The sequence below is a fragment of the Phyllobates terribilis genome, unplaced genomic scaffold (genome assembly GCF_046119375.1).
Source record: "Phyllobates terribilis strain yellow unplaced genomic scaffold, ASM4611937v1 Scaffold_3__8_contigs__length_932513732, whole genome shotgun sequence".
Lineage (NCBI taxonomy): Eukaryota > Metazoa > Chordata > Amphibia > Anura > Dendrobatidae > Phyllobates > Phyllobates terribilis.
In genome coordinates, this window is record NW_027362763.1 from 653,744,506 (window position 1) to 653,888,684 (window position 144,179).

Consider the following 144,179-nt stretch of genomic DNA (forward strand, 5'->3'; position numbering starts at 1 on the left):
TCACACACTGATGTGCGCAGCTTCATAGATATCTCACACACTGATGTGCGCGGCCTCATAGATATCTCACACACTGATGTGCGTGGCTTCATAGATATCTCACACACTGATGCGCGCGGCTTCATAGATATCTCTCACACTGATGGGCGCGGCTTCATAGATATCTCACACACTGATGTGCGCGGCCTCGTAGATATCTCACACACTGATGTGCGTGGCTTCATAGATATCTCACACACTGATGTGCGCGGCCTCATAGATATCTCACACACTGATGCGCGCGGCCTCATAGATATCTCACACACTGATGCGCGCAGTCTCATAGATATCTCACACACTGATGTGCGCGGCCTCATAGATATCTCACACACTGATGTGCCCGGCCTCATAGATATCTCACACACTGATGTGCGCAGCCTCATAGATATCTCACACACTGATGTGCGCGGCTTCATGGATATCTCACACACTGATGTGCGCGGCCTCATAGATATCTCACACACTGATGCGAGCGGAATCATAGATAACTCACACACTGATGCGCGCGGCCTCATAGATATCTCACACACTGATGCGCGCGGCTTCATGGATATCTCACACACTGATGCGAGCGGAATCATAGATATCTCACACACTGAGGCGCGCGGCTTCATAGATATCTCACACACTGATGCGCGCGGCCTCATAGATATCTCACACACTGATGCGCGCAGCCTCATAGATATCTCACACACTGATGCGCGCGGCTTCATAGATATCTCACACACTGATGTGCGCGGCCTCATAGATATCTCACACACTGATGCGCGCGGCTTCATAGATATCTCACACACTCATGTGCGTGGCTTCATAGATATCTCACACACTGATGCGCGCGGCTTCATGGATATCTCACACACTGATGCGAGCGGCCTCATAGATATCTCACACACTGATGCGCGCGGCCTCATAGATATATCACACACTGATGCGCGCGGCCTCATAGATATCTCACACACTGATGCGCGCGGCTTCATAGATATATCACACACTGATGCGCGCGGCCTCATAGATATCTCACACACTGATGCGCGCGGCCTCCTGGATATCTCACACACTGATGCGCGCGGCTTCATAGATATCTCACACACTGATGCGCGCGGTCTCATAGATATCTCACACACTGATGTGCGCAGCTTCATAGATATCTCACACACTGATGTGCACGGCCTCATAGATATCTCACACACTGATGAGCGCGGCTTCATAGATATCTCACACACTGATGCGCGCGGCTTCCTAAATATCTCACACACTGATGCGCGCGGCTTCATAGATATCTCACACACTGATGCGCGTGGCCTCATAGATATCTCACACACTGATGAGCGAGTCTTCATAGATATCTCACACACTGATGTGCGCAGCTTCATAGATATCTCACACACTGATGTGCGCGGCCTCATAGATATCTCACACACTGATGTGCGTGGCTTCATAGATATCTCACACACTGATGCGCGCGGCTTCATAGATATCTCTCACACTGATGGGCGCGGCTTCATAGATATCTCACACACTGATGTGCGCGGCCTCGTAGATATCTCACACACTGATGTGCGTGGCTTCATAGATATCTCACACACTGATGTGCGCGGCCTCATAGATATCTCACACACTGATGCGCGCGGCCTCATAGATATCTCACACACTGATGCGCGCGGCTTCATAGATATCTCACACACTGATGTGCGCGGCCTCATAGATATCTCACACACTGATGTGCGCGGCCTCATAGATATCTCACACACTGATGTGCCCGACCTCATAGATATCTCACACACTGATGTGCGCAGCCTCATAGATATCTCACACACTGATGTGCGCGGCTTCATGGATATCTCACACACTGATGTGCGCGGTCTCATAGATATCTCACACACTGATGCGCGCGGCTTCATAGATATCTCACACACTCATGTGCGTGGCTTCATAGATATCTCACACACTGATGCGCGCGGCTTCATGGATATCTCACACACTGATGCGAGCAGAATCATAGATAACTCACACACTGATGCGCGCGGCCTCATGGATATCTCACACACTGATGCGCGCGGCTTCATAGATATCTCACACACTGATGTGCGCGTCCTCATAGATATCTCACACACTGATGCGTGCGGCTTCATAGATATCTCACACACTGATGCGTGCGGCTTCATAGATATCTCACACACTAATGTGCGCGGCTTCATTGATATCTCACACACTGATGCGCGCGGCCTCATAGATATCTCACACACTAATGTGCGCGGTTTCATAGATATCTCACAAACTAATGCGCGCGGCTTCATAGATATCTCACACACTGATGTGCGCGGCTTCATAGATATCTCACACACTGATGCGCGCGGCCTCATAGATATCTCACACACTGATGCGCGCAGCCTCATAGATATCTCACACACTGATGCGCGCGGCTTCATAGATATCTCACACACTGATGTGCGCGGCCTCATAGATATCTCACACACTGATGCGCGCGGCTTCATAGATATCTCACACACTCATGTGCGTGGCTTCATAGATATCTCACACACTGATGCGCGCGGCTTCATGGATATCTCACACACTGATGCGAGCGTAATCATAGATAACTCACACACTGATACGCGCAGCCTCATAGATATCTCACACACTGATGCGCGCGGCCTCATAGATATCTCACACACTGATGTGCGCGGCCTCATAGATATCTCACACACTGATGCGCGTGGCTTCATGGATATCTCACACACTAATGTGCGCGGCTTCATAGATATCTCACACACTGATGTGCGCGGCTTCATAGATATCTCACACACTAATGTGCGTAGCCTAATAGATATCTCACACACTAATGTGTGCGGCTTCATAGATATCTCACACACTGATGCGCGCAGCCTCATGGATATCTCACACACTGATGTGCGCGGATTCATAGATATCTCACACACTAATGTGCACGGCTTCATAGATATCTCACACATTAATGTGCGCGACTTCATAGATATCTCACACACTGATGCGCGCGGCTTCATAGATATCTCACACACTGATCTGCGCGGCTTCATAGATATCTCACACACTGATGTGCGCTGCCTCATAGATATCTCACACACTGATGCGCGCGGCTTCACAGATATCTCACACACTAATGTGCGCGGCTTCATAGATATCTCACACACTGATGTGCGCGGCTTCACAGATATCTCACACACTGATGCACGCTGTTTCATAGATATCTCACACACTGATGTGAGCTGCCTCATAGATAACTCACACACTGATGCGCACGGCTTCACAGATATCTCACACACTAATGTGCGCGGCTTCACAGATATCTCACACACTAATGCGCTCGGCTTCATAGATATCTCACACACTGATGCTCTGATGTGCGCGGCCTCATAGATATCTCACACACTGATGCACGTGGCCTCATAGATATCTCACACACTGATGCTCTGATGTGCGCGGCCTCATAGATATCTCACACACTGATGCGCGCGGTCTCATAGATATCTCACACACTGATGTGCGTGGCCTCATAGATATCTCACACACTGATGTGCGCGGCTTCATAGATATCTCACACACTGATGCACGCGGCCTCATAGATATCTCACACACTGATGCGCGCGGCTTAATAGATATCTCACACACTGATGTGCGTGGCCTCATAGATATCTCACACACTGATGTGCGCGGCTTCATAGATATCTCACACACTGATGCGCGCGGCTTCATAGATATCTCACACACTAATATGCGCGGCTTCATAGATATCTCACACACTAATGTGCGCGGCTTCATAGATATCTCACACACTGATGCGCGCGGCTTCATATATATCTCACACACTGATGTGGATGTGCGAGGCTTCATAGATATCTCACACACTGATGCGCGCGGATTCATAGATATCTCACACACTGATGCGCGCGGCTTCATAGATATCTCACACACTAATGTGCGCGGCTTCAAAGATATCTCACACACTGATGTGCGCGGCCTCAAAGATATCCCACACACTAATGTGCGCGGCTTCATAGATATCTCACACACTGATGCTCGTGGCTTCATAGATATCTCACACACTGATGCGCGCGGCCTCATAGATATCTCACACACTAATGTGCACGGCTTCATAGATATTTCACACACTAATGTGCGCGGCTTCATAGATATCTCACACACTGATGTGCGTGGCCTCATAGATACAGTTATATGAAAAAGTTTGGGCACCCCTATTAATCTTAAGCTTATTGTTTTATAAAAATTGGTGTTTTTGCAACAGCTATTTCAGTTTGATATATGTAATAACTGTTGGACACAGTAATGTTTCTGCCTTGAAATGAGGTTTATTGTACTAACAGAAAATGTGCAATCTGCATTCAAACAAAATTTGACAGGTGCATAAGTATGGGCACCCTTATCATTTTCTTGTTTTAAATACTCCTAACTACTTTTTACTGACTTACTAAAGCACTTTTTTTGGTTTTGTAACCTCATTGAGCTTTGAACTTCATAGCCAGGTGTATGCAATCATGAGAAAAGCTACTTAAAGTGGCCACTTGCAAGTTGTTCTCCTGTTTGAATCTCCTCTGAAGAGTGGCATCATGGGCTCCTCAAAACAATTGTCAAATGATCTGAAAACAAAGATTATTCAACATAGTTGTTCAGGGGAAGGATACAAAAAGCTGTCTCAGAGATTTAACCTGTCAGTTTCCACTGTGAGGAACATAGTAAGGAAATGGAAGAACACAGGGACAGTTCTTGTTAAGGCCAGAAGTGGCAGGCCAAGAAAAACATCAGAAAGGCAGAGAAGAAGAATGGTGAGATCAGTCAAGGACAATCCTCAGACCACCTCCAGAGAGCTGCAGCATCAACTTGCTGCAGATGGTGTCACTGTGCATCGGTCAACTATACAACGCACTTTGCACAAGGAGAAGCTGTATGGGAGAGTGATGTGAAAGAAGCCGTTTCTGCAAGCACACCACAAACAGAGTCGGCTGAGGTATGCAAAAGCACATTTGGAGAAGCCAATTTATTTTTGGAAGAAGGTCCTGTGGACTGAAACCAAGATAGAGTTGTTTGGTCATACAAAAAGGCGTTATGCATGGCGGCAAAAAAACACAGCATTCCAAGAAAAACACTTGCTACCCACAGTAAAATTTGGTGGAGGTTCCATCATGCTTTGGGGCTGTGTGGCCAATGCCGGCACCGGGAATCTTGTTAAAGTTGAGGGATGCATGGATTCCACTCAGTATCAGCAGATTCTTGACAATAATGTTCAAGAATCAGTGATAAAGTTGAAGTTACGCAGGGGATGGATCTTTCAGCAAGACAATGATCCAAAACACAGCTCCAAATCTACTCAGGCATTCATGCAGAGGAACAATTACAATGTTCTGGAATGGCCATCCCAGTCCCCAGACCTGAATATCATTGAACATCTGTGGGATCATTTGAAGAGGGCTGTCTATGCTCGGCGACCATCAAACTTAACTTAACTGGAATTGTTTTGTAAAGAGGAATGGTCAAAAATACCTTCATCCAGGATCCAGGAACTCATTAAAAGCTACAGGAAGCGCCTAGAGGCTGTTATTTTTGCAAAAGGAGGATCTACTAAATATTAATGTGACTTTTCTGGTGAGGTGCCCATACTTATGCACCTGTCAAATTTTGTTTGAATGCAGATTGCACATTTTCTGTTAGTGCAATAAACCTCATTTCAAGGCAGAAACATTACTGTGTCCAACAGTTATTACATATATCAAACTGAAATAGCTGTTGCAAAAACACCAATTTTTATAAAACAATAAGCTTAAGATTAATAGGGGTGCCCAAACTTTTTCATATAACTGTATCTCACACACTGATGAGCGCGCCCTCATAAATATCTCACACACTGATGTGCGCGGCTTCATAGATATCTCACACACTGATGCGCTGATGTGCGCGGTCTCATAGATATCTCACACACTGATGTGTGTAGCCTCATAGATATCTCACACACTGATGTGCGCGGCTTCATAGATATCTCACACACTAATGCGCGTGGCTTCATAGATATCTCACACACTGATGCGCTGATGTGCGCGGTCTCATAGATATCTCACACACTGATGCTCTGATGTGCGCGGCCTCATAGATATCTCACACACTGATGCGCGCGGCTTCATGGATATCTCACACACTGATGCGAGCAGAATCATAGATAACTCACACACTGATGCGCGCGGCCTCATGGATATCTCACACACTGATGTGCGCGTCCTCATAGATATCTCACACACTGATGCGTGCGGCTTCATAGATATCTCACACACTGATGCGTGCGGCTTCATAGATATCTCACACACTAATGTGCGCGGCTTCATTGATATCTCACACACTGATGCGCGCGGCCTCATAGATATCTCACACACTAATGTGCGCGGTTTCATAGATATCTCACAAACTAATGCGCGCGGCTTCATAGATATCTCACACACTGATGCGCGCGGCCTCATAGATATCTCACACACTGATGCGCGCAGCCTCATAGATATCTCACACACTGATGCGCGCGGCTTCATAGATATCTCACACACTGATGTGCGCGGCCTCATAGATATCTCACACACTGATGCACGCGGCTTCATAGATATCTCACACACTCATGTGCGTGGCTTCATAGATATCTCACACACTGATGCGCGCGGCTTCATGGATATCTCACACACTGATGCGAGCGTAATCATAGATAACTCACACACTGATACGCGCAGCCTCATAGATATCTCACACACTGATGCGCGCGGCCTCATAGATATCTCACACACTGATGTGCGCGGCCTCATAGATATCTCACACACTGATGCGCGTGGCTTCATGGATATCTCACACACTAATGTGCGCGGCTTCATAGATATCTCACACACTGATGTGCGCGGCTTCATAGATATCTCACACACTAATGTGCGTAGCCTAATAGATATCTCACACACTAATGTGTGCGGCTTCATAGATATCTCACACACTGATGCGCGCAGCCTCATGGATATCTCACACACTGATGCGCGCGGTCTCATAGATATCTCACACACTGATGTGCGCAGCTTCATAGATATCTCACACACTGATGTGCACGGCCTCATAGATATCTCACACACTGATGAGCGCGGCTTCATAGATATCTCACACACTGATGCGCGCGGCTTCATAGATATCTCACACACTGATGCGCGCGGCTTCATAGATATCTCACACACTGATGCGCGCGGCTTCATAGATATCTCACACACTGATGAGCGAGTCTTCATAGATATCTCACACACTGATGTGCGCAGCTTCATAGATATCTCACACACTGATGTGCGCGGCCTCATAGATATCTCACACACTGATGTGCGTGGCTTCATAGATATCTCACACACTGATGCGCGCGGCTTCATAGATATCTCTCACACTGATGGGCGCGGCTTCATAGATATCTCACACACTGATGTGCGCGGCCTCGTAGATATCTCACACACTGATGTGCGTGGCTTCATAGATATCTCACACACTGATGTGCGCGGCCTCATAGATATCTCACACACTGATGCGCGCGGCCTCATAGATATCTCACACACTGATGCGCGCAGTCTCATAGATATCTCACACACTGATGTGCGCGGCCTCATAGATATCTCACACACTGATGTGCCCGGCCTCATAGATATCTCACACACTGATGTGCGCAGCCTCATAGATATCTCACACACTGATGTGCGCGGCTTCATGGATATCTCACACACTGATGTGCGCGGCCTCATAGATATCTCACACACTGATGCGAGCGGAATCATAGATAACTCACACACTGATGCGCGCGGCCTCATAGATATCTCACACACTGATGCGCGCGGCTTCATGGATATCTCACACACTGATGCGAGCGGAATCATAGATATCTCACACACTGAGGCGCGCGGCTTCATAGATATCTCACACACTGATGCGCGCGGCCTCATAGATATCTCACACACTGATGCGCGCAGCCTCATAGATATCTCACACACTGATGCGCGCGGCTTCATAGATATCTCACACACTGATGTGCGCGGCCTCATAGATATCTCACACACTGATGCGCGCGGCTTCATAGATATCTCACACACTCATGTGCGTGGCTTCATAGATATCTCACACACTGATGCGCGCGGCTTCATGGATATCTCACACACTGATGCGAGCGGCCTCATAGATATCTCACACACTGATGCGCGCGGCCTCATAGATATATCACACACTGATGCGCGCGGCCTCATAGATATCTCACACACTGATGCGCGCGGCTTCATAGATATATCACACACTGATGCGCGCGGCCTCATAGATATCTCACACACTGATGCGCGCGGCCTCCTGGATATCTCACACACTGATGCGCGCGGCTTCATAGATATCTCACACACTGATGCGCGCGGTCTCATAGATATCTCACACACTGATGTGCGCAGCTTCATAGATATCTCACACACTGATGTGCACGGCCTCATAGATATCTCACACACTGATGCGCTGATGTGCGCGGTCTCATAGATATCTCACACACTGATGTGTGTAGCCTCATAGATATCTCACACACTGATGCGCGTGGCTTCATAGATATCTCACACACTGATGTGTGTAGCCTCATAGATATCTCACACACTAATGTGCGCGGCTTCATAGATATCTCACACACTGATGCGCGTGGCTTCATAGATATCTCACACACTGATGTGTGTAGCCTCATAGATATCTCACACACTAATGTGCGCGGCTTCATAGATATCTCACACACTGATGCGCACGGCTTCATAGATATCTCACACACTGATGCGCGCGGCTTCACAGATATCTCACACACTAATTTGCGCGGCTTCATAGATATCTCACACACTGATGCGCGCGGCCTCATAGATATCTCACACACTAATGTGCGCGGCTTCATAGATATCTCACACACTAATATGCGCGTCCTCATAGATATCTCACACACTAATGTGCGCGGCTTCATAGATATCTCACACACTAATGTGCGCGGCTTCATAGATATCTCACACACTGATGCGCTGATGTGCGCGGCCTCATAGATATCTCACACACTAATGTGCGCGGCTTCATAGATATCTCACACACTGATGTGCGCGGCTTCATAGATATCTCACACACTGATGCGCTGATGTGCGCGGCCTCATAGATATCTCACACACTAATGTGCGCGGCTTCATAGATATCTCACACACTAATGTGCGCGGCTTCATAGATATCTCACACACTAATGTGCGCGGCTTCATAGATATCTCACACACTGATGCGCTGATGTGCGCGGCCTCATAGATATCTCACACACTAATGTGCGCGGCTTCATAGGTATCTCACACACTGATGTGCGTGGCCTCATAGGTATCTCACACACTGATGCGCGCGGCCTCATAGATATCTCAGACACTGATGCGCATGGCTTCATAGATATCTCACACACTAATGTGCGCGGCTTCATAGATATCTCACACACTGATGCGCACGGCTTCATAGATATCTCACACACTACTGTGCGCGGCTTCATAGATATCTCACACACTGATATGCGCGGCTTCATAGATATCTCACAAACTGATGCGCACGGCTTCATAGATATCTCACACACTTATGTGCGCGGCCTCATAGGTATCTCACACACTGATGCGCATGGCTTCATAGATATCTCACACACTAATGTGCGCGGCTTCATAGATATCTCACACACTAATGTGCGCGGCTTCATAGATATCTCACACACTAATGTGCGCGGCTTCATAGATATCTCACACACTAATGTGCGCGGCTTCATAGATATCTCACACACTGATGTGCGCAGTCTCATAGATATCTCACACACTGATGTGCGCAGTCTCATAGATATCTCACACACTGATGCGCGCAGTCTCATAGATATCTCACACACTGATGCTTGCGGCTTCATAGATATCTCACACACTGATGCGCTTGGACTCATAGATATCTCATACACTGATGCTCTGATAAGCGTGGCCTCATAGATATCTCACACACTGATGCGCGCAGTCTCATAGATATCTCACACACTTATGTGCGCGGCTTCATAGATATCTCACACACTGATGCGCGTGGCCTCATAGATATCTCACAAACTGATGCGCGCGGTCTCATAGATATCTCACACACTGATGTGCGCAGTCTCATAGATATCTCACACACTGATGTGCGCGGCTTCATAGATATCTCACACACTGATGCGCGCAGTCTCATAGATATCTCACACACTGATGTGCGCGGCTTCATAGATATCTCACACACTGATGCGCGCGGTCTCATAGATATCTCACACACTGATGTGCGCAGCTTCATAGATATCTCACACACTGATGTGCACGGCCTCATAGATATCTCACACACTGATGAGCGCGGCTTCATAGATATCTCACACACTGATGCGCGCGGCTTCATAGATATCTCACACACTGATGCGCGCGGCTTCATAGATATCTCACACACTGATGCGCGTGGCCTCATAGATATCTCACACACTGATGAGCGAGTCTTCATAGATATCTCACACACTGATGCGCACGGCTTCATAGATATCTCACACACTGATGCGCGTGGCCTCATAGATATCTCACACACTGATGAGCGAGTCTTCATAGATATCTCACACACTGATGCGCACGGCTTCATAGATATCTCACACACTGATGCGCGTGGCCTCATAGATATCTCACACACTGATGAGCGAGTCTTCATAGATATCTCACACACTGATGCGCGCGGCTTCATAGATATCTCACACACTGATGTGTGCGGCCTCATAGATATCTCACACACTGATGTGCATGGCTTCATAGATATCTCACACACTGGTGCGCGCGGCTTCATAGATATCTCACACACTGATGTGCGCAGCTTCATAGATATCTCACACACTGATGTGCCCGGCTTCATAGATATCTCACACACTGATGTGCGCGGCCTCATAGATATCTCACACACTGATGTGCGTGGCTTCATAGATATCTCACACACTGATGCGCGCGGCTTCATAGATATCTCACACACTGATGTGCGCGGCCTCGTAGATATCTCACACACTGATGTGCGTGGCTTCATAGATATCTCACACACTGATGTGCGCGGCCTCATAGATATCTCACACACTGATGAGCGCGGCCTCATAGATATCTCACACACTGATGCGCGTAGTCTCATAGATATCTCACACACTGATGTGCGCGGCCTCATTGATATCTCACACACTGATGTGCGCGGCCTCATATATATCTCACACACTGATGTGCGCAGCCTCATAGATATCTCACACACTGATGTGCGCGGCTTCATGGATATCTCACACACTGATGTGCGCGGCCTCATAGATATCTCACACACTGATGCGAGCGGAATCATAGATAACTCACACACTGATGCGCGCGGCCTCATAGATATCTCACACACTGATGCGCGCGGCTTCATGGATATCTCACACACTGATGCGAGCGGAATCATAGATATCTCACACACTGATGCACGCGGCTTCATAGATATCTCACACACTGATGCTCGCGGCCTTATAGATATCTCACACACTGATGCGCGCGGCCTCATAGATATCTCACACACTGATGCGCGCGGCTTCATAGATATCTCACACACTGATGTGCGCGGCCTCATAGATATCTCACACACTGATGCGCGCGGTTTCATAGATATCTCACACACTGATGTGTGTGGCTTCATAGATATCTCACACACTGATGCGCGCGGTTTCATGGAAATCTCACACACTGATGCGAGCGGAATCATAGATAACTCACACACTGATGCGCGCGGCTTCATAGATATCTCACACACTGATGCGCGCGGCCTCATAGATATCTCACACACTGATGCGCGCGGCCTCATGGATATCTCACACACTGATGCGCGCAGCTTCATAGATATCTCACACACTGATGTGCGCGTCCTCATAGATATCTCACACACTGATGTGCACGGCCTCATAGATATCTCACACACTGATGAGCGCGGCTTCATAGATATCTCACACACTGATGCGCGCGGCTTCATAGATATCTCACACACTGATGCGCGCGGCTTCATAGATATCTCACACACTGATGCGCGTGGCCTCATAGATATCTCACACACTGATGAGCGAGTCTTCATAGATATCTCACACACTGATGCGCACGGCTTCATAGATATCTCATACACTGATGGGCGCGGCTTCATAGATATCTCACACACTGATGTGTGCGGCTTCATAGATATCTCACACACTGATGTGTGCGGCCTCATAGATATCTCACACACTGATGTGCATGGCTTCATAGATATCTCACACACTGGTGCGCGCGGCTTCATAGATATCTCACACACTGATGTGCGCAGCTTCATAGATATCTCACACACTGATGTGCGCGGCTTCATAGATATCTCACACACTGATGTGCGCGGCCTCATAGATATCTCACACACTGATGTGCGTGGCTTCATAGATATCTCACACACTGATGCGCGCGGCTTCATAGATATCTCACACACTGATGTGCGCGGCCTCGTAGATATCTCACACACTGATGTGCGTGGCTTCATAGATATCTCACACACTGATGTGCGCGGCCTCATAGATATCTCACACACTGATGAGCGCGGCCTCATAGATATCTCACACACTGATGCGCGTAGTCTCATAGATATCTCACACACTGATGTGCGCGGCCTCATTGATATCTCACACACTGATGTGCGCGGCCTCATAGATATCTCACACACTGATGTGCGCGGCTTCATGGATATCTCATACACTGATGTGCGCGGCCTCATAGATATCTCACACACTGATGCGAGCGGAATCATAGATAACTCACACACTGATGCGCGCGGCCTCATAGATATCTCACACACTGATGCGCGCGGCTTCATGGATATCTCACACACTGATGCGAGCGGAATCATAGATATCTCACACACTGATGCACGCGGCTTCATAGATATCTCACACACTGATGCGCGCGGCCTTATAGATATCTCACACACTGATGCGCGCGGCCTCATAGATATCTCACACACTGATGCGCGCGGCTTCATAGATATCTCACACACTGATGTGCGCGGCCTCATAGATATCTCACACACTGATGCGCGCGGTTTCATAGATATCTCACACACTGATGTGTGTGGCTTCATAGATATCTCACACACTGATGCGAGCGGAATCATAGATAACTCACACACTGATGCGCGCGGCTTCATAGATATCTCACACACTGATGCGCGCGGCCTCATAGATATCTCACACACTGATGCGCGCGGCCTCATGGATATCTCACACACTGATGCGCGCGGCTTCATAGATATCTCACACACTGATGTGCGCGTCCTCATAGATATCTCACACACTGATGCGCGCGGCTTCATAGATATCTCACACACTGATGTGCGTGGCTTCATAGATATCTCACACACTGATGAGCGCGGCTTCATAGATATCTCACACACTGATGAGCACGGCTTCATAGATATCTCACACACTGATGTGCGCAGCTTCATAGATACCTCACACACTGATGCGCGCGGCCTCATAGATATCTTACACACTGATGCACGCGGCTTCATAGATATCTCACACACTGATGCGCGCGGCCTCATAGATATCTCACACACTGATGCGCGCGGCTTCATAGATATATCACACACTGATGCGCGCGGCCTCATAGATATCTCACACACTGATGTGCGTTGCCTCATAGATATCTCACACACTGATGCGCGCGGCTTCATAGATATCTCATACACTGATGTGCGTGGCTTCATAGATATCTCACACACTGATGCGCGCAGTCTCATAGATATCTCACACACTGAAGAGCGCGGCTTCATACATATCTCACAGACTGATGCGCGCGACTTCATAGATATCTCACACACTGATGCGCGCGGCTTCATAGGTATCTCACACACTGATGTGCGCAGCTTCATAGATACCTCACATACTGACGAGCGCGGTCTCATAGATATCTCACACACTTATGTGCGCGGTCTCATAGATATCTCACACACTGATGCGCGCCGCTTCATAGATATCTCACACACTGATGTGCGCGGTCTCATAGATATCTCACACACTGATGCGCGCGGCTTCATAGATATCTCAAACACTGATGCGCACGGTCTCATAGATATCTCACACACTGATGCGCGCGGCCTCATAGGTATCTCACACACTGATGCGCGCGGCCTCATAGGTATCTCACACACTGATGCGCGCGGCCTCAAAGATATCTCACACACTGATGCGCGCGGTCTCATAGATATCTCACACACTGATGTGCGCAGTCTCATAGATATCTCACACACTGATGTGCGCGGCTTCATAGATATCTCACACATTGATGCGCGCAGTCTCATAGATATCTCACACACTGATGTGCGCGGCTTCATAGATATCTCACACACTGATGCGCGCGGTCTCATAGATATCTCACACACTGATGTGCGCAGCTTCATAGACATCTCACACACTGATGTGCACGGCCTCATAGATATCTCACACACTGATGAGCGCGGCTTCATAGATATCTCACACACTGATGCGCGCGGCTTCATAGATATCTCACACACTGATGCGCGCGGCTTCATAGATATCTCACACACTGATGCGTGCGGCTTCATAGATATCTCACACACTAATGTGCGCGGCTTCATTGATATCTCACACACTGATGCGCGCGGCCTCATAGATATCTCACACACTAATGTGCGCGGTTTCATAGATATCTCACAAACTAATGCGCGCGGCTTCATAGATATCTCACACACTGATGTGCGCGGCTTCATAGATATCTCACACACTAATGTGCGCGCCCTCATAGATATCTCACACACTGATGCGCGCGGCCTCATAGATATCTCACACACTGATGCGCACGGTTTCATAGATATCTCATACACTGATCTGCGCGGCCTCATAGATATCTCACACACTGATGCGCGCAGCCTCATAGATATCTCACACACTGATGTGAGCGGCCTCATAGATATCTCACACACTAATGTGCGCGGCTTCATAGATATCTCACACACTGATGCGCGCAGCCTCATAGATATCTCACACACTGATGCGCGCGGCCTCATAGATATCTCACACACTGATGTGCGCGGCCTCATAGATATCTCACACACTGATGCGCGCAGCCTCATAGATATCTCACACACTGATGCGCGCGGCCTCATAGATATCTCACACACTGATGTGCGCGGCCTCATAGATATCTCACACACTGATGCGCGTGGCTTCATGGATATCTCACACACTAATGTGCGCGGCTTCATAGATATCTCACACACTGATGTGCGCGGCTTCATAGATATCTCACACACTAATGTGCGTAGCCTAATAGATATCTCACACACTAATGTGTGCGGCTTCATAGATATCTCACACACTGATGCGCGCAGCCTCATGGATATCTCACACACTGATGTGCGCGGATTCATAGATATCTCACACACTAATGTGCACGGCTTCATAGATATCTCACACATTAATGTGAGCGACTTCATAGATATCTCACACACTGATGCGCGCGGCTTCATAGATATCTCACACACTGATCTGCGCGTCTTCATAGATATCTCACACACTGATGTGCGCAGCCTCATAGATATCTCACACACTGATGCGCGCGGCTTCACAGATATCTCACACACTAATGTGCGCGGCTTCATAGATATCTCACACACTGATGTGCGCGGCTTCACAGATATCTCACACACTGATGCACGCTGTTTCATAGATATCTCACACACTGATGTGAGCTGCCTCATAGATAACTCACACACTGATGCGCACGGCTTCACAGATATCTCACACACTAATGTGCGCGGCTTCACAGATATCTCACACACTAATGCGCTCGGCTTCATAGATATTTCACACACTGATGCTCTGATGTGCGCGGCCTCATAGATATCTCACACACTGATGTGCGCGGCCTCATAGATATCTCACACACTGATGCTCTGATGTGCGCGGCCTCATAGATATCTCACACACTGATGCGCGCGGTCTCATAGATATCTCACACACTGATGCACGCGGCCTCATAGATATCTCACACACTGATGCGCGCGGCTTAATAGATATCTCACACACTGATGTGCGTGGCCTCATAGATATCTCACACACTGATGTGCGCGGCTTCATAGATATCTCACACACTGATGCGCGCGGCTTCATAGATATCTCACACACTAATATGCGCGGCTTCATAGATATCTCACACACTAATGTGCGCGGCTTCATAGATATCTCACACACTGATGCGCGCGGCTTCATATATATCTCACACACTGATGTGGATGTGCGAGGCTTCATAGATATCTCACACACTGATGCGCGCGGATTCATAGATATCTCACACACTGATGCGCGCGGCTTCATAGATATCTCACACACTAATGTGCGCGGCTTCACAGATATCTCACACACTAATGTGCGCGGCTTCATAGATATCTCACACACTGATGCTCGTGGCTTCATAGATATCTCACACACTGATGCGCGCGGCCTCATAGATATCTCACACACTAATGTGCACGGCTTCATAGATATTTCACACACTAATGTGCGCGGCTTCATAGATATCTCACACACTGATGTGCGTGGCCTCATAGATACAGTTATATGAAAAAGTTTGGGCACCCCTATTAATCTTAAGCTTATTGTTTTATAAAAATTGGTGTTTTTGCAACAGCTATTTCAGTTTGATATATGTAATAACTGTTGGACACAGTAATGTTTCTGCCTTGAAATGAGGTTTACTGTACTAACAGAAAATGTGCAATCTGCATTCAAACAAAATTTGACAGGTGCATAAGTATGGGCACCCTTATCATTTTCTTGTTTTAAATACTCCTAACTACTTTTTACTGACTTACTAAAGCACTTTTTTTGGTTTTGTAACCTCATTGAGCTTTGAACTTCATAGCCAGGTGTATGCAATCATGAGAAAAGCTACTTAAAGTGGCCACTTGCAAGTTGTTCTCCTGTTTGAATCTCCTCTGAAGAGTGGCATCATGGGCTCCTCAAAACAATTGTCAAATGATCTGAAAACAAAGATTATTCAACATAGTTGTTCAGGGGAAGGATACAAAAAGCTGTCTCAGAGATTTAACCTGTCAGTTTCCACTGTGAGGAACATAGTAAGGAAATGGAAGAACACAGGGACAGTTCTTGTTAAGGCCAGAAGTGGCAGGCCAAGAAAAACATCAGAAAGGCAGAGAAGAAGAATGGTGAGATCAGTCAAGGACAATCCTCAGACCACCTCCAGAGAGCTGCAGCATCAACTTGCTGCAGATGGTGTCACTGTGCATCGGTCAACTATACAACGCACTTTGCACAAGGAGAAGCTGTATGGGAGAGTGATGTGAAAGAAGCCGTTTCTGCAAGCACGCCACAAACAGAGTCGGCTGAGGTATGCAAAAGCACATTTGGAGAAGCCAATTTATTTTTGGAAGAAGGTCCTGTGGACTGAAACCAAGATAGAGTTGTTTGGTCATACAAAAAGGCGTTATGCATGGCGGCAAAAAAACACAGCATTCCAAGAAAAACACTTGCTACCCACAGTAAAATTTGGTGGAGGTTCCATCATGCTTTGGGGCTGTGTGGCCAATGCCGGCACCGGGAATCTTGTTAAAGTTGAGGGACGCATGGATTCCACTCAGTATCAGCAGATTCTTGACAATAATGTTCAAGAATCAGTGATAAAGTTGAAGTTACGCAGGGGATGGATCTTTCAGCAAGACAATGATCCAAAACACAGCTCCAAATCTACTCAGGCATTCATGCAGAGGAACAATTACAATGTTCTGGAATGGCCATCCCAGTCCCCAGACCTGAATATCATTGAACATCTGTGGGATCATTTGAAGAGGGCTGTCCATGCTCGGCGACCATCAAACTTAACTGAACTGGAATTGTTTTGTAAAGAGGAATGGTCAAAAATACCTTCATCCAGGATCCAGGAACTCATTAAAAGCTACAGGAAGCGCCTAGAGGCTGTTATTTTTGCAAAAGGAGGATCTACTAAATATTAATGTCACTTTTCTGGTGAGGTGCCCATACTTATGCACCTGTCAAATTTTGTTTGAATGCAGATTGCACATTTTCTGTTAGTGCAATAAACCTCATTTCAAGGCAGAAACATTACTGTGTCCAACAGTTATTACATATATCAAACTGAAATAGCTGTTGCCAAAACACCAATTTTTATAAAACAATAAGCTTAAGATTAATAGGGGTGCCCAAACTTTTTCATATAACTGTATCTCACACACTGATGAGCGCGCCCTCATAAATATCTCACACACTGATGTGTGTAGCCTCATAGATATCTCACACACTGATGTGCGCGGCTTCATAGATATCTCACACACTGATGCGCTGATGTGCGCGGTCTCATAGATATCTCACACACTGATGCGCATGGCTTCATAGATATCTCACACACTGATATGCGCGGCCTCATAGATATCTCACACACTAATGCGCACGGCTTCATAGATATCTCACACACTGATGCGCGCGGCTTCACAGATATCTCACACACTAATTTGCGCGGCTTCATAGATATCTCACACACTGATGCACGTGGCTTCACAGATATCTCACACACTAATTTGCGCGGCTTCATAGATATCTCACACACTAATATGCGCGTCCTCATAGATATCTCACACACTAATGTGCGCGGCTTCATAGATATCTCACACACTAATATGCGCGTCCTCATAGATATCTCACACACTAATGTGCGCGGCTTCATAGATATCTCACACACTAATGTGCGCGGCTTCATAGGTATCTCACACACTGATGTGCGCGGCTTCATAGGTATCTCACACACTGATGTGCGCGGCTTCATAGATATCTCACACACTAATGTGCGCGGCTTCATAGATATCTCACACACTAATGTGCGCGGCTTCATAGGTATCTCACACACTGATGTGCGCGGCCTCATAGATATCTCACACACTAATGTGCGCGGCTTCATAGATATCTCACACACTAATGTGCGCGGCTTCATAGGTATCTCACACACTGATGTGCGTGGCCTCATAGGTATCTCACACACTGATGCGCGCGGCCTCATAGATATCTCAGACACTGATGCGCGCGGCTTCATAGATATCTCACACACTGATGCGCACGGCTTCATAGATATCTCATACACTACTGTGCGCGGCTTCATAGATATCTCACAAACTGATGCGCACGGCTTCATAGATATCTCACACACTTATGTGCGCGGCCTCATAGATATCTCACACACTAATGTGCGCGGCTTCATAGATATCTCACATACTAATGCGCACGGCTTCATAGATATCTCACACACTAATGCGCACGGCTTCATAGATATCTCACACACTGATGCGCATGGCTTCAAAGATATCTCACACACTGATGCGCACGGCTTCATAGATATCTCACACACTAATGTGCGCGGCTTCATAGATATCTCACACACTAATGTGCGCGGCTTCATAGATATCTCACACACTAATGTGCGCGGCTTCATAGATATCTCACACACTGATGTGCGCAGTCTCATAGATATCTCACACACTGATGTGCGCAGTCTCATAGATATCTCACACACTGATGCGCGCAGTCTCATAGATATCTCACACACTGATGCTTGCGGCTTCATAGATATCTCACACACTGATGCGCTTGGCCTCATAGATATCTCATACACTGATGCTCTGATAAGCGTGGCCTCATAGATATCTCACACACTGATGCGCGCAGTCTCATAGATATCTCACACACTGATGTGCGCGGCTTCATAGATATCTCACACACTGATGCGCGTGGCCTCATAGATATCTCACACACTGATGCGCGCGGTCTCATAGATATCTCACACACTGATGTGCGCAGTCTCATAGATATCTCACACACTGATGTGCGCGGCTTCATAGATATCTCACACACTGATGCGCGCAGTCTCATAGATATCTCACACACTGATGTGCGCGGCTTCATAGATATCTCACACACTGATGCGCGCGGTCTCATAGATATCTCACACACTGATGTGCGCAGCTTCATAGATATCTCACACACTGATGTGCACGGCCTCATAGATATCTCACACACTGATGAGCGCGGCTTCATAGATATCTCACACACTGATGCGCGCGGCTTCATAGATATCTCACACACTGATGCGCGCGGCTTCATAGATATCTCACACACTGATGCGCGTGGCCTCATAGATATCTCACACACTGATGAGCGAGTCTTCATAGATATCTCACACACTGATGCGCACGACTTCATAGATATCTCATACACTGATGGGCGCGGCTTCATAGATATCTCACACACTGATGTGTGCGGCCTCATAGATATCTCACACACTGATGTGCATGGCTTCATAGATATCTCACACACTGGTGCGCGCGGCTTCATAGATATCTCACACACTGATGTGCGCAGCTTCATAGATATCTCACACACTGATGTGCGCGGCTTCATAGATATCTCACACACTGATGTGCGTGGCTTCATAGATATCTCACACACTGATGCGCGCGGCTTCATAGATATCTCACACACTGATGTGCGTGGCTTCATAGATATCTCACACACTGATGTGCGCGGCCTCATAGATATCTCACACACTGATGAGCGCGGCCTCATAGATATCTCACACACTGATGCGCGCAGTCTCATAGATATCTCACACACTGATGTGCGCGGCCTCATTGATATCTCACACACTGATGTGCGCGGCCTCATAGATATCTCACACACTGATGTGCGCAGCCTCATAGATATCTCACACACTGATGTGCGCGGCTTCATGGATATCTCACACACTGATGTGCGCGGCCTCATAGATATCTCACACACTGATGCGAGCGGAATCATAGATAACTCACACACTGATGCGCGCAGCCTCATAGATATCTCACACACTGATGCGCGCGGCTTCATGGATATCTCACACACTGATGCGAGCGGAATCATAGATATCTCACACACTGATGCACGCGGCTTCATAGATATCTCACACACTGATGCGCGCGGCCTTATAGATATCTCACACACTGATGCGCGCGGCCTCATAGATATCTCACACACTGATGCGCGCAGTCTCATAGATATCTCACACACTGATGTGCGCGGCTTCATAGATATCTCACACACTGATGAGCGTGGCCTCATAGATATCTCACACACTGATGCGCGCGGTCTCATAGATATCTCACACACTGATGTGCGCAGTCTCATAGATATCTCACACACTGATGTGCGCGGCTTCATAGATATCTCACACACTGATGCGCGCAGTCTCATAGATATCTCACACACTGATGTGCGCGGCTTCATAGATATCTCACACACTGATGCGCGCGGTCTCATAGATATCTCACACACTGATGTGCGCAGCTTCATAGATATCTCACACACTGATGTGCACGGCCTCATAGATATCTCACACACTGATGAGCGCGGCTTCATAGATATCTCACACACTGATGCGCGCGGCTTCATAGATATCTCACACACTGATGCGCGCGGCTTCATAGATATCTCACACACTGATGTGTGCGGCCTCATAGATATCTCACACACTGATGTGCATGGCTTCATAGATATCTCACACACTGGTGCGCGCGGCTTCATAGATATCTCACACACTGATGTGCGCAGCTTCATAGATATCTCACACACTGATGTGCGCGGCTTCATAGATATCTCACACACTGATGCGCGCGGCCTCATAGATATCTCACATACTGATGTGCGTGGCTTCATAGATATCTCACACACTGATGCGCGCGGCTTCATAGATATCTCACACACTGATGTGCGCGGCCTCGTAGATATCTCACACACTGATGAGCGTGGCTTCATAGATATCTCACACACTGATGTGCGCGGCCTCATAGATATCTCACACACTGATGCGCGTAGTCTCATAGATATCTCACACACTGATGTGCGCGGCCTCATTGAGATCTCACACACTGATGTGCGCGGCCTCATAGATATCTCACACACTGATGTGCGCGGCCTCGTAGATATCTCACACACTGATGTGCGTGGCTTCATAGATATCTCACACACTGATGCGCGCGGCCTCATAGATATCTCACACACTGATGCGCGTAGTCTCAGATATCTCACACACTGATGTGCGCGGCCTCATTGATATCTCACACACTGATGTGCGCGGCCTCATAGATATCTCACACACTGATGTGCGCAGCCTCATAGATATCTCACACACTGATGCGAGCGGAATCATAGATAACTCACACACTGATGCGCGCGGCCTCATAGATATCTCACACACTGATGCGCGCGGCTTCATGGATATCTCACACACTGATGCGAGCGGAATCATAGATATCTCACACACTGATGCACGCGGCTTCATAGATATCTCACACACTGATGCGCGCGGCCTTATAGATATCTCACACACTGATGCGCGCGGCCTCATAGATATCTCACACACTGATGCGCGCGGCTTCATAGATATCTCACACACTGATGTGCGCGGCCTCATAGATATCTCACACACTGATGCGCGCGGTTTCATAGATATCTCACACACTGATGTGTGTGGCTTCATAGATATCTCACACACTGATGCGCGCGGTTTCATGGATATCTCACACACTGATGCGAGCGGAATCATAGATAACTCACACACTGATGCGCGCGGCTTCATAGATATCTCACACACTGATGCGCGCGGCCTCATAGATATCTCACACACTGATGCGCGCGGCCTCATGGATATCTCACACACTGATGCGCGCGGCTTCATAGATATCTCACACACTGATGTGCGCGTCCTCATAGATATCTCACACACTGATGCGCGCGGCTTCATAGATATCTCACACACTGATGTGCGTGGCTTCATAGATATCTCACACACTGATGAGCGCGGCTTCATAGATATCTCACACACTGATGAGCACGGCTTCATAGATATCTCACACACTGATGTGCGCAGCTTCATAGATACCTCACACACTGATGCGCGCGGCCTCATAGATATCTTACACACTGATGCACGCGGCTTCATAGATATCTCACACACTGATGCGCGCGGCCTCATAGATATCTCACACACTGATGCGCGCGGCTTCATAGATATATCACACACTGATGCGCGTTGCCTCATAGATATCTCACACTGATGCGCGCGGCTTCATAGATATCTCATACACTGATGTGCGTGGCTTCATAGATATCTCACACACTGATGCGCGCAGTCTCATAGATATTTCACACACTGATGAGCGCGGCTTCATACATATCTCACAGACTGATGCGCGCGACTTCATAGATATCTCACACACTGATGCGCGCCGCTTCATAGATATCTCACACACTGATGTGCGCGGTCTCATAGATATCTCACACACTGATGCGCGCGGCTTCATAGATATCTCAAACACTGATGCGCACGGTCTCATAGATATCTCACACACTGATGCGCGCGGCCTCATAGGTATCTCACACACTGATGCGCGCGGCCTCATAGGTATCTCACACACTGATGCGCGCGGCCTCATAGGTATCTAACACACTGATGTGCGCGGTCTCATAGATATCTCACACACTGATGAGCGCCGCTTCATAGATATCTCACACACTGATGTGCGCGGTCTCATAGATATCTCACACACTGATGCGCGCGACCTCATAGGTATCTCACACACTGATGCACGCGGCCTCATAGATATCTCACACACTAATGTGCGCGGCCTCATAGGTATCTCACACACTGATGTGCGCGGCTTCATAGATATCTCACACACTGATGCGCGCGGCTTCATAGATATCTCACACACTGATGTGCGCGGCCTCATAGATATCTCACACACTGATGCGCGCGGCTTCACAGATATCTCACACACTAATGTGCGCGGCTTCATAGATATCTCACACACTGATGCACGTGGCTTCATAGATATGTCACACACTGATGTGCGCAGCTTCATAGATATCTCACACACTGATGCGCAGTCTTATAGATATCTCACACACTGATGTTCGCGGTCTCATAGATATCTCACACACTGATGTGCGCGGCTTCATAGATATCTCACACACGGATGTGCTCAGCTTCATAGATATCTCACACACTGATGCGCAGTCTTATAGATATCTCACACACTGATGTTCGCGGTCTCATAGATATCTCACACACTGATGTGCAGTCTTATAGATATCTCACACACTGATGTTCGCGGTCTCATAGATATCTCATACACTAATGTGCACGGCTTCATAGATATCTCACACACTGATGTGCGCAGCTTCATAGATATCTCACACACTGATGCGCAGTCTTATAGATATCTCACACACTGATGTTCGCGGTCTCATAGATATCTCACACACTGATGTGCGCGGCTTCATAGATATCTCACACACGGATGTGCTCAGCTTCATAGATATCTCACACACTGATGCGCTTAGCTTCATAGATATCTCACACACTGATGCGCGCGGCTTCATAGATATCTCACACACTAATGCGCGCAGTCTCATAGATATCTCACACACTGATGGGCGCAGTCTCATAGATATCTCACACACTGATGTGCGCTGCTTCATAGATATGTCACACACTGATGTGCGCGGCCTCATAGATATCTCACACACTGATGCGCGCAGTCTCATAGATATCTCACACACTGATGCGCGCGGCTTCATAGATATCACACATACTGATGTGCGCGGCCTCATATATATCTCACACACTGATGCGCGCAGTCTCATAGGTATATCACACACTGATGTGCGCGGCTTCATCGATATCTCACACACTGATGTGCGCGGCTTCATAGATATCTCACACACTGATGTGCGTGGCCTCATAGATATCTCACACACTGATGCGCGCGGCTTCATAGATATCACACACTGATGTGCGCGGCCTCATAGATATCTCACACACTGATGCTCGCGGTCTCATAGATATCTCACACACTGATGCGCGCGGTCTCATAGATATCTCACACACTGATGCGCGCGGCTTCTTAGATATCTCACACACTGATGTGCGAGGTCTTATAGATATCTCACACACTGATGTGCGCAGCTTCTTAGATATCTTACACACTGATGCGCGCAGTCTTATAGATATCTCACACACTGATGTTCGCGGTCTCATAGATATCTCATACACTGATGCGCTCAGCTTCATAGGTATCTCACACACTGATGCGCTCAGCTTCATAGATATCTCACAAACTGATGCGCGCGACTTTATAGATATCTCACACACTAATGCGCGCAGTCTCATAGATATCTCACACACTGATTCGCGCAGTCTCATAGATATCTCACCCACTGATGCGCACGGCTTCAGAAGTATCTCACAAACTGATGCGCGCGGCTTCTTAGATATCTCACACACTGATGTGCGCGGCCTCACAGATATCTTACACACGGATGCGCGCAGTCTCATAGATATCTCACACACTGATGCGCGCGGCTTCATAGATATCTCACATACTGATGTGCGCGGCTTCAATGATATCTCACACACTGATGCGCGCGGCTTCATAGATATCTCACACACTGATGTGCGCGGCCTCATAGATATCTCACATACTGATGCGCGTGGCCTCATAGATATCTCACACACTGATGCGCGCGGCCTCATAGATATCTCACACACTGATGCGCGTGGCCTCATAGGTATCTCACACACTGATGCGCGTGGCCTCATAGGTATCTCACACAGATGCGCGCGGCCTCATAGATATCTCACACACTGATGCGCGTGGCCTCATAGGTATCTCACACACTGATGTGCGCGGCCTCATAGATATCTCACACACTGATGCGCGCGGCCTCATAGATATCTCACACACTTATGTGCGCGGCTTCATAGATATCTCACACACTGATGCGCGCGGCCTCATAGATATCTCACACACTGATGCGCTCGGCCTCATAGATATCTCACACACTGATGTGCGCGGCCTCATAGATATCTCACACACTGATGCGCTCAGCCTCATAGGTATCTCACACACTGATGCGCTCGGCCTCATAGATATCTCACACACTGATGTGCGCGGCCTCATAGATATCTCACACACTGATGCGCTCAGCCTCATAGGTATCTCACACTGATGCGCGCGGCCTCATAGATATCTCACACACTGATGCGCTCGGCCTCATAGATATCTCACACACTGATGCGCGCGGCCTCATAGGTATCTCACACACTGATGCGCGTGGCCTCATAGATATCTCACACACTGATGTGCGCGGCCTCATAGATATCTCACACACTGATGTGCGCGGCCTCATAGATATCTCACACACTTATGTGCGCGGCTTCATAGATATCTCACACACTGATGCGCGCGGCCTCATAGGTATCTCACACACTGATGCGCGCGGCCTCATAGGTATCTCACACACTGAGGCGCTGACCTGCGCAGTGTGTCAGATGATGTTCGGAGTGTCCCGCCCTCATGTACTGACAGGACTCACAGCGCCGATGGCCGCAGTGACGTGTCCGCACACGCCTGCTTAGGGTCCGCTTCCGTGCATGCGCAGGGTCCGGACAGCCTGCATGATCGATCCGGAAACATTCATCCTTTTCCGTTGTCATGTGGCCAATTTGAGTACGCACGCGCCGGAATAACATGGCGGCCGGATTGGAGGGAGCTTCCTACAGCCAGGACAAATCTAGGTAATTACACTTTGATCTATAAATACAAGACTGGATGAGCTGCTCAAACACCACTCCTATCCCCTGATGAAGCCGCAGTGGTAGTGGCGATACGCGTGGGGTTGCGGTCTTCTTGGCCTCCTGGGTGTACATGGGTTCACTGTCGCCTCTAGCTTACAGGTCTTATCTAAGGATCTGATAATGCGGGTACAGGGACAATCATCTCCCTCCCATCCCCTCTTGGTAAATTGGGCATTTCTCTATCATTTTCTATCAAAGAAACATATTTATTTATTTATTTTCTAAATATTGCTTGCACTAACTATCGGTGTTTCAGATAGGAGAGGGGTTTACACAACCCCTGGCAAAAATTATGGAATCACCGGGCTCGGAGGATGTTCATTCAGTTATTTAATGTTGTTGAAAAAAAGCAGATCACAGACATGGCACAAAACTAAAGTCATTTCAAATGGCAACTTTATGGCTTTAAGAAACACTAAAATAAATCAAGATAAAAAATGTGGTACTCAGTAAGGGTAATTTTTTTTCAGACCAAGTAGAGGGAAAAAATTATGGAATCACTCAATTCTGAGGAAAAAATTATGGAATCGTGAAAAACTAACACACAAAAGAACACTCCAATACATCACTAGTATTTTGTTTCACCACCTCTGGCTTTAATAACAGCTTGCAGTCTCTGAGGCATGGACTTAATGAGTGACAAACAGTACTCTTCATCAATCTGGCTCCAACTGTCTCTGATTGCTCTTGCCAGATCAGCTTTGCAGGTTGGAACCTTGTCATGGACCATTTTCTTCAACTTCCACCAAAGATTTTCAATTGGATTGAGATCCGGACTATTTGCAGGCCATGACATTGACCTTATGTGTCTTCTTTCAAGGAATGTTTTCACAGTTTTTGCTCTATGGCAGGATGCATTATCATCTTGAAAAATGATGTCATCGTCCCCAAACATCCTTTCAATTGATGGAATAAGAAAACTGTCCAAAATATCAATGTAAACTTGGTCATTTATTGGCGATGTAATGACAGCCATCTCCCCAGGGCCTTTACCTGACATGCAGCCTCATATCATCAATGACTGTGGGAATGTGCATGTTCTCTTCATGCCGTCATCTTTATAAATCTCATTGGAACGGCACCAAACAAAAGTTCCAGCATCATCACCTTGCCCAATGCAGATTCGCGATTCATCACTGAATATGACTTTCATCCAGTCATCCACAGTCCACGATTGCTTTTCCTTAGCCCATTGTGACCTTGCTTTTTCCTGTTTAGGTGTTAATGATGGCTTATGTTTAGCTTTTCTGTATGTAAACCCCATTTCCTTTAGGCGGTTTCTTACAGTTCGGTCACAGACAATAACATCCACTTCCTCGTCCCTTGCCACGCGCCTATTTTAAATGGAAAATATTTTGCACGCTCCCTACAAATTGCTGAATTTGTACCGCAATGATATGTGATACGTCTGACGGACACCCACGGTTTTAAATACCGGCTTTGTAGGTTACTATTATTGGCAGCGACCACGTGTGAATAGCTTCACCAACACACTTCTGCTAAACTGTAAATGTTGTAGAATATTTTACACGTTCCCTACAAATTTCTGGATTTGTACAGCAGTAACATGGGATAACATCTGTGCTAACAAGCAAATGGAGCAGTAAAATGTTGGATTCTATGGCTTGTTACGAAAATAATCAGGATTAAGAGCAAACAAAAAAAAAAGCCCTGATATCTAGTCCAATGGCTATCTTTAACAGGCAGCAGCGGATAGAACGTGCAATGGCCACTATTGTGCTAGATAGTGTCCACAATCTCTGCCTGCCTAACTCCTGCTATCACCACTGATTATATGCAGCTGGATTAGTCCTCAGAAGGAATGTTAGTTCCAATGGATATAAATATAATCCTGGAGCACCTACATCTAACTAACTATTACACCGCCAATTCTCTCCCTAGCTCCTCTCCCTACACTGTCTGATCCGGAGTGACTGTGACGAGCATGGCAGCGCCAGGTCTGATATAGACCCGATGACGCTGTGCGGCCAGCCAATCACTGTAATGCCACAACCAACATGGCTGCGGCATTACAGTGCATGTCAGGCAATCCCTGCATGTTCATTGGCTCTCTAAAGAGCGCCAAACATGCAGGGAGGGGACCGGAGCTCCCGTCCGAGCAACCCTGGAAATACTCACTGAGCATCTTGAGGAGTGATGAGCATGCTTGCTCATCACTAGTCCGGATATTTCCAGTACGGAAAAAAACAGTACTGGAGATATTAGTGTCCATGTGTGTGATACCTGTGGCTACCGTACACCGCATCAGTATCACACGTATCGGCGCCTGGGAATCAGCATACAGTTAGTGCTGTTCCCAAGCGCCGGGTGCTGAACACTGCCCTCATCATTGTCCCCTGCTTGTGCTGCGATAAGCGCTAGCAAGGGACAATGATGAGAGTAGTATTCAGCCCCCGCTGTGTCCTGGTGTAAAAATAGGAATAAAATATAAAAAAATCCTTATAGTCACCTGTCCGAAGATGTCCCCCGCTGTAATTTACCTGACTACTCACGCTGGGGAGAATGACTCACTGCAGCTAGCGGGCCCCAGACCTCCGCTGAGCTCACCGAGCGGTGTCCTGTCACTCCAGAGCTCAGCGGAGGTCCAAGGCTCGCTCGCTGCAGTGAGTCATTCTCTCTGGCTCCTCATTGTGAGCAGTCAGGTGGATTACAGCGTGGAACACTTAGGACAGGTGAGTGAGTATGAGGATTTTTTTATTTTATTCTTATTTTTACACTTGCTGGACAAAGCGGGGGCTGAATACTACTCTCATCATTGTCCCTTGCTAGCGCTCATCGCAGCACAAGCAGTGGACAATGATGAGGGCAGCGTTCAGCACCCTACGCTTGGAGACAGCGCTAACTGTACTGCGGATTCCCAGGCGCCAGTACGTGTCACACTGATGACACACGGAAGTCATCCGTGTGTCATCACTGTGTACACGTGCGAAACATTTTGCGTCCCGTGATGTGAGAAAAAATGGACGTCAGCGTGTTTTGCTTATGGACACACTGTCTGAGGAAACACACGGACATGTGCACAGAACGATTCATTAAAATGGGTCTATGCGTGTCAGGGTCTCCAGTACGTGTGGAAATGGACACGACACGTACTGGAAACATGGACGTCGGAAACGCGCCTTAAGAAGTAGGTTGGATGTCTGGCCATTGCTATGTGGAAGCCAGAAAAAAACAGCAGCGCTTGAGAGCCCCATAGGGTGATAATGGAGGTCAGACTGAGCATGTGCACTGCTGATCAAAGAATGGAGGTCAGACTGAGCATGTGCACTGCTCATCAAAGAATGGAGGTCAGACTGAGCATGTGCACTGCTGATCAATTCTACAAGATATAAAGTGCCGCATTGTGCTGGATAGGACGGGTGATAAGGAGTTATCCAGTGAAAACAAGTTCTCTCTACTCATGCTTGATAGTATTGTTATGAGATAATACAGTTTCATCTGATCAATAGTACGTATACCTATCCATCTACTTTAGATTTGAGTTACTGCAAATTAGGTCCTCCTCCTTGGCTAAAAATACTCACAATTTGTAAGAAGCGCCCTTTTACCACTCTGTAAAATATGTAATGTGATCTCTGCCAGATTCTGTCCTATGGAAGATCGGCAGCGCCAGCAGTCAGGCCCCGGAGCGGCGGCAGCGCCAGCAGTCAGGCCCCGGAGCGGAGCCAGCTCCCGCAGTCAGGCCCCGGAGCGGAGCCAGCTCCCGCAGTCAGGCCCCGGAGCGGAGCCAGCTCCCGCAGTCAGGCCCCGGAGCGGCGCCAGCTTCCGCAGTCAGGCCCCGGAGCGGCGCCAGCTCCAGCAGTCAGGCTCCGCCAGCTCCAGCAGTCAGGTCCCGAAGCGGCGCCAGCTCCAGCAGTCAGGCCCCGGAGCGACGCCAGCGCCAGCAGTCAGGCCCCGAGGCGGCGCCAGCAGTCAGACCCTCAGCGAAAATAAACTTTACCAAAATGCCTCTTTACAAACAAAAAAGATCTGTCAAAAAATGTTTTGCCCCATATATGACCTGGACGGCTAATCAGACTGTTTGGGCCACATGGAAAGCCAAGTTACATAAGCGAGTGGGTTTTTTAACCCCTTCATGACAGGGCCATTTTCAGTTTTCGTTTTTTAGCTCCCCTTCTTCCCAGAGCCATAACTTTTTTTTATTTTTTGGGTTAATATGGCCATGTTAGGGCTTATTTTTTTGCAGGACGAGTTGTACTTTTTAATGACACCACTGGTTTTACCATATTGTGTACTGGAAAACAGAAATTCCAAGTGCGGTGAAATTGCAAAAAAAAAAAAGTGAAATTCCACAGTGGTCTGTTACCACGTTCACTAAATACTAACACTGATTCTCCAGGTCGTTACGAGTTCGTAGACACCAAACATGTACAGGTTCTTTTTTATTTAAGTGGTGAAAAAAAATCCAAAGTTTGTTAGAAAAAAAAAAAATGGCGCCATTTTCTGAGACCAGTTAAGTCTCCATTTTTCGGGATCTGGGGCCGGGTGAGGGATTAGTTTTTGTGCGCTGAGCTTACGTTTTTTACTGATACCATTTTGGGGTAGATACGATATTTTGATCGCCCGTTATTGCATTTCATTGCAATGTTGCAGCGACAAAGAAAAACGTAATTCTGGAGTTTTGATTTTTTTTCTCGTTACGCCGTTTACCGATCGGATTAATTATTTTTATATATTGATCGATCGGGCGATTCTGAAAGCAGCGATACCAAATATTTGCATATCTGATTTTTTTATGGTTTTATTTTGAATGGGGTTAAAAGGATTTAGTGCGGGTCTACATGTCAGGACTTTGCTGCAGATCGTTTCCCCAACAAATCGCAATGTGTGAACACGCCCTGATCCAGATCAACCCGCAGTTTCTCTTCACTAACGTTACACCAATATTTATAATTATAGAAATGAAAATTCAGCCCGTAGTTCTCAAACAGCTTCATTAAAACACCCAGGAGACAGATCTAAATATATATTTATACAAATATAGAACAATGAACTTTACAGAGCAATAAGTAGAATTAAGCCGCGCTGGATATTAGGGCTAAGGAAAACAAATACTTTTTGCACCCGAGTTCCCGGCGCTATAGTTGTAAAAAAAAGTTGAAAAATGTGATTTCTGTATTTACTATGAAATTCCTTTCTGGTTGAATACATTAGCGGACACAAGAGTGTGAGTATACACCCGGCCACTAGAGGGCATTCCATCTTGTAAACTGAGATATACCAGGGTCAGGGAGGTGGTGTCCATGTGAGCCATCCAGATCTCCCTGAAGGAGAGACGTCCCCCCAAGCTGAAATGACCACAGGAGGGGGGGGGGGACAATGGGGAAAAAGGAGGGGGGAGACACAATGGGGAAAAAGGAGGGGGGAGACACAAGGAGGGAAAAAGGAGGGGGGAGACACAAGGAGGGAAAAAGGAGGGGGGAGACACAAGGAGGGAAAAAGGAGGGGGAGAAACAAGGGGGAAAAAGGAGGGGGGAGACACAAGGGGGAAAAAGGAGGGGGGAGACACAAGGGGGAAAAAGGAGGGGGGAGATGTGGCACCCCAGGGGTCTGGTTTCCACAGTAATGCAATGTTATGTCTGAGAGCAGGTGGGAGGTCTCTTGGTCAGGGATCCTGTGCATGCCACACCTCCTGCCCAGTCCTGGGAGGGGAAGAACTTCCCCTATATAAAACTAGGGCTGAGGCAGGGTTAGAGAGTTCAGAGGGAGAGTGCAGCCAGGAGGGCTGACAGGGAGCTGTGGCTCCGGCTGGGCCCAGCTCCTGGGCCATGCCAGAAGTAGAGAAGAGAAGCAGCATAGGAAGAAACAACAGGAGCTCTGTGGGAGCAGTGCTACAAGGAGTCAGGGGCTGGCAGCTGCAGAGCTCGCCCTGACTGAGAAGATTTCTTACCGGACCCGGAGTCCGAGGCTGTGGGGACTAACTCCTACCCAGCAGCAGAATCCGTCAGGCAGGGGATTTCAGGTCCTCTGGCCAAGAAACCCGAAGGCACGGTCACACGCATGGGACCAGCACCGCCGTCATGGAGCGGAAGCTACTAGAAGGCCCCGAGTCACCGGCCATACGGGTGAGCACCACACGGTACACTCAGGGACGTGGGCTACTTATACCCGCCTCTAGCAAGGTAGCCAGAAGAGTACAGTCAGTTTGGGAGGCCTACAACTCCGCCTGGCCAGGGGAGATCCCATCTGCTCAAGGACTGACCAGGCCCCGATCGCTAGCCAGTACTCCGGGAGGGTCTATCTTTGTCACCAGTAAAGACCCTGAATCACACCGCAGCGTCTCTGAGTGATTCCTGCTACCCCCATCATCCACATCGGCTGCCCTGAGGCCATACCCCTCCCGTTGGGGGTTATACCATCTACGCTGCACTATCCTACCACCGGCCTCAGCGGTCTGCCCTGCAGCGGCAGCTCCATAGCTGCATTCAACGGGTGGCGTAGTCGTCCTACATCTACCGCTGATACAGCGCCACTTAGTCTGACTCCCTGGGCACGGACCGGGTCACCGCCACGAGACTACAACCCTCAACAGATCCGGCTCCGGGTAAGCTCCCGCCTGCGCAACGCAGCGCGACACAGGCCCAGGGGCGCGTCAACTTTTGGCGTAGTCGGCAGGATCTCGTGTCCGCAACCACCGGGTACTGCGTGCCTGAAAAAGACTGTTCAAACTTACCTGTGGTGAAGATTCCCGCCATCCGGCGCCATCTTCCGCTTCCTTCCCGCCATCGGTGGAGTTTTCCCGCCATCCGGCGCCATCTTCAGCCTTCTTCCCGCCATACGTGGAGTTTTCCCGCCATTGGACGCCATCCTGAGGACGCCGCGCGGGAAGAAGAGGGGCGTGGACTCCGAAAGCGCGCGAGAACTGAAGCCCCGCCTCACGTCCGGACGTTGCGTAAGGTCCTGAAAGGAGCCCAGCAGACGCCGACGTCACAGGAGCGCAACGGAAGGTCCTCAACCCTGACGATCCACTGCGGAGCCGCGGCCTACGGAAGAGGATCATCGCAAGGTAGGCCACGGTCCACTAGGGGGGAGAAGGATGCCGGATACGGAGGAGAGCTTCACCGCTTCAACCCCCGCCAGCGCCACCGCTGTTGCGGTCATGCCTTTCACCATGCCCTATATCCCGGGGGCAACCTGGCTACCCCAGTACTCAGGGGAGTCACATACCCTGCATGACTTTAGAGAAAAGCTGGATAGCCTCTTCCAGGTGTACCCCCTCACAGAGGAGCAAAAAGTGAGCATCCTGGTGGCCCAATTAACCGGGGCAGCCCAAAGGGAGGTAAAGTCCTGGCCACCTGGGAGGAGGACTGTCGCAGAGATACTAACCCAGCTAACCGAGGAGGAGCTGCAGTACTACCAATACGAGGAAAGCCAAGAGGACCCGGACGGGTCTGAGGACTACCCTCAGGAGGGAGCACAAAGAGGACATAGCTACTGAAGGAAAGTAGCGTGAATAAAGAGCTGTAAATAGTTACCCGTAAGGGTACAAGGACTGCTGCTAATTAAAATATGGTCCCCGTTGGGATTAGTGAATTGTTCCCCATGTGCCCCTATCTTAAACCAGGCTGAGGACTGTGAGCAGCCATTCCTTATCCCCACTGGCCGAGGACTGAGAGCGGCCATATCCTGTAAATAATTATGTGTTTCTAGTTATTTTTAGGAGTCCTTGGTGGATTTACCGGGAATCCTTGTACAATTGGTTGGAGCGTAACCCAGGAATGGACTAAAAGACTGTTAAGGACTCGGGGCAGGACAGACCCCTACCTGGTTACGTCTCCCTGTTTTGGTGAAATGGACACCTTTGTTTTCTTCAAAGACTGCACCTGGTTGCGGACACGCCGTAACCATCTTTATGTGTTTTTCTTATTGTATTATTATTGTTTATACCTTGTTATGTTTTTCTAAAAATATGTTTAGTCCCGGAGTACTAAATTTCACTAGGGGGGAATGTGGCACCCCAGGGGTCTGGTTTCCACAGTAACAAGCAATGTTATGTCTGAGAGCAGGTGGGAGGTCTCTTGGTCAGGAATCCTGTGCATGCCACACCTCCTGCCCAGTCCTGGGAGGGGAAGAACTTCCCCTATATAAACCTAGGGCTGAGGCAGGGTTAGAGAGTTCAGAGGGAGAGTGCAGCCAGGAGGGCTGACAGGGAGCTGTGGCTCCGGCTGGGCCCAGCTCCTGGGCCATGCCAGAAGTAGAGAAGAGAAGCAGCATAGGAAGAAACAACAGGAGCTCTGTGGGAGCAGTGCTACAAGGAGTCAGGGGCTGGCAGCTGCAGAGCTCGCCCTGACTGAGAAGATTTCTTACCGGACCCGGAGTCCGAGGCTGTGGGGACTAACTCCTACCCAGCAGCAGAATCCGTCAGGCAGGGGATTTCAGGTCCTCTGGCCAAGAAACCCGAAGGCACGGTCACACGCATGGGACCAGCACCGCCGTCATGGAGCGGAAGCTACTAGAAGGCCCCGAGTCACCGGCCATACGGGTGAGCACCACACGGTACACTCAGGGACGTGGGCTACTTATACCCGCCTCTAGCAAGGTAGCCAGAAGAGTACAGTCAGTTTGGGAGGCCTACAACTCCGCCTGGCCAGGGGGGATACCATCTGCTCAAGGACTGACCAGGCCCCGATCGCTAGCCAGTACTCCGGGAGGGTCTATCTTTGTCACCAGTAAAGACCCTGAATCACACCGCAGCGTCTCTGAGTGATTCCTGCTACCCCCATCATCCACGTCGGCTGCCCTGAGGCCATACCCCTCCCGTTGAGGGTTATACCATCTACGCTGCACTATCCTACCACCGGCCTCAGCGGTCTGCCCTGCAGCGGCAGCTCCATAGCTGCATTCAACGGGTGGCGTAGTCGTCCTACATCTACCGCTGATACAGCGCCACTTAGTCTGACTCCCTGGGCACGGACCGGGTCACCGCCACGAGACTACAACCCTCAACAGATCCGGCTCCGGGTAAGCTCCCGCCTGCGCAACGCAGCGCGACACAGGCCCAGGGGCGCGTCAGAGACACAATGGGGAAAAAGGAGGGGGGAGACACAATGGGGAAAAAGGAGGGGGGAGACACAAGGGGGAAAAAGGAGGGGGGAGACACAAGGGGGAAAAAGGAGGGGGGAGACACAAGGGGGAAAAAGGAGGGGGGAGACACAAGGGGGAAAAAGGAGGGGGAGACACAAGGAGGGAAAGGAGGGGGGAGACAAGGGGGGAAAGGAGGGGAAGACAAGGGGGGAAAGGAGGGGGGAGACACAAGGGGGAAAAAGGAGGGGGGAGACACAAGGGGGAAAAAGGAGGGGGAGACACGGGGGAAAAGGAGAGGGGGAAAAGGAGAGGGGGAAAAGGAAAGGGGGAAAAGGAAAGGGGGAAAAGGAAAGGGGGAAAAGGAAAGGGGGAAAAGGAAAGGGGGAAAAGGAAAGGGGGAAAAGGAAAGGGGGAGGCACTGGAAAGAGGGGGAAGAAGAGACACGGGACCCCTACGCAAGTAGCAGCACCTCCTTTTTCCCCACGCAGGCCCTCAGAATTCAGCCCAATGCAAGTAACAGGCCCCCCTCCTTCCCCACGAAGACCCCCAGCACGCAGCCCCATGCACCTTCCCCATGCAGACCCCCAGCCTCATACAAGTAGCAGTGCCCCCTCCTTCCCCACGCAGACCACCTACAACGTTCCCCTGTTCAGCCCTCATGCAGGACCATCCACTTATCTGCGCCCCCAGACCCCCTCAGCTCCTCGGTGTCATCTCCACAGCCTCAGCAGCCGAGGGCGCCTTCCAGTATCAGGATTGCAATGGAGAATCAGACCCCGCCCCTTCCCGTGACATCATCAAATTGCATGTTCGCATGGGTATGACGTCAGCAGATGTCCTTTAGCAGACTTGGATTTAGTCTCTCCCCAGCCATGAGACCCGTGTCTGCGCGGGGTACGGACCGGCACTACCGGATGACGGGATTTATCAACGGTTTCCATAGTTTCCCGCCGTCTTCCCGTTGCTATGGGTACAGGCACGTTCGGCATTCAGCTTCTCCCGTCTGGTCCTGACTGCCTCGGCCACTGATTAGTCGGGCGCTGAATGTTCGGCCGCTGATTGGTCGGGCACTGAATGTTCGGCCGCTGATTGGTCGGGCACTGAATGTTCGGCCGCTGATTGGTCGGTCGCTGAATGTTCGGCCGCTGATTGGTTGGTCGCTGAATGTTCGGCCGCTGATTGGTCGGGTGCCGCTGTGTTTGGTTGTCGGCGCTTGATGACGTGCGGCTGAGGGAGCGCTCGGCGGGTGATTACTCTGCTCTGACCGTCAGTTCCTTCGGTTGCTCCCGTGTTGGCCCTCCCACTGGAAGCCGCGGATGAGCGGCTGGAAAAATGTCGGACACCGCGGCTGCGAGCAACGACGAGGGAGGCGGCAGAATGTGCTGGTGTCTGCGGAGACTGGGAGAAAGCCAAGATCTATTACTGCTGCCTGAGGGGGAAGAGGTGAGAAGATGGCGCCCCAATACACACCTGACAGGAGGGGCCCCCCGATATATACGCACCTGACAGGAGGGGCCTCCCGATATATATATACACACCTGACAGGAGGGGCCCCCCGATATATATACACAGCTGACTGGAGGGGCCCCCCGATATATAAACACCTGACAGGAGGGCCCCCCGATATATAAACACCTGACAGGAGGGCCCCCCCACCCGATATAACCCGATATATATATACACGGCTGACAGGAGGGGCCCCCTGATATATATACACACCTGACAGGAGGGGCCCCCCGATATATATGCACAGCTGACTGGATGAGCCCACCGATATATATGCACCTGACAGGAGGGGCCCCCCGATATATATACACAGCTGACTGGAGGGGCCCCCCGATATATACGCACCTGACAGGAGGGGCCCCCCGATATATATACACAGCTGACTGGAGGGGCCTCCCGATATATACACAGCTGACTGGAGGGGCCCCCCGATATATACGCACCTGACAGGAGGGGCCCCCCGATATATATACACAGCTGACTGGAGGGGCCCCCCGATATATACGCACCTGACAGGGGGGGCCTCCCGATATATACACAGCTGACTGGAGGGGCCCCCCGATTTATACGCACCTGACAGGAGGGGCCCCCCGATATATATACACAGCTGACTGGAGGGGCCCCCCGATATATATGCACCTGACAGGAGGGGCCCCCCGATATATATACACAGCTGACTGGAGGGGCCCCCCGATATATATGCACCTGACTGGAGGGGCCCCCCGATATATATACACAGCTGACTGGAGGGGCCCCCCGATATATATGCACCTGACAGGAGGGGCCCCCCCGATATATATACACAGCTGACAGGAGGGGCCTCCCGATATATACGCACCTGACAGGAGGGGCCTCCCGATATATACGCACCTGACAGGAGGGGCCTCCCGATATATACGCACCTGACAGGAGGGGCCTCCCGATATATACGCACCTGACAGGAGGGGCCTCCCGATATATACGCACCTGACAGGAGGGGCCTCCCGATATATACGCACCTGACAGGAGGGCCCCCCCACCCGATATAACCCGATATATATATACACGGCTGACAGGAGGGGCCACCTGATATATATACACGGCTGACAGGAGGGGCCCCCTGATATATATACACACCTGACAGGAGGGGGCCCCCGATATATATGCACAGCTGACTGGAGGGGCCCCCCGATATATATGCACCTGACAGGAGGGGCCCCCCGATATATATACACAGCTGACTGGAGGGGCCCCCCGATATATACGCACCTGACAGGAGGGGCCCCCCGATATATACGCACCTGACAGGAGGGGCCCCCCGATATATATACACAGCTGACTGGAGGGGCCCCCCGATATATACGCACCTGACAGGGGGGGCCTCCCGATATATACACAGCTGACTGGAGGGGCCCCCCGATATATACGCACCTGACAGGAGGGGCCCCCCGATATATATACACAGCTGACTGGAGGGGCCCCCCGATATATATGCACCTGACAGGAGGGGCCCCCCGATATATATACACAGCTGACTGGAGGGGCCCCCCGATATATACGCACCTGACAGGAGGGGCCCCCCGATATATATACACAGCTGACTGGAGGGGCCCCCCCGATATATATGCACCTGACAGGAGGGGCCCCCCCGATATATATACACAGCTGACTGGAGGGGCCTCCCGATATATACGCACCTGACAGGAGGGGCCCCCTGATATATACGCACCTGACAGGAGGGGCCTCCCGATATATACGCACCTGACAGGAGGGGCCTCCCGATATATACGCACCTGACAGGAGGGGCCTCCCGATATATACGCACCTGACAGGAGGGGCCTCCCGATATATACGCACCTGACAGGAGGGGCCTCCCGATATATACGCACCTGACAGGAGGGGCCTCCCGATATATACGCACCTGACAGGAGGGGCCTCCCGATATATACGCACCTGACAGGAGGGGCCTCCCGATATATACGCACCTGACAGGAGGGGCCTCCCGATATATACACACCTGACAGGAGGGCCCCCCCACCCGATATAACCCGATATATATATATACACGGCTGACAGGAGGGGCCACCTGATATATATACACGGCTGACAGGAAGGGCCCCCTGATATATATACACACCTGACAGGAGGGGGCCCCCGATATATATGCACAGCTGACTGGAGGGGCCCCCCGATATATATGCACCTGACAGGAGGGGCCCCCCGATATATATACACAGCTGACTGGAGGGGCCCCCCGATATATATACACAGCTGACAGGAGGGGCCCCCCGATATATATACACAGCTGACAGGAGGGGCCCCCCGATATATATGCACCTGACAGGAGGGGCCCCCCGATATATATACACAGCTGACTGGAGGGGCCTCCCGATATATACACACCTGACAGGAGGGGCCCCCTGATATATACGCACCTGACAAGAGGGGCCTCCCGATATATACGCACCTGACAGGAGGGGCCTCCCGATATATACACACCTGACAGGAGGGGCCCCCCGATATATACACACCTGACAGGAGGGCCCCCCCACCCGATATATATACACACCTGACAACCCGATATATATACACACCTGACAGGAGGGCCCCCCCACCCGCCCCCCCCCACCCGATATATATATATATACACGGCTGACAGGAGGGGCCCCCCAGTATATACACAGCTGACAGGAGGGCCCCCCCACCCGATATATATACACAGCTGACAGGAGGGCCCCCCCACCCGATATATATATACACGGCTGACAGGAGGGGCCCCCCAGTATATACACAGCTGACAGGAGGGCCCCCCCACCCCCAGTATATACACAGCTGACAGGAGGGCCCCCCCACCCGATATATATACACAGCTGACAGGAGGGCCCCCCAGTATATACACAGCTGACAGGAGGGGCCCCCCGATATATACACAGCTGACAGGAGGGGCCCCCCGATATATACACAGCTGACAGGAGGGGCCCCCCGATATATACACAGCTGACAGGAGGGGCCCCCCGATATATACACAGCTGACAGGAGGGGCCCCCCGATATATACACACCTGACAGGAGGGCCCCCCCGATATATACACACCTGACAGGAGGGCCCCCCCGATATATACACACCTGACAGGAGGGGCCCCCCGATATATACACACCTGACAGGAGGGGCCCCCCGATATATACACACCTGACAGGAGGGGCCCCCCGATATATACACACCTGACAGGAGGGGCCCCCCGATATATACACACCTGACAGGAGGGGCCCCCCGGTATATACACAGCTGACAGGAGGGGCCCCCCGATATATATACACAGCTGACTGGAGGGGCCCCCCGATATATATACACAGCTGACTGGAGGGGCCCCCCGATATATATACACAGCTGACAGGAGGGGTCCCCGATATATATGCACCTGACAGGAGGGGCCCCCCTGATATATATACACAGCTGACTGGAGGGGCCCCCCGATATATATACACAGCTGACTGGAGGGGCCCCCCGATATATATACACAGCTGACTGGAGGGACCCCCCGATATATATGCACCTGACAGGAGGGGCCCCCCTGATATATATACACAGCTGACTGGAGGGGCCCCCCGATATATATACACAGCTGACTGGAGGGGCCCCCCGATATATATACACAGCTGACAGGAGGGGCCCCCCGATATATATACACAGCTGACAGGAGGGGCCCCCCGATATATATACACAGCTGACAGGAGGGGCCCCCCGATATATATAGATATATACACAGCTGACAGGAGGGGCCCCCCGATATATATACACAGCTGACAAGAGGGGTCCCCCGATATATATACACAGCTGACAGGAGGGACCCCCCGATATATATGCACCTGACAGGAGGGGCCCCCCTGATATATATACACAGCTGACTGGAGGGGCCCCCCGATATATATACACAGCTGACTGGAGGGGCCCCCCGATATATATACACAGCTGACAGGAGGGGCCCCCCGATATATATAGATATATACACAGCTGACAGGAGGGGCCCCCCGATATATATAGATATATACACAGCTGACAGGAGGGGCCCCCCGATATATATACACAGCTGACAAGAGGGGTCCCCCGATATATATACACAGCTGACAGGAGGGGCCCCCCGATATATAATAATATATTCCCAAAATGTACAAATGTTCTGTCGGCGTCTTCTCCCCCCATCTGTGCCCCCCCCCTCGCTGCTTTTTCCCCTTGACCCCGTACTCAGTGCCTGCCTGCACTCTCCCCCTCTGTGCTGGGCGCAGTACCTACCTCCCCACCGTCTTTCCCCTGTACCTATGTTGTCATTAGCCCTTCCTTAAGTTCACATCTGGGGTCTCCCAGCTGCAGGGGGCGCCGCGCCCCTACTGATCTTCATCTCTCTTTCAGGTTTCCTTGGGGAGGGGATTCAGTGTGATGTACCAGCTGTGCTCGGCTGCGTGCCCCCTCATGATCTCCCGCACCCACTGCTTCCTCAGGCAGAATGCGGAGGGGCAGTGGACAATTACCGACAACAATGTAAGTCTGACCCCCCAACTGCAGGAGCAGCATGATGTAGGGAATAATCCCTGCCAGGGCACGCAGGATGGGGAGGTGGGCATCTCTGGAGGGGCGAACTGCAAAAGAAAGGTCCCTCTACCCCTTCTCACCCGCAACCAAAAGGTAGAGGGGGATAATACAAGAAGGTGGGGGCAGCAGTAAAGGTCTGTAGCATTCACTATATGATGTACACAGTACAGGATGTCTTTACCACGGTGTGACACTAGATGGCGCCACATGTCAGTGTATTATGATGTGGCCATTGTGACTGTTATTAAGGTCTTGACCTTGTTAGTTTGATTTAGAGATACTCTCTCTGTCAGCGACAACTCTGATCCCTTGAATCTGTGCTGCCCAGGTCGCCTACCCCCGACTGCGGGCCTTGCCCCGGCCCCCCGGCTGCGGGCCCCGCCACTGTACCCGACTGCGTAGAACCATCTCAAGGAGGATCACAAGGAAATAGACAGCATGTGACTTAAAAATGAGTGTCTGAGCAAAGGGTCTGAAGACTTAAGACCATGTGAGATTTCAGGTTTTCTTTTTTAGTAAATTTGTAAAAAAAAACAGAAATGTAGAAATTTTTGCAGTCAAGATGGGAACAGAGTGCACTGTAATGAGAGAAACATGAACTTTATAGAATTTACCAAATGGCTGCAATGAAACAAAGAGTGAAAAATGTAAAGGGGTCTGAATACTTTCCGTACCCACTGTATGTACACAGTGACTGCACCAGCAGAATAGTGAGTGCAGCTCTGGAGTATAATACAGGAGGTAACTCAGGATCAGTAATGTAATGTATGTACACAGTGACTGCACCAGCAGAATAGTGAGTGCAGCTCTGGAGTATAATACAGGGTGTAACTCCGGATCAGTAATGTATTGTATGTACACAGTGACTGCACCAGCAGAATAGTGAGTGCAGCTCTGGAGTATAATACAGGGTGTAACTCCGGATCAGTAATGTAAAGTATGTACACAGTGACTGCACCAGCAGAATAGTGAGTGCAGCTCTGGAGTATAATACAGGAGGTAACTCAGGATCAGTAATGTAATGTATGTACACAGTGACTGCACCAGAAGAATAGTGAGTGCAGCTCTGGAGTATAATACAGGATGTAACTCAGGATCAGTAATGTAATGTATGTACACAGTGACTGCACCAGCAGAATAGTGAGTGCAGCTCTGGAGTATAATACAGGAGGTAACTCAGGATCAGTAATGTAATGTATGTACACAGTGACTGCACCAGCAGAATAGTGAGTGCAGCTCTGGAGTATAATACAGGAGGTAACTCAGGATCAGTAATGTAATGTATGTACACAGTGACTGCACCAGCAGAATAGTGAGTGCAGCTCTGGAGTATAATACAGGATGTAACTCAGGATCAGTAATGTATTGTATGTACACAGTGACTGCACCAGCAGAATAGTGAGTGCAGCTCTGGAGTATAATACAGGGTGTAACTCCGGATCAGTAATGTAAAGTATGTACACAGTGACTGCACCAGCAGAATAGTGAGTGCAGCTCTGGAGTATAATACAGGGTGTAACTCCGGATCAGTAATGTAAAGTATGTACACAGTGACTGCACCAGCAGAATAGTGAGTGCAGCTCTGGAGTATAATACAGGGTGTAACTCCGGATCAGTAATGTAAAGTATGTACACAGTGACTGCACCAGCAGAATAGTGAGTGCAGCTCTGGAGTATAATACAGGATGTAACTCAGGATCAGTAATGTAATGTATGTACACAGTGACTGCACCAGCAGAATAGTGAGTGCAGCTCTGGAGTATAATACAGGATGTAACTCAGGATCAGTAATGTATGTACACAGTGACTGCACCAGCAGAATAGTGAGTGCAGCTCTGGAGTATAATACAGGAGGTAACTCAGGATCAGTAATGTAATGTATGTACACAGTGACTGCACCAGCAGAATAGTGAGTGCAGCTCTGGAGTATAATACAGGATGTAACTCAGGATCAGTAATGTATTGTATGTACACAGTGACTGCACCAGCAGAATAGTGAGTGCAGCTCTGGAGTATAATACAGGGTGTAACTCCGGATCAGTAATGTAAAGTATGTACACAGTGACTGCACCAGCAGAATAGTGAGTGCAGCTCTGGAGTATAATACAGGATGTAACTCAGGATCAGTAATGTAATGTATGTACACAGTGACTGCACCAGCAGAATAGTGAGTGCAGCTCTGGAGTATAATACAGGATGTAACTCAGGATCAGAAATGTAATGTATGTACACAGTGACTGCACCAGCAGAATAGTGAGTGCAGCTCTGGAGTATAATACAGGAGGTAACTCAGGATCCGTAATGTAATGTATGTACACAGTGACTGCACCAGCAGAATAGTGAGTGCAGCTCTGGAGTATAATACAGGATGTAACTCAGGATCAGTAATGTATATACACAGTGACTGCACCAGCAGAATAGTGAGTGCAGCTCTAGAGTATAATACAGGATGTAACTCAGGATCAGTAATGTAATGTATGTACACAGTGACTGCACCAGCAGAATAGTGAGTGCAGCTCTGGAGTATAATACAGGATGTAACTCAGGATCAGTAATGTATGTACACAGTGACTGCACCAGCAGAATAGTGAGTGCAGCTCTGGAGTATAATACAGGAGGTAACTCAGGATCAGTAATGTAATGTATGTACACAGTGACTGCACCAGCAGAATAGTGAGTGCAGCTCTGGAGTATAATACAGGAGGTAACTCAGGATCAGTAATGTAATGTATGTACACAGTGACTGCACCAGCAGAATAGTGAGTGCAGCTCTGGAGTATAATACAGGATGTAACTCAGGATCAGTAATGTAATGTATGTACACAGTGACTGCACCAGCAGAATAGTGAGTGCAGCTCTGGAGTATAATACAGGATGTAACTCAGGATCAGTAATGTAATGTATGTACACAGTGACTCCACCAGCAGAATAGTGAGTGCAGCTCTGGAGTATAATACAGGATGTAACTCAGGATCAGTAATGTAATGTATGTACACAGTGACTCCACCAGCAGAATAGTGAGTGCAGCTCTGGAGTATAATACAGGATGTAACTCAGGATCAGTAATGTAATGTATGTACACAGTGACTCCACCAGCAGAATAGTGAGTGCAGCTCTGGAGTATAATACAGGATGTAACTCAGGATCAGTAATGTAATGTATGTACACAGTGACTGCACCAGCAGAATAGTGAGTGCAGCTCTGGAGTATAATACAGGATGTAACTCAGGATCAGTAATGTATGTACACAGTGACTGCACCAGCAGAATAGTGAGTGCAGCTCTGGAGTATAATACAGGATGTAACTCAGGATCAGTAATGTAATGTATGTACACAGTGACTCCACCAGCAGAATAGTGAGTGCAGCTCTGGAGTATAATACAGGAGGTAACTCAGGATCAGTAATGTAATGTATGTACACAGTGACTGCACCAGCAGAATAGTGAGTGCAGCTCTGGAGTATAATACAGGATGTAACTCAGGATCAGTAATGTAATGTATGTACACAGTGACTGCACCAGCAGAATAGTGAGTGCAGCTCTGGAGTATAATACAGGATGTAACTCAGGATCAGTAATGTAATGTATGTACACAGTGACTGCACCAGCAGAATAGTGAGTGCAGCTCTAGAGTATAATACAGGATGTAACTCAGGATCAGTAATGTAATGTATGTACACAGTTACTCCACCAGCAGAATAGTGAGTGCAGCTCTGGAGTATAATACAGGATGTAACTCAGGATCAGTAATGTAATGTATGTACACAGTGACTCCACCAGCAGAATAGTGAGTGCAGCTCTGGAGTATAATACAGAATGTAACTCAGGATCAGTAATGTAATGTATGTACATAGTGAGTGCAGCTCTGGAGTATAATACAGGATGTAACTCAGGATCAGTAATGTATGTACACAGTGACTGCACCAGCAGAATAGTGAGTGCAGCTCTGGAGTATAATACAGGATATAACTCAGGATCAGTAATGTATGTACACAGTGACTGCACCAGCAGAATAGTGAGTGCAGCTCTGGAGTATAATACAGGGTGTAACTCCGGATCAGTAATGTAAAGTATGTACACAGTGACTGCACCAGCAGAATAGTGAGTGCAGCTCTGGAGTATAATACAGGATGTAACTCAGGATCAGTAATGTAATGTATGTACATAGTGACTGCACCAGCAGAATAGTGAGTGCAGCTCTGGAGTATAATACAGGATGTAACTCAGGATCAGTAATGTAATGTATGTACACAGTGACTGCACCAGCAGAATAGTGAGTGCAGCTCTGGAGTATAATACAGGATGTAACTCAGGATCAGTAATGTAATGTATGTACACAGTGACTGCACCAGCAGAATAGTGAGTGCAGCTCTGGAGTATAATACAGGAGGTAACTCAGGATCAGTAATGTAATGTATGTACACAGTGACTGCACCAGCAGAATAATGAGTGCAGCTCTGGAGTATAATACAGGATATCACTCAGGATCAGTAATGTATGTACACAGTGACTGCACCAGCAGAATAGTGAGTGCAGCTCTGGAGTATAATACAGGATATAACTCAGGATCAGTAATGTATGTACACAGTGACTGCACCAGCAGAATAGTGAGTGCAGCTCTGGAGTATAATACAGGATGTAACTCAGGATCAGTAATGTATGTACACAGTGACTGCACCAGCAGAATAGTGAGTGCAGCTCTGGAGTATAATACAGGAGGTAACTCAGGATCAGTAGTGTAATGTATGTACACAGTGACTGCACCAGCAGAATAGTGAGTGCAGCTCTGGAGTATAATACAGGAGGTAACTCAGGGTCAGTAATGTAATGTATGTACACAGTGACTCCACCAGCAGAATAGTGAGTGCAGCTCTGGAGTATAATACAGGAGGTAACTCAGGATCAGTAATGTAATGTATGTACACAGTGACTGCACCAGCAGAATAGTGAGTGCAGCTCTGGAGTATAATACAGGATGTAACTCAGGATCAGAAATGTAATGTATGTACACAGTGACTGCACCAGCAGAATAGTGAGTGCAGCTCTGGAGTATAATACAGGAGGTAACTCAGGATCCGTAATGTAATGTATGTACACAGTGACTGCACCAGCAGAATAGTGAGTGCAGCTCTAGAGTATAATACAGGATGTAACTCAGGATCAGTAATGTAATGTATGTACACAGTTACTCCACCAGCAGAATAGTGAGTGCAGCTCTGGAGTATAATACAGGGTGTAACTCCGGATCAGTAATGTAAAGTATGTACACAGTGACTGCACCAGCAGAATAGTGAGTGCAGCTCTGGAGTATAATACAGGATGTAACTCAGGATCAGTAATGTAATGTATGTACACAGTGACTGCACCAGCAGAATAGTGAGTGCAGCTCTGGAGTATAATACAGGAGGTAACTCAGGATCAGTAATGTAATGTATGTACACAGTGACTGCACCAGCAGAATAGTGAGTGCAGCTCTGGAGTATAATACAGGATGTAACTCAGGATCAGAAATGTAATGTATGTACACAGTGACTGCACCAGCAGAATAGTGAGTGCAGCTCTGGAGTATAATACAGGAGGTAACTCAGGATCCGTAATGTAATGTATGTACACAGTGACTGCACCAGCAGAATAGTGAGTGCAGCTCTGGAGTATAATACAGGAGGTAACTCAGGATCAGTAATGTAATGTATGTACACAGTGACTGCACCAGCAGAATAGTGAGTGCAGCTCTGGAGTATAATACAGGATGTAACTCAGGATCAGTAATGTATTGTATGTACACAGTGACTGCACCAGCAGAATAGTGAGTGCAGCTCTGGAGTATAATACAGGGTGTAACTCCGGATCAGTAATGTAAAGTATGTACACAGTGACTGCACCAGCAGAATAGTGAGTGCAGCTCTGGAGTATAATACAGGATGTAACTCAGGATCAGTAATGTAATGTATGTACACAGTGACTGCACCAGCAGAATAGTGAGTGCAGCTCTGGAGTATAATACAGGAGGTAACTCAGGATCAGTAATGTAATGTATGTACACAGTGACTGCACCAGCAGAATAGTGAGTGCAGCTCTGGAGTATAATACAGGATGTAACTCAGGATCAGAAATGTAATGTATGTACACAGTGACTGCACCAGCAGAATAGTGAGTGCAGCTCTGGAGTATAATACAGGAGGTAACTCAGGATCCGTAATGTAATGTATGTACACAGTGACTGCACCAGCAGAATAGTGAGTGCAGCTCTAGAGTATAATACAGGATGTAACTCAGGATCAGTAATGTAATGTATGTACACAGTGACTGCACCAGCAGAATAGTGAGTGCAGCTCTGGAGTATAATACAGGATGTAACTCAGGATCAGTAATGTATGTACACAGTGACTGCACCAGCAGAATAGTGAGTGCAGCTCTGGAGTATAATACAGGAGGTAACTCAGGATCAGTAATGTAATGTATGTACACAGTGACTGCACCAGCAGAATAGTGAGTGCAGCTCTGGAGTATAATACAGGATGTAACTCAGGATCAGTAATGTATTGTATGTACACAGTGACTGCACCAGCAGAATAGTGAGTGCAGCTCTGGAGTATAATACAGGGTGTAACTCCGGATCAGTAATGTAAAGTATGTACACAGTGACTGCACCAGCAGAATAGTGAGTGCAGCTCTGGAGTATAATACAGGATGTAACTCAGGATCAGTAATGTAATGTATGTACACAGTGACTGCACCAGCAGAATAGTGAGTGCAGCTCTGGAGTATAATACAGGAGGTAACTCAGGATCAGTAATGTAATGTATGTACACAGTGACTGCACCAGCAGAATAGTGAGTGCAGCTCTGGAGTATAATACAGGATGTAACTCAGGATCAGAAATGTAATGTATGTACACAGTGACTGCACCAGCAGAATAGTGAGTGCAGCTCTGGAGTATAATACAGGAGGTAACTCAGGATCCGTAATGTAATGTATGTACACAGTGACTGCACCAGCAGAATAGTGAGTGCAGCTCTGGAGTATAATACAGGATGTAACTCAGGATCAGTAATGTAATGTATGTACACAGTGACTGCACCAGCAGAATAGTGAGTGCAGCTCTGGAGTATAATACAGGATGTAACTCAGGATCAGTAATGTAATGTATGTACACAGTGACTGCACCAGCAGAATAGTGAGTGCAGCTCTAGAGTATAATACAGGATGTAACTCAGGATCAGTAATGTAATGTATGTACACAGTTACTCCACCAGCAGAATAGTGAGTGCAGCTCTGGAGTATAATACAGGATGTAACTCAGGATCAGTAATGTAATGTATGTACACAGTGACTCCACCAGCAGAATAGTGAGTGCAGCTCTGGAGTATAATACAGAATGTAACTCAGGATCAGTAATGTAATGTATGTACATAGTGAGTGCAGCTCTGGAGTATAATACAGGATGTAACTCGGGATCAGTAATGTATGTACACAGTGACTGCACCAGCAGAATAGTGAGTGCAGCTCTGGAGTATAATACAGGATATAACTCAGGATCAGTAATGTATGTACACAGTGACTGCACCAGCAGAATAGTGAGTGCAGCTCTGGAGTATAATACAGGGTGTAACTCCGGATCAGTAATGTAAAGTATGTACACAGTGACTGCACCAGCAGAATAGTGAGTGCAGCTCTGGAGTATAATACAGGATGTAACTCAGGATCAGTAATGTAATGTATGTACATAGTGACTGCACCAGCAGAATAGTGAGTGCAGCTCTGGAGTATAATACAGGATGTAACTCAGGATCAGTAATGTAATGTATGTACACAGTGACTGCACCAGCAGAATAGTGAGTGCAGCTCTGGAGTATAATACAGGATGTAACTCAGGATCAGTAATGTAATGTATGTACACAGTGACTGCACCAGCAGAATAGTGAGTGCAGCTCTGGAGTATAATACAGGAGGTAACTCAGGATCAGTAATGTAATGTATGTACACAGTGACTGCACCAGCAGAATAATGAGTGCAGCTCTGGAGTATAATACAGGATATAACTCAGGATCAGTAATGTATGTACACAGTGACTGCACCAGCAGAATAGTGAGTGCAGCTCTGGAGTATAATACAGGATATAACTCAGGATCAGTAATGTATGTACACAGTGACTGCACCAGCAGAATAGTGAGTGCAGCTCTGGAGTATAATACAGGGTGTAACTCCGGATCAGTAATGTAAAGTATGTACACAGTGACTGCACCAGCAGAATAGTGAGTGCAGCTCTGGAGTATAATACAGGATGTAACTCAGGATCAGTAATGTATGTACACAGTGACTGCACCAGCAGAATAGTGAGTGCAGCTCTGGAGTATAATACAGGAGGTAACTCAGGATCAGTAATGTAATGTATGTACACAGTGACTGCACCAGCAGAATAGTGAGTGCAGCTCTGGAGTATAATACAGGAGGTAACTCAGGGTCAGTAATGTAATGTATGTACACAGTGACTCCACCAGCAGAATAGTGAGTGCAGCTCTGGAGTATAATACAGGAGGTAACTCAGGATCAGTAATGTAATGTATGTACACAGTGACTGCACCAGCAGAATAGTGAGTGCAGCTCTGGAGTATAATACAGGCTGTAACTCAGGATCAGAAATGTAATGTATGTACACAGTGACTGCACCAGCAGAATAGTGAGTGCAGCTCTGGAGTATAATACAGGAGGTAACTCCGGATCAGTAATGTAAAGTATGTACACAGTGACTGCACCAGCAGAATAGTGAGTGCAGCTCTGGAGTATAATACAGGATGTAAATCAGGATCAGTAATGTATGTACACAGTGACTGCACCAGCAGAATAGTGAGTGCAGCTCTGGAGTATAATACAGGAGGTAACTCAGGATCAGTAGTGTAATGTATGTACACAGTGACTGCACCAGCAGAATAGTGAGTGCAGCTCTGGAGTATAATACAGGAGGTAACTCAGGGTCAGTAATGTAATGTATGTACACAGTGACTCCACCAGCAGAATAGTGAGTGCAGCTCTGGAGTATAATACAGGAGGTAACTCAGGATCAGTAATGTAATGTATGTACACAGTGACTGCACCAGCAGAATAGTGAGTGCAGCTCTGGAGTATAATACAGGATGTAACTCAGGATCAGAAATGTAATGTATGTACACAGTGACTGCACCAGCAGAATAGTGAGTGCAGCTCTGGAGTATAATACAGGAGGTAACTCAGGATCCGTAATGTAATGTATGTACACAGTGACTGCACCAGCAGAATAGTGAGTGCAGCTCTAGAGTATAATACAGGATGTAACTCAGGATCAGTAATGTAATGTATGTACACAGTTACTCCACCAGCAGAATAGTGAGTGCAGCTCTGGAGTATAATACAGGATGTAACTCAGGATCAGTAATGTAATGTATGTACACAGTGACTGCACCAGCAGAATAGTGAGTGCAGATCTGGAGTATAATACAGGTTGTAACTCAGGATCAGTAATGTAATGTATGTACACAGTGACTGCACCAGCAGAATAGTGAGTGCAGCTCTGGAGTATAATACAGGATGTAACTCAGGATCAGTAATGTAAAGTATGTACACAGTGACTGCACCAGCAGAATAGTGAGTGCAGCTCTGGAGTATAATACAGGGTGTAACTCCGGATCAGTAATGTAAAGTATGTACACAGTGACTGCACCAGCAGAATAGTGAGTGCAGCTCTGGAGTATAATACAGGATGTAACTCAGGATCAGTAATGTAATGTATGTACACAGTGACTGCACCAGCAGAATAGTGAGTGCAGCTCTGGAGTATAATACAGGAGGTAACTCAGGATCAGTAATGTAATGTATGTACACAGTGACTGCACCAGCAGAATAGTGAGTGCAGCTCTGGAGTATAATACAGGATGTAACTCAGGATCAGAAATGTAATGTATGTACACAGTGACTGCACCAGCAGAATAGTGAGTGCAGCTCTGGAGTATAATACAGGAGGTAACTCAGGATCCGTAATGTAATGTATGTACACAGTGACTGCACCAGCAGAATAGTGAGTGCAGCTCTGGAGTATAATACAGGAGGTAACTCAGGATCAGTAATGTAATGTATGTACACAGTGACTGCACCAGCAGAATAGTGAGTGCAGCTCTGGAGTATAATACAGGATGTAACTCAGGATCAGTAATGTATTGTATGTACACAGTGACTGCACCAGCAGAATAGTGAGTGCAGCTCTGGAGTATAATACAGGGTGTAACTCCGGATCAGTAATGTAAAGTATGTACACAGTGACTGCACCAGCAGAATAGTGAGTGCAGCTCTGGAGTATAATACAGGATGTAACTCAGGATCAGTAATGTAATGTATGTACACAGTGACTGCACCAGCAGAATAGTGAGTGCAGCTCTGGAGTATAATACAGGGTGTAACTCCGGATCAGTAATGTAAAGTATGTACACAGTGACTGCACCAGCAGAATAGTGAGTGCAGCTCTGGAGTATAATACAGGATGTAACTCAGGATCAGTAATGTAATGTATGTACACAGTGACTGCACCAGCAGAATAGTGAGTGCAGCTCTGGAGTATAATACAGGAGGTAACTCAGGATCAGTAATGTAATGTATGTACACAGTGACTGCACCAGCAGAATAGTGAGTGCAGCTCTGGAGTATAATACAGGATGTAACTCAGGATCAGAAATGTAATGTATGTACACAGTGACTGCACCAGCAGAATAGTGAGTGCAGCTCTGGAGTATAATACAGGATGTAACTCAGGATCAGTAATGTATGTACACAGTGACTGCACCAGCAGAATAGTGAGTGCAGCTCTGGAGTATAATACAGGAGGTAACTCAGGATCAGTAATGTAATGTATGTACACAGTGACTGCACCAGCAGAATAGTGAGTGCAGCTCTGGAGTATAATACAGGATGTAACTCAGGATCAGTAATGTAATGTATGTACACAGTGACTGCACCAGCAGAATAGTGAGTTCAGCTCTGGAGTATAATACAGGATGTAACTCAGGATCAGTAATGTAATGTACACAGTGACTCCACCAGCAGAATAGTGAGTGCAGCTCTGGAGTATAATACAGGATGTAACTCAGGATCAGTAATGTAATGTATGTACACAGTGACTCCACCAGCAGAATAGTGAGTGCAGCTCTGGAGTATAATACAGGATGTAACTCGGGATCAGTAATGTATGTACACAGTGACTGCACCAGCAGAATAGTGAGTGCAGCTCTGGAGTATAATACAGGAGGTAACTCAGGATCAGTAATGTAATGTATGTACACAGTGACTGCACCAGCAGAATAATGAGTGCAGCTCTGGAGTATAATACAGGATATAACTCAGGATCAATAATGTATGTACACAGTGACTGCACCAGCAGAATAGTGAGTGCAGCTCTGGAGTATAATACAGGATGTAACTCAGGATCAGTAATGTATGTACACAGTGACTGCACCAGCAGAATAGTGAGTGCAGCTCTGGAGTATAATACAGGAGGTAACTCAGGATCAGTAATGTAATGTATGTACACAGTGACTCCACCAGCAGAATAGTGAGTGCAGCTCTGGAGTATAATACAGGAGGTAACTCAGGATCAGTAATGTAATGTATGTACACAGTGACTGCACCAGCAGAATAGTGAGTGCAGCTCTGGAGTATAATACAGGAGGTAACTCGGGATCAGTAATGTAATGTATGTACACAGTGACTGCACCAGCAGAATAGTGAGTGCAGCTCTGGAGTATAATACAGGATGTAACTCAGGATCAGTAATGTAATGTATGTACACAGTGACTGCACCAGCAGAATAGTGAGTGCAGCTCTGGAGTATAATACAGGATGTAACTCAGGATCAGTAATGTAATGTATGTACACAGTGACTCCACCAGCAGAATAGTGAGTGCAGCTCTAGAGTATAATACAGGATGTAACTCAGGATCAGTAATGTAATGTATGTACACAGTGACTGCACCAGCAGAATAGTGAGTGCAGCTCTGGAGTATAATACAGGAGGTAACTCAGGATCAGTAATGTAATGTATGTACACAGTGACTGCACCAGCAGAATAGTGAGTGCAGCTCTGGAGTATAATACAGGATGTAACTCAGGATCAGTAATGTAATGTATGTACACAGTGACTGCACCAGCAGAATAGTGAGTGCAGCTCTGGAGTATAATACAGGATGTAACTCAGGATCAGTAATGTAATGTATGTACACAGTGACTGCACCAGCAGAATAGTGAGTGCAGCTCTAGAGTATAATACAGGATGTAACTCAGGATCAGTAATGTAATGTATGTACACAGTTACTCCACCAGCAGAATAGTGAGTGCAGCTCTGGAGTATAATACAGAATGTAACTCAGGATCAGTAATGTAATGTATGTACATAGTGAGTGCAGCTCTGGAGTATAATACAGGATGTAACTCAGGATCAGTAATGTATGTACACAGTGACTGCACCAGCAGAATAGTGAGTGCAGCTCTGGAGTATAATACAGGATATAACTCAGGATCAGTAATGTATGTACACAGTGACTGCACCAGCAGAATAGTGAGTGCAGCTCTGGAGTATAATACAGGGTGTAACTCAGGATCAGTAATGTAATGTATGTACACAGTGACTGCACCAGCAGAATAGTGAGTGCAGCTCTGGAGTATAATACAGGAGGTAACTCAGGATCAGTAATGTAATGTATGTACACAGTGACTGCACCAGCAGAATAATGAGTGCAGCTCTGGAGTATAATACAGGATATAACTCAGGATCAGTAATGTATGTACACAGTGACTGCACCAGCAGAATAGTGAGTGCAGCTCTGGAGTATAATACAGGGTGTAACTCCGGATCAGTAATGTAAAGTATGTACACAGTGACTGCACCAGCAGAATAGTGAGTGCAGCTCTGGAGTATAATACAGGATGTAACTCAGGATCAGTAATGTATGTACACAGTGACTGCACCAGCAGAATAGTGAGTGCAGCTCTGGAGTATAATACAGGAGGTAACTCAGGATCAGTAATGTAATGTATGTACACAGTGACTGCACCAGCAGAATAGTGAGTGCAGCTCTGGAGTATAATACAGGAGGTAACTCAGGGTCAGTAATGTAATCTATGTACACAGTGACTCCACCAGCAGAATAGTGAGTGCAGCTCTGGAGTATAATACAGGAGGTAACTCAGGATCAGTAATGTAATGTATGTACACAGTGACTGCACCAGCAGAATAGTGAGTGCAGCTCTGGAGTATAATACAGGATGTAACTCAGGATCAGAAATGTAATGTATGTACACAGTGACTGCACCAGCAGAATAGTGAGTGCAGCTCTGGAGTATAATACAGGAGGTAACTCCGGATCAGTAATGTAAAGTATGTACACAGTGACTGCACCAGCAGAATAGTGAGTGCAGCTCTGGAGTATAATACAGGATGTAACTCAGGATCAGTAATGTATGTACACAGTGACTGCACCAGCAGAATAGTGAGTGCAGCTCTGGAGTATAATACAGGAGGTAACTCAGGATCAGTAATGTAATGTATGTACACAGTGACTGCACCAGCAGAATAGTGAGTGCAGCTCTGGAGTATAATACAGGAGGTAACTCAGGGTCAGTAATGTAATGTATGTACACAGTGACTCCACCAGCAGAATAGTGAGTGCAGCTCTGGAGTATAATACAGGAGGTAACTCAGGATCAGTAATGTAATGTATGTACACAGTGACTGCACCAGCAGAATAGTGAGTGCAGCTCTGGAGTATAATACAGGATGTAACTCAGGATCAGAAATGTAATGTATGTACACAGTGACTGCACCAGCAGAATAGTGAGTGCAGCTCTGGAGTATAATACAGGAGGTAACTCAGGATCCGTAATGTAATGTATGTACACAGTGACTGCACCAGCAGAATAGTGAGTGCAGCTCTAGAGTATAATACAGGATGTAACTCAGGATCAGTAATGTAATGTATGTACACAGTGACTGCACCAGCAGAATAGTGAGTGCAGATCTGGAGTATAATACAGGTTGTAACTCAGGATCAGTAATGTAATGTATGTACACAGTGACTGCACCAGCAGAATAGTGAGTGCAGCTCTGGAGTATAATACAGGATGTAACTCAGGATCAGTAATGTATTGTATGTACACAGTGACTGCACCAGCAGAATAGTGAGTGCAGCTCTGGAGTATAATACAGGGTGTAACTCCGGATCAGTAATGTAAAGTATGTACACAGTGACTGCACCAGCAGAATAGTGAGTGCAGCTCTGGAGTATAATACAGGGTGTAACTCCGGATCAGTAATGTAAAGTATGTACACAGTGACTGCACCAGCAGAATAGTGAGTGCAGCTCTGGAGTATAATACAGGATGTAACTCAGGATCAGTAATGTAATGTATGTACACAGTGACTGCACCAGCAGAATAGTGAGTGCAGCTCTGGAGTATAATACAGGAGGTAACTCAGGATCAGTAATGTAATGTATGTACACAGTGACTGCACCAGCAGAATAGTGAGTGCAGCTCTGGAGTATAATACAGGATGTAACTCAGGATCAGAAATGTAATGTATGTACACAGTGACTGCACCAGCAGAATAGTGAGTGCAGCTCTGGAGTATAATACAGGAGGTAACTCAGGATCCGTAATGTAATGTATGTACACAGTGACTGCACCAGCAGAATAGTGAGTGCAGCTCTAGAGTATAATACAGGATGTAACTCAGGATCAGTAATGTAATGTATGTACACAGTGACTGCACCAGCAGAATAGTGAGTGCAGCTCTGGAGTATAATACAGAAGGTAACTCAGGATCAGTAATGTAATGTATGTACACAGTGACTGCACCAGCAGAATAGTGAGTGCAGCTCTGGAGTATAATACAGGATGTAACTCAGGATCAGTAATGTATGTACACAGTAACTGCACCAGCAGAATAGTGAGTGCAGCTCTGGAGTATAATACAGGAGGTAACTCAGGATCAGTAATGTAATGTATGTACACAGTGACTGCACCAGCAGAATAGTGAGTGCAGCTCTGGAGTATAATACAGGAGGTAACTCAGGGTCAGTAATGTAATGTATGTACACAGTGACTCCACCAGCAGAATAGTGAGTGCAGCTCTGGAGTATAATACAGGAGGTAACTCAGGATCAGTAATGTAATGTATGTACACAGTGACTGCACCAGCAGAATAGTGAGTGCAGCTCTGGAGTATAATACAGGCTGTAACTCAGGATCAGAAATGTAATGTATGTACACAGTGACTGCACCAGCAGAATAGTGAGTGCAGCTCTGGAGTATAATACAGGAGGTAACTCCGGATCAGTAATGTAAAGTATGTACACAGTGACTGCACCAGCAGAATAGTGAGTGCAGCTCTGGAGTATAATACAGGATGTAAATCAGGATCAGTAATGTATGTACACAGTGACTGCACCAGCAGAATAGTGAGTGCAGCTCTGAAGTATAATACAGGAGGTAACTCAGGATCAGTAGTGTAATGTATGTACACAGTGACTGCACCAGCAGAATAGTGAGTGCAGCTCTGGAGTATAATACAGGAGGTAACTCAGGGTCAGTAATGTAATGTATGTACACAGTGACTCCACCAGCAGAATAGTGAGTGCAGCTCTGGAGTATAATACAGGAGGTAACTCAGGATCAGTAATGTAATGTATGTACACAGTGACTGCACCAGCAGAATAGTGAGTGCAGCTCTGGAGTATAATACAGGATGTAACTCAGGATCAGAAATGTAATGTATGTACACAGTGACTGCACCAGCAGAATAGTGAGTGCAGCTCTGGAGTATAATACAGGAGGTAACTCAGGATCCGTAATGTAATGTATGTACACAGTGACTGCACCAGCAGAATAGTGAGTGCAGCTCTAGAGTATAATACAGGATGTAACTCAGGATCAGTAATGTAATGTATGTACACAGTTACTCCACCAGCAGAATAGTGAGTGCAGCTCTGGAGTATAATACAGGATGTAACTCAGGATCAGTAATGTAATGTATGTACACAGTGACTGCACCAGCAGAATAGTGAGTGCAGATCTGGAGTATAATACAGGTTGTAACTCAGGATCAGTAATGTAATGTATGTACACAGTGACTGCACCAGCAGAATAGTGAGTGCAGCTCTGGAGTATAATACAGGATGTAACTCAGGATCAGTAATGTAAAGTATGTACACAGTGACTGCACCAGCAGAATAGTGAGTGCAGCTCTGGAGTATAATACAGGGTGTAACTCCGGATCAGTAATGTAAAGTATGTACACAGTGACTGCACCAGCAGAATAGTGAGTGCAGCTCTGGAGTATAATACAGGATGTAACTCAGGATCAGTAATGTAATGTATGTACACAGTGACTGCACCAGCAGAATAGTGAGTGCAGCTCTGGAGTATAATACAGGAGGTAACTCAGGATCAGTAATGTAATGTATGTACACAGTGACTGCACCAGCAGAATAGTGAGTGCAGCTCTGGAGTATAATACAGGATGTAACTCAGGATCAGAAATGTAATGTATGTACACAGTGACTGCACCAGCAGAATAGTGAGTGCAGCTCTGGAGTATAATACAGGAGGTAACTCAGGATCCGTAATGTAATGTATGTACACAGTGACTGCACCAGCAGAATAGTGAGTGCAGCTCTGGAGTATAATACAGGAGGTAACTCAGGATCAGTAATGTAATGTATGTACACAGTGACTGCACCAGCAGAATAGTGAGTGCAGCTCTGGAGTATAATACAGGATGTAACTGAGGATCAGTAATGTATTGTATGTACACAGTGACTGCACCAGCAGAATAGTGAGTGCAGCTCTGGAGTATAATACAGGGTGTAACTCCGGATCAGTAATGTAAAGTATGTACACAGTGACTGCACCAGCAGAATAGTGAGTGCAGCTCTGGAGTATAATACAGGATGTAACTCGGGATCAGTAATGTAATGTATGTACACAGTGACTGCACCAGCAGAATAGTGAGTGCAGCTCTGGAGTATAATACAGGGTGTAACTCCGGATCAGTAATGTAAAGTATGTACACAGTGACTGCACCAGCAGAATAGTGAGTGCAGCTCTGGAGTATAATACAGGATGTAACTCAGGATCAGTAATGTAATGTATGTACACAGTGACTGCACCAGCAGAATAGTGAGTGCAGCTCTGGAGTATAATACAGGAGGTAACTCAGGATCAGTAATGTAATGTATGTACACAGTGACTGCACCAGCAGAATAGTGAGTGCAGCTCTGGAGTATAATACAGGATGTAACTCAGGATCAGAAATGTAATGTATGTACACAGTGACTGCACCAGCAGAATAGTGAGTGCAGCTCTGGAGTATAATACAGGATGTAACTCAGGATCAGTAATGTATGTACACAGTGACTGCACCAGCAGAATAGTGAGTGCAGCTCTGGAGTATAATACAGGAGGTAACTCAGGATCAGTAATGTAATGTATGTACACAGTGACTGCACCAGCAGAATAGTGAGTGCAGCTCTGGAGTATAATACAGGATGTAACTCAGGATCAGTAATGTAATGTATGTACACAGTGACTGCACCAGCAGAATAGTGAGTTCAGCTCTGGAGTATAATACAGGATGTAACTCAGGATCAGTAATGTAATGTACACAGTGACTCCACCAGCAGAATAGTGAGTGCAGCTCTGGAGTATAATACAGGATGTAACTCAGGATCAGTAATGTAATGTATGTACACAGTGACTCCACCAGCAGAATAGTGAGTGCAGCTCTGGAGTATAATACAGGATGTAACTCGGGATCAGTAATGTATGTACACAGTGACTGCACCAGCAGAATAGTGAGTGCAGCTCTGGAGTATAATACAGGAGGTAACTCAGGATCAGTAATGTAATGTATGTACACAGTGACTGCACCAGCAGAATAATGAGTGCAGCTCTGGAGTATAATACAGGATATAACTCAGGATCAGTAATGTATGTACACAGTGACTGCACCAGCAGAATAGTGAGTGCAGCTCTGGAGTATAATACAGGATGTAACTCAGGATCAGTAATGTATGTACACAGTGACTGCACCAGCAGAATAGTGAGTGCAGCTCTGGAGTATAATACAGGAGGTAACTCAGGATCAGTAATGTAATGTATGTACACAGTGACTCCACCAGCAGAATAGTGAGTGCAGCTCTGGAGTATAATACAGGAGGTAACTCAGGATCAGTAATGTAATGTATGTACACAGTGACTGCACCAGCAGAATAGTGAGTGCAGCTCTGGAGTATAATACAGGAGGTAACTCAGGATCAGTAATGTAATGTATGTACACAGTGACTGCACCAGCAGAATAGTGAGTGCAGCTCTGGAGTATAATACAGGATGTAACTCAGGATCAGTAATGTAATGTATGTACACAGTGACTGCACCAGCAGAATAGTGAGTGCAGCTCTGGAGTATAATACAGGATGTAACTCAGGATCAGTAATGTAATGTATGTACACAGTGACTCCACCAGCAGAATAGTGAGTGCAGCTCTAGAGTATAATACAGGATGTAACTCAGGATCAGTAATGTAATGTATGTACACAGTGACTGCACCAGCAGAATAGTGAGTGCAGCTCTGGAGTATAATACAGGATGTAACTCAGGATCAGTAATGTAATGTATGTACACAGTGACTGCACCAGCAGAATAGTGAGTGCAGCTCTGGAGTATAATACAGGAGGTAACTCAGGATCAGTAATGTAATGTATGTACACAGTGACTGCACCAGCAGAATAGTGAGTGCAGCTCTGGAGTATAATACAGGATGTAACTCAGGATCAGTAATGTAATGTATGTACACAGTGACTGCACCAGCAGAATAGTGAGTGCAGCTCTGGAGTATAATACAGGATGTAACTCAGGATCAGTAATGTAATGTATGTACACAGTGACTGCACCAGCAGAATAGTGAGTGCAGCTCTGGAGTATAATACAGGATATAACTCAGGATCAGTAATGTATGTACACAGTGACTGCACCAGCAGAATAGTGAGTGCAGCTCTGGAGTATAATACAGGGTGTAACTCAGGATCAGTAATGTAATGTATGTACACAGTGACTGCACCAGCAGAATAGTGAGTGCAGCTCTGAAGTATAATACAGGAGGTAACTCAGGATCAGTAATGTAATGTATGTACACAGTGACTGCACCAGCAGAATAATGAGTGCAGCTCTGGAGTATAATACAGGATATAACTCAGGATCAGTAATGTATGTACACAGTGACTGCACCAGCAGAATAGTGAGTGCAGCTCTGGAGTATAATACAGGGTGTAACTCCGGATCAGTAATGTAAAGTATGTACACAGTGACTGCACCAGCAGAATAGTGAGTGCAGCTCTGGAGTATAATACAGGATGTAACTCAGGATCAGTAATGTATGTACACAGAGACTGCACCAGCAGAATAGTGAGTGCAGCTCTGGAGTATAATACAGGAGGTAACTCAGGATCAGTAATGTAATGTATGTACACAGTGACTGCACCAGCAGAATAGTGAGTGCAGCTCTGGAGTATAATACAGGAGGTAACTCAGGGTCAGTAATGTAATCTATGTACACAGTGACTCCACCAGCAGAATAGTGAGTGCAGCTCTGGAGTATAATACAGGAGGTAACTCAGGATCAGTAATGTAATGTATGTACACAGTGACTGCACCAGCAGAATAGTGAGTGCAGCTCTGGAGTATAATACAGGATGTAACTCAGGATCAGAAATGTAATGTATGTTCACAGTGACTGCACCAGCAGAATAGTGAGTGCAGCTCTGGAGTATAATACAGGAGGTAACTCCGGATCAGTAATGTAAAGTATGTACACAGTGACTGCACCAGCAGAATAGTGAGTGCAGCTCTGGAGTATAATACAGGATGTAACTCAGGATCAGTAATGTATGTACACAGTGACTGCACCAGCAGAATAGTGAGTGCAGCTCTGGAGTATAATACAGGAGGTAACTCAGGATCAGTAATGTAATGTATGTACACAGTGACTGCACCAGCAGAATAGTGAGTGCAGCTCTGGAGTATAATACAGGAGGTAACTCAGGGTCAGTAATGTAATGTATGTACACAGTGACTCCACCAGCAGAATAGTGAGTGCAGCTCTGGAGTATAATACAGGAGGTAACTCAGGATCAGTAATGTAATGTATGTACACAGTGACTGCACCAGCAGAATAGTGAGTGCAGCTCTGGAGTATAATACAGGATGTAACTCAGGATCAGAAATGTAATGTATGTACACAGTGACTGCACCAGCAGAATAGTGAGTGCAGCTCTGGAGTATAATACAGGATGTAACTCAGGATCAGTAATGTATTGTATGTACACAGTGACTGCACCAGCAGAATAGTGAGTGCAGCTCTGGAGTATAATACAGGGTGTAACTCCGGATCAGTAATGTAAAGTATGTACACAGTGACTGCACCAGCAGAATAGTGAGTGCAGCTCTGGAGTATAATACAGGATGTAACTCAGGATCAGTAATGTAATGTATGTACACAGTGACTGCACCAGCAGAATAGTGAGTGCAGCTCTGGAGTATAATACAGGAGGTAACTCAGGATCAGTAATGTAATGTATGTACACAGTGACTGCACCAGCAGAATAGTGAGTGCAGCTCTGGAGTATAATACAGGAGGTAACTCGGGATCCGTAATGTAATGTATGTACACAGTGACTGCACCAGCAGAATAGTGAGTGCAGCTCTAGAGTATAATACAGGATGTAACTCAGTATCAGTAATGTAATGTATGTACACAGTGACTGCACCAGCAGAATAGTGAGTGCAGCTCTGGAGTATAATACAGAAGGTAACTCAGGATCAGTAATGTAATGTATGTACACAGTGACTGCACCAGCAGAATAGTGAGTGCAGCTCTGGAGTATAATACAGGATGTAACTCAGGATCAGTAATGTATGTACACAGTGACTGCACCAGCAGAATAGTGAGTGCAGCTCTGGAGTATAATACAGGAGGTAACTCAGGATCAGTAATGTAAAGTATGTACACAGTGACTGCACCAGCAGAATAGTGAGTGCAGCTCTGGAGTATAATACAGGATGTAACTCAGGATCAGTAATGTAATGTATGTACACAGTGACTGCACCAGCAGAATAGTGAGTGCAGCTCTGGAGTATAATACAGGAGGTAACTCAGGATCCGTAATGTAATGTATGTACACAGTGACTCCACCAGCAGAATAGTGAGTGCAGCTCTGGAGTATAATACAGGATGTAACTCAGGATCAGTAATGTAATGTATGTACACAGTGACTGCACCAGCAGAATAGTGAGTGCAGCTCTGGAGTATAATACAGGATGTAACTCAGGATCAGTAATGTATGTACACAGTGACTCCACCAGCAGAATAGTGAGTGCAGCTCTGGAGTATAATACAGGATGTAACTCAGGATCAGTAATGTAATGTATGTACACAGTGACTCCACCAGCAGAATAGTGAGTGCAGCTCTGGAGTATAATACAGGATGTAACTCAGGATCAGTAATGTAATGTATGTACACAGTGACTGCACCAGCAGAATAGTGAGTGCAGCTCTGGAGTATAATACAGGATGTAACTCAGGATCAGTAATGTAATGTATGTACACAGTGACTGCACCAGCAGAATAGTGAGTGCAGCTCTGGAGTATAATACAGGATGTAACTCAGGATCAGTAATGTAATGTATGTACACAGTGACTGCACCAGCAGAATAGTGAGTGCAGCTCTGGAGTATAATACAGGATGTAACTCAGGATCAGTAATGTATGTACACAGTGACTCCACCAGCAGAATAGTGAGTGCAGCTCTGGAGTATAATACAGGATGTAACTCAGGATCAGTAATGTAATGTATGTACACAGTGACTCCACCAGCAGAATAGTGAGTGCAGCTCTGGAGTATAATACAGGATGTAACTCAGGATCAGTAATGTATGTACACAGTGACTGCACCAGCAGAATAGTGAGTGCAGCTCTGGAGTATAATACAGGAGGTAACTCAGGATCAGTAATGTAATGTATGTACACAGTGACTGCACCAGCAGAATAATGAGTGCAGCTCTGGAGTATAATACAGGATATAACTCAGGATCAGTAATGTATGTACACAGTGACTGCACCAGCAGAATAGTGAGTGCAGCTCTGGAGTATAATACAGGATATAACTCAGGATCAGTAATGTATGTACACAGTGACTGCACCAGCAGAATAGTGAGTGCAGCTCTGGAGTATAATACAGGGTGTAACTCCGGATCAGTAATGTAAAGTATGTACACAGTGACTGCACCAGCAGAATAGTGAGTGCAGCTCTGGAGTATAATACAGGATGTAACTCAGGATCAGTAATGTATGTACACAGTGACTGCACCAGCAGAATAGTGAGTGCAGCTCTGGAGTATAATACAGGAGGTAACTCAGGATCCGTAATGTAATGTATGTACACAGTGACTGCACCAGCAGAATAGTGAGTGCAGCTCTAGAGTATAATACAGGATGTAACTCAGGATCAGTAATGTAATGTATGTACACAGTTACTCCACCAGCAGAATAGTGAGTGCAGCTCTGGAGTATAATACAGGATGTAACTCAGGATCAGTAATGTAATGTATGTACACAGTGACTGCACCAGCAGAATAGTGAGTGCAGATCTGGAGTATAATACAGGTTGTAACTCAGGATCAGTAATGTAATGTATGTACACAGTGACTGCACCAGCAGAATAGTGAGTGCAGCTCTGGAGTATAATACAGGATGTAACTCAGGATCAGTAATGTAAAGTATGTACACAGTGACTGCACCAGCAGAATAGTGAGTGCAGCTCTGGAGTATAATACAGGGTGTAACTCCGGATCAGTAATGTAAAGTATGTACACAGTGACTGCACCAGCAGAATAGTGAGTGCAGCTCTGGAGTATAATACAGGATGTAACTCAGGATCAGTAATGTAATGTATGTACACAGTGACTGCACCAGCAGAATAGTGAGTGCAGCTCTGGAGTATAATACAGGAGGTAACTCAGGATCAGTAATGTAATGTATGTACACAGTGACTGCACCAGCAGAATAGTGAGTGCAGCTCTGGAGTATAATACAGGATGTAACTCAGGATCAGAAATGTAATGTATGTACACAGTGACTGCACCAGCAGAATAGTGAGTGCAGCTCTGGAGTATAATACAGGAGGTAACTCAGGATCCGTAATGTAATGTATGTACACAGTGACTGCACCAGCAGAATAGTGAGTGCAGCTCTGGAGTATAATACAGGAGGTAACTCAGGATCAGTAATGTAATGTATGTACACAGTGACTGCACCAGCAGAATAGTGAGTGCAGCTCTGGAGTATAATACAGGATGTAACTCAGGATCAGTAATGTATTGTATGTACACAGTGACTGCACCAGCAGAATAGTGAGTGCAGCTCTGGAGTATAATACAGGGTGTAACTCCGGATCAGTAATGTAAAGTATGTACACAGTGACTGCACCAGCAGAATAGTGAGTGCAGCTCTGGAGTATAATACAGGATGTAACTCAGGATCAGTAATGTAATGTATGTACACAGTGACTGCACCAGCAGAATAGTGAGTGCAGCTCTGGAGTATAATACAGGGTGTAACTCCGGATCAGTAATGTAAAGTATGTACACAGTGACTGCACCAGCAGAATAGTGAGTGCAGCTCTGGAGTATAATACAGGATGTAACTCAGGATCAGTAATGTAATGTATGTACACAGTGACTGCACCAGCAGAATAGTGAGTGCAGCTCTGGAGTATAATACAGGAGGTAACTCAGGATCAGTAATGTAATGTATGTACACAGTGACTGCACCAGCAGAATAGGGAGTGCAGCTCTGGAGTATAATACAGGATGTAACTCAGGATCAGAAATGTAATGTATGTACACAGTTACTGCACCAGCAGAATAGTGAGTGCAGCTCTGGAGTATAATACAGGAGGTAACTCAGGATCCGTAATGTAATGTATGTACACAGTGACTGCACCAGCAGAATAGTGAGTGCAGCTCTAGAGTATAATACAGGATGTAACTCAGGATCAGTAATGTAATGTATGTACACAGTGACTGCACCAGCAGAATAGTGAGTGCAGCTCTGGAGTATAATACAGGATGTAACTCAGGATCAGTAATGTATGTACACAGTGACTGCACCAGCAGAATAGTGAGTGCAGCTCTGGAGTATAATACAGGAGGTAACTCAGGATCATTAATGTAATGTATGTACACAGTGACTGCACCAGCAGAATAGTGAGTGCAGCTCTGGAGTATAATACAGGATGTAACTCAGGATCAGTAATGTAATGTATGTACACAGTGACTGCACCAGCAGAATAGTGAGTGCAGCTCTGGAGTATAATACAGGATGTAACTCAGGATCAGTAATGTAATGTACACAGTGACTCCACCAGCAGAATAGTGAGTGCAGCTCTGGAGTATAATACAGGATGTAACTCCGGATCAGTAATGTAATGTATGTACACAGTGACTCCACCAGCAGAATAGTGAGTGCAGCTCTGGAGTATAATACAGGATGTAACTCAGGATCAGTAATGTATGTACACAGTGACTGCACCAGCAGAATAGTGAGTGCAGCTCTGGAGTATAATACAGGAGGTAACTCAGGATCAGTAATGTAATGTATGTACACAGTGACTGCACCAGCAGAATAATGAGTGCAGCTCTGGAGTATAATACAGGATATAACTCAGGATCAGTAATGTATGTACACAGTGACTGCACCAGCAGAATAGTGAGTGCAGCTCTGGAGTATAATACAGGATGTAACTCAGGATCAGTAATGTATGTACACAGTGACTGCACCAGCAGAATAGTGAGTGCAGCTCTGGAGTATAATACAGGAGGTAACTCAGGATCAGTAATGTAATGTATGTACACAGTGACTCCACCAGCAGAATAGTGAGTGCAGCTCTGGAGTATAATACAGGAGGTAACTCAGGATCAGTAATGTAATGTATGTACACAGTGACTGCACCAGCAGACTAGTGAGTGCAGCTCTGGAGTATAATACAGGAGGTAACTCAGGATCAGTAATGTAATGTATGTACACAGTGACTGCACCAGCAGAATAGTGAGTGCAGCTCTGGAGTATAATACAGGATGTAACTCAGGATCAGTAATGTAATGTATGTACACAGTGACTCCACCAGCAGAATAGTGAGTGCAGCTCTAGAGTATAATACAGGATGTAACTCAGAATCAGTAATGTAATGTATGTACACAGTGACTGCACCAGCAGAATAGTGAGTGCAGCTCTGGAGTATAATACAGGAGGTAACTCAGGATCAGTAATGTAATGTATGTACACAGTGACTGCACCAGCAGAATAGTGAGTGCAGCTCTGGAGTATAATACAGGATGTAACTCAGGATCAGTAATGTAATGTATGTACACAGTGACTGCACCAGCAGAATAGTGAGTGCAGCTCTGGAGTATAATACAGGATGTAACTCAGGATCAGTAATGTAATGTATGTACACAGTGACTGCACCAGCAGAATAGTGAGTGCAGCTCTAGAGTATAATACAGGATGTAACTCAGGATCAGTAATGTAATGTATGTACACAGTTACTCCACCAGCAGAATAGTGAGTGCAGCTCTGGAGTATAATACAGGATGTAACTCAGGATCAGTAATGTAATGTATGTACACAGTGACTCCACCAGCAGAATAGTGAGTGCAGCTCTGGAGTATAATACAGAATGTAACTCAGGATCAGTAATGTAATGTATGTACATAGTGAGTGCAGCTCTGGAGTATAATACAGGATGTAACTCAGGATCAGTAATGTATGTACACAGTGACTGCACCAGCAGAATAGTGAGTGCAGCTCTGGAGTATAATACAGGATATAACTCAGGATCAGTAATGTATGTACACAGTGACTGCACCAGCAGAATAGTGAGTGCAGCTCTGGAGTATAATACAGGGTGTAACTCAGGATCAGTAATGTAATGTATGTACACAGTGACTGCACCAGCAGAATAGTGAGTGCAGCTCTGGAGTATAATACAGGAGGTAACTCAGGATCAGTAATGTAATGTATGTACACAGTGACTGCACCAGCAGAATAATGAGTGCAGCTCTGGAGTATAATACAGGATATAACTCAGGATCAGTAATGTATGTACACAGTGACTGCACCAGCAGAATAGTGAGTGCAGCTCTGGAGTATAATACAGGGTGTAACTCCGGATCAGTAATGTAAAGTATGTACACAGTGACTGCACCAGCAGAATAGTGAGTGCAGCTCTGGAGTATAATACAGGATGTAACTCAGGATCAGTAATGTATGTACACAGTGACTGCACCAGCAGAATAGTGAGTGCAGCTCTGGAGTATAATACAGGAGGTAACTCAGGATCAGTAATGTAATGTATGTACACAGTGACTGCACCAGCAGAATAGTGAGTGCAGCTCTGGAGTATAATACAGGAGGTAACTCAGGGTCAGTAATGTAATGTATGTACACAGTGACTCCACCAGCAGAATAGTGAGTGCAGCTCTGGAGTATAATACAGGAGGTAACTCAGGATCAGTAATGTAATGTATGTACACAGTGACTGCACCAGCAGAATAGTGAGTGCAGCTCTGGAGTATAATACAGGATGTAACTCAGGATCAGAAATGTAATGTATGTACACAGTGACTGCACCAGCAGAATAGTGAGTGCAGCTCTGGAGTATAATACAGGAGGTAACTCCGGATCAGTAATGTAAAGTATGTACACAGTGACTGCACCAGCAGAATAGTGAGTGCAGCTCTGGAGTATAATACAGGATGTAACTCCGGATCAGTAATGTATGTACACAGTGACTGCACCAGCAGAATAGTGAGTGCAGCTCTGGAGTATAATACAGGAGGTAACTCAGGATCAGTAATGTAATGTATGTACACAGTGACTGCACCAGCAGAATAGTGAGTGCAGCTCTGGAGTATAATACAGGAGGTAACTCAGGGTCAGTAATGTAATGTATGTACACAGTGACTCCACCAGCAGAATAGTGAGTGCAGCTCTGGAGTATAATACAGGAGGTAACTCAGGATCAGTAATGTAATGTATGTACACAGTGACTGCACCAGCAGAATAGTGAGTGCAGCTCTGGAGTATAATACAGGATGTAACTCAGGATCAGAAATGTAATGTATGTACACAGTGACTGCACCAGCAGAATAGTGAGTGCAGCTCTGGAGTATAATACAGGAGGTAACTCAGGATCCGTAATGTAATGTATGTACACAGTGACTGCACCAGCAGAATAGTGAGTGCAGCTCTAGAGTATAATACAGGATGTAACTCAGGATCAGTAATGTAATGTATGTACACAGTTACTCCACCAGCAGAATAGTGAGTGCAGCTCTGGAGTATAATACAGGATGTAACTCAGGATCAGTAATGTAATGTATGTACACAGTGACTGCACCAGCAGAATAGTGAGTGCAGATCTGGAGTATAATACAGGTTGTAACTCAGGATCAGTAATGTAATGTATGTACACAGTGACTGCACCAGCAGAATAGTGAGTGCAGCTCTGGAGTATAATACAGGATGTAACTCAGGATCAGTAATGTATTGTATGTACACAGTGACTGCACCAGCAGAATAGTGAGTGCAGCTCTGGAGTATAATACAGGAGGTAACTCAGGATCAGTAATGTAATGTATGTACACAGTGACTGCACCAGCAGAATAGTGAGTGCAGCTCTGGAGTATAATACAGGATGTAACTCAGGATCAGAAATGTAATGTATGTACACAGTGACTGCACCAGCAGAATAGTGAGTGCAGCTCTGGAGTATAATACAGGAGGTAACTCAGGATCCGTAATGTAATGTATGTACACAGTGACTGCACCAGCAGAATAGTGAGTGCAGCTCTAGAGTATAATACAGGATGTAACTCAGGATCAGTAATGTAATGTATGTACACAGTGACTGCACCAGCAGAATAGTGAGTGCAGCTCTGGAGTATAATACAGGAGGTAACTCAGGATCAGTAATGTAATGTATGTACACAGTGACTGCACCAGCAGAATAGTGAGTGCAGCTCTGGAGTATAATACAGGATGTAACTCAGGATCAGTAATGTATGTACACAGTGACTGCACCAGCAGAATAGTGAGTGCAGCTCTGGAGTATAATACAGGAGGTAACTCAGGATCAGTAATGTAAAGTATGTACACAGTGACTGCACCAGCAGAATAGTGAGTGCAGCTCTGGAGTATAATACAGGATGTAACTCAGGATCAGTAATGTAATGTATGTACACAGTGACTGCACCAGCAGAATAGTGAGTGCAGCTCTGGAGTATAATACAGGAGGTAACTCAGGATCCGTAATGTAATGTATGTACACAGTGACTGCACCAGCAGAATAGTGAGTGCAGCTCTGGAGTATAATACAGGATGTAACTCAGGATCAGTAATGTAATGTATGTACACAGTGACTGCACCAGCAGAATAGTGAGTGCAGCTCTGGAGTATAATACAGGATGTAACTCAGGATCAGTAATGTATGTACACAGTGACTCCACCAGCAGAATAGTGAGTGCAGCTCTGGAGTATAATACAGGATGTAACTCAGGATCAGTAATGTAATGTATGTACACAGTGACTCCACCAGCAGAATAGTGAGTGCAGCTCTGGAGTATAATACAGGATGTAACTCAGGATCAGTAATGTATGTACACAGTGACTGCACCAGCAGAATAGTGAGTGCAGCTCTGGAGTATAATACAGGAGGTAACTCAGGATCAGTAATGTAATGTATGTACACAGTGACTGCACCAGCAGAATAATGAGTGCAGCTCTGGAGTATAATACAGGATATAACTCAGGATCAGTAATGTATGTACACAGTGACTGCACCAGCAGAATAGTGAGTGCAGCTCTGGAGTATAATACAGGATATAACTCAGGATCAGTAATGTATGTACACAGTGACTGCACCAGCAGAATAGTGAGTGCAGCTCTGGAGTATAATACAGGGTGTAACTCCGGATCAGTAATGTAAAGTATGTACACAGTGACTGCACCAGCAGAATAGTGAGTGCAGCTCTGGAGTATAATACAGGATGTAACTCAGGATCAGTAATGTATGTACACAGTGACTGCACCAGCAGAATAGTGAGTGCAGCTCTGGAGTATAATACAGGAGGTAACTCAGGATCAGTAATGTAATGTATGTACACAGTGACTGCACCAGCAGAATAGTGAGTGCAGCTCTGGAGTATAATACAGGATGTAACTCAGGATCAGTAATGTAATGTATGTACACAGTGACTGCACCAGCAGAATAGTGAGTGCAGCTCTGGAGTATAATACAGGAGGTAACTCAGGATCAGTAATGTAATGTATGTACACAGTGACTGCACCAGCAGAATAGTGAGTGCAGCTCTGGAGTATAATACAGGATGTAACTCAGGATCAGAAATGTAATGTATGTACACAGTGACTGCACCAGCAGAATAGTGAGTGCAGCTCTGGAGTATAATACAGGAGGTAACTCAGGATCCGTAATGTAATGTATGTACACAGTGACTGCACCAGCAGAATAGTGAGTGCAGCTCTGGAGTATAATACAGGAGGTAACTCAGGATCAGTAATGTAATGTATGTACACAGTGACTGCACCAGCAGAATAGTGAGTGCAGCTCTGGAGTATAATACAGGATGTAACTCAGGATCAGTAATGTATTGTATGTACACAGTGACTGCACCAGCAGAATAGTGAGTGCAGCTCTGGAGTATAATACAGGGTGTAACTCCGGATCAGTAATGTAAAGTATGTACACAGTGACTGCACCAGCAGAATAGTGAGTGCAGCTCTGGAGTATAATACAGGATGTAACTCAGGATCAGTAATGTAATGTATGTACACAGTGACTGCACCAGCAGAATAGTGAGTGCAGCTCTGGAGTATAATACAGGGTGTAACTCCGGATCAGTAATGTAAAGTATGTACACAGTGACTGCACCAGCAGAATAGTGAGTGCAGCTCTGGAGTATAATACAGGATGTAACTCAGGATCAGTAATGTAATGTATGTACACAGTGACTGCACCAGCAGAATAGTGAGTGCAGCTCTGGAGTATAATACAGGAGGTAACTCAGGATCAGTAATGTAATGTATGTACACAGTGACTGCACCAGCAGAATAGTGAGTGCAGCTCTGGAGTATAATACAGGATGTAACTCAGGATCAGAAATGTAATGTATGTACACAGTGACTGCACCAGCAGAATAGTGAGTGCAGCTCTGGAGTATAATACAGGAGGTAACTCAGGATCCGTAATGTAATGTATGTACACAGTGACTGCACCAGCAGAATAGTGAGTGCAGCTCTGGAGTATAATACAGGAGGTAACTCAGGATCAGTAATGTAATGTATGTACACAGTGACTGCACCAGCAGAATAGTGAGTGCAGCTCTGGAGTATAATACAGGAGGTAACTCAGGATCAGTAATGTAATGTATGTACACAGTGACTGCACCAGCAGAATAGTGAGTGCAGCTCTGGAGTATAATACAGGATGTAACTCAGGATCAGTAATGTAATGTATGTACACAGTGACTGCACCAGCAGAATAGTGAGTGCAGCTCTGGAGTATAATACAGGATGTAACTCAGGATCAGTAATGTAATGTACACAGTGACTCCACCAGCAGAATAGTGAGTGCAGCTCTGGAGTATAATACAGGATGTAACTCAGGATCAGTAATGTAATGTATGTACACAGTGACTCCACCAGCAGAATAGTGAGTGCAGCTCTGGAGTATAATACAGGATGTAACTCAGGATCAGTAATGTATGTACACAGTGACTGCACCAGCAGAATAGTGAGTGCAGCTCTGGAGTATAATACAGGAGGTAACTCAGGATCAGTAATGTAATGTATGTACACAGTGACTGCACCAGCAGAATAATGAGTGCAGCTCTGGAGTATAATACAGGATATAACTCAGGATCAGTAATGTATGTACACAGTGACTGCACCAGCAGAATAGTGAGTGCAGCTCTGGAGTATAATACAGGATGTAACTCAGGATCAGTAATGTATGTACACAGTGACTGCACCAGCAGAATAGTGAGTGCAGCTCTGGAGTATAATACAGGATGTAACTCAGGATCAGTAATGTAATGTATGTACACAGTGACTGCACCAGCAGAATAGTGAGTGCAGCTCTGGAGTATAATACAGGAGGTAACTCAGGATCAGTAATGTAATGTATGTACACAGTGACTGCACCAGCAGAATAGTGAGTGCAGCTCTGGAGTATAATACAGGATGTAACTCAGGATCAGTAATGTAATGTATGTACACAGTGACTGCACCAGCAGAATAGTGAGTGCAGCTCTGGAGTATAATACAGGATGTAACTCAGGATCAGTAATGTAATGTATGTACACAGTGACTGCACCAGCAGAATAGTGAGTGCAGCTCTAGAGTATAATACAGGATGTAACTCAGGATCAGTAATGTAATGTATGTACACAGTTACTCCACCAGCAGAATAGTGAGTGCAGCTCTGGAGTATAATACAGGATGTAACTCAGGATCAGTAATGTAATGTATGTACACAGTGACTCCACCAGCAGAATAGTGAGTGCAGCTCTGGAGTATAATACAGAATGTAACTCAGGATCAGTAATGTAATGTATGTACATAGTGAGTGCAGCTCTGGAGTATAATACAGGATGTAACTCAGGATCAGTAATTTATGTACACAGTGACTGCACCAGCAGAATAGTGAGTGCAGCTCTGGAGTATAATACAGGATATAACTCAGGATCAGTAATGTATGTACACAGTGACTGCACCAGCAGAATAGTGAGTGCAGCTCTGGAGTATAATACAGGGTGTAACTCAGGATCAGTAATGTAATGTATGTACACAGTGACTGCACCAGCAGAATAGTGAGTGCAGCTCTGGAGTATAATACAGGAGGTAACTCAGGATCAGTAATGTAATGTATGTACACAGTGACTGCACCAGCAGAATAATGAGTGCAGCTCTGGAGTATAATACAGGATATAACTCAGGATCAGTAATGTATGTACACAGTGACTGCACCAGCAGAATAGTGAGTGCAGCTCTGGAGTATAATACAGGGTGTAACTCCGGATCAGTAATGTAAAGTATGTACACAGTGACTGCACCAGCAGAATAGTGAGTGCAGCTCTGGAGTATAATACAGGATGTAACTCAGGATCAGTAATGTATGTACACAGTGACTGCACCAGCAGAATAGTGAGTGCAGCTCTGGAGTATAATACAGGAGGTAACTCAGGATCAGTAATGTAATGTATGTACACAGTGACTGCACCAGCAGAATAGTGAGTGCAGCTCTGGAGTATAATACAGGAGGTAACTCAGGGTCAGTAATGTAATCTATGTACACAGTGACTCCACCAGCAGAATAGTGAGTGCAGCTCTGGAGTATAATACAGGATGTAACTCAGGATCAGTAATGTAATGTATGTACACAGTGACTCCACCAGCAGAATAGTGAGTGCAGCTCTGGAGTATAATACAGAATGTAACTCAGGATCAGTAATGTAATGTATGTACATAGTGAGTGCAGCTCTGGAGTATAATACAGGATGTAACTCAGGATCAGTAATGTATGTACACAGTGACTGCACCAGCAGAATAGTGAGTGCAGCTCTGGAGTATAATACAGGAGGTAACTCAGGATCAGTAATGTAATGTATGTACACAGTGACTGCACCAGCAGAATAATGAGTGCAGCTCTGGAGTATAATACAGGATATAACTCAGGATCAGTAATGTATGTACACAGTGACTGCACCAGCAGAATAGTGAGTGCAGCTCTGGAGTATAATACAGTATATAACTCAGGATCAGTAATGTATGTACACAGTGACTGCACCAGCAGAATAGTGAGTGCAGCTCTGGAGTATAATACAGGGTGTAACTCCGGATCAGTAATGTAAAGTATGTACACAGTGACTGCACCAGCAGAATAGTGAGTGCAGCTCTGGAGTATAATACAGGATGTAACTCAGGATCAGTAATGTATGTACACAGTGACTGCACCAGCAGAATAGTGAGTGCAGCTCTGGAGTATAATACAGGAGGTAACTCAGGATCAGTAATGTAATGTATGTACACAGTGACTGCACCAGCAGAATAGTGAGTGCAGCTCTGGAGTATAATACAGGAGGTAACTCAGGGTCAGTAATGTAATGTATGTACACAGTGACTCCACCAGCAGAATAGTGAGTGCAGCTTTGGAGTATAATACAGGAGGTAACTCAGGATCAGTAATGTAATGTATGTACACAGTGACTGCACCAGCAGAATAGTGAGTGCAGCTCTGGAGTATAATACAGGATGTAACTCAGGATCAGAAATGTAATGTATGTACACAGTGACTGCACCAGCAGAATAGTGAGTGCAGCTCTGGAGTATAATACAGGAGGTAACTCCGGATCAGTAATGTAAAGTATGTACACAGTGACTGCACCAGCAGAATAGTGAGTGCAGCTCTGGAGTATAATACAGGATGTAACTCAGGATCAGTATTGTATGTACACAGTGACTGCACCAGCAGAATAGTGAGTGCAGCTCTGGAGTATAATACAGGAGGTAACTCCGGATCAGTAATGTAATGTATGTACACAGTGACTGCACCAGCAGAATAGTGAGTGCAGCTCTGGAGTATAATACAGGAGGTAACTCAGGGTCAGTAATGTAATGTATGTACACAGTGACTCCACCAGCAGAATAGTGAGTGCAGCTCTGGAGTATAATACAGGAGGTAACTCAGGATCCGTAATGTAATGTATGTACACAGTGACTGCACCAGCAGAATAGTGAGTGCAGCTCTAGAGTATAATACAGGATGTAACTCAGGATCAGTAATGTAATGTATGTACACAGTTACTCCACCAGCAGAATAGTGAGTGCAGCTCTGGAGTATAATACAGGATGTAACTCAGGATCAGTAATGTAATGTATGTACACAGTGACTGCACCAGCAGAATAGTGAGTGCAGATCTGGAGTATAATACAGGTTGTAACTCAGGATCAGTAATGTAATGTATGTACACAGTGACTGCACCAGCAGAATAGTGAGTGCAGCTCTGGAGTATAATACAGGATGTAACTCAGGATCAGTAATGTATTGTATGTACACAGTGACTGCACCAGCAGAATAGTGAGTGCAGCTCTGGAGTATAATACAGGGTGTAACTCCGGATCAGTAATGTAAAGTATGTACACAGTGACTGCACCAGCAGAATAGTGAGTGCAGCTCTGGAGTATAATACAGGGTGTAACTCCGGATCAGTAATGTAAAGTATGTACACAGTGACTGCACCAGCAGAATAGTGAGTGCAGCTCTGGAGTATAATACAGGATGTAACTCAGGATCAGTAATGTAATGTATGTACACAGTGACTGCACCAGCAGAATAGTGAGTGCAGCTCTGTAGTATAATACAGGAGGTAACTCAGGATCAGTAATGTAATGTATGTACACAGTGACTGCACCAGCAGAATAGTGAGTGCAGCTCTGGAGTATAATACAGGATGTAACTCAGGATCAGAAATGTAATGTATGTACACAGTGACTGCACCAGCAGAATAGTGAGTGCAGCTCTGGAGTATAATACAGGAGGTAACTCAGGATCCGTAATGTAATGTATGTACACAGTGACTGCACCAGCAGAATAGTGAGTGCAGCTCTAGAGTATAATACAGGATGTAACTCAGGATCAGTAATGTAATGTATGTAGACAGTGACTGCACCAGCAGAATAGTGAGTGCAGCTCTGGAGTATAATACAGGATGTAACTCAGGATCAGTAATGTATGTACACAGTGACTGCACCAGCAGAATAGTGAGTGCAGCTCTGGAGTATAATACAGGAGGTAACTCAGGATCAGTAATGTAATGTATGTACACAGTGACTGCACCAGCAGAATAGTGAGTGCAGCTCTGGAGTATAATGCAGGATGTAACTCAGGATCAGTAATGTAATGTATGTACACAGTGACTGCACCAGCAGAATAGTGAGTGCAGCTCTGGAGTATAATACAGGAGGTAACTCCGGATCAGTAATGTAATGTATGTACACAGTGACTGCACCAGCAGAATAATGAGTGCAGCTCTGGAGTATAATACAGGATATAACTCAGGATCAGTAATGTATGTACACAGTGACTGCACCAGCAGAATAGTGAGTGCAGCTCTGGAGTATAATACAGGATATAACTCAGGATCAGTAATGTATGTACACAGTGACTGCACCAGCAGAATAGTGAGTGCAGCTCTGGAGTATAATACAGGGTGTAACTCCGGATCAGTAATGTAAAGTATGTACACAGTGACTGCACCAGCAGAATAGTGAGTGCAGCTCTGGAGTATAATACAGGATGTAACTCAGGATCAGTAATGTATGTACACAGTGACTGCACCAGCAGAATAGTGAGTGCAGCTCTGTAGTATAATACAGGAGGTAACTCAGGATCAGTAATGTAATGTATGTACACAGTGACTCCACCAGCAGAATAGTGAGTGCAGCTCTGGAGTATAATACAGGAGGTAACTCAGGATCAGTAATGTAATGTATGTACACAGTGACTGCACCAGCAGAATAGTGAGTGCAGCTCTGGAGTATAATACAGGATGTAACTCAGGATCAGTAATGTAATGTATGTACACAGTGACTGCACCAGCAGAATAGTGAGTGCAGCTCTGGAGTATAATACAGGATGTAACTCAGGATCAGTAATGTAATGTATGTACACAGTGACTGCACCAGCAGAATAGTGAGTGCAGCTCTAGAGTATAATACAGGATGTAACTCAGGATCAGTAATGTAATGTATGTACACAGTTACTCCACCAGCAGAATAGTGAGTGCAGCTCTGGAGTATAATACAGGATGTAACTCAGGATCAGTAATGTAATGTATGTACACAGTGACTCCACCAGCAGAATAGTGAGTGCAGCTCTGGAGTATAATACAGAATGTAACTCAGGATCAGTAATGTAATGTATGTACATAGTGAGTGCAGCTCTGGAGTATAATACAGGATGTAACTCAGGATCAGTAATGTATGTACACAGTGACTGCACCAGCAGAATAGTGAGTGCAGCTCTGGAGTATAATACAGGATATAACTCAGGATCAGTAATGTATGTACACAGTGACTGCACCAGCAGAATAGTGAGTGCAGCTCTGGAGTATAATACAGGGTGTAACTCCGGATCAGTAATGTAAAGTATGTACACAGTGACTGCACCAGCAGAATAGTGAGTGCAGCTCTGGAGTATAATACAGGATGTAACTCAGGATCAGTAATGTAATGTATGTACATAGTGACTGCACCAGCAGAATAGTGAGTGCAGCTCTGGAGTATAATACAGGATGTAACTCAGGATCAGTAATGTAATGTATGTACACAGTGACTGCACCAGCAGAATAGTGAGTGCAGCTCTGGAGTATAATACAGGATGTAACTCAGGATCAGTAATGTAATGTATGTACACAGTGACTGCACCAGCAGAATAGTGAGTGCAGCTCTGAAGTATAATACAGGAGGTAACTCAGGATCAGTAATGTAATGTATGTACACAGTGACTGCACCAGCAGAATAATGAGTGCAGCTCTGGAGTATAATACAGGATATAACTCAGGATCAGTAATGTATGTACACAGTGACTGCACCAGCAGAATAGTGAGTGCAGCTCTGGAGTTTAATACAGGATATAACTCAGGATCAGTAATGTATGTACACAGTGACTGCACCAGCAGAATAGTGAGTGCAGCTCTGGAGTATAATACAGGGTGTAACTCCGGATCAGTAATGTAAAGTATGTACACAGTGACTGCACCAGCAGAATAGTGAGTGCAGCTCTGGAGTATAATACAGGATGTAACTCAGGATCAGTAATGTATGTACACAGTGACTGCACCAGCAGAATAGTGAGTGCAGCTCTGGAGTATAATACAGGAGGTAACTCAGGATCAGTAATGTAATGTATGTACACAGTGACTGCACCAGCAGAATAGTGAGTGCAGCTCTGGAGTATAATACAGGAGGTAACTCAGGGTCAGTAATGTAATGTATGTACACAGTGACTCCACCAGCAGAATAGTGAGTGCAGCTCTGGAGTATAATACAGGAGGTAACTCAGGATCAGTAATGTAATGTATGTACACAGTGACTGCACCAGCAGAATAGTGAGTGCAGCTCTGGAGTATAATACAGGATGTAACTCTGGATCAGAAATGTAATGTATGTACACAGTGACTGCACCAGCAGAATAGTGAGTGCAGCTCTGGAGTATAATACAGGAGGTAACTCCGGATCAGTAATGTAAAGTATGTACACAGTGACTGCACCAGCAGAATAGTGAGTGCAGCTCTGGAGTATAATACAGGATGTAACTCAGGATCAGTAATGTATGTACACAGTGACTGCACCAGCAGAATAGTGAGTGCAGCTCTGGAGTATAATACAGGAGGTAACTCAGGGTCAGTAATGTAATGTATGTACACAGTGACTCCACCAGCAGAATAGTGAGTGCAGCTCTGGAGTATAATACAGGAGGTAACTCAGGATCAGTAATGTAATGTATGTACACAGTGACTGCACCAGCAGAATAGTGAGTGCAGCTCTGGAGTATAATACAGGATGTAACTCAGGATCAGTAATGTAATGTATGTACACAGTTACTCCACCAGCAGAATAGTGAGTGCAGCTCTGGAGTATAATACAGGATGTAACTCAGGATCAGTAATGTAATGTATGTACACAGTGACTGCACCAGCAGAATAGTGAGTGCAGCTCTGGAGTATAATACAGGATATAACTCAGGATCAGTAATGTATGTACACAGTGACTGCACGAGCAGAATAGTGAGTGCAGCTCTGGAGTATAATACAGGATATAACTCAGGATCAGTAATGTATGTACACAGTGACTGCACCAGCAGAATAGTGAGTGCAGCTCTGGAGTATAATACAGGGTGTAACTCCGGATCAGTAATGTAAAGTATGTACACAGTGACTGCACCAGCAGAATAGTGAGTGCAGCTCTGGAGTATAATACAGGATGTAACTCAGGATCAGTAATGTATGTACACAGTGACTGCACCAGCAGAATAGTGAGTGCAGCTCTGGAGTATAATACAGGAGGTAACTCAGGATCAGTAATGTAATGTATGTACACAGTGACTGCACCAGCAGAATAGTGAGTGCAGCTCTGGAGTATAATACAGGATGTAACTCAGGATCAGTAATGTAATGTATGTACACAGTGACTGCACCAGCAGAATAGTGAGTGCAGCTCTGGAGTATAATACAGGATGTAACTCAGGATCAGTAATGTAATGTATGTACACAGTGACTGCACCAGCAGAATAGTGAGTGCAGCTCTGGAGTATAATACAGGAGGTAACTCAGGATCAGTAATGTAATGTATGTACACAGTGACTGCACCAGCAGAATAGTGAGTGCAGCTCTGGAGTATAATACAGGATGTAACTCAGGATCAGTAATGTAATGTATGTACACAGTGACTGCACCAGCAGAATAGTGAGTGCAGCTCTGGAGTATAATACAGGATGTAACTCAGGATCAGTAATGTATGTACACAGTGACTGCACCAGCAGAATAGTGAGTGCAGCTCTGGAGTATAATACAGGAGGTAACTCAGGATCAGTAATGTAATGTATGTACACAGTGACTGCACCAGCAGAATAGTGAGTGCAGCTCTGGAGTATAATACAGGATGTAACTCCGGATCAGTAATGTAATGTATGTACACAGTGACTGCACCAGCAGAATAGTGAGTGCAGCTCTGGAGTATAATACAGGATGTAACTCAGGATCAGTAATGTAATGTATGTACACAGTGACTGCACCAGCAGAATAGTGAGTGCAGCTCTGGAGTATAATACAGGAGGTAACTCAGGATCAGTAATGTAATGTATGTACACAGTGACTGCACCAGCAGAATAGTGAGTGCAGCTCTGGAGTATAATACAGGATGTAACTCAGGATCAGTAATGTAATGTATGTACACAGTGACTGCACCAGCAGAATAGTGAGTGCAGCTCTGGAGTATAATACAGGATGTAACTCAGGATCAGTAATGTATGTACACAGTGACTGCACCAGCAGAATAGTGAGTGCAGCTCTGGAGTATAATACAGGATGTAACTCCGGATCAGTAATGTAATGTATGTACACAGTGACTGCACCAGCAGAATAGTGAGTGCAGCTCTGGAGTATAATACAGGATGTAACTCAGGATCAGTAATGTAATGTATGTACACAGTGACTGCACCAGCAGAATAGTGAGTGCAGCTCTGGAGTATAATACAGGATGTAACTCCGGATCAGTAATGTAATGTATGTACACAGTGACTGCACCAGCAGAATAGTGAGTGCAGCTCTGGAGTATAATACAGGATGTAACTCAGGATCAGTAATGTAATGTATCTACACAGTGACTGCACCAGCAGAATAGTGAGTGCAGCTCTAGAGTATAATACAGGATGTAACTCAGGATCAGTAATGTAATGTATGTACACAGTTACTCCACCAGCAGAATAGTGAGTGCAGCTCTGGAGTATAATACAGGATGTAACTCAGGATCAGTAATGTAATGTATGTACACAGTGACTCCACCAGCAGAATAGTGAGTGCAGCTCTGGAGTATAATACAGGATGTAACTCAGGATCAGTAATGTAATGTATGTACACAGTGACTGCACCAGCAGAATAGTGAGTGCAGCTCTGGAGTATAATACAGGATGTAACTCAGGATCAGTAATGTATGTACACAGTGACTGCACCAGTAGAATAGTGAGTGCAGCTCTGGAGTATAATACAGGATGTAACTCAGGATCAGTAATGTATGTACACAGTGACTGCACCAGCAGAATAGTGAGTGCGGCTCTGGGGTATAATACAGGGGGTAACTCAGGATCAGTAATGTAATGTATGTACACAGTGACTGCACCAGCAGAATAGTGAGTGCAGCTCTGGGCTATAATACAGGGGGTAACTCAGGATCAGTAATGTAATGTATGTACACAGTGACTGCACCAGCAGAATAGTGAGTGCAGCTCTGGAGTATAATACAGGATGTAACTCAGGATCAGTAATGTAATGTATGTACATAGTGACTGCACCAGCAGAATAGTGAGTGCAGCTCTGGAGTATAATACAGGATGTAACTCAGGATCAGTAATGTAATGTATGTACACAGTGACTGCACCAGCAGAATAGTGAGTGCAGCTCTGGAGTATAATACAGGAGGTAACTCAGGATCAGTAATGTAATGTATGTACACAGTGACTGCACCAGCAGAATAATGAGTGCAGCTCTGGAGTATAATACAGGATATAACTCAGGATCAGTAATGTATGTACACAGTGACTGCACCAGCAGAATAGTGAGTGCAGCTCTGGAGTATAATACAGGATATAACTCAGGATCAGTAATGTATGTACACAGTGACTGCACCAGCAGAATAGTGAGTGCAGCTCTGGAGTATAATACAGGGTGTAACTCCGGATCAGTAATGTAAAGTATGTACACAGTGACTGCACCAGCAGAATAGTGAGTGCAGCTCTGGAGTATAATACAGGATGTAACTCAGGATCAGTAATGTATGTACACAGTGACTGCACCAGCAGAATAGTGAGTGCAGCTCTGGAGTATAATACAGGAGGTAACTCAGGATCAGTAATGTATGTACACAGTGACTGCACCAGCAGAATAGTGAGTGCAGCTCTGGAGTATAATACAGGAGGTAACTCAGGATCAGTAATGTAATGTATGTACACAGTGACTGCACCAGCAGAATAGTGAGTGCAGCTCTGGAGTATAATACAGGAGGTAACTCAGGATCAGTAATGTAATGTATGTACACAGTGACTCCACCAGCAGAATAGTGAGTGCAGCTCTGGAGTATAATACAGGAGGTAACTCAGGATCAGTAATGTAATGTATGTACACAGTGACTGCACCAGCAGAATAGTGAGTGCAGCTCTGGAGTATAATACAGGATGTAACTCAGGATCAGTAATGTAATGTATGTACACAGTGACTGCACCAGCAGAATAGTGAGTGCAGCTCTGGAGTATAATACAGGATGTAACTCCGGATCAGTAATGTAATCTATGTACACAGTGACTGCACCAGCAGAATAGTGAGTGCAGCTCTAGAGTATAATACAGGATGTAACTCAGGATCAGTAATGTAATGTATGTACACAGTTACTCCACCAGCAGAATAGTGAGTGCAGCTCTGGAGTATAATACAGGATGTAACTCAGGATCAGTAATGTAATGTATGTACACAGTGACTCCACCAGCAGAATAGTGAGTGCAGCTCTGGAGTATAATACAGAATGTAACTCAGGATCAGTAATGTAATGTATGTACATAGTGAGTGCAGCTCTGGAGTATAATACAGGATGTAACTCAGGATCAGTAATGTATGTACACAGTGACTGCACCAGCAGAATAGTGAGTGCAGCTCTGGAGTATAATACAGGATATAACTCAGGATCAGTAATGTATGTACACAGTGACTGCACCAGCAGAATAGTGAGTGCAGCTCTGGAGTATAATACAGGGTGTAACTCCGGATCAGTAATGTATGTACACAGTGACTGCACCAGCAGAATAGTGAGTGCAGCTCTGGAGTATAATACAGGATGTAACTCAGGATCAGTAATGTAATGTATGTACACAGTGACTGCACCAGCAGAATAGTGAGTGCAGCTCTGGAGTATAATACAGGATGTAACTCCGGATCAGTAATGTAATCTATGTACACAGTGACTGCACCAGCAGAATAGTGAGTGCAGCTCTAGAGTATAATACAGGATGTAACTCAGGATCAGTAATGTAATGTATGTACACAGTTACTCCACCAGCAGAATAGTGAGTGCAGCTCTGGAGTATAATACAGGATGTAACTCAGGATCAGTAATGTAATGTATGTACACAGTGACTCCACCAGCAGAATAGTGAGTGCAGTTCTGGAGTATAATACAGAATGTAACTCAGGATCAGTAATGTAATGTATGTACATATTGAGTGCAGCTCTGGAGTATAATACAGGATGTAACTCAGGATCAGTAATGTATGTACACAGTGACTGCACCAGCAGAATAGTGAGTGCAGCTCTGGAGTATAATACAGGATGTAACTCAGGATCAGTAATGTAATGTATGTACACAGTGACTCCACCAGCAGAATAGTGAGTGCAGCTCTGGAGTATAATACATGAGGTAACTCCGGATCAGTAATGTATGTACACAGTGACTGCACCAGCAGAATAGTGAGTGCAGCTCTGGAGTATAATACAGGAGGTAACTCCGGATCAGTAATGTATGTACACAGTGACTGCACCAGCAGAATAGTGAGTGCAGCTCTGGAGTATAATACAGGATGTAACTCCGGATCAGTAATGTAATCTATGTACACAGTGACTGCACCAGCAGAATAGTGAGTGCAGCTCTAGAGTATAATACAGGATGTAACTCAGGATCAGTAATGTAATGTATGTACACAGTTACTCCACCAGCAGAATAGTGAGTGCAGCTCTGGAGTATAATACAGGATGTAACTCAGGATCAGTAATGTAATGTATGTACACAGTGACTCCACCAGCAGAATAGTGAGTGCAGTTCTGGAGTATAATACAGAATGTAACTCAGGATCAGTAATGTAATGTATGTACATATTGAGTGCAGCTCTGGAGTATAATACAGGATGTAACTCAGGATCAGTAATGTATGTACACAGTGACTGCACCAGCAGAATAGTGAGTGCAGCTCTGGAGTATAATACAGGATGTAACTCAGGATCAGTAATGTAATGTATGTACACAGTGACTCCACCAGCAGAATAGTGAGTGCAGCTCTGGAGTATAATACATGAGGTAACTCCGGATCAGTAATGTATGTACACAGTGACTGCACCAGCAGAATAGTGAGTGCAGCTCTGGAGTATAATACAGGAGGTAACTCCGGATCAGTAATGTATGTACACAGTGACTGCACCAGCAGAATAGTGAGTGCAGCTCTGGAGTATAATACAGGATGTAACTCAGGATCAGTAATGTAATGTATGTACACAGTGACTGCACCAGCAGAATAGTGAGTGCAGCTCTGGAGTATAATACAGGATGTAACTCAGGATCAGTAATGTATGTACACAGTGACTGCACCAGCAGAATAGTGAGTGCAGCTCTGGAGTATAATACAGGATGTAACTCAGGATCAGTAATGTATGTACACAGTGACTGCACCAGCAGAATAGTGTGTGCAGCTCTGCAGTATAATACAGGAGGTAACTCCGGATCAGTAATGTAATGTATGTACACAGTGACTGCACCAGCAGAATAGTGAGTGCAGCTCTGGGCTATAATACAGGATGTAACTCAGGATCAGTAATGTAATGTATGTACATAGTGACTGCACCAGCAGAATAGTGAGTGCAGCTCTGGAGTATAATACAGGATGTAACTCAGGATCAGTAATGTAATGTATGTACACAGTGACTGCACCAGCAGAATAGTGAGTGCAGCTCTGGAGTATAATACAGGATGTAACTCAGGATCAGTAATGTATGTATACAGTGACTCCACCAGCAGAATAGTGAGTGCAGCTCTGGAGTATAATACAGGATGTAACTCAGGATCAGTAATGTAATGTATGTACATAGTGACTGCACCAGCAGAATAGTGAGTGCAGCTCTGGAGTATAATACAGGATGTAACTCAGGATCAGTAATGTAATGTATGTACACAGTGACTGCACCAGCAGAATAGTGAGTGCAGCTCTGGAGTATAATACAGGATGTAACTCAGGATCAGTAATGTAATGTATGTACATAGTGACTGCACCAGCAGAATAGTGAGTGCAGCTCTGGAGTATAATACAGGATGTAACTCAGGATCAGTAATGTAATGTATGTACACAGTGACTGCACCAGCAGAATAGTGAGTGCAGCTCTGTAGTATAATACAGGAGGTAACTCCAGATCAGTAATGTAATGTATGTACACAGTGACTGCACCAGCAGAATAGTGAGTGCAGCTCTGGAGTATAAGTCATTACACAGTGAGTAACGTATGTTATGTTGCCTTCACGGCGATGTAGTAATGAATTTCAGTGAAGTCTCTTTCAGGTATAGAACAGTTGCAGGTGGTCGCTCGCTGCTGTGGCTTTGGTTAGTCCTCTCCCATGGTAATTATAGGAGACACCTGAATGGGACCATCTATACTGACCGCTGTTGCTTCTGGCTGTATTAAGCTGTAGACTTTTCTGAAGTTGGGGCCATATACAGTGACTCGGGCCTTTATGGTGGGGGAGGAACCCCTGGAGATGCTGATTGTGTTCTCTCTCGTGTTTCAGAGTCTCAATGGAGTTTTGCTCAATAAAGAGAAGCTGAAGCCTCAGACTCCGTACGTCGTGACCCAAGGCAGCTGCATCCAGATCGGCGTGGTGCTGCCCACTGCGGAGAGGGCCGAGTTTGAGTACGAGTTGGTTCAGGAAAATCTAGAACAGATTCAGCCGCTTCTAAGTCGTCCACAGTCAGGAAAGAGAAAGTCGATCAGAAGCAAACGGAAACTAAACTGTGAAGACTCTGAGGCCTCCGGGACGGAGGGCACCTCCAGCTTGTCCAAGGCCAAAATCCCCCGCATCTTAATAGACAGCAGCGACCCAAGCAGGTCACTAAAGGCTGAGATATCTAAGCAGCCCACAGTAAAAATGGAGGCATCAGTGGAGCTGGACTGCTCTGTAGACGCGGACCTCATGGCCTCCACTCAGACGCCAGCTGAGAACACTCTCCATTTTACTAAAATAAGGCAGTCTCTTGTAGAACTTAAGAACTTTATTGCTCAAGTCAAGGAGAAAATGAAGACCAACCAACAGAGCGGATCCCCTGGGGACAAACAGGAGCTCTTGGACCTGCAGAAGGAGCTGAGCAGTAAACAAGAGGACCATCTCCAGAGAGTCAGCGAGATGAAGACGACCATCCAGGAGAAGCAAGGAAGCGAGGTATGAGGAGGAGACGCTGGTGTGGACTACGACTACACACCGTGACGCCGGCGGTGCTGTGTGTGTGCTAGGTGGAAATACAGGGCCTTTCTGATGTACAGTTAAGTGATGATGACTGTCAGGGACCCACAGCGACGACAGCGGGGAGATCGCGCAATATCTCACTGTTGCCGTCACTGTCACGGATTTTGTCAGGAATTCGCAAGCACACGATCCAGACTACTCACTACTCAGGTATCGGCAAGCGACTAGTGAGAGTATGGCGTCACACCTCCGGATTCCAACGCATGGAATATGTGTTACGCCCCCATACTGTCACTGTCAGCTTCTCCATAGCCCGATTATTAATATTATTCGCTGCCACCACCTTCCAGATTTGAAATATAATACACGCCTGGGCGGACGCCTGCGGTCTGGTAGCGTATGATTTCGGGGGACGGAGCGATTACAGAAGAAAAGAAACAGAACTATTAAATTTTATATTTAATCCAAAAGGAAGGCAGTGTTTATGAAAAATATAAACTATTTTACAAAGGAGACATTACAATACATAAGCAGTTACACAAAATAATAAGAATTAAAGAAAAAATTTACTCTATAGAGTTCGCAGGGATTATTATTATAGCGCCATTTAGTCCATGGCGCTTTACATGTGATAGGTGTAACGGGTCTGGGAGGCGGAACCTCTGAGCAACTTATACAAGGGGGTGGTCCTTGTAAGGAAGCGGGTGGCGACCAGGAAAGACAGGCAGGCAGTCACAGCAGGTGACAGGGACAGTCTCTGGGTAAACGGGCAGGAGGTCACGGCAAGTGACCGGGACAGTCTCTGGGTAAACGGGCAGGAGGTCACGGCAAGTGACCGGGACAGTCTCTGGGTAAACGGGCAGGAGGTCACAGCAAGTGACCGGGACAGTCTCTGGGTAAACGGGCAGGAGGTCACGGCAAGTGACCGGGACAGTCTCTGGGTAAACGGGCAGGAGGTCACGGCAAGTGACCGGGACAGTCTCTGGGTAAACGGGCAGGAGGTCACGGCAAGTGACCGGGACAGTCTCTGGGTAAACGGGCAGGAGGTCACGGCAAGTGACCGGGACAGTCTCTGGGTAAACGGGCAGGAGGTCACGGCAAGTGACCGGGGCAGTCTCTGGGTAAACGGGCAGGAGGTCACAGCAAGTGACCGGGACAGTCTCTGGGTAAACGGGCAGGAGGTCACAGCAAGTGACCGGGACAGTCTCTGGGTAAACGGGCAGGTACGACCTGTGACGACTGAGCCTCCAGGTAGGCTAGCAGGCAGATGAGTGCTCCCAGGTGAGCAGGCGAGAGTCTCAGGATAAGCAGGTGGTCACAGCATGTGACGGCGGAGCCTCCAGGTAGGCTAACAGGCAGGTAGCAGATGAGCGCTCCCAGGTGAGCGGGCAAGAGTCTCTGGACTGGCAGGTGGTCACGGCACGTGACGGCGGAGCCTCCAGGTAGGCTAACAGGCAGGTAGCAGATGAGCGCTCCCAGGTGAGCGGGCAAGAGTCTCTGGACTGGCAGGTGGTCACAGCACGTGACGGCGGAGCCTCCAGGTAGGCTAACAGGCAGGTAGCAGATGATCGCTCCCAGGTGAGCAGGCAAGAGTTTCTGGACTGGCAGGTGGTCACAGCACGTGACGGCGGAGCCTCCAGGTAGGCTAGCAGACAGGTAGCAGGTGAGCGCTCCCAGGTGAGCGGGCAAGCTGGTCCATAGACAGACTGACAGGTGTCGGAAGGCAGACCGTCGGACCTCAGGCTAGCAAGCAGGAAAGCGGATGACAGGCAGGAATCAGGCAGCAAACTGGCAGGTAACAGGCAACGGGACCTGAGGGCTGAAGCAGAGTAGTGAACAGTGCAACAGCATTGCTTGGGCACCTCCATTTTGAAGGAGGTGCCTTATATATGGAGGGATCCTCCGGCCATTGGCCGGGGACTCCTTAGGGTGACGCGCGCGGCTCCTTTAAGAGAGGGGGAGCGCGCGCGCGCCCTAAGCATAGTGACCGGGGGAGAGCGGGCGCTGCAGGCAGAGCGGGAGGAAGCCGCCGGGCACGGAGCAGAGAGGTGAGGGGAACAGCGTCCCTGCCTAGCAGGAGGCAGGGACGCCGACGCTACAATAGGGATATACATAGCAAAAACATTTACATAATCTTAACAAAACGAGTCAGCGGCTGGTCCAGGAGGAGCGAGGACCCTGCCCGCGTGGACTCACAATCTACAAGGGACGGGTGAGGATACAGTAGGTGAGGGTAGAGCTGTTCGTGCAGCGGTATGGTGGAGCGAGGACCCTGCCCACGAGGGCTCACAATCTACAGGGGATGGGTGAGGATACAGTAGGTGAGGGTAGAGCTGGTCGTGCAGCGGTATGGTGGAGCGAGGACCCTGCCCGCGAGGGCTCACAGTCTACAGGGGATGGGTGAGGATACAGTAGGTGTGGGTAGAGGAGGTCATGCAGTAATGTGGTGAAGCGGTGGTTACTGCAGGTTGTAGGCTTGTTGGTAGAGGTGGATCTTCAGGTTCCTTCGTTTTCCATGGTAGGTGAGAGTCTGATGTGTTGGGGTAGAGAGTTCCAGAGTAGGGGGGATGCACGGGAGAAATCTTGTATGCGATTGTGGGAAGAGGAGATAAGAGGGGAGTAGAGAAGGAGATCTTGTGAGGATCGGAGGCTGCGTGCAGGTATGTAACGGGAGACTAGGTCACAGATATATGGGGGAGACAGGTTGTGAATGGCTTTGTATGTCATGGTTAGGGTTTTGAACTGGAGTCTCGGGGCAATGGGGAGCCAGTGAAGAGATTGACAGAGAGGAGAGGCCGGGGAATAGCGGGGGGACAGGTGGATTAGTCGGGCAGCAGAGTTTAGGATAGCTGGAGGGGTGCGAGAGTGTTAGAGGGGAGGCCACAGAGCAGGAGGTTGCAGTAGTCGAGGCGGGAGATGATGAGGGCGTGCACTAGTGTTTTTGCAGATTCATGGTTTAGGAATGTGCGGATCCGGGAGATATTTTTGAGTTGGAGTCGGCAGGAAGTGGAAAGGGCTTGGATATGTGGTGTGAGGAGAGATCAGAGTCCAGGGTTACTCCAAGGCAGCGAGCTTGAGGGACCGGGGAGAGTGAACAGCCATTGACGTTGATAGATAGGTCAGATGGGGGGGTTGAATGAGATGGCGGAAAGATGATGAATTCTGTTTTATCCATGGTAAGTTTTAGAAATTTGACAGAGAAGAAGGATGAGATGTCGGACAGACATTGTGGGATTTTGGTTAATAAGGAGGTGATATCGGGTCCAGAGAGGTAGATCTGTGTGTCATCAGCATAGAGGTGATACTGGAAGCTGTGAGACTCTATGAGCTGTCCCAGGCCAAAGGTGTAGATGGAGAAGAGCAGGGGTCCTAGAACTGAACCTTGGGGGACACCGACAGATAGGGGGTGAGATGAGGATGTGGTGTGTGAGTGGGAGACACTGAATGTCCGGTCTGTTAGGTATGAGGAGATCCAGGATAGGGCCGAGTCTGTGATGGCAAGAGATGAGAGAGTCTGTAGTAAGAGGGAATGGTCCACTGTGTCGAAGGCAGATGACAGGTCCAGGAGGAGGAGGAGGATGGAGTAGTGTCGCTTGGATTTGGCGGTTAGTAGGTCGTTGGTGACTTTAGTCAGGGCAGTTTCAGTCGAGTGATGCGGTCGGAAGCCAGATTGTAGGCGGTCGAAGAGGGAGCAGGAGGAGAGGTGGGAGGACCGTTCAGAATGGACATGTTGTTCTAGTAGTTTTGAGGCATAGGGGAGAAGTGATATGGGGCGATAGCTATTCAGAGGGGATGGGTCAATGGGAGGGCTTTTTGAGGATGGGTGTTATTGAGGCATGTTTGAAACATGAGGGGAAGACACCAGTTGTTAGTGACAGGTTGAAGAGGTGGGTTAGGGTTGAGATGAAGACTGTGGTAAGGTTAGGGATGAGGTGGGATAGGATTGAGTCAAGTTCGCAGGTGGTGAGGTGTGATTTGGAGAGTAAAGAGGAGACTTGACCTTCTGTAATGGTGGAGAAGTGGTGTTTGGAGGAGGAAGGTTGAGTAGATATGAGGAGGGGTTGTGCGGACTTTAGGCAAAAGCTTTGTCTGATGGTGTCAATCTTCTGCTTGAGGAATGAGGCAAAGTCTTCGGCTGAGATGAGAGAATAGGGAGGAGGCACTGGGGGACGAAGGAGAGAATTTAAAGTGTTAAATAACTGTTTAGGGTTGTGGGACAGGGAAGAGATGTGAAGTATGTTTATTTTGAAAATAGTGAGGGATTGTTTGAATACGATGAAGTGCTCGATGGAGTGAGACCTTTTCCATCTTCGCTCCGCAACCCTGGAGGCCCGTCGCAGTTCTTTAGTAAGTTTGGTATGCCAGGGTTGCCTGTTGATTGTGCAAGCTTTGGTATGTGTGAGAGGGGCGATCGAGTCTAGTGCTGCAGCTATTGAGGTGTTATATGAAGCGGCAGCAACATCTGCATCGTGTAAGGAATTTATGTCTGTAAGAGGGAGGAGGGATTCAGAGAGTGAGTGTAGGTCAAGGTGTTTGAGGTTTCTGCGAGCGTGTGTGAGTTTGTGGAGTGGGGATTGTGCACTTGGAGAGGAGAGGGTAGAGAATGTGAGGAGGTTGTGGTCAGAGAGAGGGAGGGGAGAGTTAGAGAGGTTAGATAGGGCACAGAGGCGCGTGAAGATGAGGTCCAGCGTGTGGCCATCTTTGTGTGTGGGTGTGGAAGACCACTGAGTAAGACCAAAGGAGGAAGTGAGGGATAGGAGAAGTGTCAATGGGGATGTTGAAGTCGCCCATGATGATAGTGGGGATGTCAACGGAGAGGAAATGAAGCAGCCAGGTGGTGAAGTGGTCTAAGAAGGTGGTGGCTGGCCCTGGGGGTCGGTAAATGACTGCCAGTTGGAGGTCAGAGGGGGAATAGATGCGTACACAGTGCACCTCAAAAGAGGGGAGTGTAACAGAGGGTGGCAGTGATATTTGGGTGAAAGCGCAGGTATCTGACAGGAGAAAACCTACGCCTCCGCCATGTTTGCCGTTGGGGCGGGGGTTGTGGGAAAGTTGGAATCCGCCATACGAAAGTGCGGCTGGGGAGGCTGTGTCAGAGGGGGTGAGCCAGGTTTCGGTGATGGCGAGGAAGGAAAGTTTGTTAGTAATGAAAAGGTCGTGGATTTAGGAAAGTTTGTTGCAGATGGACCGAGCTTTCCATAGAGCTCCTGTTAGTGGGGCTGGGGAAGTTGGGATTAGTTGGATGGGTATGAGGTTAGAAGGGTTGCGACAGTTTGTGGAAGGTCGTGGATAGGAGGTAGAAGTAACTGTGGGGATATGGCGAGGAGGACCAGGATTTGCAGAGAGATCTCCAGCAGTGAGGAGGAGCAGAGAAAGTGTTAGCAGGTGGGAGCAAGAGAGAGCATGAGGTGGCTGTCTGTTGTTGCAGATCCAGGATTGAATGTTGAGGAATAATTCTGAGGAGGAGGTGAGATGGATGGGGAGGATGGAGGGACAGATGAACAGTTCCTTACTAGGTGTAGGGATTTGAGGGGTTACTAGAAAGTGGAGGACTATAGGGCAAAAAGTGAAAGCTAACAGAAACATAGTTAAAAGAGAGTAAGTTGTCAAAGTGTTGGTTACCTGACTCCTGCCCTGACTAACGGCCTCTGAAATAACTGCCACTTACCTCCGAAGCCACTTTGCACAAGAAGACGCGTGCACCGCTTAAGGAGCTTCTAAATATATAGGGCACACTAAACCATCAGGTGAGAGGCATTGTGGGAGCTGCTTGTGGCTAAATTAGCAGCTGCTCACCTCACCAGGAGATGGCTGGGTGATCAAAGACAGAGCTAGGACTCTGTAGGCTCTGCAGTTTGGCACCTCTAAACATCAGATAAAATCTACAGTGGGGAAAGGACGGACATATGTGAGTATTGAATGGAATGGGACAGATAAAGCGGAAATATCAAGCGGAGAATTGTACCAGTAAGTTGAATCTGGGAAGCAGAGCAATAGATGGCGACATATACAGCAAGCATGGGGAGGGGGGACGCTCCAGATTTGACTGTTATCGAATAGGATCTGTTGCTATAATAAATATATACTCCCGGCAAGAATATGGATCTATTTTCAGTTGGCTCCTTTATGCCTAAGGGGAGATCTGCCCACACACCCCTGTGGTGACATCATGTGGGCTCGGGCTCCAACCTTCATGTTTTTATTAAAATAACTAACTTCCGCGATAACTTATACCTGGTTGCTCGCAGAAGCTTGCATGCGACGTCATTTTTTTCTTTATGAATTTACCTTTCCGTAGAGACCACGCATGGTGTAGCTGCAAATAGTCATTCTGGTACTTTTGCATTACCGCTCCCCGGAGAGGCTCACAGCTATGGGAAAATAAGCATATCGCTCCTCGACTGACCCTGCCACCAAAAATATAAGTCCCTTTTGACAGGGGGAGAAAGAGATAATATTTTCAATATTTCTCTGACGATGACCATGTGGGCTCAGGAGCCTGGCCAGTGTGATCAGCAGCAGGAGGTAGGGTGTGATTGACAGCTGGGCTCTGCTGTAACTACCAGGATGAGAGAAACCTCTGATCCCAGATGTTTAACCCTATAGGTTCCACTACGAAGCTTAAGCAAGGGAGGACACTCCTCTGTCTGCCCATTGACTTCCCTCATCGCAATTTCAGGCTAGCCACGGACCTAAGATTGCCCCCATGTCTGCCACGGGTCTCCACCACGGCCTAGTAGCTTGCATGCAGCGTATGAACTCGGCTTCAACTTCTTAAAACAATTTTTTTATTTTACTTATGTTTTTTTTTTTCTCCCAACAGCTATGATTATTTTTCTGTGGCCATATGAGGGATTTTTTTTTTTTTACCCAGAACGAGTTGGTTTTGATTGACACCATAACCATACGACATGCTTAAATAACGAGAAAAAAAATATCCAATTGGGGAAAAAATTACCTGGTAACATTATTCTCCAAACTTATTTAGGTTTAGTATTTTTTTTTTTGTGGTTTAAACAAATTCCAAATTGAATTAGCAAATTTTTTTTTTTAGCTTGAGTTGCCAATCCAGGGCTGTGGATTCTGTAAGCCAAACCTCCGACTCCCCAATTTCCATGACACCGACTCCACGACTCCCTCATACACGGCTCATGTGTAAGTGATAAATTTACTGCAGCACAGATTCATCTCAGCTAAAAGTCCAGACCCTGAGATCAGGAATAGGACGGACATTTATAGGACATTAAAGAACGTTCCCAAATTCTTATGAAAAAAATATTCCCCACAAACTGCATTGAACGACTGCACCCAATCTACTATATAATCGGCTTATCCCGTCTGTCTGTCCATCCAGGAACTCCCGCGTCGCTGATTGGTCCGGCCGCTGCCAATCAGTCAGTCAGCAGGGCTGACTCCGCCCATGTGGTCATGTCACTCACCAACTGCCCATGACGTACTGAACATGTTTTGTCACTCACAGTGTGTCAGAGTGTGACGTACTTCTGTCACGTTTGCTGAACATGTTCTGTCAGTCACAGCGCGCTGAACAGATACTACTTTACTGCACGTTATCACGATTTACGCTTCCTGTCTTCCAATGGGTTTTAAGCGAAAATACGCCACTGAGGATGACAGAAAAGCAGCAGAAGCAGCAAGGAAACGAGAGCAACAGACACCACAACAAACTGCTGCCACACAAGCTCAGAATGCGGAATCTCACAGAAAACGTCGGGAACAGGAGACACCACAACACACTGCCGCCAGACAAGCCCAGGATGCGGAATCTCACAGAAAACGTCGGGAACAGGAGACACCACAACACATTGCCGCCAGAAAAGCCCAGGATGCGGAATCTCACAGACAACGTCGGGAGCGGGAGACAGCACCACACTGCCGCCAGACAAGCCCAGGATGCGGAATCTCACAGACAACGTCGGGAACGGAAGACACCGCAACACACTGCCGCCAGACAAGCCCAGGATGCGGAATCTCACAGACAACGTCGGGAACGGAAGACACCGCAACACACTGCCGCCAGACAAGCCCAGGATGCGGAATCTCACAGACAACGTCGGGAACGGGAGACACAGCACGACACTGCCGCCAGACAAGCCCAGGATGCGGAATCTCACAGACAACGTCGGGAACGGGAGACACCACAACACACTGCCGCCAGACAAGCCCAGGATGCGGAATCTCACAGACAACGTCGAGAACGGGAGACGCAGCACCACACTGCTGCCAGACAAGCCCAGGATGCGGAATCACACAGACAACGTCGGGAACGGAAAACACAGCACCACACTGCCGCCAGACAAGCCCAGGATGCGGAATCTCACAGACAACGTCGAAAACGGGAGACACCGCAACACTCTGCTGCCAGACAAGCCCAGGATACGGAATCTCACAGACAACGTCGGGAACGGGAGACACCGCAACACACTGCCGCCAGATAAGCCCAGGATGCGGAATCTCACAGACAACGTCGGGAACGGGAGACACCGCAACACACTGCCGTACAAAACCAGGATGAGGGGGCTATACAAGCCAGGATAAGGGGGCCATACAAGCCAGAATGAGTGGGCCATACAAACCAGGATTAGGGGAATGACGGAGCCTTACAAACCACAATTAGGGGATGAGGGAGCCATACATACCAGGATATGGAAATTTAACAGTAGCTGCTGCATTTCCCACCCTAGGCTTATACTCAAGTCAATAAATTTTTCCCAGTTTTTTGTTGTGAAATTAGGGGTCTCGGCTTATACTCGGGTCACCGCGCACAGGCAGCATTTGACCCCCTGCTGCAGCTGGCTCTTGCTTCCGCTTATGTCATGACTATTTGCGGCTGCAGCCAAGGGGGTCTCCTGTTTCGCGTTCCACGGTGAGTGATGGGCTGTGGGCGGGGTTATCCCCCATCCCGTCACACCCGGCATCCACCGCACGCGCATTCATTGACAGAGCGCGCAGTGGATGCTGGGTGTGACATGATGGGTGATAACCCCGCCTACAGCCCGTCATTCACCGTGGTATGAGGAACAGGAGACCCCCGGCTGCAGTCGCAAATAGTGGTGATGTAAGCGGAAGCAAGAGCCGGGGGAATGATGTGCTGGCTGTGCTTGGTCAGCGATGTTGTCACAAGCAGGAATCACAACCTGACGTAATTACAAAATTCATTAGGGGCCCCGGGGGGATACATTGGGGGGATAATTTAAAGTAGTGCACAACCCATTTAAACACTGCTTCGCTGATTAGTCGCGCCCGGTCGGCCGCATACATATTCTAGAAGACCCGATGCGTTAGAATCGGGCCACGATCTAGTTTTATATATTTTAGGAGTCTGTCCATTTTATACACACACACAGGGGACGAGACAGAAACTCCTGTCGCAGTTGGTGATGATGACTGCACAGCTCCGATCACAGAAACCTACCTTCCTGACTGTGTACTTATAACATATTAGCCTAGTTGGGGGCAGGAGGATAATTACAGTATCCTCCCAGCAGGCAGAGATGTTACTGGCTCTAGCTGGTCATGTGATGCTGTACTGGAGCATTATGGGATTGATAGCCTGGCATAGATGAATAAAGTAAGATGGAGGCAGCACTGCCATAAAATAATACAGTGAATAAGAGAAGTCCTGAGTGTGATAGATAAGGATGGAAATAAGATCCCAGTGAGACCCATGGGCAGGAGAGGAGCTTAAGGGACTGTGTGACATCTGAGCAGACCTATCGCTGCAGACGTACAACTTGCCAACACGTTAGTCTAAAACTTTTTTACACTTAAAAAGTCACATCAGTCCGTGCCGAATTTTACAGATGTGCCCCATCAACTTATCTGCTTGTATAAAGCCTCCACCTGCATTGCTGAGGGTTGGGGTGACTGTGTTATGGGGCCTGCTGTGGACTTGGGGTTTCTGCACTGTTACTCACGGAGACTTCCTCCTTCTGACCACAGGGAAATTCATCGCTGTCAGAAGAGGAGCGTCTGAAGGAGCCGCTGGCACAAATCCTGGCAGAGGTGACCTATAGCTGTGAGCGTCAGATGAGTGCAGCTCTATAGTTTCATTGTATGAGGGCGCTGGTAATAGACGGGGGAGCGCAGCTCTATAGTAATATTATATGAGGGCGCTGGTAATAGACGGGGGAGCGCAGCTCTATAGTAATATTATATGAGGATGCTGGTAATAGACTGGGGAGCGCAGCTCTATAGTAATATTATATGAGGGTGCTGGTAATAGACGGGGGAGCGCAGCTCTATAGTAATGTATGAGGGCGCTGGTAATAGACGGGGGAGTGCAGCTCTATAGTAATATTATATGAGGGTGCTGGTAATAGACGGGGGAGTGCAGCTCTATAGTAATATTATATGAGGGTGCTGGTAATAGACGGGGGAGCGCAGCTCTATAGTAATATTATATGAGGGTGCTGGTAATAGACGGGGGAGTGCAGCTCTATAGTAATATTATATGAGGGTGCTGGTAATAGACAGGGGGAGCGCAGCTCTATAGTAATATTATATGAGGGCGCTGGTAATGGACGGTAGAGCGCAGCTCTATAGTAATATTATATGAGGGTGCTGGTAATAGACGGGGGAGTGCAGCTCTATAGTAATATTATATGAGGGTGCTGGTAATAGACGGGGGAGCGCAGCTCTATAGTAATATTATATGAGGGTGCTGGTAATAGACGGGGGAGTGCAGCTCTATAGTAATATTATATGAGGGTGCTGGTAATAGACAGGGGGAGCGCAGCTCTATAGTAATATTATATGAGGATGCTGGTAATAGACGGGGGAGTGCAGCTCTATAGTAATATTATATGAGGGTGCTGGTAATAGACGGGGGAGCGCAGCTCTATAGTAATATTATATGAGGGTGCTGGTAATAGACGGGGGAGTGCAGCTCTATAGTAATATTATATGAGGGTGCTGGTAATAGACAGGGGGAGCGCAGCTCTATAGTAATATTATATGAGGGCGCTGGTAATGGACGGGGGAGCGCAGCTCTATAGTAATATTATATGAGGGTGCTGGTAATAGACGGGGGAGTGCAGCTCTATAGTAATATTATATGAGGGTGCTGGTAATAGACGGGGGAGCGCAGCTCTATAGTAATATTATATGAGGGTGCTGGTAATAGACGGGGGAGTGCAGCTCTATAGTAATATTATATGAGGGTGCTGGTAATAGACAGGGGGAGCGCAGCTCTATAGTAATATTATATGAGGGCGCTGGTAATAGACGGGGGAGCGCAGCTCTATAGTAATATTATATGAGGGTGCTGGTAATAGACGGGGGAGTGCAGCTCTATAGTAATATTATATGAGGGTGCTGGTAATAGACAGGGGGAGCGCAGCTCTATAGTAATATTATATGAGGGCGCTGGTAATGGACGGGGGAGCGCAGCTCTATAGTAATATTATATGAGGGTGCTGGTAATAGACGGGGGAGTGCAGCTCTATAGTAATATTATATGAGGGTGCTGGTAATAGACGGGGGAGCGCAGCTCTATAGTAATATTATATGAGGGTGCTGGTAATAGACGGGGGAGTGCAGCTCTATAGTAATATTATATGAGGGTGCTGGTAATAGACAGGGGGAGCGCAGCTCTATAGTAATATTATATGAGGGCGCTGGTAATAGACGGGGGAGCGCAGCTCTATAGTAATATATGAGGGTGCTGGTAATAGACGGGGGAGTGCAGCTCTATAGTAATATTATATGAGGGTGCTGGTAATAGACGGGGGAGCGCAGCTCTATAGTAATATTATATCAGGGTGCTGGTAATAGACGGGGGAGTGCAGCTCTATAGTAATATTATATGAGGGTGCTGGTAATAGACAGGGGGAGCGCAGCTCTATAGTAATATTATATGAGGGCGCTGGTAATGGACGGGGGAGCGCAGCTCTATAGTAATATTATATGAGGGTGCTGGTAATAGACGGGGGAGTGCAGCTCTATAGTAATATTATATGAGGGTGCTGGTAATAGACGGGGGAGCGCAGCTCTATAGTAATATTATATGAGGGTGCTGGTAATAGACGGGGGAGTGCAGCTCTATAGTAATATTATATGAGGGTGCTGGTAATAGACAGGGGGAGCGCAGCTCTATAGTAATATATGAGGGCGCTGGTAATGGACGGGGGAGCGCAGCTCTATAGTAATATTATATGAGGGTGCTGGTAATAGACGGGGGAGTGCAGCTCTATAGTAATATTATATGAGGGTGCTGGTAATAGACGGGGGAGCGCAGCTCTATAGTAATATTATATGAGGGTGCTGGTAATAGACGGGGGAGTGCAGCTCTATAGTAATATTATATGAGGGTGCTGGTAATAGACAGGGGGAGCGCAGCTCTATAGTAATATTATATGAGGGCGCTGGTAATAGACGGGGGAGCGCAGCTCTATAGTAATATTATATGAGGGTGCTGGTAATAGACGGGGGAGTGCAGCTCTATAGTAATATTATATGAGGGTGCTGGTAATAGACGGGGGAGCGCAGCTCTATAGTAATATTATATGAGGGTGCTGGTAATAGACGGGGGAGTGCAGCTCTATAGTAATATTATATGAGGGTGCTGGTAATAGACAGGGGGAGCGCAGCTCTATAGTAATATTATATGAGGGCGCTGGTAATGGACGGGGGAGCGCAGCTCTATAGTAATATTATATGAGGGTGCTGGTAATAGACGGGGGAGTGCAGCTCTATAGTAATATTATATGAGGGTGCTGGTAATAGACGGGGGAGCGCAGCTCTATAGTAATATTATATGAGGGTGCTGGTAATAGACGGGGGAGTGCAGCTCTATAGTAATATTATATGAGGGTGCTGGTAATAGACAGGGGGAGAGCAGCTCTATAGGAATATTATATGAGGGCGCTGGTAATAGACGGGGGAGCGCAGCTCTATAGTAATATATGAGGGCGCTGGTAATAGACGGGGGAGCGCAGCTCTATAGTAATATATGAGGGTGCTGGTAATAGACGGGGGAGCGCAGCTCTATAGTAATATATGAGGGTTCTGGCAATAGACGGGGAGCGCTGCTCTATAGTAATATTGTATGAGGGTGCTGGTAATAGACGGAGGAGCGCAGCTCTATACTAATATTGTGTGAGGGTGCTGGTAATAGACGGGGGAGCGCTGCTCTATAGTAATATTATATGAGGGCGCTGGTAATAGACGGGGAGCGCTGCTCTATAGTAATATTATATGAGGGCGCTGGTAATAGACGGGGGAGCGCAGCTCTATAGTAATATTATATGAGGGTGCTGGTAATAGACGGGGGAGTGCAGCTCTATAGTAATATTATATGAGGGTGCTGGTAATAGACGGGGGAGCGCAGCTCTATAGTAATATTATATGAGGGTGCTGGTAATAGACGGGGGAGTGCAGCTCTATAGTAATATTATATGAGGGTGCTGGTAATAGACAGGGGGAGCGCAGCTCTATAGGAATATTATATGAGGGCGCTGGTAATAGACGGGGGAGCGCAGCTCTATAGTAATATTATATGAGGGTGCTGGTAATAGACGGCGGGGCGCAGCTTTATAGTAATTATATGAGGGCGCTGGTAATAGACGGGGGAGCGCAGCTCTATAGTAATATATGAGGGCGCTGGTAATAGACGGGGGAGCGCAGCTCTATAGTAATATATGAGGGTGCTGGTAATAGACGGGGGAGCGCAGCTCTATAGTAATATATGAGGGTTCTGGCAATAGACGGGGAGCGCTGCTCTATAGTAATATTGTATGAGGGTGCTGGTAATAGACGGAGGAGCGCAGCTCTATACTAATATTGTGTGAGGGTGCTGGTAATAGACGGGGGAGCGCTGCTCTATAGTAATATTATATGAGGGCGCTGGTAATAGACGGGGAGCGCTGCTCTATAGTAATATTATATGAGGGCGCTGGTAATAGACGGGGGAGCGCAGCTCTATAGTAATATTATATGAGGGCGCTGGTAATAGACGGGGAGCGCTGCTCTATAGTAATATTATATGAGGGCGCTGGTAATAGACGGGGAGCGCTGCTCTATAGTAATATTATATGAGGGCGCTGGTAATAGACGGGGGAGCGCAGCTCTATAGTAATATTATATGAGGGCGCTGGTAATAGACGGGGGAGCGCAGCTCTATAGTAATATTATATGAGGGTGCTGGTAATAGACGGCGGAGCGCAGCTTTATAGTAATATATGAGGGCGCTGGTAATAGACGGGGGAGCGCAGCTCTATAGTAATATATGAGGGTGCTGGTAATAGACGGGGGAGCGCAGCTCTATAGTAATATATGAGGGTTCTGGCAATAGACGGGGAGCGCTGCTCTATAGTAATATTGTATGAGGGTGCTGGTAATAGACGGAGGAGCGCAGCTCTATACTAATATTGTGTGAGGGTGCTGGTAATAGACGGGGGAGCGCTGCTCTATAGTAATATTGTATGAAGGTGCTGTTAATAGACGGGGGAGCGCAACTCTATGGTAATATTGTGTGAGGGTGCTGGTAATAGATGGGGGAGAGCAGCTCTATAGTAATATTGTGTGAGGGTGCTGGCAATAGACGGGGGGAGCGCAGCTCTATAGTAATATATGAGGGCGCTGGTAATAGATGGGGGAGAGCAGCTCTATAGTAATATTATATGAGGGTGCTGGTAAGAGACGGGGGGAGCGCAGCTCTATAGTAATATATGAGGGTGCTGGTAATAGACGGGGGAGTGCAGCTCTATAGTAATATATGAGGGTGCTGGTAATAGACGGGGGGAGCGCTGCTCTATAGTAATATTGTATGAGGGTGCTGGTAATAGACGGAGGAGCGCAGCTCTATAGTAATATTGTATATTGGGCACTGGTAATAGACGGGGGAGCGCAGCTCTATAGTAATATTGTGTGAGGGTGCTGGTAATAGACGGGGGAGCGCTGCTCTATAGTAATATTGTATATTGGGCACTGGTAATAGACGGGGGAGCGCAGCTCTATAGTAATATTATATGAGGGCGCTGGTAATAGATGGGGGAGCGCAGCTCTATAGTAATATTGTATGAGGGCGCTGGTAATAGACGGGGGAGCGCAGCTCTATAGTAATATTGTATGAGGGCGCTGGTAATAGACGGGGGAGCGCAGCTCTATAGTAATATTATATGAGGGCGCTGGTAATAGACGGGGGAGCGCAGCTCTATAGTAATATTATATGAGGGCGCTGGTAATAGACGGGGGAGCGCAGCTCTATAGTAATATTATATGAGGGTGCTGGTAATAGACGGGGGAGCACAGCTCTATAGTAATATTATATGAGGGTGCTGGTAATAGACGGGGGAGCGCAGCTCTATAGTAATATTATATGAGGGTGCTGGCAATAGACGGGGGAGCGCTGCTCTATAGTAATATTGTATGAGGGTGCTGGTAATAGACGGAGGAGCGCAGCTCTATACTAATATGTGAGGGTGCTGGTAATAGACGGGGGAGCGCTGCTCTATAGTAATATTGTGTGAGGGTGCTGGTAATAGACGGGGGAGCGCTGCTCTATAGTAATATTGTATGAGGGTGCTGGTAATAGACGGGGGAGCGCAGCTCTATAGTAATATTATATGAGGGTGCTGGCAATAGACGGGGGAGCGCTGCTCTATAGTAATATTGTGTGAGGGTGCTGGTAATAGACGGGGGAGCGCTGCTCTATAGTAATATTGTATGAAGGTGCTGATAATAGACGGGGGAGCGCACCTCTATGGTAATATTGTGTGAGGGTGCTGGTAATAGACAGGGGAGCGCAGCTCTATGGTAATATTATATGAGGGCGCTGGTAATAGACGGGGGAGCGCAGCTCTATAGTAATATTGTATGAGAGCGCTGGTAATAGACGGGGGAGCACAGCTCTATAGTAATATTGTGTGAGGGCGCTGTTAATAGATGGGGGAGCGCAGCTCTATGGTAATATTGTATGAGAGCGCTGGTAATAGACGGGGGAGCGCAGCTCTATAGTAATATTGTATGAGGGCGCTGGCAGTAGACGGAGCGCAGCTCTATAGTAATATTGTATGAGGGCGCTGGCAGTAGACGGAGCGCAGCTCTATAGTAATATTATATGAGGGTGCTGGTAATAGACGGGGGAGCGCAGCTCTATAGTAATGTATGAGGGTGCTGGTAATAGACGGGGGAGCGCAGCTCTATAGTAATATTATATGAGGGTGCTGGTAATAGATGGGGGAGTGCATCTCTATAGTAATATTATATGAGGGTGCTGGTAATAGACAGGGGAGCGCAGCTCTATAGTAATATTATATGAGGGTGCTGGTAATAGACGGGGGAGCGCAGCTCTATAGTAATATTATATGAGGGTGCTGGTAATAGACGGGGGAGCGCAGCTCTATAGTAATATTATATGAGGGTGCTGGTAATAGATGGGGGAGCGCAGCTCTATAGTAATATTATATGAGGGTGCTGGTAATAGATGGGGGAGCGCAGCTCTATAGTAATATTATATGGGGGTGCTGGTAATAGATGGGGGAGCGCAGCTCTATAGTAATATTATATGAGGGTGCTGGTAATAGACGGGGGAGCGCAGCTCTATAGTAATATTGTATGAGGGCGCTGGTAATAGACGGGGGAGTGCAGCTCTATAGTAATATTGTATGAGGGTGCTGGTAATAGACGGGGGAGCGCTGCTCTATAGTAATATTGTATATTGGGCACTGGTAATAGACGGGGGAGCGCAGCTCTATAGTAATATTATATGAGGGTGCTGGTAATAGATGGGGGAGCGCAGCTCTATAGTAATATTATATGAGGGTGCTGGTAATAGATGGGGGAGCGCAGCTCTATAGTAATATTGTATGAGGGTGCTGGTAATAGACGGAGGAGCGCAGCTCTATAGTAATATTGTATATTGGGCACTGGTAATAGACGGGGGAGCGCAGCTCTATAGTAATATTGTGTGAGGGTGCTGGTAATAGACGGGGGAGCGCTGCTCTATAGTAATATTGTGTGAGGGTGCTGGTAATAGACGGGGGAGCGCTGCTCTATAGTAATATTGTATATTGGGCACTGGTAATAGACGGGGGAGCGCAGCTCTATAGTAATATTATATGAGGGCGCTGGTAATAGATGGGGGAGCGCAGCTCTATAGTAATATTGTATGAGGGCGCTGGTAATAGACGGGGGAGCGCAGCTCTATAGTAATATTGTATGAGGGCGCTGGTAATAGACGGGGGAGCGCAGCTCTATAGTAATATATGAGGGCGCTGGTAATAGACGGGGGAGCGCAGCTCTATAGTAATATTATATGAGGGCGCTGGTAATAGACGGGGGAGCGCAGCTCTATAGTAATATTATATGAGGGCGCTGGTAATAGACGGGGGAGCGCAGCTCTATAGTAATATTATATGAGGGTGCTGGTAATAGACGGGGGAGCGCAGCTCTATAGTAATATTATATGAGGGTGCTGGTAATAGACGGGGGAGCGCAGCTCTATAGTAATATTATATGAGGGTGCTGGCAATAGACGGGGGAGCGCTGCTCTATAGTAATATTGTATGAGGGTGCTGGTAATAGACGGAGGAGCGCAGCTCTATACTAATATGTGAGGGTGCTGGTAATAGACGGGGGAGCGCTGCTCTATAGTAATATTGTGTGAGGGTGCTGGTAATAGACGGGGGAGCGCTGCTCTATAGTAATATTGTATGAGGGTGCTGGTAATAGACGGGGGAGCGCAGCTCTATAGTAATATTATATGAGGGTGCTGGCAATAGACGGGGGAGCGCTGCTCTATAGTAATATTGTGTGAGGGTGCTGGTAATAGACGGGGGAGCGCTGCTCTATAGTAATATTGTATGAAGGAGCTGGTAATAGACGGGGGAGCTCACCTCTATGGTAATATTGTATGAGGGTGCTGGTAATAGACGGGGGAGCGCTGCTCTATAGTAATATTGTATGAAGGTGCTGATAATAGACGGGGGAGCGCACCTCTATGGTAATATTGTGTGAGGGTGCTGGTAATAGACAGGGGAGCGCAGCTCTATAGTAATATTATATGAGGGCGCTGGTAATAGACGGGGGAGCGCAGCTCTATAGTAATATTGTATGAGAGCGCTGGTAATAGACGGGGGAGCACAGCTCTATAGTAATATTGTGTGAGGGCGCTGTTAATAGATGGGGGAGCGCAGCTCTATGGTAATATTGTATGAGAGCGCTGGTAATAGACGGGGGAGCGCAGCTCTATAGTAATATTGTATGAGGGCGCTGGCAGTAGACGGAGCGCAGCTCTATAGTAATATTGTATGAGGGCGCTGGCAGTAGACGGAGCGCAGCTCTATAGTAATATTATATGAGGGTGCTGGTAATAGACGGGGGAGCGCAGCTCTATAGTAATGTATGAGGGTGCTGGTAATAGACGGGGGAGCGCAGCTCTATAGTAATATTATATGAGGGTGCTGGTAATAGATGGGGGAGTGCATCTCTATAGTAATATTATATGAGGGTGCTGGTAATAGACAGGGGAGCGCAGCTCTATAGTAATATTATATGAGGGTGCTGGTAATAGACGGGGGAGCGCAGCTCTATAGTAATAGTGTATGAGGGCGCTGGTAATAGACGGAGGAGCGCAGCTCTATAGTAATATTATATGAGGGTGCTGGTAATAGACGGGGGAGCGCAGCTCTATAGTAATATTATATGAGGGTGCTGGTAATAGATGGGGGAGCGCAGCTCTATAGTAATATTATATGAGGGTGCTGGTAATAGATGGGGGAGCGCAGCTCTATAGTAATATTATATGGGGGTGCTGGTAATAGATGGGGGAGCTCAGCTCTATAGTAATATTATATGAGGGTGCTGGTAATAGACGGGGGAGCGCAGCTCTATAGTAATATTGTATGAGGGCGCTGGTAATAGACGGGGGAGTGCAGCTCTATAGTAATATTGTATGAGGGTGCTGGTAATAGACGGGGGAGCGCTGCTCTATAGTAATATTGTATATTGGGCACTGGTAATAGACGGGGGAGCGCAGCTCTATAGTAATATTGTATGAGGGTGCTGGTAATAGATGGGGGAGCGCAGCTCTATAGTAATATTATATGAGGGTGCTGGTAATAGATGGGGGAGTGCATCTCTATAGTAATATTATATGAGGGTGCTGGTAATAGATGGGGGAGCGCAGCTCTATAGTAATATTATATGAGGGTGCTGGTAATAGATGGGGGAGTGCATCTCTATAGTAATATTATATGAGGGTGCTGGTAATAGACGGGGGAGCGCTGCTCTATAGTAATATTGTGTGAGGGTGCTGGTAATAGACGGGGGAGCGCTGCTCTATAGTAATATTGTATATTGGGCACTGGTAATAGACGGGGGAGCGCAGCTCTATAGTAATATTATATGAGGGCGCTGGTAATAGATGGGGGAGCGCAGCTCTATAGTAATATTGTATGAGGGCGCTGGTAATAGACGGGGGAGCGCAGCTCTATAGTAATATTGTATGAGGGCGCTGGTAATAGACGGGGGAGCGCAGCTCTATAGTAATATTATATGAGGGCGCTGGTAATAGACGGGGGAGCGCAGCTCTATAGTAATATTATATGAGGGCGCTGGTAATAGACGGGGGAGCGCAGCTCTATAGTAATATTATATGAGGGTGCTGGTAATAGACGGGGGAGCGCAGCTCTATAGTAATATTATATGAGGGTGCTGGTAATAGACGGGGGAGCGCAGCTCTATAGTAATATTGTGTGAGGGTGCTGGTAATAGACGGGGGAGCGCTGCTCTATAGTAATATTGTATGAAGGAGCTGGTAATAGACGGGGGAGCTCACCTCTATGGTAATATTGTATGAGGGTGCTGGTAATAGACGGGGGAGCGCTGCTCTATAGTAATATTGTATGAAGGTGCTGATAATAGACGGGGGAGCGCACCTCTATGGTAATATTGTGTGAGGGTGCTGGTAATAGACAGGGGAGCGCAGCTCTATAGTAATATTATATGAGGGCGCTGGTAATAGACGGGGGAGCGCAGCTCTATAGTAATATTGTATGAGAGCGCTGGTAATAGACGGGGGAGCACAGCTCTATAGTAATATTGTGTGAGGGCGCTGTTAATAGATGGGGGAGCGCAGCTCTATGGTAATATTGTATGAGAGCGCTGGTAATAGACGGGGGAGCGCAGCTCTATAGTAATATTGTATGAGGGCGCTGGCAGTAGACGGAGCGCAGCTCTATAGTAATATTGTATGAGGGCGCTGGCAGTAGACGGAGCGCAGCTCTATAGTAATATTATATGAGGGTGCTGGTAATAGACGGGGGAGCGCAGCTCTATAGTAATGTATGAGGGTGCTGGTAATAGACGGGGGAGCGCAGCTCTATAGTAATATTATGTGAGGGTGCTGGTAATAGATGGGGGAGTGCATCTCTATAGTAATATTATATGAGGGTGCTGGTAATAGACAGGGGAGCGCAGCTCTATAGTAATATTATATGAGGGTGCTGGTAATAGACGGGGGAGCGCAGCTCTATAGTAATATTGTATGAGGGCGCTGGTAATAGACGGAGGAGCGCAGCTCTATAGTAATATTATATGAGGGTGCTGGTAATAGACGGGGGAGCGCAGCTCTATAGTAATATTATATGAGGGTGCTGGTAATAGATGGGGGAGCGCAGCTCTATAGTAATATTATATGAGGGTGCTGGTAATAGATGGGGGAGCGCAGCTCTATAGTAATATTATATGGGGGTGCTGGTAATAGATGGGGGAGCGCAGCTCTATAGTAATATTATATGAGGGTGCTGGTAATAGACGGGGGAGCGCAGCTCTATAGTAATATTGTATGAGAGCGCTGGTAATAGACGGGGGAGCACAGCTCTATAGTAATATTGTGTGAGGGCGCTGTTAATAGATGGGGGAGCGCAGCTCTATGGTAATATTGTATGAGAGCGCTGGTAATAGACGGGGGAGCGCAGCTCTATAGTAATATTGTATGAGGGCGCTGGCAGTAGACGGAGCGCAGCTCTATAGTAATATTATATGAGGGTGCTGGTAATAGACGGGGGAGCGCAGCTCTATAGTAATGTATGAGGGTGCTGGTAATAGACGGGGGAGCGCAGCTCTATAGTAATATTATATGAGGGTGCTGGTAATAGATGGGGGAGTGCATCTCTATAGTAATATTATATGAGGGTGCTGGTAATAGACAGGGGAGCGCAGCTCTATAGTAATATTATATGAGGGTGCTGGTAATAGACGGGGGAGCGCAGCTCTATAGTAATATTGTATGAGGGCGCTGGTAATAGACGGAGGAGCGCAGCTCTATAGTAATATTATATGAGGGTGCTGGTAATAGACGGGGGAGCGCAGCTCTATAGTAATATTATATGAGGGTGCTGGTAATAGATGGGGGAGCGCAGCTCTATAGTAATATTATATGAGGGTGCTGGTAATGGGGGAGCGCAGCTCTATAGTAATATTATATGGGGGTGCTGGTAATAGATGGGGGAGCGCAGCTCTATAGTAATATTATATGAGGGTGCTGGTAATACACGGGGGAGCGCAGCTCTATAGTAATATTGTATGAGGGTGCTGGTAATAGACGGGGGAGCGCTGCTCTATAGTAATATTGTATATTGGGCACTGGTAATAGACGGGGGAGCGCAGCTCTAGTAATATTATATGAGGGTGCTGGTAATAGATGGGGGAGCGCAGCTCTATAGTAATATTATATGAGGGTGCTGGTAATAGATGGGGGAGTGCATCTCTATAGTAATATTATATGAGGGTGCTGGTAATAGACAGGGGAGCGCAGCTCTATAGTAATATTATATGAGGGTGCTGGTAATAGATGGGGGAGTGCATCTCTATAGTAATATTATATGAGGGCGCTGGTAATAGACAGGGGAGCGCAGCTCTATAGTAATATTATATGAGGGTGCTGGTAATAGACGGGGGAGCGCAGCTCTATAGTAATATTGTATGAGGGCGCTGGTAATAGACGGAGGAGCGCAGCTCTATAGTAATATTATATGAGGGTGCTGGTAATAGACGGGGGAGCGCAGCTCTATAGTAATATTGTATGAGGGCGCTGGTAATAGACGGGGGAGCGCAGCTCTATAGTAATATTATATGAGGGCGCTGGTAATAGACGGGGGAGCGCAGCTCTATAGTAATATTATATGAGGGTGCTGGTAATAGATGGGGGAGCGCAGCTCTATAGTAATATTATATGAGGGTGCTGGTAATAGACGGGGGAGTGCAGCTCTATAGTAATATTGTATGAGGGTGCTGGTAATATCCGGGAGAGCTCAGGCTTTATCCTGATTTTTCCGTCGGGGGGATTCACCGCTTCTTTTCTTCTTCTCTCTCCTCAGTATTCGCAGCTCCTGGGTGAGTTGAGTTGTTCTCACCAAGAGCTGGAACTGATAATTGAAGCCAAGAATAAAGAGCAGGAAACCAAGGTGCGTCATCGTCTGTCCCCGTGATCACTGACACACAGGGGATGAGCTCTGCTGGGGTTTGTAGTCCTCACATTCTGAGTTTTCTGTATTTCGCAGGAAGAGAAGGACAAGATGGAGGCTCAGAAGGAGGAGGTTCTGCATCACATGAACGATGTCCTAGACAATGAGCTGCAGTGCATCATCTGCTCCGAACACTTCATAGAGGTGGGGGGCCGTCACCGCGGGCCAGGGAGGCATTCAACGGCGCTGAAGTGATGTGCATTACCTCATGTTTACTGCCCCACACAGGCCGTCACCCTGAACTGCGCCCACAGCTTCTGCGCTTTCTGCATCCAGGCCTGGAGAAAAAGGAAGGAAGAGTGTCCCATCTGCCGGCAGGAGATAAAGTCACAGACGCGCTCACTCGTCCTGGACAACTGCATTAACCGCATGGTGGAGAAGCTGAGCCCCGAAATGAGAGACCGCCGGCTGGCCCTCATCCTAGAGCGCAAAGGTGAGAGGTGGGTGACCCGTATCACAGCTTCCTCTTACTGACCCCAAGAAAGAGTGGGGTAAGAACCGCTGATCTCTGGTGATGGATAGGCGGCATTCTCAGTGATGTCACCGCTGATCTCTGGTGATGGATAGGCGGCATTCTCAGTGATGTCACCGCTGATCTCTAGTGATGGATAGGCGGCATTCTCAGTGATGTCACCTCTGATCTCTAGTGATGGATTGGCGGCGTTCTCTTTCATTGATGTTTAACATGGGGTTGTTTCTTTTGCATAGTAATGCTCTGGTCTTGTTCTAATTCCTTCATTATTCAATGAGGCCATTTGGTCCTAGACCCCGGCAGATACCTTCTATATATTCAGATCTGGCCAGGGAGAGCACGTGTGCAATATACTTTAAATGCAATATTTTAAAGCACACGGGCAGCAGCTGCCCCAGACATTGATACAAGCATGCTTCTTGCTTTGTTGTTCCTCATTATATAATGGTCATATCACTCAGCTTCTTATGTTTTAGCTTCTGCTTTCTCATTCTAACGACTCTCCCGCCCTCTTACACATTCTGTGCATTCTCTCCACATCAGTCACACCTTGTCCCCTCTCCCATGTAGAAATTTGAGACTCTACTGACATTTCTCATCCTTAACCATCCACTATCTCCATACCGTACACAAAACGTTCATACAAATCGTTGCACCACCTGCTCTTTCTCTTTTTTTTTTCTCCTTCTAGTCGTTGGCGACATCTCCCCCAACCCTGGGCCTCCCTCCACCAGCATACATAACTCTCTTCCAGCTGCATATAGAAACCCTGCTAATCCTATTAAACATTCAGTGCATGCCTTCTCCTATCTCTCTTAATTATGCCTTCTGGAACACATGGTCAGCGTGTAAGAAATTAACTTACATTCACAATTTTTTCCTCTCTAATTCCCTTAACCTTCTGGCTATTACAGAAACCTGGATCCGGCAGACACCACCGCAGCTGCTGCTCTCTCATTTGGTGGGCTGAAAGTTTCACATATCTCCAGACCTGAGAATAGACAGGGTGGAGGTGTTGATTTCCAGGTCATCCCCCCTGTTCCCTCACTTATGTTTCCTTCCTGTGAGTGGCGGTCGTGTATCGCCCTCCAGGCTCCCCCCGCCAGTTCTTGGATCACTTTGCCACCTGGCTTCTTCACTTTCTATCCTGTGACATCCCAATCCTCATCATGGGGGACTTCAACATCCCCATCGATGATCCCCTCTCCCAATCTGCCTCTCATCTACTCTCTCTAACCTCCTCATTCTGCCTCTCACAGTTTACTAACTCTCCTACGCATGAAGACGGGAATATTCTGGACCTGGTCTTCTCCCGTCTCTGCTCGCTGCTTGACTTTACTAACTCCCCTCTCCTGCTCTTGGACCACAACCTTCTTTCCTTCTCTGCCAGTAACGGTCTCCTCACCCGGGACACCCCCACTTACCACACTTATACTCAAAACCTATAACTCTGCCCTCCATCTGGCCAAACAGTCCTACTTCACCACCCTCATCACTTCACTGTCCAACAATCCTAAACGACTCTTCGAAACCTTAAACTCCCTCCTGAGCCCTAAAGCACAGACCCCCACCACCAACCTCAGCGGGGGGGATCCGGCCACTTATTTCCTAGCAAAAGTCTAAGAAATAAGTGGTCTGTCCGCTGTCTCTAACATCATGTCCTCCTCCCTCTGACACTGAATCTCTCCAGAGCTGAACTCCTTATTTTTCCTCCCTCTACCCTGCGCAGTCCAGGGGTGGAGGGTGTGCGGGGGTCCCAGCTCTGCAGTGTGTAACCCCCCCTCTCTCGCTCTCTTCCGCAGATCTCGCAGTGACGACCACCCACATCCTGATCCCCTCGGACAGTGAGGGCAGCCCCCTTCCTTCTGACGTCTTCATTCTGTCCAGCAGTGAGGACATGGACGATCCCCTGGAGGTGGGCGACGACGTGTCTGACAGCGAGGAGATCCACAGCTTCTCTGAGGACGAGTTTGACAGCGACTATCTGGGGGATCTGTTCTCTGATGACATGTTTGATGAGGATGACGATGAAGACCACCTTTACTTTTAGCTTTTGATTGGGGGCGTAGGAGCGGCACATTAAAACCGTGTAACGTTCATTGCCCCTGTTGAGAGTTGATTTGTTTAGGCCACGGGTGACGAGCGGAGCGCGCTGACCGCAGCGGCTTATTTATTTTGTATCGCGTTCTGTACAGGATCGGACCAGTGCCAGGTCCAGCTGTATATTGTCTGCATTTTGTTCTGTTAATACAAAGATTACTCTTGTTCAGTTGCAGTGTGGGGGTCTTCAATTATCATGTCTGCATCAGCCCTGCTCTGTGGGATCACTGTTCAGTGTCCTCACCGCCCCGCTGGGTCCCTGGTCGCCGGGACTGTCCCGCCCCCGCTCTGCCTGGGTCCCTGGTCGCCGGGACTGTCCCGCCCCCGCTCTGCCTGGGTCCCTGGTCGCCGGGACTGTCCCGCCCCCGCTCTGCCTGGGTCCCTGGTTGCTGGGACTGCCCCGCCCCCGCTCTGCCTGGGTTGCTGGGACTGCCCCGCCCCCGCTCTGCCTGGGTCCCTGGTCGCTGAAACTGCCCGGGTCCCTGGCCGCCGGAACTGCCCCGACCCCACTCTGCCCGGGTCACTGGTCGCCAGGTCCCTGGTCGGCGGGACTGCCCCGACCCCGCTCTGCCTGGGTCCCTGGTCGCCGGGACTGCCCCGACCCCGCTCTGCCTGGGTCCCTGGTCGCCGGGACTGCCCCGACCCCGCTCTGCCTGGGTCCCTGGTCGCCGGGACTGCCCCGACCCCGCTCTGCCTGGGTCCCTGGTCGCCGGGATTGCGCCTGAGGCTGATTCCTAGTCTCTATTTAATCTCTTCATACACATCAGGGGCTGCACCTACAGTGCTGGCCAAAAGTATTGGCACCCCTGCAATTCTGTCAGATAATACTTTTGCAATCACAAATTCTTTGGTATTATTCTCTTCATTTAATTTGTTTGCAAGGAAAAAACACAAAAGAGAATGAAGCAAAAATCAAATCATTGATCATTTCACACAAAACTCCAAAAAAGGGCCGGACAAAAGTATTGGCACCCTCAGCCTAATACTTGGTTGCACAACCTTTAGCCAAAATAACTGCGAACAACCGCTTCCGGTAACCATCAATGAGTTTCTTACAATGCTCTGCTGGAATTGTAGACTATTCTTCTTTGGCAAACTGCTCCAGGTCCCTGATATTTGAAGGGTGCCTTCTCCAATCTGCCATTGTGAGATCTCTCCACAGGTGTTCTATGGGATTCAGGTCTGGACTCATTGCTGGCCACCTTAGACGTCTCCAGTGCTTTCTCTCAAACCATTTTATAGTGCTTTTGGAAGTGTGTTTTGGGTCATTGTCCTGCTGGAAGACCCATGACCTCTGAGGGAGACCCAGCTTTCTCACACTGGGCCCTACATTATGCTGCAAAATTTGTTGGTAGTCTTCAGACTTCATAATGCCATGCACACGGTCAAGCAGTCCAGTGCCAGAGGCAGCAAAGCAACCCCAAAACATCAGGGAACCTCCACCATGTTTGACTGTAGGGACCGTGTTCTTTTCTTTGAATGCCTCTTTTTTTTCCTGCACACTCTATGTTGATGCTTTTTCCCATCTACTTTTGTCTCATCTGACCAGAGAACATTCTTCCAAAACGTTTTAGGCTTTCTCAGGTAAGTTTTGGCAAACTCCAGCCTAGCTGTTTTATGTCTCGGGGTAAGAAGCGGGGTCTTCCTGGGTATCCTACCATACAGTCCCTTTTCATTCAGACGCCGACGGATAGTACGGGTTGACACTGTTGTACCCTCGGACTGCAGGGCAGCTTGAACTTGTTTGGATGTTAGTCGAGGTTCTTTATCCACCATCCGCACAATCTTGCGTTGAAATCTCTCGTCAATTTTTCTTTTCCGTCCACATCTAGGGAGGTTAGCCACAGTGCCATGGGCTTTACACTTCTTGATGACACTGCGCACGGAAGACACAGGAACATTCAGGTCTTTGGAGATGGACTTGTAGCCTTGAGATTGCTCATGCTTCCTCACAATTTGGTTTCTCAAGTCCTCAGACAGTTCTTTGGTCTTCTTTCTTTTCTCCATGCTCAATGTGGTGCACACAAGGACACAGGACAGAGGTTGAGTCAACTTTAATCCATGTTAACTGGCTGCAAGTGTGATTTAGTTATTGCCAACACCTGTTAGGTGCCACAGGTAAGTTACAGGTGCTGTTAATTACACCAATTACAGAAGCAGCACAGGATTTTTCAAAGGGTGCCAATACTTTTGTCCACCCCCTTTTTTAGGTTTGGTGTGGAATTATATCCAATTTGGCTTTAGGACAATTCTTTTTGCGTTTTTTTCATTGAAGACAAATTAAATGAAGATAATAAGACCAAAGAATTTGTGATTTCAATCATTTTCAGGAAGAAACTGAGTATTATCTGACAGAATTGCAGGGGTGCCAATACTTTTGGCCAGCACTGTACATATCAGCAGGAGCTTAGACTCTCCACCCTGCTTTACACTTCTCCTCTGCTTCATTGCAGTGACATGCACCTCTTTATACAATGCTAAATCCAGAATGTCACACCGGAGGACGCACCGATTGAATCTGCGTCTTCCTTCCTCTGTGTTGCTTTGTGCTGCTCAGTTGTGGGTGTGATCATCTGGGGTCCCGTGAAGCCCCTCTATGCCAGGTTTATCGCAGTGACATACTGTACAGCCGACTGTTCCCGTCCCCCCATCCCCCACCCCGGTCAGTGACAGCATCCGCACCCCTGAGACACCTCACCCGAGCTGGAGGCCTCAGTGCCCACATACCCCAGCGTCAATCATCTTGTTGGACTGGTTATGTGGGTCCATGATTAACCCCGTCTGTGCTGCACACATCGCAATACAAATCTGCACCTGCCGCCACACACCAGACCCCGGCGGGGGTGAAAGCGCGGATCAGTGGAACCGCAGAGACTTCCAGCTCCAGCGGTCAGAGCATTGCCCCAAAACTGTATCTGGAAATGGGGGGCAAAAGGAACAATAAAGGGACGAAATGGCGAGCAGAGAAAGGTCAGCCATTGTGCTGCCACCGCCAAGAAATCAAGTGTTCAGTAAACCACGGACCACCAGGGGCTGGATATCACACGTACCACCAGTGGCCCGGGCATCGCGTGTACTACGGACCACCAGGGGCTGGATATCACACGTACCACCAGTGGCCCGGGCATCGCGTGTACTACGGACCACCAGGGGCTGGATATCACACGTACCAGCAGTGGTCTGGGCATCGCGTGTACTACGGACCACCAGGGGCTGGATATCACACATACCACCAGTGGCCCGGGCATCGCGTGTACTACGCACCACCAGGGGCTGGATATCACACGTACCAGCAGTGGCCTGGGCATCGCGTGTACTACGGACCACCAGGGGCTGGATATCACACGTACCACCAGTGGTCTGGGCATCGCGTGTACTACGGACCACCAGGGGCTGGATATCACACGTACCACCAGTGGTCTGGGCATCGCGTGTACTACGGACCACCAGGGGCTGGATATCACACGTACCACCAGGGGACGGGGCATCGCGTGTACTACGGACCACTAGGGGCCGGATATCACACGTACCACCAGTGGCCCGGACATCGCGTGTACTACGGACCACCAGGGGCTGGATATCACACGTACCACCAGTGGTCTGGGCATCGCGTGTACTACGGACCACCAGGGGCTGGATATCACACATACCACCAGTGGCCCGGGCATCGCGTGTACTACGGACCACTAGGGGCCGGATATCACACGTACCACCAGTGGCCCGGACATCGCGTGTACTACGGACCACCAGGGGCTGGATATCACACGTACCACCAGTGGTCTGGGCATCGCGTGTACTACGGACCACCAGGGGCTGGATATCACACGTACCACCAGTGGTCTGGGCATCGCGTGTACTACGGACCACCAGGGGCTGGATATCACACGTACCACCAGGGGACGGGGCATCGCGCAGACCACCGGGCGGCCAGGATATCACACGTACCACCAGGGGACGGGGCATCGCGCAGACCACCGGGCGGCCAGGATATCACACGTACCACCAGGGGACGGGGCATCGCGCAGACCACCGGGCGGCCAGGATATCACACGTACCACCAGGGGACGGGGCATCGCGCAGACCACCGGGCGGCCAGGATATCACACGTACCACCAGGGGACGGGGCATCGCGCAGACCACCGGGGGGCCAGGATATCACACGTACCACCAGGGGACGGGGCATCGCGCAGACCACCGGGGGGCCAGGATATCGCATGTACCACCAGGGGACGGGGCATCGCGCAGACCACCGGGGGGCCAGGATATCGCATGTACCACCAGGGGACGGGGCATCGTGCAGACCACCGGGGGGCCAGGATATCGCATGTACCACCAGGGGACGGGGCATCGTGCAGACCACCGGGGGCCAGGATTTCACATGTACCACCAGGGGACGGGGCATCGCGCAGACCACCGGGGGGCCAGGATATCACATGTACCACCAGGGGACGGGGCATCGTGCAGACCACCGGGGGCCAGGATATCACATGTACCACCAGGGGACGGGGCATCGCGCAGACCACCGGGGGCCAGGATATCACACGTACCACCAGGGGACGGGGCATCGTGCAGACCACCGGGGGCCAGGATATCACATGTACCACCAGGGGACGGGGCATTGCACAGACCACCGGGGGGCCAGGATATCACATGTACCACCAGGGGACGGGGCATCGTGCAGACCACCGGGGGCCAGGATATCACATGTACCACCAGGGGACGGAGCATCGCGCAGACCACCGGGCGGCCAGGATATCACACGTACCACCGGGGGCCCGGTCATTCCTGCTCCACCAGAAGCTCGGATACTAAATATTTTTGGTACCTCTGGACACTGGAGCACTTTTCTCAGATTCATTCAGCAGGAAATACTTCACCTCCAGAGCAGAACTCCTCATGGCTGATCTCCTTTCATGTGCTCTGATGGGGGGGGGGGTGACGCTGAATGAAACCTTTGTACAAATTGGTTTCACTTTACTGAAACGTTACAACATTTTGCTGAATTTTCAAAGAAACCTTCAAATAAGGAAGGAAATTACTGAGCAGATAAAATAATCCGAGAACTTCCTCAGCGAGGAGCCCCCCGCCAGCCTGTCCTGCCCCCCCGCCAGCCTGTCCTGCCCCGCAGCGGACGCCGCTCCTGGAGCCTGGTCACGAGACTTAGAGGGGCTGTCCAGAGCCGCGCACTTCTGTATTGAGGGTGGAGTGGTGCTGACGACGTCGTGTCTGCACCTGCCCGGATGCTCACGCTTTGTCATCAGCGCCGGCACCAGACCCCCCATAATGTGATGCCCAGAGCTGCGGCGTTCTCCACGTATGAGGTCTCGTAAAGCGTTTGTCGGTGATTAGACAGACACGGCTGTTTTCTTTCAGAAATAGCGCCACTCCTGTCCGTGGTCTTGTTCGGTATTACAGCTCGGCTCCATTGTGGTGGTTAGGGCTGCGCTAAGCTGTGGGGTTTGTGATCGTCCTATAAATCTTCCCATGAGCTCTGATATTTCGGCACCGGGTCCGTGGATTAAAGGAACGGTCCTGCATCCTGTGCGGCGGCGTCGCCCTGTGCGGCGGGTGAGCAGCCGCCTCCGGCCTCACACCCGGTGTTTATAGGCTTATTAATGAGGTCACGGCACATAAACGTGTAATGACACAGGGTGACGCTTCCCCTGGTGTCAGGCTGGGGCCATTTATTGGGGAGGGGTCCGACACGTAGTGCGGTGAGATGAGCCTTCCGGAGGTGTGTGACATGGAGAGCGGGGGCGCCGGTGGAGCCCCCCGCAAATGTCATCGCCCACATTCTCAATGTCTGATGCTCGGTTCTGGGTTAAGACGAGGAGATGCTAATGAGCTCCGGCCCAGAAGAAGATGCAGCTCATTTACATATTTCTCCCAGGGAGCATTGCCTTTAAGACTCACTGCAGCAGACGGATCTCCAGAACCAGCATCGGACGAGAGGAGCAGCGGACATATTGATAAGTGCACTGACAGATGGGCCGTTCAGGGCACCAGGAAAGATGGGTAGTGACCTCCTGAAGGCGCCGATCATTGGGTCTCATTCACATTGTGGAATCCAGTTTCCAGGATTTGGAGAGTTCTGGTCCAATTGGATATAAAATGTCATAATCCACAGAGTCCGCCATTACACAGGAGCTGACACTCTAATTACCTATCACTCCCATCATTAACGAGGATGTGTCACAGCTGCTCAGCGCTTCATGTCTGGTCGGCCCCAAACCTGAAGATGAGGGTGATAGTGATGAGGGTCAGGGCTGTAGTTCCTGGTGAGCAGGACTATAATGTTATGTGGCCGGTGGGGGCTGTGGAGCATCATGTTTCCTCTGATAATGGAGGTTATGGCAATGATGAGTGTAGTAGTGCTGGTGACTTGCAGGACACTATCATCCCTCCTGTTGTCAGATACCCATTCCTTTTTCCCATGGTCCCTGCGCTGTCACCGGGCCGCTGATTCCCGGTGTCTGCACAGCCCTCCTTGGTAAGCAGACACCCACTGTGCCCCCCCGCCCTCCTTGGTGAGCAGACCCCCGCTGCGCCCCGCCGCCCTCCTCGGTGAGCAGACCCCCGCTGCTCCCCGCCGCCCTCCTCGGTGAGCAGACCCCCGCTGCTCCCCGCCGCCCTCCTCGGTGAGCAGACCCCCGCTGCTCCCCGCCGCCCTCCTCGGTGAGCAGACCCCCGCTGCTCCCCGCCGTCCTCCTCGGTGAGCAGACCCCGCGGTTCTCGGTGAGCAGACCCCGCTGCACCCCACCGTCCTCATTCAGCAGACCCCGCTGCACCCCGCCGCCCTCCTCGGTGAGTAGACCCCTCTGCGCCCCGCCGCCCTCCTCGGTGAGTAGACCCCTCTGCGCCCCGCCGCCCTCCTCGGTGAGCAGACCCCGCTGCGCCCCGCAGCCCTCCTCGGTGAGCAGACCCCTACTGGGCCCCGCCACCCTCCTCGGTGAGCAGACCCCCGCTGCACCCCGCCGCCCTCCTCGGAGAGCAGACCCCCGCTGCCCTCCTCGGTGAGCAGACCCCGCTACGCCCCGCCACCCTCCTCGGTGAGCAGACCCCCACTGCACCCCGCCGCCCTCCTCGGAGAGCAGACCCCCGCTGCACCCCGCCGCCCTCCTTGGTGAGCAGACCCCGCTGCACCCCGCCGTCCTCCTCTGTGAGCAGACCCCCCGCTGTGCCCCGCCGCCCTCCTCGGTGAGCAGACCCAGCTGCGCCCCGCCGCCCTCCTCGGTGAGCAGACCCCCGCTGCGCCCCTCTGTCCTCCTCGGTGAGCAGACCCCCACTGCGCCCCTCCGCCCTCCTCGGTGAGCAGACCCCGCTGCGCCCCGCCGCCCTCCTCGGTGAGCAGACCCCCCCCCCCTGCGCCCCGCCGCCCTCCTCGGTGAGCAGACCCCCGCTGCGCTCACCACCACCTCTTTATGGAGGATTTCTATGGCGCTGCCTTTTCCGGGGGGCGCTGTCGTCCATCAGGTGCTGCTGATCCGCCGGTGCCGTTGCGCCTGATGATTCGCTATGGTGTGACGTTGCGGCCTCCTGCAGCGCAGACTCCGCGGTTCCAGTGTGTTGGTTGGTTTTTATCGCCGGTCAGAGGCGACTCGTTGGCCGTAGACTTCAGTGACGCGGAGCTGCGACTATTCTGCTACTTGTCTTTTTTTTCCGGCTCGCGTAGTCGCACAGACAGGTTCCTCCGATGGTTTCAGTCGTTGCTGTGTGACTCGTGTGCCGTCCGGCTGCAGACGTGACGCTTGGTCTCTCCGCTGCCTGCGGATCAGTCGTGAGCGACTTTGCCATCACAAACATAAAGTGAACTGCGACTTATTTACAACTTTTGTGAGACAATACAAGGAGTAGAAAAACTATGCAAACTTTACTTCTGTGTACAGGCTGTGCCTTAGGCCACGTTCACACATTCAGTATTCGGCCAGTATTTTACCATCAGTATTTGCAGCCAAAACAAGGAACAGAGGAAAAGTATAATAGAAACATGTCATCAATTATGCATTTATCTCCCACTACTGGTTTGGGCTTACAAATACTGATGATAAATGCTGACCAAATACTGAGCGTGTGAACGTGGCCTTACACTTATGTTAACACCCCCCCATTAACTCCTTATTCTCTGACGTGTAACAAGGAACTGGCTGAAGTGCTGGCAGCGCTGCCATTAGTAAACATGGCCGACCCTGCATTCCCCTCGCTCCTTATTGGTGGAAAGTTTGATCTGGACACTCCCCTGTGGGCGGTCCCCGCCGCTCAGTGCGTCGTCAGTGCTGTGTGATTGGTGGTCAGGACGTGACGTCACGCAGCCCGTGTACGGGTAAAGTCCGAAAAGTCAGTTCAGGTGTTCGGTATCTGGAGGACGGAGGAGCCGCGGGCGGCGGAGACTGAGGGGCTGCGGCCACGGGGGAGACGGGGTAACCGGGGCAGGAACTGATAGCAGGAAGGGGCGACTGAGCGGAGGGTGAGGGGCTGTGAAGTACATGGTGTATGGCTGTGTGTGTACGGGGGGCTGGGGGTATATAGAACAGCACGGGGTATTTACAGGGTGTATCTATTGGGGGCTGCAGACACCGTGTCTATACTGGGGTGTATAGCAGGGTAAGGTGGGAATATAGTGGGGTACAGGGGCTGTATATTGGGGGCTGCAGTCAGGGTGTATATACAAGGTGTATATATAGTGGGGTACAGGGGGTGTATATTGGGGGCTGCAGGCACGGTGTATATACAAGGTGTATATAGTGGGGTACAGGGGGTGTATATTGGGAGCTGCAGGCACGGTGTATATACAAGGTGTATATAGTGGGGTACAGGGGGTGTATATTGGGGGCTGCAGGCACGGTGTATATACAAGGAGTATATAGCAGGGTACAGGGGGTGTATATTGGGGGCTGCAGGCACGGTGTATATACAGGGGGTGTATATACAGGGAGTATATAGCAGGGTACAGGGGGTGTATATTGGGGGCTGCAGGCACGGTGTATATAGTGGGGTACAAGGCCTGTATAGTGGGGGGCTGCAGGCACGGTGTATATAGCGGGGTACAAGGGGTGTATATTGGGGGCTGCAGGCACAGTGTATATACAGGGGGTATATAGCGGGGTATAGGGGGTGTATATTGGGGGCTGCAGGCACGGTGCTGTCGCAGGGGATGTGGCTCGGCTGAGGCAGGACAGGGGCGCATTTGTTGGCGGAGCTCTCAGTCCCGTCCCCTCCCCCGTTGGTGCCCGACTCTTGCCATGCGGCTGACACTGCACAAGAAGAAGATCGCCGCCCTGCTGCTGCTCCTGGGGATGGCATTCGGCACCTGGCTGCTGCTCACGTCCTCCCGTCTAGATGACCCTCTCCCCACAGAGCTGCTGTCCGGTGAGAAGAGTGACCCGTCCGGTTTCCGGCTGCCGCGGGGCTCTCCACTGCAGATGAAACTGGCAGCGTACCGCAACAACCTGCGCCAGCCGGTCCTCAACGCAGAACTGTTTCCTGGTCGGCCGGAGCTGGTGGTGGTCGTGCAGGTCCGCGGGGGGCCGGGCAGTGGGTCCAGGCTGCGGTTACTGGCTGAATCTCTGCAGAGCGCTGGGCCGGGTGCCACTGGCCGCCTCCTGCTGGTGCTGAGCATGGAGCAGCCGTGCCCAGAGGCCACCGACGCCATGAGGTCCATAGACTTTTGCCGCGTGCTGCCTGTCTACTTCCCGTACAGTCTGAGCTTCTACCCGTTTGAGTTTCCTGGCAGTGACCCAGCCGACTGCCCGCGGGATATGCCCAAGGAGTCTGCCCTGCTGAAGGGCTGCACCAACGCTGAATACCCGGACAGCCACGGGCATTACCGGGAGGCCGTCTTCACCCAAGACAAGCACCACTGGTGGTGGAAGCTGCACTTCACCTGGGAGCGGGTGCGGGAGCTGAGCGGGCACAGTGAGCACGTCCTGTTCCTAGAGGAGGGCAACTACCTGCTCCCGGACTGGCTCCACGTCCTGCGACTCATGCAGAAACAATGCCAGGAGGAAGGCTGCCACATGCTGAGCCTGGGGGGCATCAGTGTCCCGGAGCCCACCCCGGAGCCGCAGCAGATGGAGCTGAGCAGCTTTGTAGCCTCGCGGCACCGCTCTGCCATCACCGTGCCACGAGGGACGTACTACCAGCTGATGGGCTGCCTGGCAGAGTTCTGCACCTACGATGACTACAACTGGGACTGGAGCTTACAGCACGTCTCTGCCGCCTGCCTGGCACACCCGCTCAAGGTGCTCTCTGCCCGCCTGCCACGAGTGCTGACGCTCCCCACCAAGGCCGAGGAAGGCGGCATGTGCGGGCGCTCCGGGCCCTGCTCCAATATCGACGCCGCCTCCCAGTCTCTGCGGGCAAAAGTGCGGGAACTGAGCGGCCACCTCTTCCCAAAGAGCATGACTGTAACCAGCCGGCAGCAAGACGTGCGCAACCCCCCACCCATGAAGAACGGCGGCTGGGGGGACATCAGGGACCACACACTGTGCCAGTCTTATGCCCGCCTCTGAAGGGCCAATGTCCGGACAATGACCAAACCTCTCCACACTCAGGGATTACTGCCGCGGAGGCCACGGATGCTTATTATGCCAAGTGCCCCATGACGATGCCCGGAGCCGCCATCTTGGCTTCTTCTGGGAAAAGAAGTAAATTTGTTAAACGTAAATTATTTTCTTGTGTCTTTTCCGCTTTCTTGCATTGCGGCGGCTGGAGGATCCAGATCACTGCCGCATCTGGGACAGCAGCCAAAACTCCACAATTATGTACAACACCACTAAGCTGTGGCTATCGGGCATGCTGAGAGTTGTAGTACCACAGAGCAGTGTTGGCTGATGACTCCATCTATTGTTTGCTGGGAGGAGGAGGGGCTCGCAGACTAAGCCGCCATATCCCCCTGTGTCCCTTCATTGTCTGGTGTCTCTCAGTGGTGCAGTTCCTGTACTGCAGGGGTTAACGAGCAGCTGGTCCGTCCTGTTTTGGGACAGGAGCATCACTGGCTGCACAACATTCTGCTCCACCAGTTTCCCAGCATTCCTCTCCTTGTCTGCCGGTGTCACCAAATGCTGCCTGAAGCCACATACCCGAGTGCTGACAGATCTACGGTGCCTCACGCCTCTGTGTGCATATACCAAATATTAACTATTTACTGGGAGGTGAGACGTGCCTCCGTCAGATCAGCCGTCCCTGTATGAACTGAACATATAATCTGTTTAGTGGGTGAGACTATGTAAATGTCGGGTGCGGTGCCTCGCGCCTCCATCTTGTCAATGACGCCTATTATCGGGGTATATAGAACCAGTATGTACCAGATGCTGAGTGTTCATTAGACGTTAAATACCCCTGAGGCATCAGGTGCCTCGCGCCTCCGTCATCTCAGGTGGCCGACCATTATACTGAAGCTGCGTGCCATGTGCCGCCCGGTGTGCTGGTGATATCATTGAGGTGCGAGGTTGGTGCATCGTAGGCCTCAATCATGGTGATGGTGCCTGACTGCCGCTAATGCCATAATAGAAGATGCCACCACTCAGCTGGCACCAGTGATGCTGCACAGTCTGTGAGCGCCTCGTGCCTCTCGGAGCGGGCAGAATAGTACCCAGGTGCTGTATAAGATGTGAGGTGTCTGGTGCCTCACCGTACCCACGTGCCGTATTCACTCTGTGAGGTGTCGGGCGCCTCGTGCCGTATTCACTCTGTGAGGTGTCGGGCGCCTCGTGCCGTATTCGCTCTGTGAGGTGTCGGGCGCCTCGTGCCGTATTCGCTCTGTGAGGTGTCGGGCGCCGCGTGCCGTATTCGCTCTGTGAGGTGTCGGGCGCCTCGTGCCGTATTCGCTCTGTGGGGTGTCGGGCGTCTCGTGCCGTATTCGCTCTGTGAGGTGTCGGGCGCCTCATGCCGTATTCGCTCTGTGAGGTGTCGGGTGCCTCGTGCCGTATTCGCTCTGTGGGGTGTCGGGTGCCATATTCGCTCTGTGAGGTGTCGGGCGCCTCGTGCCGTATTCGCTCTGTGAGGTGTCGGGTGCCTCGTGCCGTATTCGCTCTGTGAGGTGTCGGGCGCCTCGTGCCGTATTCGCTCTGTGAGGTGTCGGGCGCCTCGTGCCGTATTCGCTCTGTGAGGTGTCGGGCGCCTCGTGCCGTATTCGCTCTGTGAGGTGTCGGGTGCCTCGTGCCGTATTCGCTCTGTGAGGTGTCGGGTGCCTCGTGCCGTATTCGCTCTGTGAGGTGTCGGGCGCCTCGTGCCGTATTCGCTCTGTGAGGTGTCGGGCGCCTCGTGCCGTATTCGCTCTGTGAGGTGTCGGGTGCCTCGTGCCGTATTCGCTCTGTGGGGTGTCGGGCGCCTCCTGCTGTATTCGCTCTGTGTCGGGTGCCATATTCGCTCTGTGAGGTGTCGGGCGCCTCGTGCCGTATTCGCTCTGTGAGGTGTCGGGTGCCATATTCGCTCTGTGAGGTGTCGGGCGCCTCGTGCCGTATTCGCTCTGTGAGGTGTCGGGTGCCATATTCGCTCTGTGAGGTGTCGGGCGCCTCGTGCCGTATTCGCTCTGTGAGGTGTCGGGTGCCTCGTGCCGTATTCGCTCTGTGAGGTGTCGGGCGCCTCGTGCCGTATTCGCTCTGTGAGGTGTCGGGCGCCTCGTGCCTCCGTCTTATCTGCTTTGTCTTTAATGAATTACAGATGATTTTATAATGATTTTCTTGATTGAAGGAAACATAAAGTTTCATCTTTTGCTCTCGTTTGCTGATTGTTTCTGTCTCGTTCGCTCCTCACATCCGGCCCCCGGACGGCGTCCGCTGCTGCAGTCATACGAGAATGATGAAAATAAATCATAATTTTGCTTAGTAAAATTCCCTCGTTGAGAGTAAAGAGCAGAGAGCTGCGGGCGGTCGAGGTGTTCAGGGTACGTCGCCCCCCAGAAGGTGCAGGGACTCGCCCTGGTTGGCAGCGGTGCCCCTTATTACAGTGAGATTATTATATACAATCCCGTAAGTGACTGAGCTGACATGATGTGTGGGGGCACATAAGGACCCCACAGTGTGCCACCGCCGCTGACCGCCAGAACCATCCATTCCCTCCTATAGAATTTCTCAGAATCTTTTGATCCTTGATATTTCATTGGTTACATTGTAGCACTGGGGGGGGGTCAGGGTCACGTGCTAATTTTGTGCCGAATTTGATAAATGCAAAAAATGAAGCTGGTAATAATAATTGTTTAAAGAGCCCGCGGTTCCCAAACTCCTAATGAAAAGTTAAGGCGTTAAGAGTCAGTTCTGTGTGTGACCACAAGATGGCGCTAAGCGGCTGCAGACGTGACTGGGCTGCTGAGCTGTCACATAGAAAACAGGTGTGCTGCTGCCACCCTGTGGTCAGTCATAGAACTACGCTGCAGCTCTGGTTGTACAGATTGGCTGCAGTCTGAGCGCCCGTGTGAAGTAGAAGGACGGAACGTGCAGAGAGCTACAATATCTGTGTAATATGGGGTGTAGCCGGGGGGGAGGATTTTGGTGCAATTCTACTGCAAAAACCGGGGGCAGAAAATGCACCAAAGTATTGGGTTATGTGCACACGATCAGGATTTGCTTGCAGAAATTTCTGCAGCGTTTCTTCAAGGTTCTGCACCTCTTGGCATCAAAAACACTGCGGAAATTCCTCACTTTTTTATGTATTTCTTTGCTTTTACAAGCGGTTTTTGCCTGCGGATTTACCATGCCAAACAACGGACGCGCTGCTGCTTTATCCACACGGAAAATCCTGTAAGAAAAGTTCCTGATCGTGTGCAGAGATCTTCCTAAATCCCATAGAAAATGCTGGGATAAGGATTACAATGCGTTTTTCAGGCCAAATCCGAGCTGATTTACTGCAGCAAATACGCATTAAAAATGCACCGTGTGCACATAGCCTTAATGTGATGACTTCTCCAGCACGAGGGAAGCGTTTCCTCACTCCCATGACTGATGCGCTCAGTGCCGGACATTACAGCTTCTAATATGTTGTACTTAGTGCCGAATCTGCACCAAAATCCACATTAAAAGCCGTGTGTGTGTGTGAACATTTCCTAACAAGCTGCATTATTAGAATCCATCACACACCGGTGGGAACGGGCCATCTCACCCCGGGGGGAACGGGCCATCACTCCCAGGCGGGAACGGGCCATCACTCCCCGGCGGGAACGGGCCATCACTCCCCGGCGGGAACGGGCCATCACTCCCCGGCGGGAACGGGCCATCACTCCCAGGCGGGAACGGGCCATCACTCCCCGGGGGGAACGGGCCATCACTCCCAGGCGGGAACGGGCCATCACTCCCCGGAGGGAACGGGCCATCACTCCCCGGAGGGAACGGGCCATCACTCCCAGGCGGGAACGGGCCATCACTCCCAGGCGGGAACGGGCCATCACTCCCCGGGGGGAACGGGCCATCACTCCCAGGCGGGAACGGGCCATCACTCCCCGGAGGGAACGGGCCATCACTCCCCGGAGGGAACGGGCCATCACTCCCAGGCGGGAACGGGCCATCACTCCCAGGCGGGAACGGGCCATCACTCCCAGGCGGGAACGGGCCATCACTCCCAGGCGGGAACGGGCCATCTCACCCCGGGGGGAACGGGCCATCACTCCCAGGCGGGAACGGGCCATCACTCCCCGGAGGGAACGGGCCATCACTCCCAGGCGGGAACGGGCCATCACTCCCAGGCGGGAACGGGCCATCACTCCCAGGAGGGAACCGGCCATCACTCACCGGGGGGAACCGGCCATCACTCACCAGGGGGAACCGCTTATCTCTAGAGAGAAACTGAAGAAAATCCAACCTGATCCTGGATTCCCCGAAGCAGCACAGATCATGTATGCTGGGAGTTGTAGTTCCATGCCAGCCACAGTGTATGCTGCTGATGACTTATGTTCTTAACCCCTCGTATGCTGAGAGGAGGTCGCTAACTAATAAGCCCCCTCCGTCCTCATCGTCTGGTGTCTCTCGGGGGAGCGGCTCCCGGTTTGTGCTGCGGGGGTTAACGGACGGACGGTAGTTTGTCCCCATAGGTAGAATAGCGCCAGCCGAGCGGACGCACTGCATTCCACTCCACCAGTTTCCCTATGACATTTCCTTATGACAACGCGATGATTGAGAATTCGGCTATCAATGTAGTCTAACTGGTAAACTGTGCACCGCCCACGGCGACCAATCAGAGCTGAGCGTGCATCTGCCCCGAGCAGAGTATGGAATGAACACTGCGCTGTGATTGGTTGCTTTGGTAAACGGGTGGAGTGAGGCCACAGAGCAAGCGCTGTCAGATGTCGTTTACTAGGAGGCACCGCGGTGTAGAGGACGTGGCTCCAGGTAATCGATTAACATCTGACCGGTCACGTTCATGGCGCCAATATACAAGTGCATCTCACTAAATTAGAATATCATCAAAAAGTACTGAAATAAATTAGTACAAAAAGTGAAGCACCTATATTATATAGAGTCATTACACACAGAGGGATCTATTATATAGAGTCATTACACACAGAGGGATCTATTATATAGAGTCATTACACGCAGAGGGATCTATTATATAGAGTCATTACACACAGAGGGATCTATTATATAGTCATTACACACAGAGGGGTCTATTATATAGAGTCATTACACACAGAGATCTATTATATAGAGTCATTACACACAGAGGGATCTATTATATAGAGTCATTACACGCAGAGGGATCTATTATATAGAGTCATTACACGCAGAGGGATCTATTATATAGAGTCATTACACACAGAGGGATCTATTATATAGTCATTACACACAGAAGGATCTATTATATAGAGTCATTACACACAGAGGGATCTATTATATAGAGTCATTACACACAGAGGGATCTATTATATAGAGCCATTACACACAGAGGGGTCTATTATATAGAGTCATTACACACAGAGGGATCTCTTATATAGAGTCATTACACAGAGGGATCTATTATATAGAGTCATTACACGCAGAGGGATCTATTATATAGAGTCATTACACACAGAGGGATCTATTCTATAGAGTCATTACACACAGAGGGATCTATTATATAGAGTCATTACACACAGAGGGATCTATTCTATAGAGTCATTACACACAGAGGGATCTATTATATAGAGTCATTACACACAGAGGGATCTATTATAGAGAGTCATTACACGCAGAGCGATCTATTATATAGAGTCATTATGTGTCACCCTACCTGGATGCCACAAGTGTAATAAAGCTGTGTCTGAGAGCAAGGGGGAGGTTCTCTGGTTAGGGGAACATTAGCATGCAATGCCTCCTGTCTCAGGCCAGTAGGGGGAGCAGGCTGCCCCTATAAAAGCTGGTACTGAGGACAGGGTTAGAGAGAACTGGGCGACCTATCTGAGGATTCAGGTCCCAGAGCAGAGAGGGACAGTTGCATTGTAACCTAAGAGGAAGAGTGGCAGGAGAAGAGCCACAAGCCAGAGACAAGAGGCGAAGAGAGCCTGTCTTGGCAGAGAAAAGACTTAATTTTACCAGACTTTGGTGTCTGAGGCTGGGAGGATTCTACATCCCCCAGCAGAGAACCAATTCGCAAGGGACTGTATATTCCTTGGCCTAAGAAGCCTGGAGGCCCTGCCACAACCGAAGGGACCAGTAAAGCCGTACAAGGCTGGGAGCAGAAAGGAACCCACGTCGCAGGCCATACAGGCGAGAAAGCACGGAAAGCTCGGAAACGTGGGCTGTTACCCTATCAGGAGGAGATAGCCAGAAGGCGCGCAGAAAGCACGGTAGGCCTACACCCTCACCCTGGCCAGGGCCAATTTCCCCGTTGCTCTCAGACATCCAGGTCCCCTCCTAGCTGGGACTGTTTGTGGGTCAGTTTACCTGTTTAGTAAAGACCCTGGACTGCAACCTGTTGTCTGTGTGCTCCTTGTTCCTCCAGCACTGTCATCACTGGGACTCTCACTACCATCACTCCCACCATCCACTATACTGCCCTGGGGCCGCACTCTTCCCGTGGGGAGTCACACTACCCTAGCTGCACACCTCATCAGCCCCAGCGGTCTGCATGCAGCGGCGGTTCTTAATAACCGCAATCCACGGGTGGCGTAGTCGGACATAATCAATATAACGGACTACCACTGGCCTGACCACCCTGAGCCACGGAACCGGGTTGCCACTACTACTCCCATTGTTTCCCTAATTGCCCGGATCCGAGTGCCCACGGCCCAGGGGGCGAGTCAGCTTTGGCGTAGTCGGCAGGATTTCGTGCCCACAACCACCGGGTACTGCGTGCCTGAAAAAGACTTTTGTAAACTTACCTGTGGAGAAGTTTCCCGCCATCAGATGCCATCTCCGACCGTTTCCCGCCGTCCGGAGTCGTTTCCCGCCGTCCGGAGCCGATTCCCGCCATCAGACGCCATCTTGGACCTTTTCCCGCCGTCTTCTGCCGTCTTCCCGCCATCCGCAGCAGCTTCCCGCCATCGGACGCCATCTTCAGGACGCCGCGCGGGAAGAAGAGGGGCGTGGACATCAAAACCGCGCGAGATCCGAAGCTCCGCCCCACGCACCGACGCTGCGCAAGGTCCTGGAAGGGAGAGAGCGCGACGCTGACGTCATCGGAGTGCGACGCCAGGTCCTCGTCCAGAGCAGCAGCGGAGCCGCGGCCTACAGAAGAGGATCGTCGGAAGGTAGGCCACACTTCACTAGGGGGGGAGGAAGATGTCGGACACAGAGGCGCCCACTACCACCAACGCAGCTGCAGCAGCGGTGATGCCCTTTTCCTTGCCCTACATCCCTGGAGCGGCCTGGCTGCCCAAATACTCAGGGGAGCCCCATGCCCTAACTGACTTCAAGGAAAGACTGTATAGTTTGTTCCAAGTTTACCCCCTGACAGAGGAACAGAAGGTCAGCATATTGACAGGGCAGTTAACTGGCGCAGCCCAAAGGGAGGTAAAATCATGGCCCATTGAGGAGAAAGGGACTGTGAAGGGTATTCTGGCCCGGCTGCGGGGTACCTTTGATACACGTACCTCCGCTGAGATTAAAATGAGGTTCTACGGATGTAAGCAGCGGGCACAGGACAGCATCAGAGACTATGCCTTAAATTTACAGGAAGCCTTGAGGGCTATTCAACAAACTGACCCTGGCAGTGTGCAGGAAACCGATAAGCTGCTAACAGAACAATTCATAGAGGGTCTGCTGTCCAGCGCCCACAGGGCCCAGCTACGCCTCATGTTCTTCCAGAACCCCGACCTGACCTTTGCCCAATTTAAGGACAGGGCCATAAGGGTGCTCCGTGAATCTGCAACCAGTGGCGCTATAAACCCCCGGCGCCCTGCTATCACCTACCACCAGGAGGCGGCGCCCTCCTCTATGGACTTCGTGGAGGCTGATGCACAGGCCCTGAACCAAGCCCCGTCGAAAGGCCTGCACCACCAAGTCCAGGAGCTGACCAGAAGCGTCGCGGCGTTGACCAGGACCGTCCAGGCGTTGCAAGTGGACCCGTCAAGACCCATCAAGCTGGCTTCAAGTCCGGAGGATGTCCCGTGGCGTCGACAGAGGAGGATCCCGTCGTTCCGAGGGAGGCCCACAGACCGCTACGCAGAGGATGGACAGCCCATTTGCCGTCGATGCAACCAGCCCGGACACATTTCCAGGTACTGTAATTTAAACGGGTCCAACCTGGGGCAGAGGGCCGACCCCCAGGCATAAGATCACCAGGCCCTTATAATTGGCGTGATAAGTACGTTGGGGGGCGCCCGGTTTTACCCGTGGTGCTGGACGGTATCCCCATGAGCGCCTTGCTGGATACTGGGTCGCAAGTAACCACAATCCCTTATGTACTTTTTAAGCAGTATTGGACTGATGCTGATATCACACGGTATCCAGACAGTAACTTGAGCATCATCGCCAGTAATGGCTTACCCGTGCCGCAGATGGGGTTCAAGGAGATGACCATTAAAATTGGTAAAGTTGAACTGCCGGCACAGGGAGTGATTATTGTGGACATTGACCGTCATGAAAGTCACCATAAAATAACTGTGGGTACTAACATAATTGAAAATTGTCTTTCAGAGGTAATTGTAATTCTACAACAGGTGGCGGTGAATGCTAGTTCCAGCCAACAGAGAGTCCTCAACAAGGAGATAAAAGCCCTGATGAGACGGCAGCAGGTAGAACTGTCTGGTGGTGAGATCGGTAGCGTAAGACTCAGTGATCCATTCCCCATTTCCATGCCTCCCAAAAGTGAAATGATGATCTGGTGTCGGACTGCAATCGGGTTGAGAGGTAGAGACTACCAAGCCATGGTAGAACCCGTGTACTCAGACAGCAGGCCCACCATTTTGACAGCCCGGGGGGTGGTTGATGTCCGTCATGGGAGGGTGCCCGTCCGCATCCTCAACATTGGGGAGAGGGAAGTACACTTACCCAGGTACGCTACACTCGCCAAACTGTTTGTCGTCGAACACAAAGCTATCAGGGCCGTGGAACCCTTGCCTCCATCTCCACAGGCGGAGGGTAATGGCTCCCAGAAACAAAAGGAGGACTGGTGCCAGAAACTCCACGTGGGTGCTGACTCCACTCCCCTGCACCAAAAACAAGGAGTACGAGAGAGTCTTTAGTAAGCACCCGCTAGACTTCAGCAGAGTAAAAGGGATAGAACACCACATCCCCACAGGGAGCCACCCACCAATAAAAGAGAGGCACAGACCTGTACCCCCTGCACATTATCAGAACGCCAAGGGTATGCTAAGGGAGATGAAAGAAGCTGGGGTCATTAGAGACAGCTGTAGCCCCTGGGCAGCCCCCTTGGTTCTGGTCAAAAAGAAAGACGGCACCATGAGAATGTGCGTGGACTATAGACAAATCAACCGTATCACTCACAAAGACGCATATCCGCTGCCTAGAATAGAAGAGTCTTTAGCCGCACTAAAATCTGCTAACTTCTTTTCTACTTTGGACCTTACTAGCGGGTACTGGCAGGTTCCTGTGGCAGAGGCTGACAAGGAGAAGACCGCCTTCACCACCCCGATGGGACTGAGCGAATTCAACTGTATGCCTTTCGGGCTCTGCAACGCACCAGGGACCTTCCAGAGGCTGATGGAATGCTGTCTAGGGCATCGAAACTTCGAGACGGTCCTCCTTTACCTGGACGACGTGATCGTCTATTCGAAGACCTACGAGGACCACCTAAAGCACCTGGCCGAGGTGTTCGAAGCCCTGGCAGGCTATGGCCTGAAGGTGAAACCATCGAAGTGCCACCTGCTGAAACCAAAGGTCCAGTACCTAGGGCACGTGGTAAGCGCGGAAGGAGTGGCCCCCGACCCTGACAAGGTCACGGCAATCAAGAGCTGGCCAAGCCCCTCGAACATCAAAGAGGTGAGACAGTTTCTCGGGTTGGTAGGCTACTACCGAAGGTTCATCTCCGGGTTCACTAAGATGGCAGCTCCTATGCAGGACCTCCTGATCGGACAGTCCAAGTCCAGAAGTCAAAAGCCACCCTTCAAGTGGGATAAACCGGAAGAGGAGTCCTTCCGCCAGCTAAAGTTGGCCCTCACTGGGGATGAGATCTTGGCCTACCCTGATTATGGCCAGCCTTTCATTCTCCACACAGATGCCAGTAATGTGGGACTGGGAGCCGTACTGTCCCAAAACCAACAGGGCAGAGAACGGGTGATCGCATACGCCAGCCGGAAGCTGAGGCCCACCGAAAGGAACCCGGAGAATTACAGCTCCTTCAAGCTAGAATTCTTGGCGGTGGTGTGGGCAGTGACAGAACGCTTCAAGCATTACCTGGCCTCCGCAAAGTTCACCGTGTACACGGACAACAACCCGTTGACACACCTGGACAATGCAAGACTGGGTGCCCTGGAACAGCGGTGGATGGCCCGTCTCTCCAACTATGACTTCGTGATCAAGTACCGGGCAGGCAAAACCAACGCGGACGCCCTATCAAGGATGCCTCACTTACCTGAAGGTGACGAAGACCCAGAAGAGCTGGAAGAGGTAGAACTCCCCGCGTTTCACCGGTATGGAGCCGCTCAACACTCTCACCGCGTGAAGGAGGAGGATCTAACAACTGTGATGATGAATCCCCTACCTCACCACAGCTGGGCCGAGACCCAAGATAGTGACCCTGCAGTCCGCCTGGTGAAAGATCTGCTGACCCAGGAAGACGCCCGCCTAGATCCAGATGCCCCAGAGGAAGCCAAGCAGCTATGGAAGGAGAAGAGTAAGCTGTTCCTCTACGAAGGCAAGTTGTGCAGAAGGATTGTCAACCACCGGACGCACGAGCTGACCTGGCAAGTCGTGGTCCCAAGGCGGGATGCAGCTATGGTCCTGGGAGCTTACCATGATAGAGCGGGACACTTCGGTTGGAAGAAACTGGAGTTCCTACTAAGAGAAGAGGAAGGTTCTTTTGGGTCGGCATGAGAGGAGCAGTAGAAAAGTGGTGCAGAGACTGTGGCCCTTGTCACCTGAGGAGGAAGGACCGCACCAGCCAGAAGACACCCTTGAGGCCCATCGTCACCACGCAGCCTCTTGAGCTGGTAGCTCTGGACCACGTCAAATTGGCTCCAAGCCGGTCCGGATACATCTACGCCCTGACAATCGTGGACCACTATTCCCGTTTTCTAGTGGTGGTCCCGGTAAAGGACTTGACAGCCCAAACAGCGGCCCGAGCCTTCCAGCAATACTTCTGCCGTCCACACGGGTATCCGGAACAGGTCCTGACAGACCAGGGTCCAGCGTTCGAGGCTGAAATCTTCCAGGAGTTCTGCAACCTCTATGGCTGTAAGAAGATTCGTACAACGCCTTACCACCCCCAAACCAACGGGATGTGTGAGAAGATGAACAATATAGTTATCGATCTCCTGAAGACGTTGCCCCTGGAGGAACGCAGCCTGTGGCCAGAAAAATTGCCGGACCTGATAGACATGTACAACAACATACCGGTGAATGCTACAAACTGCACCCCGGCTTACCTGATGCGAGCTAGACCAGGTAAGCTGCCCGTAGACCTGGAAATGGGAGTCCTAATACCTGAGGACACCTCCCCGGATGCGGACTGGGATACGGAAAGGCAACTGCAGTACAAGAAGGTACAGGAGAGTGTGGAGAAGAGCCTGGCCCAGGTGAGAGAGAAGCAAGAAAGACTCTTCAATCAACACGCCCCTGCTAGTCCCCTAGAACCTGGTGAGCAAGTCCTAAAGCGGAAAAGAAGGCTACATAAGTTGGACGACCAGTGGGAAAGGGAACCCTACACCGTACTGCAGTCTGACCACGACAACCCAAAGGTGTGCGTAATCACCAAGGACGGAGGAGAAACCACTAGTGTCGTCTCCAGAGACCACCTCAAAAGGTGCCCCGAGCAACTCCGTAGTGCAGAAGAGGATCAGAGTGACCTTGAACCCGCAGAGGACAAGGAAGAAATGATCAGCACTGTTCTCGGAGAGTTCCCTCAGTCCTGGACTCGCATAAATGATGCCATAGTGGTACCCGTCCTGCATTTCCTGCAACCGGCACAGCAACAACCAACACCAGAGCCGGAAGGTGAAGAGGAGCAAGCGGTTCCAGAGGCAGAAGAGCCTGTTCCAGCAGCCCAGGAGAGTCAACCCTCTGCTGACAGTGAGCCTGCCATGCCTGCGGTAAGCCAAAGAACCCGCAGACAGCTGCCTGCCCTACCTGTACATTCAGCTGGTAGCTGTACCCCTAACGCTAGTGGGGAAAACCAGGTTGGTCCACCACCAGACAGTGGGCTACGTAGGTCAACCAGGAGCACAAAGGGGCAGATACCCGCTCGCTGGAGAATATAGAGTGTACTAAGATTGTAAATAACCTTGTTGCCAAATGTTAAAATGTTTGCCAAAGTTACCTGCATGTTTATTGATAGTGTGTTTCAGTTTCTTGCAGCTACCGTAAGGACTCACAGGTTATGGACTTTTTATAACCGGGACCTTGTATGGACTGCGTTCGGAGCTTAACCCAGGAATGAACTAAGACTGTAAAGGACTTGGGGTAGGACAGACCCCCACCTGGTTAAGGCTCCCCGTTGTTTTGGTGATATGGACACCCGGTCACAGGCCACACTGTGACCTAAAGAACTCAATTTGTGCGCCGTCTGTCTATTAATGTCTTATTGTTATGCATATTGTCTTTGTTTATTGTTTAGTCCCGGAGTACTAAATTTCACTAGGGGGGAATGTGTCACCCTACCTGGATGCCACAAGTGTAATAAAGCTGTGTCTGAGAGCAATGGGGAGGTTCTCTGGTTAGGGGAACATTAGCATGCAATGCCTCCTGTCTCAGGCCAGTAGGGGGAGCAGGCTGCCCCTATAAAAGCTGGTACTGGGGACAGGGTTAGAGAGAACTGGGCGACCTATCTGAGGATTCAGGTCCCAGAGCAGAGAGGGACAGTTGCATTGTAACCTAAGAGGAAGAGTGGCAGGAGAAGAGCCACAAGCCAGAGACAAGAGGCGCAGTGAGCCTGTCTTGGCAGAGAAAAGACTTACTTTGGTGTCTGAGGCTGGAAGGATTCCACATCCCCCAGCAGAGAACCAGCCCGCAAGGGACTGTACATTCCTTGGCCTAAGAAGCCTGGAGGCCCTGCCACAACCGAAGGGACCAGTAAAGCCGTACAAGGCTGGGAGCAGAAAGGAACCCACGTCGCAGGCCATACAGGCGAGAAAGCACGGAAAGCTCAGAAACGTGGGCTGTTATCCTATCAGGAGGAGATAGCCAGAAGGCGCGCAGAAAGCACGGTAGGCCTACACCCTCACCCTGACCAGGGCCAATTTCCCCGTTGCTCTCAGACATCCAGGTCCCCTCCTAGCTGGGACTGTTTGTGGGTCAGTTTACCTGTTTAGTAAAGACCCTGGACTGCAACCTGTTGTCTGTGTGCTCCTTGCTCCTCCAGCACTGTCATCACTGGGACTCTCACTACCATCACTCCCACCATCCACTATACTGCCCTGGGGCCGCACTCTTCCCGTGGGGAGTCACACTACCCTAGCTGCACACCTCATCAGCCCCAGCGGTCTGCATGCAGCGGCGGTTCTTAATAACCGCAATCCACGGGTGGCGTAGTCGGACATAATCAATATAACGGACTACCACTGGCCTGACCACCCTGAGCCACGGAACCGGGTTGCCACTACTACTCCCATTGTTTCCCTAATTGCCCGGATCCGAGTGCCCACGGCCCAGGGGGCGAGTCAATTACACACAGAGGGATCTATTATATAGAGTCATTACACACAGAGGGATCTATTATATAGAGTCATTACACACAGAGGGATCTATTATATAGAGTCATTACACACAGAGCGATCTATTATATAGAGTCATTACACACAGAGGGATCTATTATATAGAGTCGTTACACCCAGAGTGATCTATTATATAGAGTCATTACACACAGAGGGATCTATTATATAGAGTCATTACACACAGAGGGATCTATTATATAGAGTCATTACACGCAGAGCGATCTATTATATAGAGTCATTACACGCAGAGGGATCTATTATATAGAGTCATTACACGCAGAGGGATCTATTATATAGAGTCATTACACGCAGAGGGATCTATTATATAGAGTCATTACACGCAGAGGGATTTATTACATAGAGTCATTACACGCAGAGCGATCTATTACATAGAGTCATTACACGCAGAGGGATCTATTACATAGAGTCATTACACGCAGAGGGATCTATTATATAGAGTCATTACACGCAGAGGGATCTATTATATAGAGCCATTACACGCAGAGGGATCTATTATATAGAGCCATTACACGCAGAGGGATCTATTATATAGAGTCATTACACGCAGAGAGATCTATTATATAGAGTCATTACACACAGGCATCTATTATATAGAGTCATTACACACAGAGGGATCTATTATAGAGTCATTACACGCAGAGGGATCTATTGTATAGAGTCATTACACGCAGAGGGATCTATTGTATAGAGTCATTACACGCAGAGGGATCTATTGTATAGAGTCATTACACGTAGAGGGATCTATTATATAGAGTCATTACACGCAGAGGGATCTATTATATAGAGTCATTACACGCAGAGGGATCTATTATATTATATAGTCATTACACAGAGGGATCTATTATATAGAGTCATTACACGCAGAGGGATCTATTGTATAGAGTCATTACACGCAGAGGGATCTATTGTATAGAATCATTACACGCAGAGGGATCTATTATATAGTCATTGCACGCAGAGGGATCTATTATATAGAGTCATTGCACGCAGAGGGATCTATTATATAGAGTCATTGCACGCAGAGGGATCTATTATATAGAGTCATTACACGCAGAGGGATCTATTATATAGAGTCATTACACGCAGAGGGATCTATTATATAGTCATTGCACGCAGAGGGATCTATTATATAGAGTCATTGCACGCAGAGCGATCTATTATATAGAGTCATTGCACGCAGAGGGATCTATTATATAGAGTCATTGCACGCAGAGCGATCTATTATATAGAGTCATTGCACGCAGAGCGATCTATTATATAGAGTCATTGCACGCAGAGGGATCTATTATATAGAGTCATTGCACGCAGAGGGATCTATTATATAGTCATTGCACGCAGAGGGATCTATTATATAGAGTCATTGCACGCAGAGGGATCTATTATATAGAGTCATTGCACGCAGAGCGATCTATTATATAGAGTCATTGCACGCAGAGCGATCTATTATATAGAGTCATTGCACGCAGAGCGATCTATTATATAGAGTCATTACACGCAGAGGGATCTATTATATAGAGTCATTACACGCAGAGGGATCTATTGTATAGAGTCATTACACGCAGAGGGATCTATTGTATAGAGTCATTACACGCAGAGGGATCTATTGTATAGAGTCATTACACGTAGAGGGATCTATTATATAGAGTCATTACACGCAGAGGGATCTATTATATAAAGTCATTACACGCAGAGGGATCTATTATATTATATAGTCATTACACAGAGGGATCTATTATATAGAGTCATTACACGCAGAGGGATCTATTGTATAGAGTCATTACACGCAGAGGGATCTATTGTATAGAATCATTACACGCAGAGGGATCTATTATATAGTCATTGCACGCAGAGGGATCTATTATATAGAGTCATTGCACGCAGAGGGATCTATTATATAGAGTCATTGCACGCAGAGGGATCTATTATATAGAGTCATTACACGCAGAGGGATCTATTATATAGAGTCATTACACGCAGAGGGATCTATTATATAGAGTCATTACACGCAGAGGGATCTATTATATAGTCATTGCACGCAGAGGGATCTATTATATAGAGTCATTGCACGCAGAGCGATCTATTATATAGTCATTGCACGCAGAGGGATCTATTATATAGAGTCATTGCACGCAGAGCGATCTATTATATAGAGTCATTGCACGCAGAGCGATCTATTATATAGAGTCATTGCACGCAGAGGGATCTATTATATAGAGTCATTGCACGCAGAGCGATCTATTATATAGAGTCATTGCACGCAGAGCGATCTATTATATAGAGTCATTGCACGCAGAGGGATCTATTATATAGAGTCATTGCACGCAGAGGGATCTATTATATAGTCATTGCACGCAGAGGGATCTATTATATAGAGTCATTGCACGCAGAGGGATCTATTATATAGAGTCATTGCACGCAGAGCGATCTATTATATAGAGTCATTGCACGCAGAGCGATCTATTATATAGAGTCATTGCACGCAGAGCGATCTATTATATAGAGTCATTACACGCAGAGCGATCTATTATATAGAGTCATTACACGCAGAGGGATCTATTATATAGTCATTGCACGCAGAGGGATCTATTATATAGTCATTGCACGCAGAGGGATCTATTATATAGAGTCATTGCACGCAGAGCGATCTATTATATAGAGTCATTGCACGCAGAGGGATCTATTATATAGAGTCATTACACGCAGAGGGATCTATTATATAGAGTCATTACACACAGAGGGATCTATTATATAGAGTCATTGCACACAGAGGGATCTATTATATAGAGTCATTACACACACAGGGATCTATTATATAGAGTCATTACACACAAAAATGATGCCGGACGTCAGTAAATTTGCAGCGTTTTGTAGATTTTAACTTTCAGCAGAAACATTCGGCATTCAGAGGTTGTGGGAGGATGAAGCTCTCGACTGCATCACAACATGGAGGATACGGAAAGAAACCGTACAGGGCAAACAGTGCAGCCGAGAGAGGAACTCGCACATCAGCAAAGTGTAACAGACGACACCGCGCCATCTGCTGTTCCTCCACCGCACAAGCCTGCAGCTGCTGTACGCTCCAGCACCCCTTCTGAAGAGCTCAGCTTCAGTCCATCATGCCCGGACTCTTCATCAGCCCCAATGCTGTCAGTGGCTTTGGAAAGATTATCTGCAGTCGTGTCCTTAGTTGAGGAGTATTGGGAGATGAGAAGTCCTTGTCCTTGAAGATCACACAGAAAATGGAAGTTTACATTTATAGGCCTGGTGCTTGGGTTTACGCTTTCCATCTGTTCGAGTACCACACTTCCCTAGTTCTCATGCATTTTTTCTGCAGCTTTTATCCATTTATTCTCTTCCCCAGATGTATGTCCATACACAGTGACTGTGTATGACAGACGTACAGGTGATTTACCTTTGTTTTCTCTGATTAGATGCCTTGGGTCTGTATCTGGGTTCGGTTCTATCTAGTAACTTGCAGTATAGTCTGTCACCTGTCCGTTTGCTCTTCTTTTCTTATTTCAGTTATGCCATCTCTCTACACCACGTGCAGAATTATTAGGCACATGAGTATTTTGATCACATGACACTTTTTATCCATGTCGTCCTACTCCAAGCTGCATAGGCTTGAGAGCCAACTACCAATGAAGTAAATCTGGTGATGTGCATCTCTGTAATGAGGAGGGGTGCTGACTAATGACATCAACACCCTATATAAGGTGTGCTTAATTATTAGGCAACTTCCTTTCCTTTGGCAAAATGGGTCAGAAGAGAGATTTGACGGCTCTGAAAAGTCCAATATTGTGAGATGTCTTGCAGAGGGAGGCAGCAGTCTTGAAATTTCCAAACTTTTGAAGCGTGATCACCGAACAATCAAGCGTTTCATGGCAAATAGCCAACAGGGTCGCAAGAAGCGTGTTGGCCAAAAAAGGCACAAAATAACTGCCCATGAATTGAGGAGAATCAAGCGTGAAGCTGCCAAGATGCCATTCACCACCAGTTTTACCATATTTCAGAGCTGCAACGTTACTGGAGTATCAAAAAGCACAAGGTGTGCGATACTCAGGGACATGGCCAAGGTAAGGAAGGCTGAAAAACCACCACCTGTGAACAAGAAACATAAGATAAAACGCCAAGAATGGTTCAAGAAATATCTTAAGACTGATTTTTCAAAGGTTTTATGGACTGATGAAATGAGAGTGACTCTTGATGGGCCAGATGGATGGGCCAGAGGCTGGATCAGTAAAGGGCAGAGAGCTCCACTCCGACTCAGACGCCAGCAAGGTGGAGGTGGGGTACTGGTATGGGCTGGTATCATCAAAGATGAACTTGTGGGACCTTTTCGGGTTTAGGATGGTGTCATGAAACATCACCCACTTTTGGGTCAGACCTTGCAGCTCTCTGGCACCCCCTTATCCTGCTGGTCCAACACGGTATTGACCGAGGATGAGCACGGGCGCAGCTGCTCTAATTTATGTCGACTATTGTGGCACGTGATGTGACAGGACGTACAGTGCCTACAAGTAGTATTTAACCCCTGCAGATTTAGCTGGTTGACACATGCGGAATTAACTTGGCATTGTGACATTCGTACTGTAGATCAGCCTGGAAGTGGGAAATGCACTGCAGCAAATTTTGTTTTGTTTTTTTTTTAAAACGTAAAAAGTTAATTCAGAGTGTCATTTATTATTCAACCCCTCAAACCACAAGAATTCTGTTTGGTCCCCCTAAAGTATTAAGAAGTAGTTCAGGCACCAAGAATAATGAACTTCACATGTGTGGATTAAAGATCTCTTTTGCCAGCCTTTTCTAAGACCCTCCCCAAACTTGTGAGCGGCACTCAGACATGGTCAACGTGGGAAAGACAAAGGAGCATTCCAAGGCCATCAGAGACAAGATCGTGGAGGGCCACAAGGCTGGCAAGGGGTACAAAACCCTTTCCAAGGAGTTGGGCCTACCTGTCTCCACTGTTGGGAGCATCATCCGTAAGTGGAAGGCTTATGGAACTACTGTTAGCCTTCCACGGCCAGGACAGCCTTTGAAAGTGTCCTCCCGTGCCGAGGCCAGGCTTGTCCGAAGAGTCAAGGCTAACCCAAGGACAACAAGGAAGGAGCTCCGGGAAGATCTCATGGCAGTGGGGACATTGGTTTCAGTCAATACCATAAGTAACGTACTCCACCGCAATGGTCTCCGTTCCAGACGAGCCCGTAAGGTACCTTTACTTTCAAAGCGTCATGTCAAGGCTCGTCTACAGTTTGCTCATGATCACTTGGAGGACTCTGAGACAGACTGGTTCAAGGTTCTATGGTCTGATGAGACCAAGATCGAGATCTTTGGTGCCAACTACACACGTGACGTTTGGAGACTGGATGGCACTGCATACAACCCCAAGAATACCATCCCTACAGTCAAGCATGGTGGTGGCAGCATCATGCTGTGGGGCTGTTTCTCTGCCAAGGGGCCTGGCCATCTGGTCCGAATCCATGGGAAGATGGATAGCACGGCCTACCTGGAGATTTTGGCCAAGAACCTCCGCTCCTCCATCAAGGATCTTAAGATGGGTCGCAATTTCATCTTCCAACAAGACAACGACCCAAAGCACACAGCCAAGAAAACCAAGGCCTGGTTCAAGAGGGAAAAAGTCAAGGTGTTGGAGTGGTCTAGTCAGTCTCCTGACCTTAACCCAATTGAAAACTTGTGGAAGGAGCTCAAGAATAAAGTCCACATGAGACACCCAAAGAACCTAGATAACTTGGAGAAGATCTGCATGGAGGAGTGGGCCAAGATAACTCCACAGACCTGTGCCGGCCTGATCAGGTCTTATAAAAGACGATTATTAGCTGTAATTGCAAACAAGGGTTATTCCACAAAATATTAAACATAGGGGTTGTATAATAATTGACCCACACTTTTATGTTTAAAATTTAATAAAATTCAACTGAGCAACATAACTTTTTGGTTTGTAAGATTTATGCTTCTGTTCATAAAACCTACTCTCGTTTGCAGTTTGAAGGCTCTAACTTATTTGCATCTTATCAAACCAGCTAAATCTGCAGGGGGTTGAATACTACTTGTAGGCACTGTATATATACCACCAGTTCCTTCCAGGAACGTATATATACCTCCGACCAGCCACCCTCAAACCACAATATCACATAAATACTGGTATACTGCCACCACCGATCACTTAACAGGTGGATTGGGTACCCGTTAGGTAACGTGAATTAGCGGGTGAGGAACGTGTTTGCTCGACATAGGACAAGAAGAACGAAACTGGTAAATAATAATGATTTACTCCCAAAAGGGGGCAGTGTTTACAAAAGATATACAAGATATTAGAAAAGAGACAATGTACATATATGCATAAACAGTTATTAAAATAAAAGGGATAAGTGATAGCAAAACCTGCGCCACGTGGTGATGGTCTCAGATTCTGTGGGGGGGACGGCTCCCCGGAAAGTAGATGTGATTTCTTCACGCAGCGTGTAGGGCATGCGTCTGACGTCCCTGGTTGGAATGACTTGGAAAATGGCCGTTCTGGTTTTTACTAAAGGGGCCAAACGATTAGGAGACACCCATATTGTTTACCTCACACGGGGGCTCGGTTTTGTGAAACCACCCAGCTGCATAGAACATAAAAACCTTCAGATTTCATATCTTGGTGTGGGGGGGTCCCACATCCAAGATGGAGACATCATGTTGGCCGTCACCACTATTCATGAAGATTGATATCAAATATGAAATCGCTATGACGCTCAGAATCCATTATCCCAGTTCCCGGTCGTTTCTCAGTTATGCAAGATATACTATTATAATGGGAAAAAGGTGAGCATTCCAAAAATGTGGTCCCTGTGTTTGTGACCGTCATATGCGTTTTTAAATTCTACATTAACTGTACAAACTTTTAAACAATGGGAATTTTGGAGGGAATAACTATTTTGAACTAGAAGCTGCTCTGCGCTGAGGGTTTACGACGGTAATAAAAATTCTTAGGGTGGGGGCAAGCACTGCAGTTCTATGTCTTACAAATGGACAGGGGGGTGGAAATTTGAGACAGCTCTCATTTTTTAAAACTAGGACCAAAAATACATTTTGCCTGACAGATGGAGTGAAGCTCAACTCCCAGACCTACTGCCAGTTTCTGGAAGACAACTTCTTCAAGCAGTGGTACAGGAAGAAGTCGGTATCGTTCAAGAAAAACATGATTTTCATGCAGGACAATACTCCATCACATGCATCCAACTACTCCACAGCGTAGCTGGCCAGTAATGGTCTAAAAGAAGAAAAAATAATGACATGGCCCCCTTGTTCACCTGATCTGAACCCCATAGAGAACCTGTGGTCCATCATAGAATGTGAGATCTACAGGAAGGGAAAACAGTACACCTCTGGGAGCAGTGTCTGGGAGGCTGTGGTGGCTGCTGCACGCAATGTTCATCGAAAACAGATCAAGCAACTGACAGAATCTATGGATGGAGGCTGCTGAGCGTCATCATAAAGAAAGGTGGCTATATTCATCACTAATTTTTTTGTTTTTTGTTTTTGCATGTCAGAAATGTTTATTTCTAAATGTTGTGCACTGATATTGGTTTACCTGGTGAAAATAAACAAGTGAGATGGGATTATATTTGGTTTTTATTAAGTTGCCTAATAATTCTGCACAGTAATAGTTACCTGCACAAACAG

At 48.0% G+C, this 144,179-nt stretch overlaps 2 protein-coding genes across 4 annotated transcripts; both read left to right on the plus strand.

Moving 5' to 3' along the window:
* Positions 1 to 37,109: 37,109 nt before the first annotated feature.
* On the plus strand, positions 37,110 to 112,412 carry RNF8 (ring finger protein 8). 3 transcript variants are annotated; one of them, XM_073671682.1, is made up of 8 exons: positions 37,111 to 37,367; positions 41,817 to 41,945; positions 86,513 to 87,160; positions 97,145 to 97,207; positions 109,525 to 109,611; positions 109,708 to 109,815; positions 109,900 to 110,104; positions 111,946 to 112,412. In XM_073671682.1, exons 1-8 carry the CDS (start codon positions 37,257 to 37,259, stop codon positions 112,191 to 112,193), a joined length of 1,599 nt encoding a protein of 532 aa, XP_073527783.1. In that variant the 5' UTR covers positions 37,111 to 37,256; the 3' UTR covers positions 112,194 to 112,412. The 3 variants fall into 3 exon arrangements, with proteins under 3 accessions (XP_073527784.1, XP_073527783.1, XP_073527785.1); XM_073671684.1 differs by having other exon boundaries at positions 109,900 to 110,111; positions 111,946 to 112,133; XM_073671683.1 differs by lacking the exon at positions 41,817 to 41,945 and having other exon boundaries at positions 37,110 to 37,367.
* An 8,103-nt stretch (positions 112,413 to 120,515) lies between these two features.
* LOC141257288 (alpha-1,6-mannosyl-glycoprotein 2-beta-N-acetylglucosaminyltransferase-like) lies at positions 120,516 to 124,961 on the plus strand. The gene is made up of 2 exons (XM_073671685.1): positions 120,516 to 124,814; positions 124,850 to 124,961. Exon 1 carries the CDS (start codon positions 121,483 to 121,485, stop codon positions 122,749 to 122,751), a length of 1,269 nt encoding a protein of 422 aa, XP_073527786.1. The 5' UTR covers positions 120,516 to 121,482; the 3' UTR covers positions 122,752 to 124,814; positions 124,850 to 124,961.
* Positions 124,962 to 144,179: the final 19,218 nt, after the last annotated feature.

What these genes read in the sequence shown, in the direction of transcription:
- RNF8 (XM_073671682.1), top strand. Translation starts at nt 37,257, where the DNA reads ATGTCGGACACCGCGGCTGCGAGCAACGACGAGGGAGGCGGCAGAATG. An exon ending in AGGAGAAGCAAGGAAGCGAG is followed by an intron (nt 87,161 to 97,144) that starts GTATGAGGAGGA and finishes TTCTGACCACAG; the next exon opens with GGAAATTCATCGCTGTCAGA. An exon ending in GCTCCGAACACTTCATAGAG is followed by an intron (nt 109,816 to 109,899) that starts GTGGGGGGCCGT and finishes TGCCCCACACAG; the next exon opens with GCCGTCACCCTGAACTGCGC.
- LOC141257288 (XM_073671685.1), top strand. Translation starts at nt 121,483, where the DNA reads ATGCGGCTGACACTGCACAAGAAGAAGATCGCCGCCCTGCTGCTGCTC.